We start from the raw sequence: 144179 nt of genomic DNA on the forward strand, positions 1-144179 counted from the left end.
AACATGAGAAATTCAAGTTTGGCCTTTTGGAAGTTTCTGAATTTTTTTTCTAAAATTTTCTATGTATAGTCAATTGAATCCATGTAGAATCTGGATAGAAGACCAGCTGTACCTAAAACAGAAATAGTATTAATACAGTTATCTATGAAGTAATTTTTAATTAAGTGGAAAATTCAAGTCATGTCTTCTCGGGATAAAAATGGGCAGCAACAAACAAAAAAGTTGGGAGAAAACAAATATGACCTTGATGTCTCCCCGAAAGTCTGTAATCTCCACATCTGTTCCTTTCATCCTCTGGTGATATTACTTTTCTGTTTATTTTGCTATTGTAATTCTAAACACATGTAGTTTCCTGAGAGATTACCCTCTCAAAGTTGGTCTACGCCTGTTCTTTCTTACCTCACAAAAAGTAAAGAAAAAAAAGTGTGCGTGTGTGTCCTATTGGTGGTTTAAACTCTTAGCTGGGACTTCCTCTTTGAACAGTTGCCCTTTCCTCTCACACAAGAGAGATCTCATTTTGTCTGAAACTGGATAAAGTTGAAACAAACCGCACACCAACGAGAGGGTATGATGGCTAAGAAGCCCCCGAAACCAGCCCCTCGCAGGATCTTCCAAGAAAGGTCAAAGATTACTGCTCTACCCTTGTACTTTGAAGGTTTTTTATTAGTTAAGCGGTCAGAATACCAGGTAAGTCCATAGATGATCATATTAAACTAGAAGCTGCTGTCTTAATATAAAATTTATTTTATGGTGACATGACGAAACAAGGGCCTTCTTGTTTCTGCTAGAATTGAACCTTCTTTCCCAAGGTAAGAAATATGATCCCAATTTACATAATTTAAATACAACATATGGCTTGAACTCATATGTGTGTATATATGAGTATTATGTATAATAATATATAAGGTTCTAATGTTAAGTCACTAGTGTAAAAAAAATTCCTGAATTTCCAAAAAATGTATTTAAATATCACAGAAGAGTTTAGCTTAGAACATAAAATGTTTGGTATATATTTTCTCTGCAATGTACTACTATGCTTCCACGATGACATGTACTATTAAGATAGAATTATACTATTCCTGAAATTAAAACTTCTGCTCCTCTTGGGTTTGATTGAAGTTTTCAAATAATGATCAAATTATTTTTCATGATAAACTTTTGAAAAAATTGGGACAATGATAAACTTGACAATGTTTAAGATTCTGTATAGTTAGTTATATGTTCTAAGACACTTTTCAAGATAATGATTTTAAAAGATGATACTTAGAAAAAAAAAAGATGATACTTAGGGTGCTTTATGGGTAGGTGTACACTAAGCTACATAAATACATTCACTCTAAGAAAATTCACAAAGCACTCTGTATTTTTTTAAACATAAAAGTGAAAACATAATTAATTAAAATTAGTGCTTTTGAAATACTAATTGTGCATAATTTGAAATGAATAGGACATAAACACGGAAGTGTCTGTGACTAAAGAAAAAAGAAATAACTTAGGTCAAATTTTATGAAGTGTTAACATTAACTGAAGCTAGAAAAAAATTAGGTTTTTGAGAAATGCCTTAAGAAATGTTTAATAATAAAAATATATTTTCAGAGGATTTATTAATGCTTACAGAAAATTTGTGTGTGTAAAAATATCTGTAGCAGCACACTCATATTTCTTGTATATATAATCAGATCATTTAATATTGGAGAGGAAAGACATGGTAATTTGTATTCTGTTATGGTGTTAAACATGAATTAGTAATATCTGTCAGTTACATGCCAGGAAAGGGGAGTTGGGAAAAAGAAATTTTTAGATTGTAATTTAAACTTGTCTATTTATTGAAATTTTTCCAAAGACTTTGTAATGACTATTTCTGGTACTGGGTTCCCAATAGTGTTTAAAAAGAGCATTCCATTGGTCTGGATAGTAGAAAAAACAAGGATTTTAGAGTGTCAGTAAAACATGTTTTTACCTAATGGTTTTGCCACTTATATTCTGTGATTTTATACAAGTTACTCAATTTCCTTGAGACTAAATTTCCTCAACTATAAAATGGAGAGAATATGACTTACCTCTCAAGGTATAATGCCTGGGATACAGCCAGTGCTTAATCAATTCATTCATTTAAGCAGTGTTTATTTTGTGTTTCCTATGCACCAAACATCACACTCAGCTTCAGAGAATATGAATAAAATACAAAACCCCTAACTTCGTGAGGGTTCGGTTAGTCAGGAGTGATGACTCACTTACCCGAATGCCAGTCTAACTTTTCTTAGAAAGCATACTTTGAAATGGAAAGAACAAACTATAGGTGTAAATGTTTTGGAGGAAATTAACTTGTGCTTCCACTTGAATTCATAGCAAAGTATCTTTTACTTATACATCAGAGAGAAGAGAGCAAACGAACAACAGTAATGTCTACTAACAAGGTGGTTTCAAGGATTAAAGGGATAACAAATATAAAACACCTGCCTCATACTAGAGATTAGATTCATTCCCCTTCTATTTTATTATCTATCACATTCTTATTAACATACTAAAATCAGCTTTTAATCCGGCTCAAAGGAGGGCCATGGTGATAATTAGAGTGCTTGAAAACAGAAGCAATGAGAGAAAGTTAAGGAGACTACTGGGATTTCTAGGCAAGTGGCAGCAAAGTGCCAAGAAATTTTTGAAAGGGAGGTGAACCAAAGGTGTATAGAAGGTCTTCTTTGACAGGGGCACTTTTAAGAATCAAGATTTGCCCTTAAGAAAATGTGCTAACATATACCATTTTAACCGCAATTCCGAGGTCCATGGATCTGTTAGGTAGTCAGAATAGGGAGAAGGAGTCCAAAATGGCAGTGTCTAAAAGACAAGGAAGGGAAAAGCCAGCAAAAATAGAACAAAGGAAGGTCAAAAAAAGGTCCGAGGACCGGAGTGAGGACTTCAGGTAGAACAGCACTCCTGGCTGAGCCCAATTTGCATAGGGCAGGCCCAGGGGGAGGAAAAAAACATAAAAAGAGGAGCCAAAGGACTCTCGAGGTCGAGAACCCATAAAAGTACATAATTTTTACGGTGAAAATGTGGGAAAATTTACTTAGCCCACAACACTAGAATTTCTGGATGATTAGATTTATTAGATAATAAAAGCCATTAGGTGATACAATGAGATACCCATTGCATCACAGCTTTTAGAAATGTGCAAAATTCTCATTTTTTGGGAACTATTTGAAAATAAGAGAGAGTTTGGGTAACATCTCACAGTTTCTTCAAACTGTGATATGTTCAAATTAAAAACACTGTATGTAATATGTCTTCTTATTAGCCTGAACATAGAATATGACCATTAAAATAGCATCAAAGTAACATTTCTCTGACTAGTCCTCCAGCTGCCACTAATTCATTTAGAAAAAGTTTAGGGCTTTGCTGTGCTCTCAAAAAGTTCTCTATGCTAGTGCTTTCCAAGTTTTTAAAATGACACACTCCTTTCAAGAAAATATTTTGAACATAGATCTCTAACGTAAGAATATTAATTTGTTTAGAAATTATGGTGTGCTCCTGTACTAAGTCCAAAAAATGACTGACTATATGCAAGGAAAGAAGAAAGATGAAATAAATGAAATATGAATAGATATTCTAAAAATTTCTTCCCCAGTGAGATCATCTTACATGCTTCCAGGGTTTAGTGCCATACTTTGTAGACTACTATACAACATCCTTCCTTAACCAAAGAACGTTTATTCACCCACAAGAGGGAAAAAGGAAGGAACTTTTTATTGGGGACAGGGGATAGAGAGGAGCTTTACTGGATTTGCACTGTCACCCATTTTTACTAGTTACATCAATGAGAAAAGAGTCCTGGGTGCCAGGAGATGCATCGGTCCTCCTGTGGAACTTGGGCAATCCCTCATATCTTTTCATCTGTTTCCTGTTTTGTAAAACAGTTACTCTCTTGTATAACTGAATGGGTTGCTGTGATGATCAAATGGAATATATGAGCATATTTTCTTGAGGTGTGAACATGGGAGATATGTTAGACTCTTAATGTCCTGTCTCTCTGGTCCTTACAGTAATTCTTCTGGGTAGAAATTATTTTATCCACTTCAAGATGAGTGAATTGCTGCTCACAGAGTTTATGTTCAAAGTGCCTCACCATAAAGAACCCAGCTGGGATTTTATTGCAAAGCATTTGACATCATTCTGCCTTTCAAACTAAAGTTCTAATTCCATTTATTGGGTTTCTCAAGGTTGGGGATGTCTAATCACTAGATTCTTCATCACACTGAGCTCAACAGTAAGCTCAGTAGACTTTCAAAAACAATTGCTTAATGAATGAAAATAATAGTCACCTTAAACCCTAAATACAAGGTCATCTAATGATAATGGAGCTAGTGATAAATTCAAAAGGCCTATTTCAGTATCTTTTCTTACTTCAGCCACTGAACACAAGTGACTGCTTAAAAATAAGACATCTTGTATTAAATGTATTTAATTCAAAAACAGGTCCTTCAAATTTAATTTTTAAAATATTTACATTATTGCTGTAGATATAAATATATACCTAGATGCTGGTCATTACAATTGATATTTATAGATGACTTAAATTATACTAGTTTTCAGGAGCACTTCTCAGAAACCAAACCCAGACTATGACCTGCAGGTCTCTGCCTACTGAATGTAAATTAGAAGTATTCTTAGGTTTGTGGCTGTGGTTGGTGTTCACAGGGCCCACTGATATTTATAATCTTCCTTTTCCTCCTGGCTGCCTTCTTCTCAACTCAGTGTCTTTTGTTCTTGCTTTTTCCCTCATTTAATAAGCCCTCCTTTATCCTTTCTAAAAATCTATGTGTATTTATCAGTAATGCTCCCATGTTTCCCTCATTAACTCTGTGCAATTCATACCATTCTCTCATGACTGAGCACCTCTATAATTTTTCTCAGAAGCATAGATGCATGTAAGCATGTGTATATAGAAGGAATGAAATAAACTTTGGCTGCTATTAGCGATTTTAGTTTTTCTATCTTATGGTAGGTTAATACTGATGAGGCTAATTAAGAAGATTAACACAGTGGTAGACTTTGACTACAGGCTTTTCTCTTGTTTTCTTTTCCTCCAGGAATCATAAAATCTCGGGTTTGGACTTGATCTTAGATGCCATACTTCAGTAAAACTACACAACCTGTGATTCAATTCTCTAACCAATATGCCTATATTCCAAACTCCTCCCCACTTCCTCACCTCCATCCTAGTTCCAAAATGTCATGTATCCTTGACTTGCTCCTTGCATTGAGAGACTTCCTATTAGAGCAGAATGTAAAAGCCTTAAAAAGAGAGATATGGTTTGTTTTTTTTAAACTCCACGATAAAACTGAATTGTTTTATTATTTAATCTCAAGTCAATTCTGAGAAAATTCAAGTACTTTTTCAACAGAGAGACAATATAGTTTCACAGTGTTTACAGAACACTGGGCTGATCATAGAGACAGTATAGGTTAGCAACTTTTCAAACCAAATTTCTCAATGCAGTTTTCTATCTCTTTACTTAAGACCATATGAAAGCATGATTTCATATAGGAATGACAATGAATTTCATTATTCGAGTTTACAAAATATCTTCTTGTACAGAATCCCATTGAAAGAGATCTATTTTAGAGATTTTTAGATGCTACCACTGTCACACACCCATGCAAATTACCATGTGGAAAGAATGTTACTCTTATTAATAAATTCTATCAATATGTGGTTTAGACTCAAGGCTAAAACTGTGTTGACACTTTACCCCAGATTTAAGTAGTCTTTATGATTTTTTTTTTTTTTATTGATTTGACTGTCTTGGGGCTTAGTTGCAGCACGTGGGATCTTCAATCTTCCTTCGGCATACGGGATTTTTTTTTTAGTTGAAGCGTACAAACTCTTAGTTGCTGCATATGAGCTCTTAGTTCCCCCAGCACGGAACGGACCTCTGCCTGTCCCTCTTGGAGACCCTCTGTCACATGGCAGGAACCGAGCAGAACATCCTCTCTGTGTGGTAGGCTGAGCTAAGAGATGACGGCAAGGGACCGAGTTGAGGATCCTGTCTCCCAAAGTTACCTCTTAGATACTCAGTCCTACTCTCTGCAGAGGAGGTAATTCTAGCAGTACCATGCAGGAGAGACTGGAGGACGAATGAAAGCAGCAGAGACACCGGGCAAAGGATTATTTCAATGCCTTTAACTTTTTTTTTTTTTTTTTAATCCTATGTGAAAATAAGGCAATAAAAGACTTCTAATAGGGACTGAAATTAAGGTTTATTCTGTTGCCTTATTAAACTGCTTGACTCCAAGATGTGTCAGGTATATATTGGCATCTGGATTTCAGACAAAAGGAAGAATCTCTTTGCCCAGTTTTATAATTGCTCCTTTGGGAACCATCTATTGACTGATAACGTCAATCCTATGCCCTTTGGAATTGTTCTTTAGTCGTCAGTTATTGGTTCAGAAAGCACCAGCAGGTTCATTACATTATATTATACCCCACTCTGCATTGAGAGGTAGGATGAAGAAGAAAGAGCACAAGACTTGGACGGAGAAACTGTGCTCCAAGTTCCATCTGTGCCCCTGATGTAGGTTGCTGCAGGACTACCATCAGTTTGTTCAATCCTCACTGTATACACTCCCCTTGGAAATGTGACTTTTCTGCTCCTTCCATAAAGAGACTGAGTCTATTTTTCTGCCCCTTGAATCTAGATTGGGTCATGCTCTGATAAATGTGACAAAAGCCGAGAGTCAGGCAGGACTTGCACTTTGGGTTTTGCCCGCTCTTGTCCCTGGGCATTCCTTCTGCCAGCACGTGAACAAGTCTAGGCTGCTGATTGGAAGATGAGACTGCATGGAGTGTGATTCACTTGTTTGAGTGGGGTGGTTTCTAGCACCAAAAACCAATTCTCTGATTCTCTTGGACATCACCTGGGTGTTCAACAATTCAGTTCAATTCTGATACTAATTACCTACTCAAATTTAGTGAAGACCCCACAGCTTAATTAAGAGCTGAGTCCCACGAAACTATCTCCTACTTCAACCACTAGCCACAGGTCCCAGATCTCCTGTCCTTCTCACTGACTGGCTATAAATCAGGGTTCCCAGGACGCTTTCCCAAGATTTGACAATTTACTAGAATGGCTCACAGAATTCAGGAAAACACTGCTTACATTTACTGAAAAGGGAAACAAATGAACATCTATATGAAGAGGTCGAGGTCTGGAAGTATCCTAAGCACACTTGTTACTGTCTCTGTGGAGATGAGGTATACCACCCCTCTGGCACGTGGAAGCTTATTAAATCTCGTTGTTCAAGAGTTTTTATAAAGCTTAACCTCTTCCTTCTTGGAGGTTGGTAGGTGGGGCTGAAAGCTCCAACCCTCTAATTATTTGTTCTTTTGGTGACTAGACCCATCCTGAAGCTATCTAGGGGTCCCACCCTAAATTACCTCATTAGTAAAAATTCTGATGCGATGTAAAGGGGTTCACTAGGAGTAACAAAAACACTTCTTTAGGAAATTCCAAGTGGTTTAGAATCTCTATACCAGGAACTCGGGAACAAAGACTAAAAATATTTCTTATACTAACACACAGTCATTTTACAGTCCCAGCCAAGACCCCAAGCAAGTGAATGAGGACACCCTAGACCATTAAGTCATAGCCAAGTATACCCGGATCCAGAGTATCATCAGTCAGCCGCAGGATGAGGAGAAATAGAAAATTCTCACTGTTTTAGTCCACTAAGTTTTAGGGTGGCTTGTTATAGAGGAAAAAGTAATATAGCACCTTATCAGCCATGAAGACAAAGTGAGAAAATAGGTTCTATTAAGACCGTGAGAAAGGTGGTTGCTGTAATTCAGAATCAATTTAATCTTGAGCTTTTTGAGAGCCAAGGAAAATTAAAGCAAGATAGGTTATAGTGTTCCCATTATTTGAGAAAATAAGTATATAAATTCTGAAGAGGTGACCAACAGTTTGCTGATCAGAAAAAGGCAAATGCTAAGTCATTATTAACGAGATACAAAATACCATAACACGTAAGAGTGTCTTCACATTTATAAGCAAAAGAAAAAAATTCCTGATTTGATTTTCTTACATTGGTCCTCCATATAAGTCAAGATAATCTAACATCTGAAAACCCAGCTTAGTAAACCCTAAAGGAAGGAAAGATCAACATGTTCATAAAACTAACTGGAATTTTTCAAAACATGCAAAGAGCTGGGTATAAAGGTAAGTGTTTAGATGTGGAAGGATTTTTATTTTTTTTAATTCTTTAACCACTCCCCCCGCCCCCACAACTACCACCCTTGCCAATCTTTTGTAATACGGCCACTCTTCATAGATGTTAAGTTCTTATCTAATAGCCTTTCACTTGGTCAAGAGCCTTACTAGATTACTTAAATATTTTAAACTTAAAAAAATTTGCTTTCCTATAGAACTCATAATAAAGCAAATATGTTAATTATGAAATGTTCAGCACATGAATGAAATTTGGATTAAAATTTCAGCTTTGATTATGTATTTTTATCATTATCAATTGCTCATATTTCCTTGATCTATATATTCTATTTATTGAACCTAAACTATGAGCCATGTACTATGCTAAGTGATCTATGTCTTTTAATTCGTTCAATCCTTTCAACTGTCTTGGAAGGTAGACATTAAATGCTTTGTTCTAACCTGATCCCTTGATTATAAGTGAAAGTTTTCATTGAAACTGCACAGGAAGTTGAGTCTTGAATCAATGAGGAAAGTTTTGGAAAATAATGTGTTTAAATAAAAATCAAATTACATCCCCACTACATGCCACATACTAAAATTTGTGAAGGATTTAATGGAGGAAATAAAAGTAAAATTAAGCCATAAAAAAGGTTATTTATCTCAGGATAAAGAAGAACCATATATCACACAGAAATTAAGAAAGTTACAAAGGGAAATATCAACAGGAAAATAGTTGAGTATACATAATGAAATAATGCTTACAATTTCTTTCCTGCAGGAGTATAAGCATTACTGGACAGAGCTGAGAGGAACTACACTTTTCTTTTACACTGACAAAAAAAGTACAACAGTAAGTAGACATGTTCAGCTGATTCAATTTTTTTTCCAATAAATACTTGTCATATAGTCTGTTATTCATTTTCTGCCTTCTGAAAGTAAAGATGTGCTAGTATAACCAATTGAAAAAAGAATATTTATATCTGTGATCCATGGTAAAATTTCCTGGGCAACTCAGAAGAAGGTATTAACTCATGTTTTTAACTTTGCATTCTTTTCTTTCTGAGCCTGATAACAAAAACTTAGTTGAGAAGTGAAAATTTTAGCTAAACATCTGGATACAAATTGCCTACCACCAAGTGATGGCTTTAATTTCCCCTACTTTTAGTCTTGCTGTAGCATGTATTTATAATCTGAAGGGAACTAGATGATCCCAAAGCCTGGTAACATAGAGTATGTCACAATTTAAATTTTCTAGAAAGACACAAACAAACCCCATGAGACAGGAGTTTGTAGAGCTCAATCATGAGGATAACAATAAAGAAATTCTGAGATTATTTATTTGTATTAATTCTAAATAATTGGTTTATATTTCAATTTACCCACAAAAAAATTGAAAATGGTGCATTTCATTTTTTCCATAAATAAAATGTAGCATTTAGTAGCAAATGCATGCCTACCTTGGAATGCTATGCTTATGAGGTTTTATAATTCAATAACTTAATATAAATATTTTAGACCATGGATGCAGTAGCCCACACTTCTAGAACATGGTTATCACATGACTAGATTGAATGAAAGATACAGAAAAAGAGTCTGTGTGATATATCTTACCTGCAGGCATTTCAGCACCATTAATGGTAAGCTAACCAGAAGTCATTTAAAAACACAAACAGAAAACAAACTTAAAATGGTCATCTTTCACCAGATTTCTGGATAGAGATAAGATTAATATAAAGGTGTTTTCAAATACCATAAGATAAATTTTAGCAAAATTAATTTCTCTGTCTTGTCTCCAAATTCCCACTGATGTCAGTGAAAATAAAAAAGACCTTGGCCTAAACCTTGTACAATACATGTATGTGAGAGAGTTAATAGTTACTATTTACTTACTCCGTGGCAAGAGAGGTACAACTTAGTGATTGGGAGCATGGTCTTTAGGTAGACTACCAGGTTTTTGTCCCAGTCCTGCCCCTGTTCAAGGTGCCATTTTGGGATCTTGGGCTATTTAGCTAACCCCTCTGTGTTCAGTGTATCAGATAGGGTACTGGTAGGAAACAGATGACCTCTCAAATTAGGTAATTCAAAGATAGTTTAGTGAAGATACTATATTCAAAGCAGTGGACAGGAAGTAAGAAAACCACAAAGGCTAGTACAGAACCTGAGGCTCTGTAACAGGGCCCATTACCACACCTACGAGGAGAGGAAAGAGAAGGAGAGTCCCGAGAGAGCAGAAGACTGCCTTGAAAAGAATGTGATCTTTGACAGAGGAAGCAATTGTACAGAGTAATAAACATCCGACCTCACCCTCCTTGTTCTTTTGATCTCCTGCCAGTGTTCACCAGTGTTCCAGCCCAACAGAAGTCAGAGGTGAAGGAAGCCCTTCATCTTGTCCAGAGAGTTCTTGCTCCTGGCGCACAGTGTTAGATGGTGAAGGAATAAAAGTGACTCTAGAGGAGCAAATGAAAGATCTCCAACATAATCAGATTCAAATCAAAAGTAGGATGGAAACAGTAGCCCATCTCATAAAGTCCCCCCTCCCGCGCCCAAATTAAATGCAATAGTAAGTAAAAGGACTAAAGAGAGTCTAAAGACTTAGAAATAATAAAGACGTAAGAGAGTAGCTGGCATATAGTAAGCATTTAAGCATTTTACCTATATTATCTCAATTTTCACAACCACCCTGCAGAGTGGGTACTATTTTAATCCCAACTTTCTAGATGAGAACTGTGAAATTTAAGACTAAAAAACTTGTACATGATCAGAAAGCTAATGCAGGGGGTATAACCCAGATCTTGTTCTTGAGCCAGCACTCTTAACCATGACCCATGAAGAGACTGTGGAATAATGAAATTCTGTGGAATCGCCCATCTACCAGTTTTGTTAAAAGAGGATGCAGACTTTTGGGGAATTTTTTCAGTGATAGTTTAGGAGAAAGCACAGAGATAGAACAAATGAGATCTGTAGATACGTAGCCTGTAAGAAGGGAATAATAGCAATGACAAACCTAGATAGCATATTAAAAAGCAGAGACATTACTTTGCCGACAAAGGTCCATATAATGAACACTATGGTTTTTCCAGTAGTCATGTACGGATGTGAGAGTTGGACAATAAAAAAGGCTGAGTGCCGAATAACTGATGCCTTCAAACTGTGATGTTGGAGAAGACTCTGGAGAGTCCTTTGGACAGCAAGGAGATAAACCAGTCAATCCTAAAGGAAATCAGTCCTGAATATTCATTGGAAGGACTGATGCTGAAGCTGAAGCTCCAATACTTCGGCCACCTGATGCAAAGAGCTGACTCAGTAGAAAACACCCTGATGCTGGGAAAGGTTAAAGGCAGGAGGAGAAGGGGGTGACAGAGGATGAGACAGTTGGATGGCATCATCGACTCAATGGACATGAGTTTGAGCAAACTTCAGGAGATGGTGAAGGACAGGGAGGCCTGGCTTGTCCATGGGGTCAGAGAGTCAGACACAACTGAATGACTGAACAACAAGAAGGGAAGAATTTAAAGCTGCCTTTAAATATTTGAAAGACTGTCAGGGGTCATGTGAAAGAGTCACTGAATCTGTTTAGTGTTATTCCAGGGGAGAGGGACTAGTTCCCATGGATGGAAACTGTCTAGGGAAAAACTGTGGCTTAATACAAGAAAAACCTTGCCACAGGCAGAGCTGTGGAGGATGTAAGTTTCATGTTGTTCAAGATGTTCCAACACAGGCTGGATGACTGCATGGAGGAATACCCTGGGGGAGACTCAAGCATCAGAGGGCAGCTAGATTAGACAGATGACCACTAAGGCTCTTACAATACTACAATTAAAAACAAAAGATAGACTCCTTTCTTCTAATCTGTAGTTGAGCTTATGATACTTTATCTAACTCCACCATTTCTTCCTCTGTTGCTTCCTCCTTTAGCTTTAGATAATTTATCAGAAAAAGATTCTGTGTAATTTAAAAATTTTGTGCCCCTTCCCTTATACCTCCGCTTCTATTTTTAATTATTCTTTGTTCACTGAAGATAAATAGACCAACCCAGACTTACCCTTAACCATATCAATACAGGAATAGCTCTGGAAAAAAATTCATTTCCTTAATTTTATGCCTTACCTTAGTCAGAAAACTAGAATAAGTATAAACAAGAATATAATAAAATAAGTTATATTGGGCATGACAGAGAGGAAAGTAAAAGCAGATAAAAAGAAGTCAAGGATGAGGGGGATTTAGCAAAAAATTATACCTAATATAATAATACCTAATAAGATTAGAGACGGTCCTAATCTTTCAGATATTGCAGAGCACGTCTGGTCAGCCGCATACAGACCAGTCCACATAGACCAACTGCTTAGAAGGAATGTTTTTATTATACTAGAATAAGATAGAAATGTCTTAATGGGATCCTTATAACCAGCAGTATGTCAGTCCTGAATATTCATTTGAAGACTGACGCTGAAGCTGAAGCTCCAACACTTTGGCCACCTGATGCAAAGAGCAACTCGGAAAAGATCCTGATGCTGGGAAAGACTGAGGGCAGGGAGAGAAGGGTGTGACAAAGGATGAGATGGTTCAGTGGCATTACTGACTCAGTGGACACAAGTTTGAGAAAACTCTGGAAGATAGTGAAGGACAGGGAAGCCTGGCATGCTGTAGTCCATGGGGTTGCAAAAAGTGTAACACAACTGAGCGACTAAACTGAACTGAACCAGAAGCATTTGGTAAATGCTGAACAATGGCTTCCCAGGAAGAATTATATATGAACATATATATTTATTATAGGTATTACTGATACAGAGAATGTGTAGTACACAGTAAAATACATACTCTTTACTAACTTCCATACAGGCAATTAATTCTCACAGAATACTTTCATTGATTTTTCTGAACCTGTATCTGTAGTCAATTTATTATTCAATTATGATTTGACAGATGGAGTTGTTTTCTAATCTGCTGTTTCCCGAATATTTTTATTGTCATTAAATATTATATTTGACATGAATGTTGGCCAATGTTTTTGTTTACATTAATGAGTAAGAGGCAAGCAAAGCAATACTTATGTATATAAGAATGTCACCCATTTATTAATGACATGAGCAACATCTTTGTTGAGTGAGATAATGATTTTTGAATTATGGAAGAATATTTTGTCACTTTTTGTTCTGTTTACAATGAAAAAGCTTGAGAGACAGCAAACTTTAAAATTTCATCTGCAATACTGACATTTTCCCCTTCACTTTCTGGTTTAGATCAGCAAACTGTGATCTTTGAGCCAAATTTAGCCTATGACCTGTTTTTGTATAGTCTATGAGCTAAGAATATTTTTCACATTTTTTTAAATTTTCTTTTTATTTTTCACATTTTAAAACTGTCGTTTAAAAAAACAAATAAGCATTTGCAACAAAAACTGTATATGGACCACAAAGCCTAAAACATATCCTATCTAGCCTTTGTAGAAAAAGTTTGTGGGCCCCTTGGACAATTAACAAAACAAAACCTAAATCAAACTTTAATTTGTTGTTGTTGTTGTTTAGTCGCTCAGTTGTGTCTGACTCTTTTGAAACCCCGTGGACTGTAGCCCACCAGTCTCCTCTGTCCATGGGATTTTCTAGGCAAGAATACTATAGTGGGTTGCCACTTCCTTCTCCAGGGGATCTTCCAGACCCAGGATTGAACCTGAGGCTCCGGCACTGCCGGCAGATTTTTTACTGCTGAGCCACCAGTAAGGTTTGCCAATTTTCATGGTGTAAAACCTCCCACCATGACTAATTTCACCCTATCGATGTTATTTCACTGTACATGGGGTTGGAAAGAAAGGTTTAGCAGCACACCATCAGAGTACATTTATAGCATTCTCACTACACAGAAATGAAGATATAAATAAATACAAGAGCACAGAGAATGCTATATACTAGGGTTGGCCAAAAAGTTCTTTCACATTTTTCTGTAACCATGAAAAACCTGAACAAACATTTTGGCCAACAAGATAGTAATATAACTAGGAAAACAGGAGTTATGAATTTTAATTACCTTTGTTGCTAATATGATTTAATTTTGTTTATATAATTTAATTTTTAATAATGGCTATGCTTGACAATTGGCTTGCAAAATTCCTGAAAATTTCTCAACTGGCTTTTGCAAAGTATGAGCCAGTTGAGTCCACCACCACATAATAACTTTTCCAACGCCTTCCGGGTTGGGAAGGGGTGCCACACACAGCTGAAAGCCAGGATACCATGCCAAGTACAAATAAGTTGAAATGAAGTTATTATTTATTTTCCTTCCTGCTAAAATTAATATCAATATATATTACTCATGAAGTAATTTAATGAGATTTCCCTTTATCTTTGCAGTATGTTGACAAGTTAGATATAATAGACCTTACATGCCTTACTGATCAGAATTCAACTGAAAAGAACTGTGTAAAATTCACCCTTGTTTTGCCAAAAGAGGACGTACAATTGAAGGTGAGTGAGAAGAAACTAATCTAAAACAAGTCATATTTATAAATAGCATTCACCTCTTCAAAATCTTAAAAGGAATTAAAGAGGAATTATGTGAGGCGCACCAAGTCCTGTATTTTGTTAACATTTCTTGTCTTTTGCCAAGAACCATAGTTTTCTAAATAAGAATTTGAAAGGGCACATTCCCTGTTTAGTATACAAGCACATTGAAACCATATACTTCTGTCCTCTGGCAAAGTCAGAAATCCATCCCACCTGGTGTTTTTAGAAAGTTGTTCTTGAATTGGCATCTAGGAACTCGGCATTCACTGAGTTCCCAGATGATTCTGAGACATGTCCAACATAATGTATGTTTGGAACTACTGAAGTAGACAAACTCCTATTTCACAAATTGAGAAACATTCTGCTAGGAAAATGGCCTATGTTAATCAAGAATACCAGTGTAAGAAAAGCCAAAGAAATACTGGACACCTGTTCATGTTTATGGAGACTATGAAGTCAAGACAACTAAATGCAAAGTGTGATACTGGCCTGGATACTGGATCAGAAAACACAAGCTACAAAGAACCATTAGAAAATTGAATGAGAATTGTTACATATACTCAATTTGTGAAATATGGACTTAATCTTGTAAAACTCTAAACTCTACACAGGCAGAGATCTGTTTGTTAAATTTACCACTGTATACCAGTACCTATGTAGGAAAAGGTTTTATTCTTGAATTGACATTGAAAGTGAGCCAGTGAAAGTCAGCCAACAACTACAACATAGAGAATTAACTTGTAATTGAATAAGATGTAGTTGGATTTAATCTTGACAGCGTTGGTCCTTTAGCTTCAGTGTACCAGAAATCACTTGTACTCAGGAAATGTGAGGTCCCATTCCCAAGCCTGGGCCTCTGAATCTGTGTTTTAAGCAAGCTCCCTGGATAATTCTGATGTGGCATTTAGAGTATAACCTTGGAGTCAGATGCCCAGATTTGAACTCTGGTTGTTTTATTTGTTAGTGTATAATTATAGGCAATTTACTTAACCTCTTTATTGCCTTGGTTTCTTCATCTAGAATTAAGTCTTGACTCAGATGTAACTCTCTTACTGAGGCCTACCTGGACCACTTTATTAAAATTGCTGCTGTTTTCCCTCTCCCCTCACCACTAATGGTGTTCCCAATCTCTCTTAATCTTGCTCTACTTTTTATTTTCTTATTTATTTCCACTTGAAGTTAAAACATTTACTCACAATTATGTTTATTATTTATTCCTTACCGGACCCTAAACTCTAAGAGAATAAGGAGTTTTGCTTTATTCTTAGGTGTAAACTAGTATATAAAAGTGCCTAGCACTTAAAAACACTCAATGAGTATCTATTAAATGAATAAATCTGTAAAATGAAATTTTTTAAAAAAGTCATTTTTTTGCACAATTGCCATGATTAAATCAGTTAATATAGGTGAAATGCTTAGAACAGTAGCTGCCACTTAATAATAAGCACTTAATAAATGTTGGCTGTATCAGTAATATTTAGAGCTAAGAATTGGAAGCTTTTAAGGTAACTTACTACTTGGTTGCCTCAAACTTAAAGCCAGTCAGTGTTAAATATCAGTAGGGGGAGTAACTGTGAACTGACAACTGCAGAAATAAGTGTGCTAACACTGACATTTTTTTAAATTAAATAAATATGTGCAATTTTACTTGTTTAATAAGCAAACAGATTAAAGCTATTACTTCTGTCTTCTGACAAAAGAAAATGGTATGGAAATATTTCATAACAAATACACAATAATGGTTCTAAGCAAAAAGGAAATTGAATTATTGCTTAACTGATTTTAAGTGGTTTAAAAAATACTCGACTTTTTAAAACTTTGTGCTTCAATAGAAGACTATGCATTTTGTCAATCTTGCTGGGTTTTGAGGGCTTACATATTTGGGGTCTTATAAAACAGTCTTATGAAATTCTAAAGTTATTCTAAGTTAATAAAAGTATTAATGTTCATAGTTATTCATGTCTTTTCCTCTTCGTCCTTACCTGTTTTTGTCTTCATCTTTAGACAGAGAATACAGAAAGTGGGGAAGAATGGAGAGGCTTCATTCTTACAGTAACAGAGGTAGGAAGGACATTACTTTTGATTGATTCACTCATTCGACAAATATTTACTGACTGAACACTTACTATGAGCCATGATGGCTGAAGGGATTGATGTTGTAGTAATTGAAAAGTACAGATATAAACCTTTACACTTACTCATGAAATTTTTATTTTTAATGGGTGAATGAAAAGGAGAAAATAAGCAAGAAAACAAACAAGAAAATTTAAAATTGTGATAACCATTATGAAGAAAATCAACAGGGCCATGATTCTAGCTGGTGAATAACAGGTGGTCAGGGAGATCTACTTTTCGGTCTTATCCTCTGGACAATCCTTTGTGTACTCTCAGATTCAGAGCTACATGGCATCTTCTAAAATACTTCCAGCTCGTTTTTATTCATTTAATACATACTTATAAAATGCAAAGATGGATTTTATGCATGTGCTGTGCTCAGTCACTCAGCCACATCTGACTTTTTGCAGCCCCGTGGACTGTAGCCCACTAGGCTCCTTTGTCCGTGGAATTTTCCAGGCAAGAATACTAGAGTGGGGTGCCATTTCCTACTCCTGGGGATCTTCCCAATCTAGAGATGGAACCCGTGTCTCTGTTGTCTCCTGCATTGTCAGGCAGATTCTTTACCACTGGGAAGCCCCAGATTTTATGAATAACATAGGCAATATGACAGGGACAGACTAACAAAATGAAAAGTGACCTTTCAACAATTTTTTAGTCTTAAGACAAAGGGAAGCTTATCTGTTCAACTCTGTGGCATCTTATCTGAGACAAACAGTAAGATCTACCTACGAACAGTTATAGTCAGCTATTGCAGCAAGAAAATACCATTATTTTAAATAAATCCACTAAGAACAATACTGTCGTTAGGGCAACTTTAGTAAAGTTTCAGGAACATAGTCTATAGTTGAAAGTGCAGAGATATTGCTTTTGAATTAATTAAACTGGAGTTTGAATCCTGGCTCCTCAATTTTCTAGCTATGTGACCCTGGACTAGTTATTTAATCTTTCTGAGCCTTTTTTTTTTTTCCCTTTAATTTGTAAAATAGGAATAGCAATGTCTGTCTTGTAGCATTGCTGTGAGGATTTGCAATAGCATGATGCTTGGGACATAACAGGCAATTAATAAGGGACAGCCCTTTCATCAGTTTTTCCTCATTTTTTTTTCTGGATTGATATATAAGGGAATGCCTTATTGATTATTATTCAGAAGAATACTCTTAAGATTCATTATATAATATGTAAATAGAAAATGAAGTTCTAGTGTTTTCTTCCCACATTCCAAAGAACTTTCTTATACACCACCTGGAAAGTGTGTACCCTACTCTGGAGCTCAAAATGATAATCAGACACAGCTGATTATTTAGGCTACGTAGTTTCACATAAAGAAAAATATTCTAAAACAAAACAAAACAAAATATTCTTCCATTTAGATTATAACTTCCAAGAGTACATAGCTGGACATAATGAAGTCTAAATCAGGGGTATGAATACAGCTAAGGTGAATATAGATAACTCAATCCAAACACATTTCTAGAAAAGCTATTAGAAACAAGTTATTAAAAAACCTTAGTAGGTAGAGCAGTATCATAATTCTAATGTGAGTGAAAATTCAAAATATAAACACAAATACATCAAAAATACAGATCTCTGATTGCTGATTCTCATTTAACAAATATTTCTCTCAATTCCTTTAGCCATATGGCTGGGGGAACTTATTCCAGGTTACAGCTGGGCACCTTGTAGGTGCTCTGGGACTTCCCTGGCAGTGAGATCCAGTGAGCTCAGAATTAAAAAATGAGAGTTTTGTTGTTACTTGAATCAGCGTGTAGTGCCAGGTACACTTTGTTTTGGACCAGACCAAAAAGAATGTTTCTTGGAAGAAGAAACTAGTTGGTTCAGAGGCAGTTCTAAGACACTAAGATCCTTCATTCATGATCCTCTCCTTCCATCTCTGTTAGGTAACTGAAGCTTCTTAGGACCAGAACAGGCACATCTTTGCTAAAACCAGTTAGTTACTTGGCTGCCTTTCTTGTTTGCCTACTGCTTTAATTGGTTTCAGCTGTCAGTTCCCCTACACGTGTCACTCCTTCCTGGGCAAGTAATTAGACTGCATGAAGTCCTAGAGAAAGAAAAGAAGAGGAGGATTGAGACAGAGCGGACACCGAGCTCATCTCCAGAAAAAGGGAAGCAACCATTTGAAGATTATGAGGATGTACTGAACCCTATGCCAGCGTAAGTGCACCATGAACTCGAGTTTACTTATTAGGTTGGTAAAAGCTTTCTAGTTATCAAGGAGAGCTAGTCATTGGACTCATTAAACCAGGAACAATAACTGTCTTGTGGATATACAGTATATCTCTGAGCTCTTGAGTTCAAGCCACATTTCCTCTTCTATGTTGTATCAACAAAATGCAAAACGGAGACTTGAACTAAGTTTCTTACCACAGGGGAAATCCCCTTCCACCCACACCTTTAGACCAAATAGATACTTTTTTCCAAAGAACAAACCTAAATAAAAATTCTATGTAGAAGGAAGGAAAAGATGTTTTCTCACCATGAAATTCTATGATTGACTGAGTTTCTATCAGGAAATTGGACCAAAGACTCAAGATACCTGAATGAAAAGTTTTCCTCAATGGGTCAATCAGTGACTAGTCTTGAGCTTGTACTTTGAAGAAGACACCATGTGAAATGGGCAAAGTGTTATTGGAGATGAAAAGGCACAGAACATCCTAACATCAGCAACAGTCTACATTAGTTTTTTAACTTCTTATATTGTTAAAAGTGTGACTAAGACGGTGAACTCTGGAGTCTAGGTTTTCTTGTCAATGAAACTTGTCCTGGTACCATCTTTGACATCAGGTTCTGACATGTATTCCATCTGTACTACAACCACTGAAAACTGCTAGCCATTCTCTTAGCTGAAACCAGGATTAATAGGTTAAAAGTCACATAGACTGCTTCTTTTTCTTTTTTTGCTCAAATAATACATGTTTATTAGAGACAAATAAAAAGAAGATTAAACTCACTCCTTGTCCCACCTCTCAGAAATACTTTTTCAATATCTTGGTGTATTGCTTATGAGTTAAATTTTTTTTCTGTTGAAAAACCAGACTTTTCAGTGACTACAATATTTACTATAAGTGCAAAAGAATAAGAATTGCTTTCTAAAAAAAAAAAAGAAGTGCTTTCTACAAAATCTTACACATAAAAATACTACCAATGCCATTAAAAAGCCATATTATACCAAAGGAGTGAATTCAGACAAACGCTTAAGTATGTTATCTAAAAGAGATCATACAACAAACTGTATGTATATATATATTTTTCTTTTTATAACTCTGAATTTTGTATTGGAGTACAGCTGATTAACAGTGTTGTGATAGTTTCAGGTGGATAGCAGAGAGACTCAGCCATACATATACACGTATCCATTTTCCCTCAGACTCCCCTCCCATCCAGGCTGTCCTCAGCAGATATAGCAGTATAGCAGACTTCCTATATATATCTATGTTCTGTATCCCTGAGAAGAAATCACCAAGAATTATTATTTATCTAACAACCTATTATGAACTGAAACTGGAAATATATTGTTATCTTAGACTTTCAAGTGGTAATGGTAAATATATACTGATCAGTAGATAACTCTTCAGGTCTTCATTGTTTAAAAATAAAGGCTTTGGAGGAATGAAGGAAGCAGGGCCTAAGTATTATATCCGCATACTCCCAGTGGCACAGGCTTGTATAAATAGTAATTATATCACATTAACTGTAATAATAAAGCTGGAAATGGTAATAAAAGTTAGTAACCATAGCTCTTAGAGTTCTTTTAGTAGCCTCTTTTCAAGTAATGATCTTCATCAGTTAAAAAAAAATTTTTTTATCTCACCTCTGTAGATGTTTTTACTCGGTGTCCCGGAAAGAAGCAACTGAGATGCTTGAGAAGAACCCTTCCATGGGAAATATGATCCTGAGGCCTGGCAGTGACAGCAGAAATTACTCCATCACCATCCGGCAGGAGATAGAGTATGTTTAATTTTACAATGTATGGAATTGTTAAAAACATGATTATCACTTTAGAAAGCAGTCATACAAGTTCAGATCTGCACCTGCTACGTGTTTCATTGGGGATAAACATGTGAACACAATAGGGAGGGAATGTTATATAAACAATGCTAGTCAAAACTAGTATTTGTAGTAGGGAAGCACAGTGAACAAATTACTTTGGTCCTGGATATAGTTCTGTTATTCATTCGCTCACTCATTTCAACAAATATTTATTGAGCAACTATAAGCCAAGTGATACTCTAGATACTGAGGATACAGCAGTGAACAAAATCCTTGGTTTACGGGATGCCCTAAGTCACAAAGCTGAACCCAGTTCTATGGCGTGGTGGCTCCTGAGCCTGTCTCTTACCTGTGTAGTATCTGATCAAGGCAGTGACTGGATGGAGCCACTCTTAGCTAGGAGCAGACCCTCAGGTTGGGGGTGTGGGAGAAAGCAGAGGCAGGTACCCCGAGGTCCTGGCCCTTCTCCAGCAGTTCATGAACTTGGCATAGAGCTTAGAATTGTTAGCATCGAATCTGAAGCTGAGACTGAAACATTTCAAATCCTAGCTGTGACAAGTCAAACACTCCGTATCTGTCACCTCTCTCCAAATGCACTCCCCACCCCCAACCAGTCCTTGGAAGGTACACACTCTGAGTTACTCTCTCCTTCTCCTTGTATTTGTCCCTCAATTATTACACAGCATTGTTTTCTGTTTTTAAGTTTTATGGAAATGATGTATAATACCCACCAACCTACAGCTTCATGTTTACCCTGAGGACATGCTTTTGGATTAGTCCATATTGTTACTTGGAGATCTTGTCCTCTTGTAGGTCAATATTTAACTCTTCTTTAATGCTCTTCAATAATATTTTATAAATTTTTAATAGGGTACTGTATATATTTTGTTGGATTTTATTCTGAGTCATCTTAAGATTTTCTAAATGAAATTTTAAAAATTTGAATAAAATAATTCTTAATTAGCAAAAAACTTTATCTCACAGATTTTTTAAGAGAGAAATATAATCTAACTATTTGAAAGTTAAATTAGATCACATAAGTGATTGATTTTTTTCTTTCATACTCTTGGTTAGATTGAGTGTTTGATTCACTTACATGTGAACCCTGTGCTGCCATTCTGCATGAAAGGAACAAAATCCTGAGATCTAATGGCTCTTCAAAGACTGTATATTTCCTGTACAATAGTAGCAAGATCTCTTTTAGTGTGGTCTAAATTAGTTCAACTTTCAAATTTGCATTTTCCATATGAGTGAGCTATGAGAAAGAACAGAGTTTTCTGCTGTAAATATGGGTTGTGACCAAATGCAATGAGTTTCTATTCTTAGGATATGGGGTTTAATGTCAGTTTTCATTCATATTATATTTAAGTTACATTTAACCTCATTAGAAAGAGTCTGGCAAAGGAGTTCATATCAAAACTACCTAAGTTTAATTTTAGTAAACATACTTCTAGTTTAAATTCATACAGAAAGTCATGCTTGTATAGCTGATGGTCATAAGAACTTCAACATTTCATAAAACTGATTTTCTCTCCACTCTCAAGAAAAGTTGCTATCTAGAAAGCAAGGAGTAAGGCAGAATGGTCAAAGCAGAGTATTTTAACACAAGAGTCAGTATGTGGTTATTTTGGCTTTGGGAATAGTTTATACTTGATGAACGTGCCTAGGAAAAATTTTAACTGTTTTTGCACAAGTATTCCTTAACAGCCAGATATATCCATGATGTAAAGGATTATTATATGTGTTCTCTAATGTCTCAAAATAGGCCTTTTAGGATGCCTGGATTTAATATCTTTCTTAACAGGTCATCTAATTTTAAAGGATAGCAATTAAAGAGAGCAGTATAAGTTAAGCCTGTTAGATTATAGCATCCAATGCAAAGACTTTGGCAGAAATCTAGACCATTAGGAAGCACCTGTGTTACCCACAAAACCAATTCACTCTCTTGCAGGTTGTAGGAGAAATGTTCTTTCAGCCATGCAAGTTTAGACCCCTGTGTCTGGTAAAACGCTAGCTGAAAAGGACAAGTTGGTTTACAAAGCCATACTTGAAAGTAAAATTATCTCCATCTGTTAATAAATCAACTGTGGGGGGAAAGATTATAGTTCTCAAGAAGAAACAAAAGTCAGTCAGTGGCAACTTATCAGGTGACTCCTCTCTTGACATAAGATATCATCCACCTTCACTCAGCCCAGTGATGTGTGAATTCATAAGACACAAAGCTATTCTTACAACAAGCTTCACAATTTGGTTTTGTTTTCTCAGAATTGTTATGAGTACATGGCAAGTTAGAAGTATAAACTCTTTTGGAAGCCATTAGCAAGAAAGCAATAGAAAACATTTACCCCAAATTCCTCTGCGAAAATTGGGGTCAGAAGCTAAGATTTTACAGCCACACTTAAGGCCACACATTTTTTTTTTTAAAGACAGTTACTTCTTTTATGAGGTTAAAATCAGGACACCTCAGGAGAGCAAATTTAACACTCTAGTTTTTTTCCTTCCTCTCCCTTTATTCCTTTGGAAAAACAAAATATCAAAGCAAAGCACAGGTCTGAAGTGAGTAAAAACTCAAGTGACTTTGGTGGAATTTTTTTCATATCTTATTTTTGGCCTTAGAACTTGGTCTTACTAGTTAAAAGTTCCAAGAGGCTCTTAACTTTTGCTGCTTTTCCTCCCACAACTTTGCCAGGGATGATAATGATGATGGTGATGATGCTATGATGGTTATTATTAGCAACAACAATCACTATCCCAACTTATGGGGTACATTTGTGGGTGTTCTGTTGAGTGTTTGACAAAAACTTCCTTCAAGCACACTAAAAACAGTATTTTCCATGTTTTATCAGTGAAGAAGCTGAGACTGACAGAAACTAAGTTAAAACAATGCATTTAAAAAAGTAGTAAAAAAAAAAAAAGCTATAATTTACTGTTTACATGTGACAGACACTGTATTAAGGATTTTTCAAACATTAATTCAGAACAGCACTGTGAAGAAAGGCATTATCATTTCCACTATATAGATGGAAGAAATGAGGCTCAGAAGAGTTCACACAACTGAACCAGAATTTGAATCTAGATCTTTCTGTTTATAAAGGCCATGCCCTTCAAGCTTTCTATCAGCCTTCCATGAAATAATAATCACTTATTTCATATGAATAAAGGAATTCCAGCTGGAATTGGTGAGAGTTTTCAAAAGTATGATTAAAAAGGTCTTTCATGTAGGAATAAAGGAAAGCCAGAGTCAGACACCCCAGAAGATGGTAGTTGTAGGATCTCCTCTGTTGAGAAGCTTCCTTCACCAGCCTGTGACTGATTCCTCTTGAAGGTTCAGCACTAGGGGATACATTTTTCCCCCCTTAGGAGGGAAGAGGGTTAGGTTTTATCGTATGTTTTTAGAACAAAGCTTTAGAATAAGCCATTGGAAACAACTGTTAGCTGTTTTCCAATGTGATACTCAATTAAGAGAAGATCTGGATATTACAATAGATGAGGGGATAGTTTCTTAGACAGAATTATAGATTAGTTCTAGAGGAATGTGATCTGGAAATGGAGAGAGGAGTGATGTAAAAGAACATGGGAGGCTCTGTAGACAATCTGAGAGATAATTTTGCTTGGGCAGCTTCTGTAAACTGGACAGATGTTGAATTAGTCTGTCTTTCAAGCAAATGGAGGCATAATAAATGCTATTAACTTTTTAACATTAGAGAAGTCTTGGTTCTGACACTACTGCCATATGAATCAAGAGAAACATACTGACTTCTGCTTTCAGTGGAAATTAGTTCTAGCAAACAGCACTGTTATATGTGTTACTAATACTTTAAAATTCAGTTTTATAAATATTTATTCTGTGCCTAATGCTAGAGTACAAAAATTGACTATCCCTTTTAATATAGAGAATATGTATTTTATATGTGTATGCCTACATAGGATTTTATGTTTTCTACTTTAAATTACTAGCATTAAAAAAAATAGTTTCAGCCTGATTTTCAGCTCTTGATTCCTTTTTTCATCTGTTATTCTTCCTCATTAATCCACTCAATGACCCAGGTTTCCTTTATCCCAAGTGTATAAATGGGCTTCCCAGGTGGCGCTAGTGGTAAGAACTCGGCTGCCAATGTAGGAGACATAAAAGATGTGGGTTCAATCCCTAGGTGGAGAAGATCTCCTGGAAGAGGGCATGGCAACCCACTCCAGTATTCTTGCCTGGAGAATCCCATGGATAGAGGAGCTTGGTGGGCTACAGTCCATGGGGTTGCAGTCGGACACGACTGAATCGACTTAGCACACAGAACACTAGTGTATAACCCCCTAAAAAAGACACAGGAAATGGTGAATAAAGCCCCCCACCCCTTTTTGGCCAAACTAGAATCATGGGAACACAGTTTTCTACTGTACAGGTGATACTTTATTCTCACTTTAGTTTGATCTGACCCTGTTGTGTACTCAAATGGAGATGAACTTCTTTTGGTTTTTCAGCCTGCCAAGAATCAAGCACTACAAAATCACGAGTGTAGGGGAAAACTACACTATTGAATTGGAAAAGCCTGTAAGTAGCTATTTCCTTGTTGTTGATTAATTTTCTTCTGCTCCCTCCCAAACACCTAACTTATAAAATTCAAAGTAAGGTGGAAAAGCAGACTCTGCCTAGGAACAAAGTGCTGCAAAACACAGCCATGTTAGGAGGCCCTAAAGGTGGCCCACATCCAGGATGAGAACCCAGATGCAGGAGGCGGCGGAAGAGGCAGTGTAGAAGACCATCTTCTATCAATTCTTGCCACTTCTTTCTTTCTCTAAAAATCTTTTTCGATACAGTTGTCTCAAGGAGAGAAAAATATTCTTTTACCACCTATTTTACATTCTCCAATTAGAAGTATATACTATTCCAATATGCTTATTTCTAATGGGAAAAAAAATCTTTCAGTGTCTGGTCCTTTAATACCTACCATGCAGAAAGTTCAGAAATTCCCCTTTTAAACGTAACAAGTAGTGAAGAATGGATGGTTCTTGTCTTCAACCCCTCTTCTACCCCAACTGACATATAATATTATCACCATTCAATACTATGTTAGGCACAGAACCAAATACTCTACACATATCACCTAATTTAAGTTTGATCACTACTCCAAGTCGGCACCTGCTGTACAGGTGGGAAAACTGATATTTACGCTGGTTTCAGCCCAGAAGAATGAAGTAATGTGGCCTGCAGTCTAGGATGCTGGGGAAACAGAGTATCTCTGATGTTAGGATGCAGTGGTGGGAATCACCCTGTTACAATGAGATATTAAAATACTAAGTTTTCTGACTTCAAAGGGGTCTTTAGTTTCAAGGAGAAGAAACCAATTTTCTTAAGGCTAACTTAAGCAAAAAAAAAAAAAAAATTAAGAATATAGAAAACTCATAGCATGACCAGAAGGCTAGGAAACCTTCAGGGACTAGGAAGCAGTTACTTGTATTAACCATCATCTGATTAGGAATCTGCGTTCTTGTTCTTCTAAAGTTCAAATTTCAGGAGAGGAGCTTTTTGGGCCTAACTTGAGTCACACTCTCATGCAACAACTGGGAAGGATCAGAATATCCAATTATTGGCCACCGAATTGTATACAACAGGAAAGGGGTAACTTCCCAAAAAGGAAGAAGATATGTTTGCATAGGAGAAATGAAATTCATGAATAGGTAAAATCTTGAACATTCAGTAAGCTACGGAAGTGAGGAACTGACATGATTTCCTAGAGGATAGGAAATACATAGTAATCTCCACTAAATTTCATTTGAGCTTTCTCTTACTCTATCATTAACACAGGCAACATTGAGACTTCTTTTCCTTTCTTTATACAGGTAACACTCCCAAATCTTTTCAGTGTCATTGATTATTTTGTGAAGGAGACACGAGGAAATTTACGACCATTTATATATTCAACTGATGAAGCCCTTGGTATGTTCTTCACTTCACTGTTGTATTAAAAAAAAAAGGAAAACAAAGTAACAAAAAACCTATATATGATTTATAATAGCCACCAGGTAGGATTATAGCCTACTATAGTATAGTAGTAATAATATAGTATTAATCCTATAATACTATAGGATTATAGTCTATGGTCTGTTATATCCTGGTGGATAGAGTATAGGCCCACCCTGGAGGGAAAAAACCTGAGGCATGTACTGTAACTACTAGCTTCACTCCATCGTTCTACTCAGCTTTATCAAATAAGTTTGATAAGAAGAAAACCATACAGAGTCATGGAAACCAAACGGAATTTAAAGGTATGGTCTGTCAACAGTGTCAGATGCTTGAGACAGATGAAAATGAATGAAGATTAAGGGGAAACTTGGGATTGGTCATTAGACATAGATGACTTGAGAGAGAAGCCTTATTCCACTGTAAAGGCAGAAGGCAGAGTGCAAGATAACAAGGATTGAGTGGGTGGCGAGGAACTACAGATAAAGACTGTAGTTAGGATTGGCTACAGAATTTGTGGGCCACTTGTTCATAAGTTGTTAACAATTTCAAAACAGTGGTAGCAGACTGTTAAACCAAGCATGGGACCCAATGCCAGTGCACAGTTCACATGACCACAAAGCTGGCCCTGTTTGTAGTCCAGGTTTTGGCAAAGCAGGGCAGGCTGGATATGACAGTTTCTTTCCATCTTTTTAAACAATTCCTGGTACACATGATCACTTGACAAGCTTTAAGCAGCAGAGAAAAAATATCTCCAGCTCATATGGATTCAGTTATCAAAACAAACTCCTGTTCCTACAGATTATTAGGCAAAACAACTTGTTTTGGTTACCTGCATCAGGGCATATCTGGAAAGTCTACTAATTAAAAAGACAGCCAAATTTAAAAGTCCAAGTTTTAAAACATGGGTATGACTCTTGTGATAGCAAATAGCTTTAACAAACTCAGAGTCTGAAGGAACTTTAGAAAATTATCCAGTAGTGTCTCATTCTATATAGGAATCAATACAAAAAACATTTCTAAGATGTGACCACTCAACTTGTTTGCAAATTCCTAATGACAGCTGCCTGATTTTTGAGGCAGCATAGTTCACTTTTGGTTAGCTCTCATTTTAGAGCATTTTTTCTGCCTATTAAGTGTGAAACATTCTCCCTTTAACTTATACATATTAATCCGACTTTTGACTTTAAAATGACACATGGTTTTAAAAAGCCCATCAAATATTTAAAGACTACCACCATGTCCCAGTAACCCTCTGTCCTCTATAAATTATTGGTCCCATTAGCTCTCTCCCCTTATCTTTGACCTTCTCTACCTTGCAATATAACCACAAATGATGAACAGATTATTATAGGTATGATGGCCTAATACATTACCTGGACTCTGTATAAGAAAATACCACCTAGCAGGAATCTCTGGGAATGTGCTATTAATGTGTTTTTCTTTTCTTTTTTTCCCTCCAGAGACGAAAGGATTTCCTGTGACATCTTTAAAATGATTTTTTAAAAGGGGGGGGAGGGTGGGGAAATCCCAACATTTTTTTTTTTCCTCCATGGATGATATTGTGTCAGTTATCTAATGCTATGTAACAAACCACCCCTAAAACATGGTGGTTATATCAACGACCACTTTACTTACTCACGATTCTGCACATCAGCAACTTGGATTCAATTCAGTTGGGCAGTTCTTCTGCTAGTATCTTGATGTCATTTGTAGGAATATAACCAGCTGGTGGCTAGACTGGAGCTGGATGGTCTAAGTTGGCTTCATTCACACATCTGGTGCTGGTGGTCCACTGGGCCTGGCTGAACCATTCTCTTCATGTGGTCTCTAATCCTGAAGAAGGTTAGCTCACGTTCTCTCATGTGAGAACTCAGAGCATTTAAAGAGAGAAGGATAGCTGCATGTCCTTGGGCTAGGAATTCTTAGTGATGAGAATTAAGTATGGCTCTCTTGGAGTGCTCATTATAGGAGAAATTGTGAATTGAATAAATAATTCTGAGTGTGATATATCTTATATACAAGGGATTATTTTTCTTCCTTTAAAAAAATTTATTTAATTTGCATACAATAAAATTAAATTTTTGGTGTACAGTTCTGTGAATTCTGACTACCATCACCACAATCAAGATATAGAAAGTTCCATCACCTCAAAAAATGCCCTATGTTCTTTCTTTTTAGTCAATTCTTCTTCTCAGACACAATCCCTGGCAACTACCCATCTGTTTTCCATTCCTACAGTTCAGCATTTTTCCAGAATGTCATATAAATGGTACCACAGTCCACAATCTTCTAGGACTTATTTCTTTCACTCATTATAATGTCTAGATTCAACCAAGTGTTGTGTATTATAGTTCACTCTGCTTTATTTATATACTATCATTTATATAGAATAGTATATAAATACTGGGGAAAATTTCACTGTAGGGAGGTACCAGTTTGTTTATCCATTAACCAACTTAAACATATGAGGGTCATTTCCAGTTCTGGGCAATTATTAAGCTACATAAATATTTGTACACAGATTTTTGTGTGAACTTAAGTCTTTATTTCACTTTGGAAAAATATCTAGGAATGAAATTACTAGGTCAAATGATACATGTATGTCTAACTTTATAAGAAACTGTAAAACTCTTTTCACAGGTGGTCTTACCTTTATACACCTCTATAATGTCTGAGAGCTCTGGTTGCATCCTTGCCAGCACTTCATCTTATCTTTAAAAAAGTTATTCTAGTAAGTTTGTAGTGGTATCTCTGTGGTTCTAATATGCATTTTCCTAATGATTAATGATGTTGAGTATTTTTTCATGTGCTATTTACCATTCATGTAATCTAACTTGGCAACATACACACTTAATTATTTTGACCATATTTTTATTCGGTTGTTTGCTTGTTTTGAGAACTCTGTTCATATTCTGAATACAAGCCCTTTGTCAGATAAATGATATGCAAATATTTCATTTTGTTTTTCATTCCTTTAAAACCATCTTTTGCAGAGCAGAAGCCCAAATTTGCTTCTGTGGATTGCACTTTTTTGTGTTATACCTGACACATTTTTGCCTAGATCAAAATTACAGACTGTTTTCCTTCCAACTAACCTTGGAAGTTGCACAGTTACATATGTTGCCTTCTGTTGTATTACTTGAGGCAGTCATAAATTCTTGTTTCAAAGTAACTGAAAATATTCTGTCTCTTGATGGTTGGTTGCAAGGTTCTAAGAGAAAAGCATGTGAGTGTGCAAGTATCACTGTGGCCATCTTTGGAAATTATAATCTTCCAAAATGTAAACATGATGATTAACTTTAGTCTGACTTAATCTGAATATGCATGTTGCAATACAGAGTTAATCATTAAAAGATAAAAGTTACTAAATTAGTAAAGAAAAAAATATGTATAGTTCACAAAAAGAAAAACCATATTATTTATATTAAGAAAGAATTTAAGGGAAGAAATTGATTAAATAGATTTTGTGAGAATTAAAAATGTCAGCAATGGACACAACTAAGGGGAAGAGGACAGGATTATTAGAACCTGGAAATCTAGAAGAGATACCCTGAAGAGAGGAAGAAAAAAGGTGGAGCCTGGGTACCAACCACAACTACTGGCAGAAAAGCCATTACTGAGGTGATAAACTGATGACCAGGAACCAAATGGCAATAGTCAAAGTCTCTTCTCCCTTTCTCCAGCTTTCCAGTCTCCTTCTAGTGCCCCCTATTTGTGGAACCTAAGCGAAGCAAGATGATGAAGGACAAATAGGGTTTGCAAAGTTCCAGAATACAAAAGGATACCTAGAATTGAGAGAAACCGTTTAATAATACCTGGCATACACAAAAATTTAAAAAGCAAACAAATTTTAAACAGCAATAGAGAAAAACCATAGAACAAGCTAGACAAAAAATAAATCCCCCCAAAATAAAATGTCAGAAATAAATTAGTCATTATATTAAACATAAGTAGCCCTTAGTGTTCCACTTTAAATACGAAGAACATCAAGTTGGATTATCCACACTTTATACTGGAAATAAACACACTCCTAAAAAACCTAAGAGTTGAAGAGGAACAATCCCTAATGAAAATTTTGAAATAAAGTGGGCTGAGTAATTTGGATTAACATTCTCACTTGAGAATATTTAGGAAAGTTGGACAAAATGTATTTGAAAAAGTTTTGGATATCAGAAAGCCAAGTTAGTGAATAATTATCTGGGAGAAAACAGAAATTCATAAAGGAAATGAATTCTTCATCTGTGAGCACTTGTACCCTGGGAGCTTTTGTAGATTTTTAAAAGGTCACTGAGAAGCCGAGCAAAGCTAAAACATCCAAAGGATTCAAAGGTAGAATGTAGTACCGGCAAAGAGGTGGCGGCTCTGGCTCTGGTAACCCCAGCCCACAATAGCAAGTCTGAAGAGTTTCTGAACTAAGGATTAACAGGAAGTAAGGGTACTAGTACACTCAGCTCAGCTCTGAGTCACATGGATGACTCAGAAAAATCCCAGTTTCTCAGATCACCAGCCCAGGCTGGATGCATGAGACAAGTGCTCGGGCCTGGTGCACTGGGAAGACCCAGAGGAATCGGGTGGACAGGGAGGTGGGAGGGGGGATCAGGATGGGGAATACATGTAACTCCATGGCTGATTCATGTCAATGTATGACAAAACCCACTGAAATGTTGTGAAGTAATTAGCCTCTAACTAATAAAAAAAATAAAAATAGAAAAAAAGAAAAAAAAGAAAAATCCCAGTTTCTGAAATTGTGTCAAAAAGATCCTGAATTACTGGTGCCTAAAAAAGTGCTTACCAGAGCATATGAAAAGTCTTAAGGAAGATGAACATATCATGTTAGGAATCAAACTGCAGTTGATCTTTGAACAACATGGGAATTAGGCACCAACCCACTGCACAGTTGAAAATCTGCCTATGAGTTTAGAGTCTGTCCTCTGTAACTGAGGTTCCATTTCCATGGATCGTAAGATACTGCAGTATGTATTTAGTGGAGGCACTAAACAGTCTCTTGATGGGGGTGAAAGAGGAAAGTGAAAAAGCTGGCTTAAAAGTCAACATTCAAAAAACTAAGATCATAGCACCCAGTTCCATCACTTCATGGCAAATAGATGGGGAAAAAGTGGAAATGGTGAAAAATTTTATTTTCTTGGGACCAAAATCACTGCGGACAGTGACTGCAGTCATGAAATTAAAAGAAGTTTGCTCCTTGGAAGAAAAGCTATGAAAAACCTAGACAGTGTATTAAAAGGCAGAGACAAAAAAAAAAAAAAAAAGGCAGAGACATCACCTTGCCAATAAAGATCCGTATAGTCAAAGATATGGCTTTTCCAGTAGTCATGTATGGATGTGAGAGGGGGACCATAAAGAAGGCTGAGTGCTGAAGAATTGATGCTTTCGAATTGTGGTGCTGGATAAGACTCTTGAGAGCCCCTTGGACAGCAAGGAGATCAAATCAGTCAATCCTAAAGGAAATCAACCCTAAGTATTCATTGGAAGGACTGATGCTGAAGCTTCAACACTTTGGCCACCTGATGTGATGAGCTGACTCATTGGAAAAGACTGATGCTGGGAAAGATTGAGGGCAGGTGGAGCTGGGGCAACAGAGGATGAGTTAGTTGGAAGGCATCACCGACTCAATGGATCCAAGTCTGAGCAAACTCCGGGAGTCGGTGAAGGACAGGGAAGCCTGGTATGCTGCAGTCTGCATGCTGAGTTGCTTCAGTTGTGTCCAACTCTGTGCAACACTATGGACTCAGCCCACCAGACTCCTCTGTCCATGGGATTCTTCAAGCAAGAATAATGGAGTGGGTTGCCATGCCCTTCTCCAGGGGATCTTCCCGACCCAGGGATTGAACCTGGGTTTCCTGCATTGTAGGCGGATTCTTGACCACCTAAGCCACTGGAGAAGCCCATGCTGCAGTCTATGCAGCACCAAGACATGACTTAGCAACTGAACAACAAGATATATTTAGTGAAAAAATCTGCATGTAAGTGGGCCCATTCAGTTCAAAATTGTGTTGTTCAAGTTTGTCTACAAGCAGGTCTTCAAATATAATATTGGCATAAAGGTAAAGATAACCATACATACAAGAACACAAGATAATGAGAATTAGCAGAAACAAACATAGAGCACCCAGGAGAGCTTCAGACTTGGGAATTATTAAACACAGACTATTAAATAATAATGCTTTTCATGTCCAGTTAGATGAAAGATATAAAATTTCAGCAGGACAATTAGAAACTGTGATGTGCTAGGTTTGCATATTTGAAATTAGAAATTTGAGAACTAAAAATACAAAGGGCTAAAAATAAGCAATATGCATTACAAAACATAAGTCAGGAAGATTTGTTCCGCCAAGTATCAAAAGTAATAGCTATAGTGATGAAAACAGTATACCAGCACAGGGATAGAAAATGAATAAAAAATACAGTAAGATATGTATACATATACGGATATGACACATGACTTTGCTGGCACTGCAGAAAAGAACAGACTTCAGTAAATGGTGATGAGGTACTTCCTAGGATATAGAAAAGTAATTCCTCGTGCATTAAAAATTTAAAGTATGGAAGTCAAAATGAAAGCTTTAGAAGATAATATAAAGGAGTATCTTTTGACTTTGTGGCTTCAGAGAACAGTTTTTAAAAATTCACAAAAAACTAGCCTTAAACAAAAAATTTGATACTTTTCAGTAAATAACCATTAAAAAATTCTTTGTATCAAAGAACATCATAGAGGGAAAGGCAAGCCAGAGTGGGAAAAAATATTTGCAGTTACATAGCCAACTAAGAGATGGGAATTCCAGACCACCTGACCTGCCTTTTGAGAAATCTGTGTGCAGGAAGCAACAGTTAGAGCTGGACATGGAACAACAGATTGGTTCCAAATAGGGAAAGAAGTACATCAAGGCTGTATATTGTCACCCTGCTTATTTAACTTACATGCAGACTACATCATAAGAAACACTGGGCTGGATGAAGCACAAGCTGGAATCAAGATTGCTGGGAGAAATATCAATAATCTCAGATATGCAGATGACACCACCCTTATGGCAGAAAGTGAAGAACTAAAGAGCCTCCTGATGAAGGTGAAAGAGGAGAGTGAAAAAGTTGGCTTAAAGCTCAACATTCAGAAAACTAAGATCATGGTATCTTGTCCCATCACTTCATGGCAAATAGATGGGGAAACAGGCAGACTTTATTTTTGGGGGCTCCAAAAATCACTGCAGATGGTGCCTGCAGCCATGAAATTAAAAGATGCTTCCTCCTTGGAAAAAAATATGGCCAACCTAGACAGCATATTAAAAAGCAGAGACATTACTTTGCCAACAATGGTCCATCTAGTCAAGGCTATGGTTTTTCCAGTGGTCATGTATGGATGTGAGAGTTGGACTATCAAGAAAGCTGAGCACTGAATTGATGCTTTTGAACTGTGGTGTTGGAGAAGACTTCTGAGTCTCTTGAACTGCAAGGAGATCCAACCAGTCCATCCTAAATGAGATCAGTCCTGAGTGTTCATTGGAAGGACTGATGTTGAAGCTGAAACACCAATACTTTGGCCACCTGACGTGAAGAACTGATTCACTGGAAAAGACCTTGATGCTGGGAAAAATTGAAGGCGGGAGAAGGGGATGACAGAGGATGAGATGGCTGGATGGCATCAATCACTCAATGGGACATGAGTTTTGGTAATCTCTGGGAGTTGGTGATGGACAGGGAGGCCTGGCGTGCTGCAGTCCGTGGGGTTGCCAAGAGTCGGACACAACTGAGTGACTGAAGTGAACTAAGCCAACTAAGAACAGGATTTATAATGCTCTTTAATAAATCAAAGAAGAAAAAATCTGCCAACACAAGCAAAAAAATGGGCAAAAGAATTTAAGTCACTTCATAAAAAAGAAAGATTGGCCAGCAAACATATAAAAATGTACTTAATTTCATGAGTAACTAGGGAAATGCAGAGTAAAACTTCAATGAGATATAACTGCACATCCAAAAGATTGGCAAAATTAAAAAAAAAAAACCTGTTAACACCAGAGTTGAGCAAAGTGGAAAAGCACGACATCTCTGTTGCTCAGGGAAAACTTTGTTTTAATCTCATAAAATTTAAGATGCAAATATCCAATGATCAAGGACCATTCCTAGGCATATATAGCTTAGTTGCACTAGGTGAAGGGATAGGCTACCCACTCCAATATTCTTGGGCTTCCCTAGTGGCTCAGATGATAAAGAATCTGCCCACAAGGCAGGAGATCTGGGTTCGAACCCTGGGCTGGGAAGATACCCTAGAGAAGGGAATGGCTATCCACTCCAGTATTCTTGCCTGGGTAATTCCATGGACAGAGGAGCCTGGCGGGCTACAGTCCATGGGGTCGCAAAGAGTTGGACATCACCGAGAGACTTTCACACATAAAATAATGTTCACTGTGCAACTATGATCCTCCTTCCCCCAAAACCCACTGTCCACAGTCAACAGAATGAATAAAGTGTTACATTAATGCAAAGGTAAATTATACATCAATGATGATGAACGAAGTTGTTACAAGCAACAACATGGATGAATCCTATGTTGGATGAAAGAAGAATCCCATCTTGAAGGAAAATATAGTATAATTCTATTTACATAAAATTAAAAAACCATCAAAAGTAAACAGTATTGTTTAGGTACAAACATAGGAGTTAACATTGCAAATAAAAACAAAGACACAGTTATCACAAAAGGTGGAACAGTGCTAATTGCTAGAGGGTACTGTGTGGGGAAGCTGGCTGTGACTGGGAAGGGACTATCAGGGGAGTTTCTGGGCTGCTGTCCATGTTGTATTGATTTGAGAGCTTGTTATACAACTAGTTACTTTAAAATTATTCCCAAAATTGTGTTTTTGTATTTTATGTACTCTTTTGAATATGTATATACACATAAATGTGTATATACACGAATACATATATATTTCTTAAATAAAGAAAGCTAAGACATGGCAAGAGAAACAAATTATTGACTGGTTTCTTACGGGGACACCCAAGACTGCAACTTCCTGATTTATGTTTTGAATTTGTTAGAAGTAAAATAGTTAAAGCACTACCTAATGACTGTATCTATCTGCTATCACTTCATGGCAAATAGATGGGAAACAGTGGAAACAGTGGCTGACTTTATTTTTCTGGGCTCCAAAATCACTGCAGATGGTGACTGCAGCCTTGAAATTAAAAGACGCTTACTCCTTGGGAGGAAAGTTATGATCAACCTAGACAGCATATTAAAAAGCAGAGACATTACTTTGCCAACAAAGGTCTGTCTAATCAAGCTATGGTAGGCTACAGTTCACCGGGTCGCAAAGAGTTGGACACGACTGAGCGACTTCACTTTCACTATAAATTAGTAACCTACTGCTCTGAACTCTAAAAAGTAATGAATGGGCTTTAGAAATCCCCAACCAACAGTCTGGGATTTACCAGATCTTCCCCCTCAATTGTTTTAAGAGAATTTCCAGGAGCCAAAAGCACTTGGAAGTAATGTCCCTCCACATCCAGTGAGTGCTATATCTCCCTGACTGCATACCTTGAAAACTAGGAAACACCAAAGCAATACTACTCACAAAATGAATAGTAAAACTGGAATCTCCAGAGTCAACTTCAGAACAGGATTTACAAAGATAATGTCAAATTTCTTGATTTATTTTTAATAAGTAAAAAATCACTCAGTGGTACTGTACAAAATCAAATCATTAATTTTTGCACCTGGTATTTCAATCACCAGCACAGTGATCTCATGGTACAGAAATAAAACAGAAATAAAATTCATGCTGGCTTTCCAGTTTAGCAGAACTAAATAGAAGAAATAAATGGCAATCCTTTTACCCATAGGGGAAAAAAAAAGCAATGACAACATGGTTTCACATTTAATCATAAAATGAACTTAATCTTTGTTGATTCTGTTTATATCTGCTAAAGCACTGATCTCCAGAAATAAGAATTGATAGCCTGGTTCTGTTCTAAATTTACTTCTGAAGAGATGTAGAGATTTATATAGAATATAAGTAAGATATAAGATCATAGTTGAGAATTATTGAATGGCTACCAAGAAAGTATCAGTTGCTGTCATAGAGTACAAAACAAAAAAGTGGAACAGACTTCTTATAGGAAAGTTCTTTTATTACTGCTAGCCTCTAATGTTCCAAGCCACAGAGCTTTGATATTCCTGAATTCAATTTTAAATAATATTAATTTTAAGCACTGTGTTTGCAATATACATGAAGTGAGAGGGAAGGATATGATGAACCAAAATTAATTGCTTATTTCAAAGGTAGTCAGTTCCTTTAGACTCATCCTGTCCACTTATCTTTGCCTCCAATGCAGATTACCCTTTAATCATACAAACTCAACCTCTATTCCCAAATATATTTTCCCAATTGGATGATGCTTTTACAAAAGAATGAAACAATACACCTGGTTGACTAAACTATATACAGGTGGAATAAAAGGAAAGTTAAGGAGGGAATAGAAAAAGATATCAAATTGGATTAATACTGATGTGAATCTAGTTTTTAATTTATCAAAGTACTTATTAATGGTCTGAACAGAAAAACAGAGGAAAAGCAGCTAGAAAGAAATGACATTCTGTGGTTATGAAATGCCAATTGCTTTAGGACGCATGATAGCATTTGAAGTAAAAGAAACACTTGCTGTTTTCACTGAGTTTACAGTGTTGAGTATACTTTGTTATTTTAATGAAAGCATTTCTATGAATACCTGCAATAGCTCCTAGCAGAAAACAGAAAGTTTCTATCAATAAAGATCTAAAAAAATAAATTTTTATCTTTGTCAACTCCCTTTCTGGGAGTGTAATTAAATAATACATTTCCCTTTAAAATAAAAAAATTTTTTTCTGTCCATTTGTTCGCTGGAAGAAAAAAAAAAATCAAGACTCAACTAGTGATAATTTTTTAATTTCTACTCTTCACCTACTTCTAAGGACACTCCATTTACAAAACCTTTTAGTCTTATATACTATGACAGTTAGGTTTAGAGTTCCAAATAAATAAAATAGCCACATTAGAAGGCATATTGATGAATCAAATGACCAACCGTATTTATCTGCTCACATTCGTGGATTCTCTAAGAGGGCTGTCAAGAGTTCACACAGTATTGTTAACAGTTAGTTCCGGTTAACACCTGTCATCATGACTTGCGACACTGATGTCGACAACAAAGATCCTGATTTTGGAGAGACAGTGATATAGCAAACTCTGGTAAAATGAGCGAGGTAACATTTGTACAGTTCTAAATGGCTACTCTTTATCCACTGCTACTATCCCCCACTCCACTGATGTTAAATTCAAAGCCTCATCTTGAGAGGGGCAGGGAGCCAAATACTATTTGAAAGAAAAATGGGCCTCAAATACTAAACAACCACAACAATTCATAAAATGAGATTAAACGTTTTGGATAATTACATTTGTAACTTTCAATTTCTTGATGTTTTATCTCTTCTAGTCTTGGATATGTAATTTTTCCTTCGTTTCATCCAAAGAAGTTAATACACAGTTTTTTGGTAAGCATTATAAAATGGCATTCCAGTTCAAAGTTGCTTGTGATCACATCCACATATGAAGCACTACACGAGTGTATATACTGTGCTTCAAAATGCTTTACAATTCTTCACTGTACTTTCTTTTTTTACTGATGGTTCCCTTAAATTAAGGCTTTATCAAAGAGAAATCCATAGCATTTTGAGCTGACTTTTTTAGTTTCTGAATTGAGTGCATTCTTTCCAAAATCAAGTAGTCTTAAATTTAAGACAACTTCTGCTCATCAGTGTCATGGCTAAAGTAGTATCTTACTGGAGGTCCAGGTAAATCTTCGTCTCCATCAGTATCTGGAGCAAATGACACAGTAAGATCCACATATTTCTTTTCAGCAGAAGGCTTCACAAGTTTATGCATTCTAAGGAAAATAAGCAAGAAGAAATAATTTGGTAAAGTCTGTAAAATGAAAGAGCGATTCAAAGATTATGTTGTCCAAAGAATCTGATCTTGTTTAAATTTACTTTAAAATGTAGCAATTCATCTCCTTTCGTATAATTAAGGAAATGAATGATTTACCTAACAATTTTTACCTCTGTTGGTAATGATAAAGAATACGGAACATTTATTAAAAAACACCCCCCCCCAAAAACCTCATACCAAAAAACCCCACAATGTAAGCAATGCTTTTAAAAAATGAATATATAGATGGGAAGTATAGATTCCTGTTCTTGTGAATGAAGCTTATATTATTAGTGGGGGGAGATGATAATAGAGTGACTATTAGTGACAAATGTTATGAGAAAGGGAACAAGTCAAGCAGAATAAAGGGGATTAGGAGTGCTAGGCTGGGAGAGTGGACAGGATATAGTATTAGATGGGGTTCAGAGGGGCCTCTTTAGGAAGTGCAAAGACCAGAGGTGAGAGTTAGTCAAATGGCCATCTCAGAAAGAGTTGTAAGCAAAGGGAAATACCAGAGCAAAGGTCCCATGCTGGAGAATGGAATGTTCAAGGAAAAGTAAGGAGTTAACTGTAACTGGAATATTGTGAGCAAGGACAGAGAAGTATGAAAGGAACTCAGAGGAGTAAGTGGGAACCAGATACTTTAGGGCCGTGCAGACCACTGAAAAGACTGGCTGATTTTGCTCCCTCTCTTCCTTTTTATCTCTGCTTAAATGTCAGCTTATCAAATCAAAATATGACAGGCAGAGAGATTACCAAGATTATCCAACATACCAATATACTGTATCAATTTAACACACCTTCATTCTGCTTTATTTTTCCATAGCACTTACCACCATCTGATATTCATGTCTAATAGTTATGCAAATTCCTCAAGAAGGGTAGGGACTTTGCTTCACTGGCTGTATCCCTAATGCTCACAAAAGTACCTGGGATATAGCAGGTACTCTTTGAAAAAATGTGTTGAATAAATGAATGACAATAACAATTGGCATTTTTTTTTAATACTTCAGTCTCACCAGCCTAATCCTCACTGCTTGCATATAAGAGGTGGATCTGCTTTTACTTAGTATATTGATCAAATCAGGTTTCTAAGCTCATTAGTTTCAAAGCTGACTCAGAACTACAATAAACTCACAAGAATATTGTAATCCTATAAATCTTACTTGGAAGGTAGCCTATGGAACTTAGTATATTCACTGTCTTTATTTCTGTCATTAGATAAGAATAAATCATATATTTTAATCTGAACTACAATAATCTCTATACTTAATTTTCTAGTGTACATCCAACTTACATTTCAATTTCTGAGAATCTCTTGCATACAATGTTTTATACTTACGTTAACTTCAATCTTTTTGCATGACCAGGCACTATAGGAACATAGAGCATTTTGACTCCTTGTACCACCATTGTTGGCTCAATTCCATACTTCTCCTAAAAATGAATACCGAAAAGAGTACAATCAAAGCTCCATCGAAATAGAAATGGTATGTGACAATGTTTTACAACCAGTAGTAAGAGAGCAAATTAAAAAAAAAAATAAATAAATAAATAAAAAGAGAGAGAGCAAATTTCTGATAAATAATATTTACAAAAAGCTCTAAGAGACATGACTGAACATTAATGAGATCATGTATGAAAACTAACAGACTCAAAGCAACTAATGAATAATTGTCTCACTTTAACTGCATTTATGAAATCCAAGAGGGTGAAATCTTCTTTTCCATGTATAGTCCATCTGTCCCAAATTGTAAATGATATTCCATTTCTGTTGTAGAAAAATATTTAGAACAAAAACATTTACATTTTCTTCCCTTGAGTAATAATAAAAACCCCCCAGAAATCCACTATTTGTAATTTAACTAGATATTAATGTGGGAGTATAAAAAAGGAAAATATAACTTAAAATATTCCAAAATTTTACTTCCCCAGTACACTACACAGGTAACCATTTTTATCAGAACCTTATTATCTTTCCAATGTCTCATTATAAACCAGTATGTCTTAGCAAGAGAGTTTGGTTTCTCAATAGCTGCATGAGTTTCATTTCACTGTGTGGATGTTTCAGTCTCCTATCATCGAACACTTGGGTTGTTCTAATCTTTGGCTATGATAAACAATGCCAGAATGAACATCCTATACATATATCATTTGAGATGAGTGAAACCGTTTATGCAAGTTTGAACCATAGTGCTGTATATGTTTTAATATGGGTTATATTATTTTATATTCTCACCAATAATGTACGAGAGTAAAGCTTTCTCACACTCTTGCCAAGATGGCAATTTTCAAATTTTTTGCTGTTACCAGTTTAAACTGTAAAAAATGAAAGTCCCAGGGAATTGTTCTGCTTTGTCATACAGCTTTCGGAACTAGATGCTTATTCTTATTATCCATTAGTCAGACACTAGGGGTGGCTTCTAATTCATCTGAGTTAGGCAGACATAGAGGAAACCGTAAGAAAGTAGAATGCTGAACAGTGTGGCAGATTAACAGTGTGCTGACTACACTATGGCTAGTTTAGTCGGCAGTGCTTCACGCCAGATGCATAAGAATGAAACTGGACTCCTATCTTCACCATACACAAAAATTATCTCGATTATCAGAATGAATTGAACACCTGAATTAAGACCTAAAACCATAAAATTCCTAGAAGAAACCTTAGGTGGTAAGCTCCTTGACACTAGGTTTTGGTGATGATTTTTTAGATTTGACAGCAAAAGTAAAGGCAATAAAATAAAAAATAAACAAGTGGGACTGTATCAAACTCAAAATCTGCACAGGGGGAAAAAAATCAACAAAATGAAAACGTAACCTACTAAATGGGAGAAGATATTTGCAAATCATATATCTGATAAGGATTTAATACACAAAATATATAACAACCTCAGACAACTCAACAGCAAAAAATGCATACAATCCAATAACAAAATGGGCAAATGACCTGAACAATTTTCCAGAGCAAACATACAGATGACCAATAGGTAGATAAAAGGATGCTCATTATTACTATCAGAGAAATACAAATCAAAGCCATGCTGAGGTATCATCAGACACCTGTTAGGATGGTTATCATCAAAAAAAAAAAAAAAAGGTAACAAATGCTGGCAAGGATGTGAAGCAATTCAACCTCTTGTACATTTCTAGTGGGAATGTAAAATGATACAGCCACTATGGAATGCAGATTTAGGTTCTTCAAATAAAATAAAAACAGAACTACCATGTGATCTAGGAAATTCACTTCTGGGTATTTATCCAAAGAAGATGCCAACACTAACTTGAAAAGGTATCTGTACTCCCATGTTCACCGAAGCATTGTTTATATAATAGGCAAGACATGGAATCAATCTAAGTGTCCATTTTGGAGGAATGGAAAAAAAAAGTGTGGTGCCATATACAACGAAGTATTATTCAGCCATAAAAAGAATGAAATCCTGCCATTTGCAACAACAGAGATGGACCTTGAAGACATTATACTAAATAAGTCTGACAGAGAACGACAGATACCTTATCACCTTATGTATATGTGGAATTTAAAACAAACAAACCATCTCTCTTCCCCAGAAAACTCAATCAACTAACCAGACAAAAACCAAAAAATCCACAAGCTGACAGAAACAGAAGCAGGCGGTGAGGGTGAACGAAATGGTTAAAGGGAATCAAGAGGTACAAACTCCTGGTCGTGAGCTAAGCCATGGGTACAAAACGTGCAGCACAGTGACGACAGTCAGTAAATAATACTGCACTGCATATCTGAAAACTGCTGAGTGAGTAAATCCTGAATGTTCTCATCAGAAAAAAAATTCTGTAACTATGTTTGATAACGGATGGTGACTGAACTTATTGTGGTAATCATTTCACAACATACACAGGTGTCGAATCTTTATGTTGTACACCTGAAGCTAAATTAATATTGCATGTCAATTATATAATTAAAAAGAAAAAGGAAAAAAATGCTACATGAAGATGGGGTTATGACCTTGTCTTGAAGTGATAGAAAAGATATGTATGTGTAGAGAGGAAAAGGAGAGATAAAGCTATTGTTTTTCCCTTTTAAAAAGCAAAAAAAACTATTTCATTCTCATTATACAAGAGAAGCAGACCTTCATGCATACCTGATCTCAGTTTTTCTTACTTCAGATGTCTCTGAAAACACTATGATTGGAATGGCTAAGTTAAGAAAACAATTTTTGTAAGCTTCAAATGGATAGTCGCCAGCTACTTTGATCATCTCCAATGCAACCTAGGTAAAAGAAGGTGATCTGATTATATAAATAGCCTAAAACTAACTATAACTTTAATTGCACTTATATAATTTTCCTGAATTTTTCTCAAGCATTTCTGTGTAGAGAATAAAAGTAGTTATTAGACTAGAGTAATAAAGATTTCTGTAAGTCTAATTAATCTGACCATGTAATCTTCCTACTTCGAAAGCAGACACCAACACTCAAGAAATCCAGCTGTCTGAAATCATTTAATAACAGAACAGTAACTACACAGCTTCCACGAGTAACAGTACAGGATGGTGTAACAATTAGCGCGGCCCTAAAGACTCTAAATTGTTCAGGAGTTGTTAAGGAAACACTAAATCGAAAGAAATCCAAATCACTATCGAGAATAGCACTTTTTTAAGGCAAAGAACTAAAATCTAATATTATCAAAGTGCAAAGTCTAGGCTAGTTCATTTTATTCAAGAAAAATAAAGCACATGGATTATATGGCAGATATAAAGGTGATTAAGAGGATTATTGCTTGTAAGAAAAATTATACTCTAACTCAATGGAGCTTATTTAAAAATGTTTGCATTATCTGTAAAAGTTCAAAATACAGGACTACTGTATTTTCAGAAATACCTTACAATTTTAAATTATAAGGTCAATAAGTATCCTTCCTTCTCTAAGATCTCTGAGTGAATGGTTTAGGGGTGGTATAATAGGGAAGACAGGAAAGAAACAATGATATAGCAACATTTTCACAGAATAATAATCTCACCAAGCCAGAAACTGCAGCAGTAGATGTTGCTATAGCAGGTATAATTCTACCTGCTATGCGCTTTGTTTTCAAACGGTCAGCGGGTTCAATACTATACATTTTGGCACGAAGATTTGATGCAGCTGTGATGAAATCTACGTGTCCATTATGATCATCATCTTTTTCAAATGAAAGCACTGCCATCTGAAGGTCACCTGATGATAACAACCAAAAAAACAAAGTTTGCTAGTAAGTAATAAAGGCTTTACTAAGTAAAAGCCATATGGGCTCACTACTGTTGAAGAATCCTTTCTGTGTTTTGTTTAGCTTTGGAAGTAACTGAAAAATACCAAAATAAAAAAAAAAAAGAAAGAAAGAAAAGTCAGAGAACTGAAGTTATTGAAGGACATGAAAATGATGGCTTTAATACCACTAAATTAGAGAAATTTTGATATTAAAAAACTTTTCTAAAAAATATAAAAACAAAGTCATGTACATTTACTATTAAACAGTTTACAATAAAAAAGTCAACACTGGGTACTGTTCAAAAATTAATTCCCTAAGTACTACTCTGAAATATTTTACCTCTGATAACTAAGAATAGAGTCAACCGGTCAAATAAAAATAAGTATTTTGGAGGAAGTTTTTTAGATTAATTTGTGGTTCCCCAAGTCATTCTGCAGACAGGTGTAGCTTGATCTGTGATGAAATGAAAAAGTAAGAAATGGTAATAAGTTTTTTCTAGAATTCTATTAACTTAGGATATCAACTGTTTACTTGCAAAATAAATAGTTGGCTATAAATCACACAGTTGTGTCCGACTCTTTGCAACCCCATGAACTGTAGCTCGCAGACTCTGTCCATGGGATTCTTCAGGCAAGAACACTGGAGTGGGTTGCCATTCTCTTCTCCAGGGTAATTTCCCAACACAGGGATTGAACCTGGGTCTCCCGCATTGCAGGGAGATTCTTTTACTGTCTGAGCCCACCAGGGATGCCCTAAATAGTTGGCTAATCTAGGCTTTTTTCTTGAATTTTACTGGTCTTTATGTAAAATCCCCAAAGTTTGGAAACTGCTGATTTATGTAGTTAAAGGATGCTGAGGAGGTCTCAAAACATAACCTAGTACAGATCTGTTTTTCAGTAATTAAAAGTTCAGTTTCCTATATTTAAGATCATTTAGCAAGGGTGTACAAAGGTCAGATTTATACTATCTGTGTATAATTATGGAGGCCAAGAAGAAATCTGTCTATAATCTTTTTATCCTAAAGTGATTTAACTGGGTCTCAGGTTTAGTCTGGCTTCTCTGGTATCTCAGCTGGTAAAGCATCTGCCTGCAATGCAGGAGAGCTGGGTCCGATACCTGGGTTAGGACATCCCCTGCAGGAGGGCATGGCAACCCACTCCAGTATTCTTGCCTGGAGAATCCCCATGGACAGAGGAGCATAGCGGGCTGCAGTCCATGGAGATGCAAAGAGTTGGACATGACTGAGCAACTAAGCATGCACGCACACACGCAGGGTTAGTCTCCACAAGGACTCCATTTTTCATTCATTCTGCTAGCGCTAAGTTATAAAGCAAGGACGTAACAGAATCTCAAGGATTAAAAGAATCAGAACAATAAAAACAAAGCAGACTTACATATCAGCCTTGAAAGGTAAGGAAATGGTGGAGAAAACTGGCGAATTCAGTTCTAGTTCAAGATGAATAGTGACTTTCATATGATCATGAAATCAAGTAATATCATTATTATTACTGTTATTATTTAATTTCACAACCTTCTGAGTGTAGAGTTTAGTGAAAATAAAATATTTTTAGCTCAAAATATTTTTATAAGGATTTCCCCTTACTTGTGGTAGCTTCATTAGATGAAATAGCCTTTTCTAGTTGGAAAACAGCATTCCTCTCATCTTCACTGCTCACAGGAACATGATCTGGTTTCCTCGCAGTTTCATCTGTTTGAACAACCTTTGAATATATGTATATGTATTCATTAATGATAGCACCTCTTACACAGAAGCTTAATTAACATATCTGCTTTTATCAAAGAAGTCATAAAGAGGAAACATTCTATCTAGTTTAATTAGATGATTAACCACTATGGTCCAAAGTATTTTATACCTTATATTGGTAAATAATATTATATTATTTACATATTTATTATCTACTGCCTCACACTGACACATAAACTCTATGAGAACAGGAGTTTTTATCTGAGAGAATCTCAATATATCTAAAATAAACCTGCCTAAGTTAAAGATTCTTACTGAATACTTTATAAGATCTGAGTTCATACAAATTTCTTTTAAAATTCTACACTAAAATAAAGTTAATATTAATCAATAGCTTGCAATTCTGAAAAATCAACTTCAAACCAAATTATGTATCTCTAACGAGTGCAAAGTTCTTTTGTGTCTCAAAGAAATTGAAGAAATCCACAAACCATATAATATGGGCACAAAAAATATTTATTGAATGCTGACAAGAAGTTCTATCCCAAAGAATATGTGTTCCTTCTAGCTGCATGCTTAGGACAGCACATAAAAGTAATCTATCTTTAAGAAATTACTTATTAAAAACAAGGTCAGAGAAGTTTAGATCAGTTCAGTTCAGTCGCTCAGTCATGTCCGACTCTTTATGATCCCATAGACTGCAGCACACCAGGCCTCCCTGTCCATCACCAGCTCCCAGAGCCTACTTAAACCCATGTCCATCAAGTTCATGATGCCACCCAACCATCTCATCCTCTGTCGTCCCCTTCTCCTCCTGCCTTCAATCTTTCCCAGCAGCAGGGTCTTTTCTAATGAGTCAGTTCTCCGCATCAGGTGGCCGAAGTATTGGAGTTTCAGCCTCAGCATCAGTCCTTCCAATGAATATTTGGGACTGATTTCCTTTAGGATGGACTGGTTGGATCTCCCTGCAGTCCAAAGGGCTCTCAATAGTTTTCTCCAACACCGAAGTTCAAAAGCTTCAAGTCTTTGGCACTCAGCTTTCTTTACAGTCCAACTCTCACATTCATACATGAGCACTGGAAAAACCATAGCTTGATTAGACGGACCTCTGCTGGCAAAGTAATGTCTCTGCTTTTTAATATGCTGTCTAGGTTGGCCATAACTTTTCTTCCAAGAAGCAAGTGTCTTTTAATTTCATGGCTGTAGTCACCATCTGGAGTGATTTTGGAGCCCCCCAAAATAAAGTCTGTCACTATTTCCATTGTTTCCCCATCTACTTGCCATGAAGTGATGGGACCAGGTGCCATGATCTCAGATTTCTGAATATTGAGCTTTAAACCAACTTTTTTCACTCTTCTCTTTCATCAAGTGGCTCTTTAGTTCTTCACTTTCTGCCATAAGGGTGGTATCATCTGCATGTCTGAGGTTATGATATTTCTCCCGGCAATCTTGATTCCAGCTTGTGCTTTTCCAGCCCAGTATTTCCCATGATGTACTCTGCATATAAGTTAAATAAGCAGGGTGACAATATACAGCCTTGATGTACTCCTTTCCCGATTTGGAACCAGTCTGTTGTTCCATGTCTAGTTCTAACTGTTGCTTCTTGACCTGCATACAGATTTCTCAGGAGGCAGGTCAGGTGGTCTGGTATTCCCATCTCTCTAAGATTTTTCCACAGTTTGTTGTGATCCACACAGTCAAAGGCTTTGGCGTAGTCAATAAAACAAAAGTAGATGTTTTTCTGGAACTCTCTTGCTTTTTTGATGATCCAGCAGATATTGGTAATTTGATATTCTCAAACCAAGAAACTAGCTACATCATTACTGAAATACTACTTCTTTTTTAAAAAGACACATCCCACATTTTCCATATTAAATATTATAAGTATTTGAGAAATATTAAGGAGTCAAGGAAGCAGTAATTTTTATTTGCTAGAATGTGCAGTTGATATTTTTGGCTGTGGCATCTGTTAACTAGGAGTGCCAGACCCTGAAGCTTTGGGGAAGCTGCTTCAAGGAGGTTTAAGCTAGTAAGTCCTGTTAAAATTGTGACTTCATTGCTCAGGATGATATATTACCCCTAAACTTCAATACAGAAAGAAGCAATTCAAGCTAGAAAACACTGAAGAGAGCAGTAAAGACCTGCAAAGTTATTGATGCCTATTTCCTTGGCGGCTGTCTAGCAGTTTTGTCCATTAGAAACATGGGCTAGGAATTTTTATAAAGGAATTTTGTTTATCCTTTCTGTACTTTGTGACTACAAGTCACGAATATTTCATTCAGAAAGTCCATTTACTTGTACAAAATGAACTACCTACAAGTTTCCTTTTCTCTAAAATAAAAATGCAGAGTGGAAGACTGCAAAACCATTTCCTACTTGAATTCTGCATGGAGGCATCATTACTCCACACTTTCCAGTATAGTTAAAGGATAAGGGGAACACAAGGGTTCTGTTTATTGTTAAGGGTTTACTGTTTATTGTTACTGTTGAGGGTTTTGTGGTTTATTTATTTATTTTTAGAGTGCATACAAAAAGGGATATGATGAACTGAAAAAAACATTTAGTATTTGAAACTTTCCTATTTACCCTGCATAAATTTCATGTTCCACCTTTATTAATACTCCCTATCTCTCTCTCCTTCCAACATATTTGCCTGGCAAAATTCCAACCCTTGTTAAAATCCTATTCCCAGGTATTTTACAAGAGCATCCAAGCAGCTAAACTGCCTTTTCTCCAGACTCATTTGGTGGAATACATTATTGGAATTAACATTAAGTGGATCCTAAGCATTGTCTCAAAATTATACATTTTCTAATTTCTCACTTAGCCCATGGCAATTATTCATATCTTTCTTTTTTTGCTTGCTCAAACATCCTCTATCTTTTCCCCATCACTCAGAGCTATTAATCTTGTTTCTTTTCTTCAACTAAGAAAACAACAATCTTTTTTTCCCCCCTCTCATACTCAAAGCAATTCCTTATAAATCCTATCAGGGCTACAGCAAAATATACACAGAATTCAACCTCTTAAAACTTCCCTTACTTCATTCAAATCACTGTCATCTCTTGCCTATAATATCCTAATAGCTTATTTTGCTTCCTCTCTCATGTCCCATATAATCCTTCTTAACACAACTGCCAAGGTCCTCCTTTTAAATATGTCAGATTGTACTCTGTGTTTTAAATGTTCAATTGGCTTATTGCATAATAAAACATAAAGTACTTATCATAACCCTCACTATCTCTCCAATCTCACTGTCTACCACTCTTCTCTTGCATAGTCTCCTCGAGAAAAATTCCAGCCTTCAAAGTCTTTGAAGGCCTTTCTCTCCTTTTCTTGCTCTGCTGTTTGCACTGCTTTTCCACCAGATAATAGCACGGCTCACTCCTCATTTCCTTCAGGCTTCTGTTCAGACATAACCATATCAGAGAAGCTGTCTTCTTTTAGCTCACATAAAATGACACCAGCTCCATCACCTTTGTTTCCCTGCTTTGCCTTTTCTTACTACCTCTTCTGCCCATAATGCAATATTACATAATTATTGGCACTTTAAAAAAAAATAGTCTGTCTTTGGTCCCTTAGAATATAACTCCTACAAGAACAAGAATTTTGTTCATTATGGGCTTTTCCAGGTTTAGAATGAAACTTGACACAAGAAGTAGTTCAATGATTATTTGCTGAATGAATGAACTTGTACACATACCTTGTCGGACGGTTTGAATTCCTGAATCTTTACTTCAGAAAGAATATTCAACAGGGTATCTGCTGATAAGTCCTGATTTTAAAACAGTAATTTTTATCAGCATATTCTTAAAATTCTGAATTCTAAAGCTAAAAACAACCAAAAATGGTACTTTAACATGCTAAAATATTTGAGTAATTTATAACTGTTTAGACCACATCTGTTTGCTTGTGACATTTACTTTTATTTCTATAGAAATATCATCCATAAAGGCTGGGAGGTGGGGTGGTGCATGTGAAAAAGTACTTAATAGTCAACATATTAGTTGACCGAAATCTTAAGTCTTTCCACAAATTCTTAAGAAGTTAGTTTTAGGACTGCTTTTGAGTATCACACAGAGTGCCCTGAGATCAGGAACTATCTCTTCAATGTTTTAAAAAGTTCCCTGCAGAAAGTTTTACTCAATATACACTGACTCAATAGTAAATGAATAAATAAATAAATGGAATTCATATCTTCAGAAGCTGGAAAATATTTACATGGTTCAAGATAAACTTAGATGAATTTAAAGCTATATATGTTTTCATTATTAAGAATCTGCTTAGGAAAAACTGAGACATAGTGCTTTTGAGGTCACCTACAACTCTTATCACAAATTCACTTTTTTCACAAGAAGAATAACTAACTGGATACCATTATCTTTACCAGACATTTATGGTATATTTTACTGTGTTTTAACCCCAAAAGGGATTAATCTACATTTTTATGTAGATTCAAAAGAGCCAGTGCTAGTTATGAAACTGGCTGATGTTCTCCCATTCAGCCTAATACCTAAAAGTATAACAATTTATTTAGCTCTATTACGCATTTGAGGATGAAGATTCACTAATGCAGGCCTCCCTTTCAAATAAAACTGCATTAGATCCTTTATATATTAGTCAATGTCTAAGAAAAAATGTATAAATGATAAAAGTTAAGAAATGTTATGGGAGATATGGGAGAGCATTTTCAGATCTCCTGAGATGCACATAGGTTAATTTCACAAAATAAGCCAAACAAATGTTAATAAAAAGAACCACTAAGGAATATTTAAAATTTGTTATGATATAGGCCACTTTGGGTTTTCAAAGTAATTATAATAGTTTGTCAGTCACAAACATTTTAAAAATAGTAAAGAATTCTTTCACAAATATTTGTTTCACTACTTAAATTCAAAAAGAAAAATTAAACTTTCTCCCACTTAGTAATGCTGCAATGAGGTGTTTAGCTTCTGCTATATTAGAAAGGGCAACACTACAACAAAATTAAAAGTTTATATTAAAGAATGATTCTTATAAAACACGTTCTGATGATGCAATTAAGCTAGGTCTTCTAATTCTAATTATTTCTATCACTTATTAGGGTTTGAAGAATATCTTACCTCTTCTGTAAACGGAATGCAATAGATTGCAGCATATAATTTTGCAGCATTTAGAAGAAAACTGAAGTGCCTTTTGAAATTAAAAAAATAAAGTGTGAGTGTACAATTTCAAAGATGTTTAATTCATCAGAAACTATAACCTTTAAAATGTTGAAGATATGTAATGTTCAGGATTATGTTTTTTTTTTTTAATTAAGCAATGAAATTCTGGTCTAGACCAAGGCATTGCCAAAGCTATAAAAAAGAAACATCAGATGTTTCTTTTCATAAGCACTATTATTCAGGTAGTGATCAAGACTACTCTGGGGAGAGAAGTGGCCAGAAGTAGAAAATTAAAGTATTGAAAGAAAATTCATTTTAATTCATAAGAAAATATTGCAAATTTGGCTTTAAAAGGTGTATAATAAGAACAAACTAAGCAAATGAGTGTGTTTAAAAACAAAAAAGGCAAGTTTTACAGAAGCAGCAGTCAGGGTAAGGTGACTAGAATAAGCACCAGAGGATAAAAACAAAGCACAGAGTTCCCTGTTGAAAGTGCTTAATTAAGCTAAGTGCTCGATTAAAACGTGCACATAAGTGAATGTGTGTGTTTATAATACAGATAGGATATACAGGTATTTACTCAAAGATCAACTCCTTTGAAAATTAATCAGAATATTTAGGGAGTTATTTAGTAGTAATCATTCTCCCCCATATAACCAAAGTTTCTTATATACTGAGTTCATTAAATAGGAGAACATTTGTTTTCATTTTACATTTTTTATGAATAAAGTCAAAGAGATGACACTTTGGTTGCACTTTAGGATAGATAAAACTAATGAGGTTATTTACCATGTAAACAAACAGATTCATCTATGTGGGGAGAGAAGAACTGTGGCTGGCTTTCTTGGTCAAAATGCTATGTTAATTCTTAGATTAAGATGGATGCAATATTTTAACACATTTTTAAAATGTTTGAAGTTTTTACCCTGCAATGTAAACCTAAACAGTTAAGAAGTTTACAATGAAGGATGTATATAAAACTGGATATATATACTTACAAAGGTTCATTTAGATCAAATTTTAATGGAGAGGGGGGTCTCTTTGGTGACTGCCAAAACAAACCTAACAAAATAAAAGAATACATTATTTTCAATTTCAGCAGTCAATAATAAACTGCATTAAATTTCTTCTCAATACTTACTGCCATCTTTTAATTGTGTGTCCAGAGGGAAACAGTGAAGCAGCTGAAGAGCCTAAAGAAAAAAACTGAATTAAAAACAATCACTACTCATTATTAACTGAAGTAAAAAAAAAAAACAAACAAAAAACATAAAAAGACATACAGCGAAAGTCTCCCAATCACCCTGTACATTATCTGTCCATTCTCCTGTCACTGACCCCGACCATCACTTGGAATAACATCTAGCTATTTTTTTTTATCATCACTTACATATATTTTTTTTGTATCTATGGCAAACATGAATAAAGATTATTTTATCCCTTTTAAACAGATGGTGGCATACTTTAGATCTCATTCTGTCCCTTTTGGAGAAGGAAATGCGAATCCACTCCAGTATTCTTGCCTGGAGAATCCCATGGACAGAGGAGCCTGCTGGGCTACAGTCCATAGGAGTCAGACATGACTGAGCACCTAAACAGCAAACTGCTCCTTTTGAAGAGCTAATTCTTAAACAAACAAACAAAAAAATCCAGTAAAAATACATTGCATTTTTGATTTTGAAATGATATGTTTGAGATTTGCTTCAAAACCATCCAGGGAGAGGGTATACTAGGTGGGATATACATGAAACAGGATTTCTATGAGTTCTGTGATTCTGTGCATGCATGCCCAGTCATGTCTGACTCTTTATGACCCCATGGACTGTAGCCTGCCAAGCTCCTTTGTTCATGGGATTTTCCAGGCAAGAATACTAGAGTGGGTTGCCATTTCTTCCTCCAGGGGATCTTCCCAACCCAGGGATAGAACTCACATCTCCTGAGTCTCCTGCATTGGTAGGCAGATTCTCTACCACTGAGCCACCTGGGGTTCTATGAGTTGGTAATTGTTAAACCTGGATGACAAATATATGAGGAGTACATGGGAGATTCATTACAAGCTACTTTCTCTATTATTTCTGTGGCTGAATTTTTCCATAATAGAAAAACTTAAAAAAACCTACAGACGATAAGGATGAAAAAAAAAAAGAGTTCTTTAGATTCTGAAACATGAGGTCACTGACAGTCATGGTAAGAGTAATTTCAATGGATGTGGGGAAAGAAGACACATATTGGATAGAGGTATGGCAAGTGAGTATAGACCACTTTTCCAATAAGCAGAGCAAAAAAAGGAAGTGAAAGCAGGGTTAAGTATAATTTAAAAAGTTTTAAAACAGATGAACTTATTTTACATTTCAACAGGTAAGAGCCTAAAAAGAGGGAGAGATGAAAGACAGTGATGGACACATTTCAGGAACTGTATGTAACTGGAGAAAGAATAACATCTAACATTTCACTAAATATTTATGGGCATTTATTTATGGGCCAGGTTCTATGCTAAATACTTTGCATGTATTAACTCACTTAATCCTCACCACTACACTATGAGTCAGGTACCAATTTATTACCCCCATTTTGCAATGAGGAAACAGATAAAATGTGATTATTAGATTTAGATGGAGAAGGCAAAATTTCTGATGTAATCTTTATTCTCTTGGTCTCTTGTTTTAATTTGAACAAAAAACTTCTTTTAAGACTGATTAAATGTATTCCTTCTCTAGAAGGAAATCTGTATTTTAAAACCCATTTTGTACACAGAAAGCCAAGAATTACTTAAATGCACAACTGACAAGCCAACGAGGAGAGTTTAAACACATTCTACCTAGTGACTCAGATGGTAAACAATCTGCCTGCAATGCAGGAGACCAGGGTTTGGTCCTTGGGCTGGGAAGGTCTCCTGGAGAAGGGAATGGTACCCACTCCAGCATTCCTGCCTGGAGAATTCCATGGACAGAGGAGTCTGGTAGCTACAGTCCATGGAATTACAAAGAGCTGGAACGACTTAGCGATTAACACTCTCACACTTGAATCAGTGACATTCAGCAAGAAATCGGTTGTGTGTCCATCATTTGTTCTCAGTTAACCTATTCATTTCTGGGAGGTGGGAGGGGGGTTCAGGATGGGGAACACATGTAAATCCATGGCTGACTCATGTCAATGTATGGCAAAAACCACTACAATATTGTAAAGGAATTAGACTCCAACTAATAAAAATAATTGGGGAAAAAAGAAAACCTTATTCATTTCTGAAAAGGTTCCCAAAACAAAGAGTAGACGTTTCAGGTCAATTAAATGAATGTCATAGCAATTAAATGAGCCAAGTTTAGACTTTTTCTAAATGTTTTACAGTATACACATACCTTATGGTTAAAATATTTTTCAAACTTTAATCTTGCTAATTCTACACACTGGGACCAATTTCTAGGTCTTCTGCTAAGTAACTTAATCACTTGAAAACAGCCTTCTAAACTGTGTCCAGTTTGTATCTTCTAGAATGAGGAAAAAACAAAACAAACACATGTCCAATTAATCACACAAATATACACATGCATTTCCCAGGAATTGTTAGCCAACTTTTGAAGTGCTAGCTCATGTGCCTTAATTCATTATTTTCATATTAAGCTCCCTGTCTCTGTCTTTCTCCTTTCCCTCTTTCTTTTCTTTTTTGGATGGGGAATGGGAAAAGACCGCATGTAAAATTTTAACTCTCTAATTGTTTCTTATCTCACAAGTCATCCTCATGTCTTGTTAGCTGTAAGTCAATATTATAAATGTACTTATTATAAGAAGGGCTATGAATAATATTTTACACTAAAAAGTTGGTCTTTTTAGTGCAGAATTGAAGGAAAGTAAGAAAGCAGTTTTGAAGCTGTCCTCACCATGAGACTAATAAAATCTGAAACCTCAGCCTATTTCTGAAATTTTCACTAGAACTTACCTCAGTTTTTTCCAAAGAGCTTAACAATCTTGTTTTATTATTTGTAGCTGTCTCATCATTATCATCACACCCTGTTAGGCTGAACCATATGAACTCCTGTTCTGTGAGTCAAACATGGTAAAATATTGGCAATTCCATATAGTTTGACCAAACTAAAAAAAGAAGGGTTATTTGTGACCTGCTAACTTCAGGATTCCTCAAATACTTCCTTACTATGTAAATAATAATGCATAATCTCTGTTTAAGAATGTAAAATAAATTATTTATAGGCAACTTGAAAGTAAGATTACAAAAAAAAGAGAAAGATTACAATGACAAAATGTGGGGGTTAGCAGATACAAACTATTATATACAGAATGTATAAACAACAAGGTCCTACTGTACAAAACAGGGAACTACATTCAATACCCTGTGATAAACCATAATGGAAAAGAATATGAAAAGGAATGTGTGTGTGTGTTTATTTGTATATATATAAAATTGAAGCATCTTACTATACTGCAGAAATTAACACTATACTGTAAATTAACTATACTTCAAAATAAAGTGTATTGATTTTTACCTGTAAGACTTCTTCTGCAGATGGATACGTTTGCCAAAATTTGTTAAACAATGAAGGCTTGTAGGAAAAGGAACTTTCAAACTATAACAGAAAAGAGGAAAAAAATATTATAAATAGGAGTCTGTTTAAAAGTTAGAAATACCATCTTTTCTATTTCAGAGAAAAATTTCTTATACAGTATCTTTATTACCTTATCTCTTGCCCATTGTATAGTGTGTTCAATAGCAGCTGGAAAGGATTTTAGGGTACAAAATGGTATTTCTTCTTCTGGGGGATCCCGCTAATTTATAAAATAAGACAACAGTTAGCAGCAATGACAATTTTTAATGGATTAAATTTACTTCAGTGTTTTAAGACCATTAAGAAATAAAATTCAAAAATGAAATAAATCCAACGTTTAAAAAATCTTTTTCCTAGGCATTAAGGGGAAATGCTGATTCTTCTGACACTCAACAGACTTGTTTATATGGCAAGGTAACAATAAACTCCTCTGGTATCATGTAGTACCATAACAGACTACCAAATATAATTATTTTATTTTTCTCAAAGCATCGAGGTGACATTTAAAAATTTATAACATTATTTATTTTGAAAAGTAATTAGAGAATTCCTAATACAGTGCTCAGCATACCATGAGTTTCTTTCTCCAAGGAGAACCAATATTTTCAAACAGGAATCATGTACTCTTGATGCTTGGCATGGTCTCTTACAGAAAGCATGTATTAAATAAATGACAGATGTCTTTGTTGTGTCTTGTGAAAATGAAGAAATCCACATTTATTACAGGGTACTTTTGTATGTTTAGTCTTATTGGCTTACTCAATCTAAAACAACTCACTTTGTCTCTTTTTACTTAGAGAATTTTTTTTTAATTGTAAAGATCTGTGCTGATTATTTTTTCTTTAATTTTTTATTTCATGGCTGTGCTGGGTCCAGCATGCAGGCTTTTTCTACTTGTAGCAGGAGGGGGCCCCTCTCTAGTTGCTCTGTGCAGGCTTCTCACTGAGGAGGCCTCTCTTGTTGCGCAGCACAGGCTCTAGGGCACACGGGCTTCAGTAGTAGCGGAGTACAGGTTCAGTAGCGGGCTCGTGGGCTCTAGAGAACGGGCTCAGTAGTTGTGGCACACAGGCTCTAATGCCCCATGGCATGTGGAATCTTCCCAGACCAGAGATCAAACCCATGTTCCCTGCCCTGGCAGATGGGCTGTTAACCACTGGACCACCAGGGAAGTCCTTACTTAGAGATTTGTATTTTACTTTGTTGATCTATAAAATACCACGAAATATTTTATAAGTCAAGAGGAAAGTCAGAAGGAACATTTAATTCTAGTTTTCCTGAATATGAAGGCACAGTCTATAAATATAGGAGAAGGTTTGGGAAAGATGTGGTAGTATGAGAGAATCAGGACTTTCAGAAATTTGCAACATCCCCTATTTTGAAACTCTTCCAGAATGACCCTGGCATATCATGATTTTCTCCATCTAATTTACTTCAAATCAAACTTATCAACTTTGTCTCTATTCATGTCTTTACCATATAAACTTCTGATTTTATGAGAGGGGAAAACAAATTTTATTAACATTTAAAAATTTTAATAAACCATATTGTATCCATTAAATAAAGGGAATGTTGATGCTTATAAAATAATATTCTTTCAATTTTACAAATAGGGCTGACCTTTTTAAAATTCTTTTTAAAGCCCACAATTATTTCCTAGACTAGTGATTTTTAAATTTAGTAGTATCTCAATATCACTTGTAGAGGTTAAAAAAAAAGTTACATCTATATCATTTATATAAAATATACAGCATAATGACTTGGTTCCTCATATGGAGAAACTGAGTCTTCAGTAAGATTCTGGGTGGGTCACTAAGGTTGTTAGAAACTAATCAAGCAGCAAAAAGAAACAGTAAACTCATAATAATAATATTCCAGAAAGACCAGAAACAAAATTCTGATTATTAAAAAAATACATTTAGGGCTTCCAGGTGGCTCAGTGGTAAAGAACCCGCCTCCCAATGCAGGAGACACAGGTTCAATCCTTGGGCCAGGAAGATCACCTGCAGTAGGAAATGGCAACTCACTCCAGTATTCTTGCCTGGGAAATCCCATGGACAGAGGAGCCTGGTGGGCTACAGTCTATGGGGTAAGTAATAGAGTCAGACATGACTTAGCAAATAAAATAACAACAAGAAAGTAAGTTTAACTACATTTTTTAAAATGTCTACGCATATATGCACAAACATCATTGGCAGATCAAAATCAGACTAGATTAGGGATGCTTAACCAAATGTGCTGACTGATAAAGAGAAATTATGAGATAGAAAAGTGATGAGACATAAAGAGACATTTACTTAGAAAAACTGGTTCGCTTACATGACTATTGTAGGATTCGGTTAAATGAGGTACAATGACTTCAGTGTGTCCCTTGGTGCCCATCGTCCCAGAATCTAAGAGGGGCCGCAGATTCGCTAAGCATCGGCTACATGAAAAGAAGGTAGGTAACAAACACAGAAGTTAGTTAAGCAGTGGACATTCTACCAATGTTTACTGACCATTATACATGCGGATCACTTCTCGGATATAATATTTTAGCAAACAGATACATTACCACCAAAAACCCATTTATTATTTCCATCCACTTCCTCCCATAAACTTTGTTGCTCAGTGTAGCAATTTTTGCCTCTACCTTCTATTACCAAAATTTAGTAGTTTAAGAAGAAGATATATTGTATTTATCTTGTTCTAAAATGCCTACAAAATTGTGCTCTTATTTTTTTTCTTCTGGGTTAACTCTTAATTAATGTATTACTCTTTCTTCTCTTGCTTTCTATTTCTTCTTTGGTTACTTTCTGTATTTTTTGACTCTCTCTCTATAACTATATATATATATATAAAACTCTCTCTATATATCTACCTTACTATGGGCTTCCCTGGTGGCTCAGTGGTAAAGAATCTGCCTGCAATGCAGGAGCCAAAGGTTCTATTCCTGGGTCAGGAAGATCCCCTAGAGAAGGGCATGGTAACCCACTCCAGTACTCTTGCCTGGAAAATCCCAGACAGAGGAGCCTGGCAGGCTACAGTCCGTAGCGTTGCAAAGAGTTGGGACACAAGTGAAGCGACTGAGCACAAAGGCACCTTACTATATCTTTTCAACATTTTCTTTATCCCAAACCTTCTTTCTAAAGAGTTACAATACCTATATTCTGTATACGTGCATTTCTTAAAGTTTCTTTTTGTTTTTTGCTGGTCAAGATTACAAACTTTCCACTATACTCTCAACTGGTAAATATTCCTGCTAATAAATCTGCTCTAGCACTCTAACATTAAAGAATCATATAAGCATGTAAGAAAAGATTATATAAGGTGTGTATATCACAGTCATTTATTCATCTACTTATTTAATAAATATTTACTGAATGACATCATGTATTGGGCACTGAAGATAGTGTGATGGGAAAATAAATAACTGAATAAATGATTTAGTGAGGAAACAAACATTAAATAAATATGCACATCAATAAAAATAAGTGCTATGAAGGAAGAAAACAGTACTGTGAAAGATTATCAGAGAAGGATCTAATTTAGAATTTAGGAGTTAAAGAAAGTCTGTTTCAATAAAGACACTCAGGCTGAAACTAAAAGGATGAGGGGAAAAAAACTAAAGGAAGTGAAGAGCAAGTAGGTAGATTTGGGGTTGAGTTTTAGAATATAAACACAATTTCTTGAGACTGAAGGACAGTGTCTGCAAGCCCCTGAGGTGAAATGTGTTAGATGTTCCCCTGTAAGAATTGAAAGAAAGAAAGTGTAGCTAGAATAAGGAAAGTCAGGGAAAAATAGCAAATTAAGCTGGAGTCATGGGCAGGTGGCAGATACTCTATGAAAAAAATTTAGGTTATTTTAAAGACTTAAAATTTTACCCTATCTATAGTGGAAATCATCATCAGTTTTGGGTTCAAGAACTATAATAGGAATGTAAAGAATAATCAGAAAATTCAGTAATTGTTCAATAAATAGGTATAAAAAATGAAGTAAAAACAAAACAAAGACAATTTCTATGAACCTGAATTTTAAGAACATACCTGTCTACATATCTCCTGGCTTCCACATTATCTAATGCTGTAATAATTATATCCTGCTTAGTATAGAACTCATCATTGTAAATTGCCTCAGTGGCTGAACATACTTTGTTCAAATGTGCATCTATCTTTAACTGAGGATTTATTTTCAGGGTTGCATCAGCAGCAGTATAGCTTTTAGGCTTCTAAACAACATATAAAAACAGAGGAAATAAATGTTAACAGGAAAAATAGACCATGACTGAACATATACAATTTACATATGAAGAATAATGTAATGAGATTGACTGTCATTTTTAGTTTGTGAAAATTATATTTGTTGTGGTCATGCTACATTTAATATTGCATATTAGAATTAATAATTCACACATTATTATAAAAAATATAAACAACCTATATTTTATAGTTATGTGCTTTAGAATTCTTAAAATATTAGTTACAAGTCCAATTAAACGAACATTTTTCTCCATTAATGAGGTATGAATTGGTTAAGAGCCTACAAAAAGTTGAGAACACATTCAGCAAAATATCAGAAACGTAAGTTCTGCAGAAAATGAGCTCAGAGGTATGGTAATTCAACATTTTGGTACTAAAATCTTTCAAAAAAATTTACCATTTCTGGATGGATATATTTAAGAAATTATTTGTTTCAGTTTTATAAAAAGATTACACATTCTTTTCTTAAAGATTTAATGATCATTTTTAAAATCTCTGGTGTCATTTCAAGTGTTACATACAAACTGTAAACATTAGAAGCTTAAAGCAAAGAGGCCTTAATAGTTCTTCTATAAGTAAAATGCACAAAGTTCAGTGAGTGAATATCATGACATAAATTTTAGTTCATTAAAGACCCTGTTACTTAGTTCTTTATATTTGGACAGGTGCGCCATTTAGTTAACTATGCCACTTATACAACTATATGAAAGTATGCTTTACCTTTTTGTTTATGATATTTCTAAGCTTATTTACTAAGATTCTCAAGGAGTTGTAAAACAATAAAGTGAAAAAACATTTCTAAAGTCAGAGCAAAGTTACTTGACTGTTTCTTTTCCTAACAAATATTTTGACCTCTATAAAAAAGACAGAAAATAAGCATTGGTTTATAATCAAAATGGATTGTTAAATAATCAAACAAGATCAAAAGAGCAAAAACTTCTCAAAGTTTATCTGTTTTATGATAAAATTTAAAAAAAAAAAGACAGTGTCAAATCTGTCACCTATAAAAAACTTCAAATTAGGCAACCTGTTTTTATATCTTTAGATGTTTCTAAAGTTAAATACATGATACATCTTGATTATAAAATGACAAAAATATTGCCCATGATTCACAACTCAGATTTTAACAACCAGAATCAACACAAAAATAATTTTTATATTAAAATAAAATTATGTATTTTCCCTATGTCATTCCCATTATTTGATAATTTGAGAGATTCTAATAAAGATACTATGCTTGTTCAAGCACCATTTTCTATTTTTCTATTTAACACAATAGAGGATTTAAATTTGAATCAGTATAACAACACACCTGTATGTGATGAGGACGAAATAGGAACTGTCTATTCAAGTTGGATTTTTCTATCAAGTCAGGATCTGTTACTGTAACCTAATATCAAAGAAAAAAAATGCCTGAAATTACATAAGAGATAAGTTTAAATTGACTTCGCTTTCCTGTGAATGACTAACACCCACAAGTTATAAATCATTTTGGCTGGTGAAAGTTATAATAAAAAATACTCAAAACTGGTTACCAATACTACTGTTTTTATACTTACATTTAAAGATGATATTTAGCATAAGAATATGTCAAACAAAATAGCTGAAACCAATCACAGATCTGGATCAAAACTACTTTTTCCTTCATAACAAAATAGAGGCTAAATATCACTATCACATTTTAGAAACACGTAATGGGTTAGTTATAGAAGAGTCAGCTCTTTTTTCTATACATGTTTATTCTCAATCTTGATTGAAAAGAACACTTACATGTTTCAATTTGAAAGGAACTCTTGCTAAAGCAGAGGTATCCAAACTACAGTGCAGGCGGCTGTTTTTGTAAGTAATTTTTACTGGAACACTGTCACACCATTTGTTTAAGTATTGGTTATGGCTGTATTTATACTGCAGTGGCAGAGCTCAGTAGCTATGACAGACTTAACATCCACAAACCTGGAACAGTTACAGTCTGGTTAAGAAAAAATTTGCATACCTCCATTTGAAAGGATGCAAGATGAAAGTAAACAGAGCGAAGACAATTTAAAAAGTAGTCATAATGCATTTGTCACTTAAGCTAGTATTTGTAGATTTCACTAGAGGCAGTACTTCTCAGAGTGTGTTCCAGCTGTTAGATGTTTACTGGTATTCACAAACACATTTTCTTTTAGCTGCTATTTCCCTGATATACACAGATTTTTGCTTTCAATAGTTCTATGTTATTATGTGTTAGGTGTTTCCTTGAAATAGGAGGAAAAAAAGCACAGAAAATGTCTTTTAACAGAAAGCTTAACCATAATTAATAATTATATATATAATAATTCTAATTATTGTGATTACTGATTAAAAGGCTTTTTCTGCCATTTCCCCCAACCCCACTTTTTAATCCACCCTCAGTTTTTCTGTTTGTTTGTTTTCTACTGAATTGATCAAGTATTCTTGACCTGAACCCTACTTTAACCCCTCACAAACTGGTATGGAAGTTAAATCTCTGTTTTTATGCAATGATATTAAAAATTTTAACATGTACATGTAACTTAAGATCTAAAATGAAACTCTCCATTTCCTCTAGAACAATGGAGGATATCTGAACTCTCCCCTCTATTTTCTGTGATATCAAGGAACATTTTACTTATTTTTAATCATCTCATTCCAAAATGTCAACATTTTAATTAAAGGTTTTAAAAAATCAATGCTTATCTAAACCTAAGACTGTTGTCAAATGCCTCTACTTACCCTTGCTTCACACACTGCCTGAATTAATCCCATAGTTAGCTCATTCACTGAGAACTAGCTAGCAATAATCTTTCATCATTTTACTTGTCAGTTAACTTTATTTCTATCAAAAGATAATTTAGTTGGGTATAGAAATCCAGGTTGATAATCACTTGTACTATGAAGATATGCTTCCCTATCTTCAGGTGTGTACTCATTGCTGGTTAAGAAGTCTACCAAGTAATCATTTTTTGTAATCTTTTCCATTTCTGCATTTGATTTGTTTGGGATTAATTTAGCTTTTTAATCAGAACACACTTGTCTCTTCAATTCTGGAAACTTCTGTCATTATCCTTACTTTTTCCTTATCTTTACTCTCTCTGGAAATTTTACATTTATGTTAGACTATGCAAATGTATCCTCTTTCATTAAAAAGGAAGAAGACTCTCTCTACACTACATTCTAGGTATTTATCTCTTAGTCATCAGTTCTCACTTCAGCTACATTTGAATTTTAAGTTCACTGACTATACAGAAATTCTTCCTTGGCTTTTGGTAAAAACTGCCTTCCCCGCCCTCATGTTTTCATTACTCCTTCTATGTCTTTGGTCATTTTTAACTTTACAGTCTGTCTGTTATACTATCTGTAGCACTTCTATTATCTGTATTTCTTGGAGAGCAAATTCTTCCATTTTCACTGGCTGATTCTTTCAGGTGGAGGGCTTCCCTAGTGGCTCAGCTGGTAAAGAATCCGCCTGCAATGCAGGAGACCTGACTTTGATCCCTGGGTTGGGAAGATCCCCTGGAGAAGGGAAGGCCACCCACTCAGTATTCTGCCCTGGAGAATTCCATGGACTACATACTCCACGGGTCACAGAGGAGGACATGACTGAGTGACTTTCACTTTTCAGGTGGTACCTTTTTCTACAGATTTGTCATTTTCCATTGTGGATTGTCTTGAATGGATGTTGATTTTGCTGTATAGTCCTATGTACGCTCAGCGTGTCTATCACCATAATGCAGTTTTGCCCTTGTTTAATCTAGAGGTTTCAACAGCCCCAAATTTGTTATATTCTTTTATCTGCTTGAAATTTTTATATGATAAAATTTTGGACCCATACACCAGCATGGTGCATGCTGAGTTGCAATTTCTCACAAATGACTTCCCTTTCTATTAATAGTTAATGTACTAGAACACTTTTGAATTACCACAGCTTTTAGTTCAGTGACTAATTTCCCTCTTGGTTCCTGGAACCACAGGATTTCTCTTTACTTCCTCCTAGTTAAGTTTGGATACACATGTAAATATTTTGTAAAAGAATAATTTATATAGTATTTGCAGTAGGTTCAAGACTGCCCCTTTAAAACTTGTTTTGTTACTTGAAGTAAGTTGGTTTATTTACTACAGCTCTTTTCCTGACTTAAATGCTGATATGTGTTATGAATCTCTAAGGAGTAAAGTAGGTGTTATTCAAACTTATGCAAACAAAGAATTTTTTTTTGTTTTTTAGAAATATTTTAAAAGTCAGCAGAACTAATAGTGGTTTGTGGAAAGCAATTTAGGAAATGTTCAGCAAGAATGCTGTGTGGATCACAACCAACTGTGGAAAAATCTTAAAGAGATGGGAATACCAGACCACCTGACCTGCCTCCTGAGAAATTTGTATGCAGGTCAAGAAGCAACAGTTAGAACTGGACATGGAACAACAGGCTGGTTACAAATCAAGAAAGTAGTATGTCAAGACTGTATACTGTCACCTGCTTGTTTAACTTATATGCAGAGTATATCATGAGAAATGCTGGGCTGGATGAGATATAAGCTGGAATCAAGATTGCCGGGAGAAATATCAGTAACCTCAGATACGCAGATGACACCACCCTCATGGCAGAAAGGGAAAAACTAAAGAGCCTCTTGATGAAAGTGAAAGAGGAGAGTGAAAAAGTTGGCTTAAAGCTCAACATTCAGAAAACTAAGATCATGGGATCCGGTTCCATCACTTCATGGCAAATAGACGGGGAAACAATGGAAACAGTGACAGACTTAATTGTTTTGGGTTCCAAAATCACTGCAGATGGTGACTACAGCCATGAAATTAAAAGACGCTTGCTCCTTGGAAGGAAAATTATGACCAACCTAGACAGCATATTAAAAAGCAGAGACATTCTTTGTCAACAAAGGTCCGTCTATTCAAGGCTATGGTTTTTCCTGTAGTCATGTATGGATGGACTATAAGGAAAGCTGAGTGCAGAAGAATTGATGCTTTTGAACTATGGAGCTGAGGAAGACTCTTGAGACTCCTTTGGACTGCAAGGAGATCCAACCAGTCTATTCTAAAGGAAATCATTATTCATTGGAATATTCACTGGAATGACTGATGCTGGAGCTGAAACTCCCAATACTTTGGCCACCTGATGCAAAGAACTGACTCATTTGTAAAGACCCTGATGCTGGGAAAGTTTGAAGGTGGGAGGAGAAAGGGATGACAGAGGATGAGATGCTTGGATGGCATCACCGACTTGATGGGCATGAGTTTGAGTCAGCTCTGGGAGTTGGTGATGGACAGAGAAGCCTGGCAGGCTGTAGTCCATGGGGTTGCAAAGATTCGGACATGACTGAGCGACTGAACTGAACTAGCAAGAAAATATAACTGTAGGAGATCTGCCTATGAGTGTAATAGCAAGCTTAGTAAACTATAAAACATGAACTATTCCACAAATTTTAGTCATTTAATTACTATTAAGCATCATGGTAAATCTATGACATCACTACTGCAAGTACTACTACATCTTAAAGGCAAGCAGTATCAATGAAATATATTTTTTTTTAAATATATGACATGGTTTTCCAATTAACTCACATTTATCATCTTAATTTATGTTGTATACCAATGTTTATATTACTCATTCTTCTTTTGATCACCAATTGAAACAATATCTGAGTACTCTGCCACTTTCTAATGTTAACTTGTCTCATCTTAAATATTTATTTAATAAGAAGTAGTATCTAATGAAATAACAATATTAATGTGCTTTTTTATTTGAAAAGCCCATTCATATTTGATCTTCATAATTATGAGGCAAGTAGTACAATAACAGTTTCACAGTAAATCAAGAAAGAAAGTGAGGAGCAGAAAACTCAAGTAATTTGCCACAAAGTTACATGAATTGTGAAAAATGGTCAGGGTAGACTCATCCAATTTGTAGCCTAATGCCCTACCCTCAAAAATCAATGCTTTGGATCCAGGCAGTCAAATATGATTCAAAAATGGGCAGCCAGAGAAATATAACCTTTTAAGTCTCAAGGATTTATATCTTACCATTCCCTTCTCTTTGCCTGTGCCAACACCAAGCAAAGCAAAATTTTTTAACATTTCACAGCCTATGGCTCCACATCCTACCTGTGGAGAAAAAAAAATTTATCAGATTAAATAATATTAAAACTTCTACTTACTAAAGAGCAATTTCATCTTAATTTTCCTCAAATGCTGTTATGATAACATACTTTTAAAAATAATGTGAATATTAAAAATAATTTTTAAATTATTTTATTTTAAACTATTTAATGGTTCATGGTATCATGAATGTCTCAGCTAAGGAAAAAAATGTATAAATCATAGAAGGAAAAGCATAGTATTTATAATTCTTTTAAACAGAAGACATTTTAATATTCCAAACAAAAGCCAAAGATTGAACTCATTTTTTTATATAAGATGGAAATAGCCAGCATGAAAGAGTGTAACATTCTAATTAAAAAGATTACTTGTTTGCAGAGAATTTTCTAAATTCATTTGATGAATATAACTATTCTAAGACTTTTAAATAAAAACTAACAATAGTTCTACATGTAAGTAAAAGCTCAGCAATAACTGATTTTCAAAATGTTACTTAAAAAAGGAATATTAAAAATCAGCAGTATTTTCAGGACCGATTATAATAGTTACGGCAGGAGAAGTTTTATGCTACTGAAGAGCTTCCCTGCCCAATGCACTAAGACACTTAAGAAAGATCTACCTACATACTTTTATATTTGACAAGAAAAAACAGAGAACCTCCAACCCCCCACAATTTGTAATGTATTTCTAGAAAATCATTTCATGTTCAAAACTATTATACTTTAATTTTACATGTATTAATTCTTTCGGTGATGGGTTGGCAAACTCTTTCTATAAAGGGCCAGACGGTGAGTGTTTTCAGCTTTGTAGGCCATATGGTCTTTGTTACAATGACAGAACTGCCACTATTAAACTATAAAGAAGCCATAGGCAACATATGAATACATGGACTTAGCTGTGTTCTCATGAGACTTTATAAAAACAGGCAGTAGGATGGATTTGGCCTGTAAGCCACAGTTTATAAATTCCTGTTTTAAACATTTCCTGAATATCTTCTGTATTATTTAGAAATGGTACTCCTTTAACAAATTAATTTGAAGCACTATAGCAGTTTGACTGTACTATTTATTTTCATCATTATTCCCACTTACTAAAAAGATATTCAAATTTTGTAGCTTCTGACATAAAGTGTCTCCAATGCAGGCTCGTAAGGCATCATATCTATCTCCTCTGGAGAAAACAACACAAACCAAGAAAATAGAAAGGCATAAAAAAATTAAGATTAGTTTCATTACTGCTGGTACCAATTTAATGTTTTACTTTAAGTAGAATACTCTTCTTCCAAACTAACAGATAATTAATTTTATTTGAAAAAGGAAAAAACCTCATAAAGAAACAGGTTTTTCTTTTTTCCATTTGACTAATATAAATCCAAATGACTTGAATGAAGGTGACTTTAGTTTATCTAGAAAAACATTTTTAAGGCAGGGATTTTACAAAGGTTCATAGAGAAGACTATGAATGGGCTTTGAAGTTGTTAACCCACTTAAATTGAAAGCAGAACTTTCAGATACATGTATTTTTTGGAGAAAGAATTTATAAGCTTTGATCAGATTCTCAAAGAGATCTGTGACCCAAATAAGTGAAGACTGACTGACATAAATAAAAGATGCAGGTATCAACTGTTTTCATCTAAAATCAGAATGGTGTTTTGAAACTTAACCACTCTCATGATACACAATTTAAAACTTCATATTCAATATTAATAAAATGTCTAAGAGATACTGCATTATTATGACACAATTTATACATGCAGAGGAGAAAAGACTGCAGAAGTGAGTGAATTAGGAGAAAATACACCTAAAACAAATCCATGTTTATACAAAAATTCTTTAATTTTGGTGCTGCTTATAAATATACAACTAAGGAAAAAGCAAAAAAATGTCAGTATTACCGTGGGAGAAATTCTTCTCGTTCAGGTTTGCTGAGGGATTCGACAAGATCTGCTGCTTCAATGTATAACTTAAAGTAGAATATAAAAACACAGCTTACTATGTAGAAAACTAAACTGCTAGAAAAAGTAATTCTCTTCTGTAGTATGGTTAAATCTGGAGGAATTATAAAAAGATAATATTTGATTCAGGTCATTTTAGCCATCTTACAGATGATATATCTTAATCTTAAACAAAAGGAAATTTCACCTCCAAATCTATTTTCTATAACTACCTAAAAACTCAGGAAGCATCATTCAGTTTCAACTACATTTGAATAAATAATTTGATTACTTTGATAGGAAAGTACCTATCCTGTATTATTTTCGAACTCGGGTATATTGTATTCGCTTTTAATTACTACACATACTAAGAGGAAGTGGTCTATGGAGCCACAATCTCAGCATCTAAAATAACATCAAACAGAATTAGTTTAAGTTAATGAAAAAAATCACTCAACCTCACTCCAATTTTCATTTTAAGTAACTTATATGGCTAAATTTGAAAGTGATCATGAATACAAATAAATGATTATTTATTTAAAGATTGACTACATTAATAACACAATTTACATTACAAAATTATACCTAAACCACTCTTACCACTGAATTTGTACTGTGTTAAACCAAATAATTCACCAGCAAAATAGCATTACTTAATAGCATTTGTCAAATTTAAATTATAAATTTACAAATTTTAATTATTAAAACTAAATTTAAAACTTTTAAAAACAATATGTTCAAAGTTTTTAAAAAACTAAAGGGCCTGAAGAATCTCCATTGATATACTGTTGCCAATTATTCTTTCTGGTAACAGAAACCAAGGGTTTTCCATCTTGTGATGTTTTTACCCTATACAGTTCTCAAACTTTTATCATTCCTATGCTTTCTACCTTCAGAAATTTATACTTAGATGCTAGGGAATCTGAAGATTCATGATGCCAATGTAACTCCATGGAACAGTTCAAGAGTCCTGAAAGTGCATGACTGCTAAGCTAACAGTAGTGGAAACCAAACATAAGGATAGAAAATTCATTTCCTCACTCTCACAAATGAGAGAAATACATCCTAGAATGCAACTCTGGGTTAAATCCCAGTATCTTCAACAAATGATCTTGTCAGTTTCTATTACAGAATTAAATTTTGGTGGCACATCACACCCAATTCATGTGTGAAAAATACATTTTTGCTTTTACATTGATCAATACTATGTTATAACTTAGACATTCATTATATGGGGAACTAATTCAGCCTTAAGTATGAAAGATATTAAAACAGAGAACTAACCCACTGGCACAGAGGAGAAAACTTTCCTGTTACAGCTTTCAGTACTTCTTGGCTGGCAACACCTCCTACAGCTGCAGCAAGTGGGGGTAAAAAGCCTTGGGCAGTCCAAGAAAGCCAATGCACGATGTCATAATTTACTTCAGGCTGAAACACAAGCCACAGAAGAAAATAATCTTTATAATTTGTACGGTACTCAAAACTGCAATGACTTGATGTGAGAATAACTACAGTTTAACTCTTCAAAGAGCTACTCAATTCCCCAAATAATTTTTAAATCCTAAAAAAAGTCCCAATCTCATAACAAAAGATCCAACTGCATATCAGTTAATTTAAGCGGTATTTTTCTTGACCAGTACCCATGCATTTTTGCTTTTTGACTCTCCCTGTTACACTAGGGAACAACGTAGAATTAACTAGATTATCAACCATTTATAATTCTTGTTAGAGAACAGTTCTGTGATGTTAATCAGCCAGAATTTTTAAAGACACATTTTAATGAAAATCATGGTAAAACCTTGAACCAGATAAATAAAAATAAAATGATCCAAGGATAAGAAGCTATCATTTTGCGTTAAGTGGTAAATAAAAAGTAAAACAGTAAAAAAATGAGGCAATGTATTGTTAGAAAAGGCGGTTTACATAAGCAACTAAGCCCGTGTATCACAACTATTGAGCCTGTACTCTAGAGAGCCTGGGAGCTGCAACTATTGAACCCACGTGTTACAGCTACTAAAGCCTGTGTGCCCTAGACAGTCTTCTCTGCAACCAGCGAAGCCACAAAGATGAGAAGCCTGCATACTGCAACCACACAGTAGCCCCCGCTTGCTGTAACTAGAGAAAAACCCACACAGCAAAGAAGACCCAGCACAGTCAAAAATGAATAAATAAAGAGAATTCTAAAAAAAAAAAAATCTTAAAAGAAAAGGCAGTTTAGAAAAAACATCAAGAGAGTAATAACACTTTTACATACTAATATAAGGGCCACTCACCACAAAGTTCTCATTATCATATTGAAAGATGATGTTTTTTAAAATATAATTTATTATTATTTTTAAGGAAAAAAGGGAGAACTGGATTTTGGAGCTATTATTTTAGCACAATTTCTTATTTGTCACAAAGATCTCTTCATGAGCTCTGGCTACTCTTTCTCTTCCTGCTTTTTCAATATCAGTAACTGTAATCTTATCAATTAATCTCTTGAAATTCTATGTGAAATAACAGTATTTGTGTATTTAGGGGGGAATACTCCAAAATCACTGCAGATGGTGACTGCAGCCATGAAATTAAAAGACGCTTACTCCTTGGAAGGAAAGTTATGACCAACCTAGATAGCATATTAAAAAGCAGAGACATTCCTTTGCCAACAAAGGTCCGTCTGGTCAAGGCTATGGTTTTTCCAGTGGTCATGTATGGATGTGACAGTTGGACTGTGAAGAAAGCTGAGTGCCAAAAAATTGATGCTTTTGAACTGTGGTGTTGGAGAAGACTCTTGAGAGTCCCTTGGACTGCAAGGAGATCCAACCAGTCCATCCTAAAGGAGAGAAGTCCTGAGTGTTCATTGGAAGGACTGACACTGAAGCTGAAACTCCAATACTTTGGCCACCTGATGCGAAGAGTTGACTCATTGGAAAAGACCCTGATGCTGGGAGGGATAGGGGGCAGGAGGAGAAGAGGACGACAGAGGATGAGATGGTTGGATGGCATCACCAACTCTATGGATATGAGTTTGAGTAAACTCCGGGAGTTGGTGATGGCCTGGCGTGCTGCGATTCATGGGGTCACAAAGAGTTGGACACGCCTGAGCGACTGAACTGAACAGTTGAACTGTTAGTTCTAAGCTCCTTCTGAGAAATGCTTCCCTGGTGGTTCAGATCTGCAGATGCAGGAGACCTGGGTTCGATCCCTGAGTCGGGAAGATCCCCTGGAGAAGTGAATGGTTACCCACTCCATTATTCTTGCCTGGAGAATCCATGGACAGAGAAATCAGACAGGCTACATTCCACGGGGTTGCAGAGCTGGACATGACAGAGTGACTAACACTTTCACTTGCTTTCTGAGAAATGCACCAGAGAGCACATGTGATTTAGGTCTTATTTTAAAGCTACCGCAATCAAGAAAGGATGGTACTAGTAGAAAGACAGAAATAACCAACGGAAGACAATATTGAGTTCAGAAAGAGCCATACACATATGTGGTCTATGAATTTCTGACAAAGAAGCCAAAAAAACAATGAAGAAGAAAACTGTCTTTTCAATAAATAGGCTAGAATTACTGGATATTCTGATACAAAAAAATTAACTTAGTTCTATGCTTGACAAGGTAGAAAAAGATTAATTCATAAATGTACAAAACTGTACACAATGAATTCAAAATGTATAATGATGTATATAATCTACACTGTGCAAGGTATATAAATATAAACTCACGACACAATAAATCATCTAGAAGAAAATAAAGGAGAAAAGCTTTGTGATTTTGGCTTAAAAAAGGCACAAACCATAAAAAAGAAAAAACTGATGAATTAAACTTTATCAAAATAAAAAACTTCTGCTCTCTGAAAGACACTGTAATAACATGAAAAGACAACCCACAGACTGAAAGAGAATATCTATAAAACATGTATCTGATAAAAAACTGATTTCTATATATAAAGAACTCACTTAATCAGTAAGAAGAAAACAATCTAATTAAAAAAGAGGCAAAGGTTTGAAAAACTCAAGTTGAATAATGTCAAGTAACTTGCCTACTGTCACAGAGTCAATAAGCAGCAAAACTGGAATTTGAAGGCTAAGAGAACATTTATAGAAAATTTTTATGTTATACAATTTTTGACACCCAAACTGAATATTCACCTTCTCTTCCAAGGTTTCACTTATAGATGTTGCTAGTTTCAACAACTCTTCTGAATCTTGTTGGCATCTAGAATTCAAAATAAAATGTCAATTTTCTCAATAGCTAATTGAAATTTAAGAAATATGTTAAAAAACTGGAATTTTGCCAACCATGTAACACGAAGTGTTTACTGACTTTAAAGACAGCTGGTTTATAAATACATTCCTTCAAAATCATGCTCACTTAAGAACAGTTTATAAGTAAGAATTTAGTTTTAAATGTACAAAGCAAAAACTTTTTGCAACAATACGTAGAAGGTAAAAAATTATGTAATGGATTTGTAATCTAATAGTTCTCAGATATTTTTAAGTTGTAGCTTTTGAAGACTTCAAAATAGGAAAAATTTTATTTAGTATAACTCCATTTTTATAAATTGAACTTTCCACTTCTACGAGAAAAACAGGTTGGTTCAGAAGTGTTTACACAATTTGGTGTATCTAGTAGTATTACAATAAGAAAAAAGGTTGTTTCAAAGAAAAAACATTACCCAATATTTGGCTTGCGACTATAGGTCTCCTGAAACTGGTCCAAGGCAAGCATGGCTGAGTGAATCTCTAAAGGTGCCTATTGATAACATTAAAAATTGGTCAGTATTTAAAATTGAGTGTATAATATGTGTCAGGCACTGTGCTAACACTTTTAAGACATTACTTAATCAATAAACAAATTAGCTTATTACTGTTATCTTTATTTAACAGATGAGGAAGCTGAGGCTTGAGAAATTAAAGGACTTGACTTCAAGCTATATTTAAGTAACAGATTCAAGTTTTAATCCCAGGCTGTAGGACTAGTTTTCATTAGGTTATCCGTATGAAACAAAGTAGAATCAACTAAACAAAGGAAAGAAAATGTTGGTACGAGAATTCTTTTTTCTTTCCTTACCAATATTTATAAATTCAGAAACTGTTATTATAATTCTTTACTTATCAGAAATACATTCACTGGTACAAAATTGATCCAATGATTTCAAAAAGCAGAATAAATGCTTCCAAGATTTTTAGAGAAGAAATATGTATTACATAAAACTCTACATTGTTCAGAAAATCTCTTAATACGATTACCTTTACATAAATTAATGAAACCACCTTTTAACTATCAAACCTGGCATATCATAAAAGAAAATCTTTTCCCTATTATTCAAACATTTCCATTACATAAAATCCCATTTTTAATCCAGGAGTCAGCTTGCTACATGAATACAACCTTTATTTTTAAAGAATCTAATGGTCTGACATATACACACAGATACTACAAATATATATATAGTTGCTCTCTCTACATACATTCACACTATATAGTTGCACTATATATATTTATATATACATATATATAGTTGGTCTGTTTTAAATTTATAATTGCTTATCATTCCCAACCCCCACTGCATTGCCTCTCTCAAACAAACAGTGTTTGTTTACCTCAGGTTTGCTGAAATCCGCAATAAGGTACTTGGGATGTTTTAGTTGCATCTCTAATGATTCCTAATAGAAAAAACAAAACAAACAATAGAAAAAAATCCACTGTTACTTCAGAGCAAGCATGTGACTACTTGATAAATGACACAGAGCACTAAAAGCAATGACTCCTTCTAAAAGATCTGAGATAAGTAAGGTTGGGCTAACACGTTTTAACTGAAATGTAAAGTAGCTACCATTCCCTGGTTACTCCTTTTCTTATTATGTCACTTTATATTTTTAATGTTAAATGCAACTGGACAACCTGCTCCACATAATAAATTTGGGGAAACTTAAACATGTGTGTGTGTACTCAAAAAAATCTATTATCTTAATCGAAGAGCTACCGTATTTTTTCTGATACCAAGTTTTAGGACTTGTTATACCTGACAAGAATTGAATAAATACCCAGCTAAAATTTTTTGTGTGGAGCAAAGAACACACGGAGGCCAAAAAACTCAACAAACAAGACAATAAATCACCCCCTCTGAAAAAAAATCCACCAAACCCAATCTTAAATTTATTGAGGCATAAGTTGAAGCATAATTAAAAACTAGGGACAATAGCAAGAGGAAGCAATGCTGGAGCAGATTTGACAAGACGCAATATTTTAATCTGTTGTTTTGCTTTAACTCTGGGCTAAACAACCTTGTTGAGGACTTCAGTTAATAATTGTTCTGGAAAAGAAGTTAGTCAAGTCAAAACCTTGAGAACTTTCAAGAAAAAAGATATATTAGACTACTTATAAGAAATGGTCTAAGGGTTTAAGCAGCAAGAGGCTCCTTAATTCCCTGATAAAAGTAGCCTCTACAGATACATACATTTCCTTTCAATGCCAGTTTATGGGAATTATTTAACATATCTAACATACAACTTCTTGAAATCCAAAAAACTTAAAATCTAAAAAACCCTGAAATAACAAATATGATAAAGAAATATTCCTTTTGCTTTAAAAATGTAACTGAATAATAAAATAAAACACATACTGAATCAATGCTTGTTAAATTTTTCAAATACATATTAGTTACATCTTCTGTCTTAGGAAGTAATTATAAGAAGTATGATCAACTCTCTAAATTTTTTTTGTTAAAGTCAGTTTATTTCCATTGATTTCATTTTCCTCAGTGTGCGTACAAATTAAAAAACAAAATCTCTTCAATGAGTAATTTTATTGTTTTTTTCTCTCCTGCCACTCTTCTGTAAAGAAATATATTTAAGAAAAAAAAAATACTTACAAAGGAGAATGTTTTAGTAGTCTTAACTTGAATAGCTATGCCTCCATGTAAATAAGGTTCCAGTTCTGTAGTATCACCAATGCTAAAAGAAAATGGTGATACCACTAAAAGAAGGGAAAAAAGAAAACCATTATCTACTGATATGATTATTTAATTTGAAAGTTTATGATAAAAAAGATGTTAATTTTTTCTAATTTACAAAATTAAGAAAATTTCAGTGTAAATTTTTTCTATTTTGGGGGGTGGGTGGGTAGGTGGAAGTTGGGGAGCTAGACAGATTATCTTTCCAATACGAACATAAGGACTTAAACACAAAAACAACCAAGAAAACTTGGAAGGAAGGAAAAAAGGGAATCAGAGGTGCTTATTATTAGATATTAAAATACTTCATGAAGCTTCAATAATTAATATACTGGTATGTGTTATATACATAGTTGATAATAATACAATTGTGATACTGGCTCATGAGTAGAAAGGCAGACAGATTTATTATTCAGTAACAGACTCGCAAAAGACACAATTAAGGTGGTATCACAAATCAGTAAAGAAAAGATCACTCGAAAATTTTTTTAGGAAAAAAGTCAGGTGGGGAAGTACTCCAAATGGATAGAAGTTTTAAATATCAAAAAAATTATTAGATATGAGTATGGAATAAAAATTTCTTTAAAACTTTGCAGTAAGGAAGGCATTTCTAATTATGACTCAAAAGCATCCAAGAAAAAATGGAAAACTTTGACATCATATACAGTAAAAGCCATCACAAACAAAGTCAAATGCCACATTACAAAAAAATTTTTGTGATTCATTAAAAAAAAAAAAAAAACCCTTAGCAAATATGCCCCATATATGAGGAGTTTGGGGGAAAATGATCAATAATACTCATTAAGAAAACGGGTAAAGGATAGATGACTCACATTAAAGGAAAATGAAACAGCTCTAAAACTTAAGAAAAGATACTTAATCTCATTCATAATATATAAAATGCAAATCAGAATTATACTATACCATATTCAAGAGACCATGAAATGCTACGAGACATCAAGGGGAGAGGAGGAGACTATTCTACATTAATGATGTGAAAAGACCATCGAGATGTTTAGTTTAATGGAAACGCAAAGGGTTTCTATTCATAAGATGCTACCTTGCATGTAAAAACGCTTAAGAAAAGCCTGGAGGGACATCCAATAAACTAAGAAGAATGAACAGGTAAGAATGAGAGGTAGCCAAAGGTGGGCAGTAAAGTTTTCATTGTAAACATTTGCCTTCTATTTTTTTTGAATGATTTGCTTATTCAAAAAATTCAATTAAATAAACAAGCCTTATATATCAACTAGACAGAAAAGACCAGAAGAGTAAACACTCAACTTAGTTGCCGTTAATTCTGGAGTAGAGGGGAGAGGTCTGAAACAGTACTCATTTTTAACTCTATTTAAACATATATACATATATATCAAGAATCAATTCAGTTCAGTCGCTCAGTCGTGTCCAACTCTTTGCGACCCCATGAACCGCAGCACGCCAGGCCTCCCTGTCCATCACCATCTCCCAGAGTTTACCCAAATCCATGTCCACTGAGTCAGTGATAGCATCCAGCCATCTCATTCTCTGTCGTCCCCTTCTCCTCCTGCCCTCAATCTTTCCCAGCATCAGGGTCTTTTCAAATGAGTCAGTTCTTTGCATCAGGTGGTCAAAGTATTGGAGTTTCAGCTTCAACATCAGTCCTTCCAGTGAACACCCGGGACTGATCTCCTTCAGGACGGACTGGTTGGATCTGCTTGCAGTCCAAAGGACTCTCAAGAGTCTTCTCCAACATCACAGTTCAAAAGCATCAATTCTTCAACGCTCAGCTTTCTTTATAGTCCAACTGTCACATCCATCCACAACTACTGGAAAAACCATAGCCTTGACTAGACAGACCATTGTTGGCAAAGCAATGTCTCTGTTTTTTAATATACTGTCTAGGTTGGTCATAACTTTCCTTCCAAGGAGTAAGCGTCTTTTAATTTCATGGCTGCAGTCACCATCTGCAGTGATTTTGGAGCCCATAAAAATATAAGTCAGCCACTGTTTCCATTGTTTTCTCATTTATTTGCCATGAAGTGATGGGATCAAATTCCATGATCTTAGTTTTCTGAATGTTGAGCTTTAAGCCAACTTTTCCACTCTCTTCTTTCACTTTCATCAAGAGGCTCTTTAGTTCTTCACTTTCTGCCATAAGGGTGGTATCATCTGCATATCTGAGGTTATGGATATTTCTCCCTGCCGTCTTGATTCTAGCTTGTGCTTCCTCTAGCCCAGCGTTTCGCATGATGCATATAATTGCATATAAGTTATATATGCAGGGTGACAATATACAGCCTTGATGTACTCCTTTTCCTATTTGGAACCAGTCTGTTATTCCGCATCCAGTTCTAACTGTTGCTTCCTGACCTGCATACAGGTTTCTCACGAGGCAGGTCAGGTGGTCTGGCATTCCCATCTCTTGAAGAATTTTCCACAGTTTATTGTGATCCACACAGTCGAAGGCTTTGGCATAGTCAATAAAGCAGAAGTAGCTGTTTTTCTGTAACTCTCTTGCTTTTTCGACGATCCAGCAGATGTTGGCAATTTATATCAAGAATAAGCATATACTATTTTAGTCATTTAAAAATGGTTTTCAAGTAACAGGAAAATTACTTTAAAGCAGTAAAGTATCAATTAATAAATATCAGGGGACAAAAAGACTTATCAATTGCTACTCTACTTAAATATTCTTTCTCTGCTCAAAGAATTGTTCATGCAAAATGTGGGTTTTCTTTATTTTCATTTCTTGATATCCAGTGGCTTCTCCTTTCATAAATATAGCCCCAAGATTTGGATTCATCACCAGAGTCCACCACTGAATGGACCCCAAGACAAAAAAGGATACTCTTAAGTAAATGAGTCAATTTATGCAAAAATAGACACAAAGTTTGTAATATCAATGATCTGAATCTGTATTTTACATATTTAGATACAGTCTGGGAAACAAATTACAACAGATTTATTACCAAAGCTTCTTAAAAATAGATCCAAAATTGTTTTGCTATAAAGAGCTCTTAACAGGCACTAAATTTTTTTCTCTCCTAAGGATCTATTTTTGTAGTCATTAAAAGAAAAAAAAGGTAATCAGTTTACCACTAGTCTATATACTAATCACATAATTACATGTTCAGATGCCCTAAAGATAAAACTGAGTCACTCTCAGCTGAATAGGTGTAAACATGCTGCCTGTGAGTTACACATTGTAAAGCAATGTCTTTAACTCTTTTACACATGGCTGGAGGAAAATCATAAACTATGAAGACTAATGATGCCATAAATGTATTCTCTTCATTTCAAATGGCCTTAAATGAAACCTGGTAACTTTTCAATTTTTAAAACTGTTTACTCTCTTCAGATCTCTGGCCTTGGCACCTTATCTCTCCTTTGGGTCATGATTTCACCTCAGTCTACTAACAAAACAGACTCCTTCAGTTTCCTGCCAATAAGTCCACAAATCTGCCTGCAGTTAACATTCATTCATCCCTTTTTTCCAAGTCACTGAACAAAAAAGTATCTTCATGTGAATACTTCACTGTCACTTCACCTAAAGAGCCTAGACTGTACTCATCTTCCCTCCAGAATTTGCTTTTTGTACTCCCTAATGTGTGAATAAATAAGGTGTCAGAATCTTCACTTATCTACCATGAGATAACAGTATGTCTGTTGCTATCTCAACTCCCACTGTAGAGCTGCTCTATCTTTAAGTTCCTTGAATTCTGTCTTGTTTCTTATTGTTTGCTTCTGCACAGAATACTCTTATCACCATCTTCCCAAGCCAATGCAGCCAGTTATAACCCAGACACCCCAACCCTACTGCTGCTACACCAAAACTGAGCAGGGATCCTTGCTAAGGTTAGAGTCCCCAGAATGCCTCTTCTCTGTAACGCCACTGCCTAATGGTGCTATCTCCTTACTTTGTGTGGATCACAACAAACTGTGGAAAATTCTTAAAGAGATGGGAATACAAGACCACCTAACCTGCCTCCTGAGAAATCTGTATGCAGGTCAAGAAGCAATAGTTAGAACCGGACATGGAACAACAGACTGGTTACAAATTGGGAAAGGAGTACGTCAAGGCTGTATGTCATCACCCTGCTTACTTAACTTATATGCAGACTACATCGTGTGAAATGCTGGGTTGGATGAAGCACAAGCTGGAATCAAGATTGCCAGGAGAAATATCAATAACCTCAGATATGCAGATGACACCACCCTTATGGCAGAGAGCGAAGAGGAATTCAAGAGCCTCTTGATGAAGGTGAAAGAGGAAGGAGAAAAGCTGGCTTAAAACTCAACATTCTCTAAATGTCCACCGGCAGACGAATGGATAACGAAGTTGTGGTATACATACACAATGAAATACTACACAGCCATAAAAAGGAATGCATCTGAGTCAGTTCTAATGAGGTGGATGAAACTGGAGCCTATTATACAGAGTGAAGTAAGTCAGGAAGAGAAACACGAATACTGTATGTTAATGCATATACATGGAATTTAGAAAGACAGTAATAACAATCCTATATACAAGGCAGCAAACGAGACACAAATATAAAGAACAGACTTTTGGACTCTGTGGGAGAAGGCCAGGGTGGGAAGATTTGAGAGAACATGTATATTACCATATGTAAAATAGATGACCAGTGCAAGTTTGATGCATGAAGCAGGGCACTTTAAGCTGGTGCTCTGGGACAACCCAGAGGGATGGGGTGGGGGGTTTGGGATGAGGGGATACATGTGCACCTGTGGATGTCTACCCGTGGCTGATTCATGTCGATGTATGGCAAAATCATCAGAATATTGTAAATTAATTATCTTCCAATTAAAACAAATAATTTAAGAAAAATAACTCAACACTCAAAAAACTAAGATCATGGCATCCAGTCCCATTACTTCATGGCAAACAGATGGTGAAACAATGGAAACAGTGAGAGACTTTATTTTGGGGGGCTCCAAAATCACTGCAGATGGTGACTGCAGCCATGAAATTAAAAGACGCTTGCTCCTTGGAAGAAAAGTTATGACAGACCTAGACAGCATGCTAAAAAGCAGAGACATTACTTTGTGACAAAGGTCCATATAGTCAAAGCTAGGTTTTTTTCAATAGTCATGTGTGCATGTGAGAGCTGGACTATAAAGAAAGCTGAACGCCAAAGAATTGAGGCTTCTGAACCGTCGTGTCGCACAAGACTCTGAAGAGTCCCTTGGACTGCAAGGAGATCAAACCAGTCAATCCAAAAGGAAATCAACCTTGAATATTCATTGGAAGAACTGACGCTGAAGCTGAAGCTCCAGTACTTGGCCACCTGATGTGAAGCACTGACTCCTTAGAAAAGACCCTGATGCTGGGACAGATTGAAGGCAGGAGGAGAAGGGGTCGACAGAGGACCAGATGGTTGGATGGCATCACCGACTCAATGGACATAAGTTTAAGCAAGCTCAAGGAGATGATGAAGGACAGGAAAGCCTAGCATGCTGCAGTTCACGGGGTTGCAAAGAGTCAGACACGACTGAGCGACTGACAACAAGTTGGATTGAATGTCTTGAGGTGAAGAACTGGATCACCCCTTTTGAGTTGATGGTGTAGTCTCAAAAAGTACAGTGTCTGGACTATAAATGCAATGAATAATGAATAAGTATAAACAAATTAATAAACATAAACTTACCAGTTATTTGTTGTGTGGATCCATTTAAGCCTGTCATTCCATTAATTTCTCGAAATGTTACGAACTGTCCCGTTTCAAGTTTGTGAGGATGATTTTCAAGGCAAGTGACAATGCCAGGATTAGCCTAGAAATAAGAGTAAAAACAAGTTCACAAAGTCCTTTTTTATACAAATTCCAAATCTCACATAAAAAGGACCAAGTTATCATAAAATTCTCAAAACAACCAAAATTGCAAGCCATTCTTCTCCTTCCATTGTAAACACAAATATTTAAAGAACTGTCACAAGACAGTGACAACCATATCATTTTATTATGAATGTTTACGATTTCTATGTTGAGCAGAAATAGGTATCTCAAGCAGTTCAAATATCTCACAAACTCAAGGATTTCTGTGATTTACAAAACATACTCAAAGTAACTGAATTCAAGTTCTAAAGTCATTTATGAAAGACTCATCACTTCATGGCAAATAGAAGGGGGAAAAGTAGAAGCAGTGACAGATTCTTCTTGGGCTCCAAAATCACTGTGAATGGTGACTGCAGACATGAAATTAGAAGACACGGATTTCTTAGAAGGAAAGCAGTGACAAACCTAGACAGTATATTCAAAATCAAAGACATCACTTTGCTAACAAAGGGCTGTACAGTCAAAACTATGGTCTCACATGTGCAGATGTGAGAGCTGAACCACAGAGAAAGCTGAGCACCAAAGAATTGATATTTTCAAATTGTGGTGCTACAGAAGACTCTTGAGAGTTCCTTGGACACTGAGGAGATCAAACCAGTCAGTCATAAAGGAAATCAACCCTGAATACTCATCAGAAGGACTGATGCTGAAGCTGAAGCTCCGGTACTTTGGCTACTTGATACAAAAAGCCAACTCAATGGAAAAGATCCTGAGGCTAGGAAAGATTGAGGGCAGCAGAGGATGAGATGGTTGGACAGTATAACTGTTTCAAAGGATGTGAACTTCAGCAAACTCTGGGTAATACTGAAGGACAGGGAGGCCTGGTGTGCTGCAGTCCATGGGGTCATGAAGAGTCAGACATGACTTACTTACTGAACAAAAATAACAACAACATGAAAGACTGTGAACATAAAAGATGAGTCTAACTTTGAAAATCAAAGAAATATTAAGAATGAAGGATGGAAATTTAACGCTAGGAAAGTGGTATTAACAGTATAAAGCTGCAACACTGTAAATCAAAGAAATAGTATATAGCCCTGCATATCAGGTAAAAATAGAAGAAATTAGCTTATCTCATCTAAGAGGGTGCCTGAGATACAGCAGACAACTGTAAATTTCCTAACTGCATATAATCCAACCATTGCTTAAATAAGGTGATAATGATTTAATTTACATAAAACCTAATGGAATTATTATTGTCTCTTTCATAATTGTACTGTAAATTTCCTAACTGCATATAATCCAACCATTGCTTAAATAAGGTGATAATGATTTAATTTACATAAAACCTAATGGAATTATTATTGTCTCTTTCATAATTGTGTAGACTCTAAAAATTCTCTCACTGTTTAATGATTTGAGAAATACAATTGAGACCACAAACATTAAAAAATAAAAACTAAAAAAGACCACAAACATGCAGAAAAAATTAATGTAATGTGGGTGTACTATTAATAACATCTCAAGAATAATAGCATTCATAAGGACCTTAAGAAGGAGAAATGACTTGCAGATAATTTAAATGAGGACTATGGTATATTTTTCTGATTTTTTATGGCTAACTTCCATATTTCCTGCACTGTTTAATAAAAGAAAATATCAGTGCAATACAAGATTCCTTGCAGCTTATTCTAACTCTATAATATTCTCAGGGACAAACTAACAATAACTAGAGAAGGTAAAAGGCTGAACAACAAACCATTCTGTAAACAAACGGATACAAAAAATAACTTTTTAATGAATTTGCCTTAAAAAGTGGTAAGAACGCCAACATTAACACTGGGTTTAAAAATAAAGTATAAAGACAGAAGCACAAATACTATTCAAAGTATATTTTCATTCCTTTGTACTTGGCTTCTTTTGAGCTTTAATGTAAATTGATTTTATAAAGAGTGCAAATAAAGTTAGTGATTTAGGCTAAAAGGAAACAGTAGTAAAAGTGGATCATAACATTTTCTCCAATTCTTTTAGGTAATAAAAAAATTAAGCTTGCCTGACATTAAGAGAACACAGTTAGAAAAAAAAGTCAGACCTTTTGATTTGATGGTTAGTTAACTCTTAAGGTTTCTTCCTCCTCCAAATACTGTTTTAGAAATATGTCAAATCAGAAAAGCTTTTGTCTGTGATGACTTAAGTGTCCATCTTCCTGGAGTCAAGAGTGTTGGGCCAAGAGAATTATGGCACTCGTAATTCATCTATGACCTGACATAATAAACTGTTCAGTAAACACTGACTTACAATTAATGTCCCATAGGAACATGACATAGAACAAAATTAAAATTAATGACATCAACAAATGCTGATGTACCAATTATTAAATGTTAGATGGAAACCAGAATACTTTCTTAATATCCCAACTTCAATTTTAATCAAATAAAAAAGACTGTGTACTACAATATTTTGCTAATATTACCTTTTTAAAACATCAACTTAAAAATCAATCATAAACAATAATACACATATATAATCATACTTGCGTTATATTCGAAATGAAAATTTCTTTTGGTTCTTCTCCTGTTGTATCTAAAACTTCAAATTCATCACCAAAATCGCAAAACAACCGTGACCAAATGCCATGTACATCTGCACTGATAAACTGAAATGAAAAAACAAGTTCAAGATTAATACATTTATGTAAAGAAAAAAAAAAACTCAACTATCTTTGGACCCCCTGGTGACAATTTTATTTATAATTAAGCATATTCTTTGAGATATAAAGTGACCACAAATATGATAAATTATTTGTAAACTGGTTTCAGAATCAAGAGGTCAGGTATTTAGGACTGGATATTGGTGTCACAAAACTAGAAGCAACATCAGCACAGCATTGGACATTCTGTAATTTTTAAATAACAAAAACTCCTGCTTTATCCTAAAAACCAAGCACAGAATATAAGAAGGAGATACCTTGGTTTAATGGTCTAGCAGTGAATTCTTGTTTTTCATTTTAGAAAGGCAGAATGGAGTGTCCATTCACCAAAAGTGGTAGAGTTAGAGGAAAACAAAAGAGAGCTAAAAGCTAAGACTGAGTCAGCAGAAAAGGGACTGAGGAACAGAGCACATCGAAGTCAGGAAAGGTAAAGATCAAATTCATAAACACAGTCATAAATGTGTTCTTGAAAGTGATTTTTATTCTCTGTATCTATCTATCTATCTAAAAATCTAGCTCATTAAAATGACTTTATACTCCCTATCAAATGAAGTCATAAAATGGTTAACAGATTACCTTCTACTTGATCATGCACTGCCTTTACTATTGAAATAGGTATTTACAGCATTCTTAATGAGACATAAAACAGAAGAAAGTTAGAAACTTTTTTTTTTAAGTTTGCAAACTCAAGAACAATTTCCTTCTTTGCAAAACAACTTTAAAGTATGAATAAATGTATCAATCACACAAAGATTTTAGTTTATAAATTAGTATAATTACTTTATAAAATTTCTCTGTCCTGTTCAAAGTTTACTGACCACTGTATATCTTATTCATCTTAATAATTTATGAACTATGGCACACATGTTCTATAAGGTATAAATATGCTATGTAAATACCAGTCCAAAAATTTTCAGCACATCTATCTGATACAGTATGATGATAGTTCAGAGCCTATCTCAAAGGAACAAATAGCATTTTCCTTTTTCCAAAGGAATAAAGGACCCCAACAAAGGAAGTGCAGTTAGTAATATGTATTCAACTGCAGGGGATGAATTATGATTTGTCCCATCTAGACCTCTTTCCAGTTTTCTGAGTGTCATCACTACTTATCTAATTATTTTGGACAAAAATCTCAGAGTCATTCTTGGTCATTCTTTCCTTCACAACTCTCATTCATCCATGCTCAATCCATTAGTCTTTTTTACAAAAGATACTTCAAATTCAACAACTTCTCACAATCTCTATTTTCATCTCTTTTGAAAAAGGCACCAGCATCTCTCACCTGGACTACTTACTGCATTAGCCCCTAACAGGCCTGGCCACCTATATTCTACTTTTACAATTCAACAGTTCTCTTTTTTTTTGGTCTCATGATCCCTTCATGTTCTTAAAAATTATTGACAACCCAATGAGTTTTTGTTTATGTGGGTTATATCTACTGATATCACTGTGTTAGAAAGAAAAGCCAACATAAACACACATTCCACCAGCTGTCAGAGCAATGATATCACCATCAAGTAGACTCTGGAAACTCTACTCATTAAAATGATAGCTAGATAGAAAATATCTATCTATCTATAATATAGATATTATATTATCTATATAATATAACCCATAAGAGAATCAAAGTGAAAAAGGCAAATAACATTTCAATATTTTAAAAATGGTTTGACTTTGCAGACCCTGAGAAAGGGTTTCAGAGACCTTCAGTGTCCTTGGACCACACTTTGAAAATCAAAATTAAAAATATTACTCATGTAAAAGGTTTCTTATGCAATTCACTGAAAAGCTACAAATTCTAATAGTGAAAGTGCATTTCCTTTGCTAAACTACGTGTCATTATTAAGTGATATTATCACCTTAATTGGAGGGCTCTGAGAACGGCAGAAGTCATTGATCTTCTTCTGCAATGAAAGTTTCATCTCCGTCAATACTACACACTGTTGAGAAGGATACAAGAAATTAAAGATTAGAAAATAAACAATTATTTTGGTAGTGCACAACTTCTAACTCAGAAGCATCCCAGTTTGCACTTCGCTAAAAATACATTGTTTTCTTTGTAAAAAATACTAACCTACTGTATTCCATTTTAATGTTAACACCTTCAGAGATACAGAACAGCAAAAGAGAAAGTAATACACACCGCCATCTCTAGGTATCCGCAGGGGGATTGGTTCCAGAACCAAAACCTGTGGACATTCAAGTCCTTTACATAAAATGGCATAGTACATACAGGGAAAAACCTGCCCACGCTGAATTCAATTACCAGTACAGACTTCACAGTTAGAAGCAAACCTTAACATTCTCTATGGTATATGTGCATCCCAAATGATGGTAGATTTTGCTTTACCTGTTACTGCCATGGAGCTGCTAAGCTACTCATCAGAGTATAAATTAAATGCTAGTTTAAAAGGATAACAACTACATTTTTAAAAAGATGTATTAGTTGGCTTAGCTTTCTTTTATTCAGAGATTCAACAGATTTACAACACAACTTTTGTTTTACGACAGTGTTACTAGTGAAACAACAAAGTTCTGTTATTTAAGATACCAAATTATCATTTTCAATGCTTACTTTTTTATCATCATCCAGTGAGATAAGCAAAGAAAGTTTTATAATCAGATTTTATCATAACTGAAAAACTCATGAAAGGCCAAAGTATTTTATTACAGCCCACCATCAATCAAAAAAGGCAAAAGCAGGTCAAATCTCGCAGTCTGGAGCTTTCCTTGATGCTGGTTCCAGGAAATGAATAACTCACTTTCACTACCACTATCTATCTGGGTGTGGATTTAGTTTTATCTAGCTTAGAACACGATGAGCTTCCTACAGAAAGGTAATTTTCCATAGCTCTCCCACCGAGTATTGCCATGAATTCAAGGCTCTGACCATTCTTTACGTGGGTTGTTTCTCAGGATTGCATTTGCCTGGTGCAAACTTGAGAAATGAGATAATGTCTCCCTCTGGGACAAAGAGCAAGCTTATTCACTGCTTGCTATAAAAAGGCAGGTTCCCCGAGCTCAATGTTCCTTTCTTCTAAAGGAGCCCTCCACATGTGCAGGCATCCACTGAGCCCTCTGCACGGCACAGGGGAGACCTGGAGGAAGGCAGGAGGAAACTAGGCAAGTGCCATGCTCACGCTTACCAGCTCGGGAGTAATTAAGTCCTTAGTTTCTGACCCAGGAATCTTCATGTTTTCTGCTAGCATCCATGAAACTGTAACAGGCTAACTTATTAGCTTGCAAATAAGGTAAAAGCAAATCTTATTAGACTCAGTACATACTGAGTCTAACAGTACTGAGCCTGGTCTGTGTTCCACCAATGCTGGAAAATTCCTAAGCATCATTTATTTGAATAACCCTTTTTCTAGAAGTCCAACCCCATGAATTAGAGCTTTTTACTCAAGCTATCATTTTTTAAAATTTCTCTTTCATATATTCTTTCTGTGTGCTGTAGTCTCAAAAATATCCTCAGCTCTATCCTTCAGTCCATTAATTCTTTTTTTTTTTTTCAGTCCATTAATTCTTATATGCACTGTTTAATCTACTCATTAAGTTTTAACTTTTAGGACTATTTTTTCCATTTCAAAAAGTTCTATTTGGTTATATCTGCCTAACTGCATTCACTGGTATGTTATTTTCATATTGTATTTTTAATCCCTTCTTATAAGATTTAGTTTGAACATTTTATGGTCCCCATCCAATAATTCTATTACCTGAAATTCTTGGAGGTTCAGCTCTATTGTTTGTTATATCCACTGACTCTTGATCATGCTGAACTTCTTCCTGTCTTATTATTTTGTATTATGAACATAGCCTCATAGGGGCTTTACATATTAGAATAAAGTGTGGCCTGGTTGAGGGTATATGACACTAGATCTTTGAGTTTTGTTTCTTTGTGGCATTCCAGTGTAGGTTTTAACGTAGATTTTAACGTTAAGTTCTCAGCTTGGGAAATTTAAGTTCATATCAAACTTATATGAGGGCATGCCTATGGGTAAGAACTCCCAGAGAAGATCTTTTTTTTTTTTTTAATCCAGAGCTCCAGAGAGCTCTGTGTGAATTACAACAAACCATGGAAATTCTTAAAGAGATGGGAGCTTTAGACCACCTTCCCTGTCTTCTGAGAAACCTGTATGTGGGTCAAGAAGCAAGTTTGAATTGGACATGGAACAACTGACTGGTTCCAAACCGTGAAAGGTGTATGACAAGGCTGTATGCTGTCACCTTACTTATTTAACTTACATGCAGAGTATGCGCTGTGCTCATGTGCCGAGTTGTGTCTGACTCTTTAAGTAAGACCTTATGGACTGTAGCCTGTCAGGCTCCTCTGTCCATGCAATTTTCCAGGCAAAAATACTAGAGTGGGTTGTCATTTCCTACTCCAAGGGGATCTTCCTGACCCAGTGATCAAATCTGCATCTCTGGTGTCCTCTGCATTGCTAGGAGAATTCCTTACCACTACACCACTTGGGAAACCCATATGTAGAGTATATCAAGTGAAATGCTGGGCTGGATGAATCACAAGCTGGAATTAATACTGCCAGGAGAAATATCAACAACCTCATATATGCAGATGATACTGTCCTAATGGCAGAAATGTACAGTAACTAAAAAGCTTCTCGACAAGGGTGAAAGAGCAGAGTGAAAAAGCTGGCATGAAATTCAACATTCAAAAAACTAAGATCATGGCATCTGGTCCCATCATTTCATGGTAAACAGAAGGGGAAAAAGTAGAAGCAGTGACAGATTTTCTCTTCTTGGGCTCCAAAATCACTGCAGATGGTGACTGCAGCCATGAAATTAAGACACTTACTCCTTGGAAGGAAAGCTATGACAAGCCCAGACAGCATATTAAAAAGCAGAGACATCACAAAGATCCTTATAATCAAAAGCTATGGTTTTTCTAGTAGTCATGTATGGATGTGAGAGCTGGACCATAAAGAAGGCTGAGTGCCAAAGAACTTCTGCTTTCGAACTGTGGTGCTGGAGAGGAGTCTTGAGAGTCCCTTGGACGGCAAGAAGATCAAACCAGTCAATCCTAAAGGAAATCAAACTTGAATATTCATTGGAAGGAATGATGCTGAAGCTGAAAGCTACACGAAGAGCCAACTCAATGGGAAAGACACTGATGCTGCGAAAGATTGAAAGCAAAAGAAGGGGGCAGCAGAGGATGAGATGATTAGATACCATCACTGACTTAATGAACATGAATTTGAGCAAACCCTGGGACATAGTGAAAGACAAGAGGAACCTAGCGTGCTGCAGTCCATGAGGTTGTAAAGGGTTGGACATGACCTAATGACTAAACCACATCAACAAGAGAAAATAGACAAATTTCCTATTCTGATGGTCAAAGATTGTTCTCATACATCTTTTCATTAAGGATGTAGCTTTCTGAGGTTCCAGAGAGTTACACAGAGGTGGTAGGCCTCAATTATATATTGTATCTCATACAGACAAGTTTTTATCTAGTTTCTGTGTGACCATTCCCAATTCCTAAGAAATGCGGTAACTGAGACAAGCAAACTGTGTCCAGAAAGTGAACACAGCCACAGTTAACTGGCTTCCTTTTAATTACCTATCCAATTTTGGTTTCAGAGCATTTCCCTTATACTATTTTGACCTCATGCAATCACTGAAAAAGAAGTCTATTAAGTAATTCTACTGTAGACAGTCTATTAAATATTTCTGTAGCAGGATGGATTTCAAGTTATCCAGTCAAGAATGGACATCTACAATGATCTTTAAGTGGGTGTGATACTGTCCTTATAATAAGAAATACATATTTTGTCTTCATTCAAGGTTCCTAGCACATAGCTGCTACTACTCTCATGATTTCCTATATAAGAGCTCAGGGGCATCTTTCATCATAATATTTAGTTTTGTCCTTTGGGAAATATCTTCACAGTGAAAAAGGTGAAGTAAATGTCTTGCTTTTCATAACAAACCCTTTCAGACCCACCTGAGTTTATGTTAATGAGATGACTTTTGAAAAGCCCCTAAGGATGGGGGCTGGTTGTCAGGGGAACCAACCTTAGGCTGTAAGGACCTTCAGTCCTTCTCCCAGACCTCTTGTGCTGGAAACTGACTTAATCACTAATGGCCAATGTATACTATTAATCATTTTTGCTCACATAATAAAGCTCCCATAAAAATCCCTGAACCAGGGGCTTCAACTTGTGAAGGTACTGGGAAGGTGGCATACTGGAGAGGCTGTGGAAACATGGTAACCCTGGCACCCATCCCCCATCCCCTGACCTATGCATCTCTTCTACCTGGCTATTCCTGAGTCATAGTCTATTATAATACAATAACCTCGTAATCTAGTAAGTAAACTGTTTTTCTGAGTTTGTGTGCCGCTCTAGTAAACTAACTGAACCTAAGGAGGGGGTTGTGCAAACCTGATTCATAGCCAGCTCTGAGAAGCACATGTTAACAACCTGAACTTGCAACTGGCATCAGAAAAGGGCTGGAGGATGTGGGTTCTTATATGACTGAGTCCTTAACCTGTGGGATCTGACACTATCTTCTCCAGGCAGAGTGTCAGGACTGAACTGAACTGAACTGAAGGACACCAAGCTAGGTGTCCAGAGTTGGAGAATTGCCTGGTGTGTGGGGAAAACGCATAAACATATAGTCACATAAGTGTCAGAAGTATTGAGATCTTAAGAAACACAGGAGTGCTTTTTCCTAGACAATGGGTATCATAATATAATCACAGGGAAGAAATGCAGTCACTTTCAGAACATCCCAGGTGCTGAGACTTTTTGTTTTTATTTGCTACTTAACGTAGACTGAACTGTTGGTCCATATTGTTTACTTATATGTACCTGGGTTACATATCACTCTTTGCCTAAGGCCTTAGGAAGAGCAGAGTGTGTTTTCCTGCTCTTTTACTTTGGACTTGACCATGTGACCTGCTCTGGTCAACGAAATATTAATGGAAGTAACACAAACAGGTTTGAAATGTGCTTGGAACGTGGCACTTACTCCTTTGTATTTCTGCTACTGGTAAGAGACCACGTCTCAGGTAGCCTCCTGGTCCCAGAAGAGAGGTTCATGGACCAAGACTCAGACTGTGGAGTTTAAGTTTAGCTAGAACAGGTGAATTCCAACTGACATCCAGATGCATGAGAAAGAAATGCATGTTGCTATAAACCACTGAATCTGCGGTTTCTCATGCAGGTTACTGTGAAAATAGCTGACTGATAGAATTGCTTTGTAATTCTTAGGTCCTTGCCCTAAAACAAAGCACTTTAAAGGTATTATTCTAAGTCTTTTAACCTGAGTTTTTTGGTCTACTTAATAGACTATATTAAATTAGTTCCATCAGTACTTTATTAATACTTAATGATTTTCCTTCAGTCCAGTTCAGTCACTCAGTCGTGTCCGACTCTTTGCGACCCCATGTACTGCAGCACGCCAGGCCTCCCTGTCCATCACCAACTCCCAGAGTTTACCCAAACTCATGTCCATTGAGTCGGTGATGCCATCCAACCATCTCATCCTGTGTCATCCGCTTCTCCTCCTGACTTCAATCTTTCCCAGCATCAGGGTCTTTTCAAATGAGTCAGTTTTTAACATTAGGTGGCCAAAGTATTGGAGTTTCAGCTCCAACATCAGTCCTTCCAATGAACACCCAGGAGTGATCTCCTTCAGGACGGACTGGTTGGATCTCCTTGCAGTCCAAGGAACTCTCAAGAGTCTTCTCCAACACCACAGTTCAAAAGCATTAATTCTTTGGCCCTCAGGTTTCTTTACAGTCCAGTTCTCACATGCATACCTGACTACTGGAAAAACCAAAGCCTTGACTAGATGGACCTTTGTTGGCAAAGTAATGTCTCTGCTTTTTAATATGCTGTCTAGGTTGGTCATAACTTTCCTTCCAAGGAGTAAGTGTCTTTTAATTTCATGGCTGCAGTCACCATCGGCAGTGATTTTGGAGCCCCCAAAATTAAAATCTCTGTTTCCACTGGTTCACCATCTATTTGCCATGAAGTGATGGGACTGGATGCCATGATCTTAGTTTTCTGAATGTTGAGCTTTAAGCCAACTTTTAAGCTTAGAATCTGTCAATCATATCTAATATAAAATGGAGTACTAACCTGGTATGTATTTAAGAAGGAGAGATCTGTGGTTTCATTTAAAGGAATAGATGATGATGTGACATGAACATACGGATTTAATTCTGCAATATGTTGAAGTACAGCTTCAGCCCTAAAAATACAAAACATATACACACAAAAGAGAAAAAAGACTTTATTACTACTCTTGTGTTCAATAAACACTTTCAATTTTTCAAATTTGGACACTCTGAAGACATTATAGAAACCTAAATGTTACAAAATTTCAATGGGAATTTTAAACTAGAGAGGAAGAAAAGAAACTAAGACTTATTTTTACTATACAATCTTAAGATGTAGCACACTGTCATATTCCAGAATAAGTCAATCCCAAAATGTATATACCCTTATAGGCCAACACTCCTTCAGTCTCTTAATGATTGAGCAATAATAAAGACCTACTTTAACAATCTCAAAGAAATTCATTCCTAAGTGGCAATGTGACAATATTAAAATTTTGTGAAACATAAATATTTACACGTCAGTACTTATTTGTCTATGGTAGAGTGAATTTATGGTGATGAGTTAAATAGCTAAGACTGAATTGGTATTCTAGATTCAGAAAATGTTCTAAGTAACTGCAACATTTAAAAAAAATCCTATGATAACACATCAAAATATCTATCTTCACCTGTTTCTTAAATTAATAACATCATCTTCACAGAGAAAGAAGTTGGTTCCTAGATCCCATGCTTGGCATTTTTCTGTATCATGAATTGTAAGTGCCTTCAAAAAGGAGAAAAATATCTGTTAAAGTCAGGAGTAAATCAAGGATGCTCACTATCTCCAATACTATTTACAATGGGTTGGAACTATTAGCCTGTGTAATTAGACAACAGAAAGTAATTAAAATCCAGTTAGATCCATTCGCAGATAATATGACTATAGACATCTGTAAATCCAGAAAAGATCATGGAAAAACTATTTTATTATTTCTTTTATAAATACAACATAGTTTTTTAATGCCAGTATATTATTTTTAGGCAGAGATCAATGCTATATTAACTTGAATATACCTTCATTATTCAACTGTGAAATGAGCTAAGATAAATCTTAAAAGCAGGGTTTTGATTACTTAAAATAGTAAAATTGTAACTGCAAGTTACAAAGACATTTATATAACAAAATTCTCTAGCCATTAACAGCTATATACTAATGACAGTAAGAATTAACAATACTTTCCACTTATGACATTTATCAATAACAATTCTCAATTAATTAAGTCAATAATAATTAACATGATGGTCATATTGTAATTCCATATAAACTTACTATATGTTTGCTGTGGGTGTGTGTGTATGTATGTATTTTACAGATAGTACTGAACCCTAGTTGACTTTAAAAAATGAATACATTAGGCACATTACCATACACTTACATTATTATGGCACCTTTATATTATGAGAAAAGCTACTTTGAAAAACAGTAAGAGAATTTAAGTTTAGGAAAGTAGCATGTCATATAAATCAACATACATACAAAATTTTTAAAATTCACATAAACAAACTTTTCCAAATGGTCATGTTTAAAGAAAGAAAGATACTAACTGGAAAAAATATATTTTTAACTTATACTACAAGTCACAAATATGGACACAGGGTATATACTAAAATAGAAATATGTAGGGGCCTTCAAAATATTTAAGCATGTTCAACCTTGCTCAAGAATGAAATACCTTTTCTCATTCATCAGCATGACATAAATCCAAAAATTTGACAATATGCTCTATTGGTGGGAGTGAAGTGAATCAGGTATTATTGGTGGGAAAGTGAAGTAGCACAAAACCTCAATGAAAAAAAATCTGGCAATCTTTAGCATAATGACAAGAGCATTTCTCCTTTGATATAGCAATCCCACTTTTAAGAATCTATCACAAAGACACACGGGAAAAAAATACAAAGATACATATATATATACACAATATATATAGTGTGTCTGTGTGTATACACACACACACACACACACACAAGAGCAGTAGCTGTAGCACTATTTGTAATAGCAAAAGACTGGAAATAATCAAAATGTCTACCAGTGAAGAACTGTGTATAATTATGTATAATACATCTACACAATGTATATCTATACAGTTATTAAAAAAAATTTTTTTAAATCACTATGGAGTAAAACCAGGATATGCTGATATGTGGTAAAAAAGCAAGGTAGAAGTAAGTATGGCACTTTATCTAAGAAAGGCAGGTGAGGATAAATGTACAAACACACATGTACAGACTTGCATGTTTATGTGCATGCATTTGCTTATATTTAAAAAGATTAAAAGAAGAAGGTGACCTAATACACAAAAGACAAACTAGGGTAGAGAGAAGATAGACTTACCTGAACATACTTTGCTTTATAAATTTGACTTTGCATTATTTCTCATATAATAGTAAACTAAATCAAACTAAAAAAGCAATTCCTAAAAATCCCAAGAAAGATGAATAAATGGGCAAAACTATCTATTTGAATTTGCTGCACAACTACACAAATTTAACATGACTTAAGAAAGCAATTAATTTGTCTGTCAAATCCAGATGGGATATCAGGGATTAAAAAAAAAAAAAAACACCTTAAACTGTTTTCAATAATCACATGGATATTAATAATGCTGGAATTGTTTTTCTAGAACTATGTCATAGACAAGTAGACTGTAATATGAAAGTGAAAGTCTCTCAGTCGTGTCTGACTCTTTGCAACCCCATGGACTATGCAATCCGTGGAATTCTCTAGGCCAGAATACTGGAGTGGATAGCCTTTCCCTTCTCCAGGGGATTTTCCCAACCCTGGGATCAAACCCAGGTCTGCCACATTGCAGGAGGATTCTTTACCAGCTGAGCCACAAGTGAAGCCCAGAATATAATATAGGGTAAAGCAAATAAGTAATCAGGTTCATGTCATTAAGACTCAAATCGTTATAATAAGAGAAGAGACACAAATATAAAAATATGGAGGTGCATGTGATAAATGACCCGATTTTTTAACCAGTAAATTGCAAGGAAGAAAACAAAATCAGGGAAGGGAGATCTACTGATTAAAAGAAACCAAGTTCAGTATATTGGCTTTACCTGGATTTGGATCAGAACAAACCAAGTAAACGAAAGGAAAATATGAACTTTAACTAGATACTTGATGGTTATGGTAGGCAGTCTTCTGTGACAGTCCCAATGATTCATACCTCTTGATATTCAGGCCTTTGTGCTATCCCGTCTCCTAAGTGACTTGCTTTTAATGACTACAGCATAGGTGATGGAATGTCACTTCTGAGATTAGGTTACAAAAGACCCTGCACATTTCCCTTCTTATCTTTTGCCTGCTTACTCTGATGAAATAAGCTGCCATACTGTGAGCTGCCCTATGGCGAGGGCCACATGGCAAGGAACTGTGGGTGACCTCCAATCAATAGCCAGCAAGGAACTGACGTGGGAATGTGAACTGGCACATCCTTGCCACTGAATCCTGCCAATAACTACATGAGCGAGCTTGGGAAGCAGACCCTTTCCCCAGCCTCAAGATGACTGCAGGCCCTGCCAATATGTTGACTGGAGCTTTGTGAGAGATGCTCAACCAGAGGAATTAGCAAAGTTACATCCAATTTCTGACCCAAAGAAAGTGATATAAATGCTGTAGTTCAAATTGCTAAGTTTTGTTTGAAGATAATAATGCTATTTAAAAAACTGTTAACATTTTTAAGTGTGAAAGTTATACTGTGGTTGTTTTCAAAAAACACCCTTATATTTTACAGCTATATACTAAAATAATTTAAGAACAACATAACAGGATTTCTGAGATTTATATCAAAATAACTGGGCAGTTAGGGGGCAGTGGGGAATGAGATACATGAAACAAAATTTCTCTATGAGCTGATAACTGCACGTACATGATGTGTACATGAGGTTTGCTAAAACTATTCTTTTTTTTAGTATAATTTTGAAATTTTCTATAATAAAAAGTATTGTTAAAAAAGGAAAATAGAGAATTAAGACAATTTTTCTACTAAATGAAGAAGCAATAATTAAGCCAAAGTGTAAATAATATTATCACTATCAATGAGGGAAAAAAAAGAAGAGTTCATAAGACGCAATTCTTCTTATGAAAGACATTTACCCACTTACCTTAATCCCTGCAAGGACAAGATTCTTTGCTATAAAGGGAGGAAAAAAGGAATAGCTTATTAGGAATTGTATATTAGATATGTCTTCATGGAGTCTGTTCATATTTCTGAGTAATTTTAACTGTTTGACTACTTTTCTTGACTACAGCTCCTTAGAAAATACAGATGAACAAAAAGGAATAAAAATAAAATTTGATTTCCATAATCAAACCACACTGAGATATATAATCACTCTTAAAATTTCAGTGTATACTTCCAGACATGCTGTTATGAATGTGTGTGTGCTCTCTACCATAATGAATTAATGGGTACAGAGCAAGATCATTAACAGGTATTAACACCACCAAAAGAGAAGCAAGAGAGTCATAACTGGTTTCTCATGGAAGAACGTGAAATAACCTTGCCAAAAAAATAAATATCAAAATTGAATCTGATCAAGATTTTGGATCTAACTTCCTTTATAGAAAATAATACAAAGGAAAGGAATTAAGTTCTTTAAATTATGTTGCTCAAAAGCATCATATAAAATTATGAATAAAAATACTGCTTACCAATTTCCAAACCAAGACCGCCCATACCACTTAAGAAAACATGGGACTTGGCCATCTTCTGCATTGCTGTGTCTCCAAGAACATACCTCTGTCGACTACATGTAAAACATAACAAAAACAAATTATTTCACCAAAATTGTGTATCCTGTAATTACAGTTATTTGCAAACTAATACCCTGGTGGCTAGATTCTGCCCACAGACTTCTTTTGGATCACTTGCACAGTACTTAAAATTCCTCAATTAACTGCCAAATACATGACGTATTTTGAAAAATTAGATTTGGCACCATAATCCATATTCCCTCATGGCTACAGAGTTGAGTAGCAGCTGCCCTGTTCAGTGACGGAGGACTATGTGCTCTAGACTTGTCGAAGTTCCCATCCTTCTTCTCTCATTTATCACCTCTGTGGCCACTACAAGCATTTGAGTTTGTCACTTCCACTTGAAGCCTTTCACACAAAAAGGATTTATCAGGTAAAAAATTGTTTCCCTTCTTGGAATTTAGATGACATAAAGTTGAGCAGTTTTCAAACATTATTTTAAATATAAAAGCTGACAAACTATATTAAGGACTTTATTAAGTCAGCCATCCTAATAGTCACAAGCTAATAACAGAATGCTACTGTTGCTGCTATTTAGTCACTAAGTTGTGTTTGACTCTTTGTGACCCTTTGGACTGTAGCCCTCCAGGCTCCTCTGTCCATGGTATTTTTCTGGCAAGAATACTGGAGTGGGTTGCCATTTCCTTTCCCAGGGGATCTTCCTGACCCAGGGACTGAACCCATCTCTCTGGCATTAGTAAGCAGATTCTTTATACCACTGAGCCACCTGGGAAGCCCCTAGTATCAAAATGGGAATTTCAAAAAATACACGTTGGCAATTAAAAAAAAGTCAGATATAGTAATAAAGTCAATAGTAAGAGTTTATTTCAAAGAACATTGATAAACTATGTTATACTAGTTTCTGAAGATAGGAGCATGCCAATGGATTCTTACCAGAATCATTCTGAAAGATGAGTTCAGTATAAATAAATAATTCCAGAACCCCTTGGGTTAGAAGTATGTCTTTTGGAATTCACACACACACATATACACACATGTTGGCTTAAGGTATGTTCATTTACTATCTATATTCAGCTATTGATATTCAATATAAATGCCTGAAAAGGGGTCACTTGTCTAGTTAAGAAGAAACTTCATAAACACAAGCTATTATCATTATTTCTATCCTTAACCCTACAATAAATAATAAAATCTACTAGACTTTTCTTTTTAAAAATTGATTTTATTGAAGTATAGTTAGTTTACAATGTTAGTTTCTGCTCTGCAGCAAAGTGACTCAGTTATATATTCTTTTCCATTATGCTTTATTACAGGACACTGAACATAGTTCCCTGTGCTCCACAGTAAGAACCTGTGGTTTAACCGTTCTGTATACAATAGTTTGCATCTGCTGATCCCAAACTTCCAATCCATCCCTTCACCACGATAATCATAGTCTGTTCGCTATTAGACTTTTTAAAAAGGTATTCACCATTTTTGCTTCAGAGATAAAACTGATTTATTTATTTATGAAATATTTATTGAGCATCTACATAGTATATATGGAAAAGTATATTATAAAGTCTTACAACCCTTATTTCTGTACCCCAGTCAGGAAGCAACAGTTAGAACTGGACATGGGACAACAGACTGGTTCCAAATACGAAAAGGAGTACGTCAAGGCTGTATATTGTCACCCTGCTTATTTAACTTATATGCAGAGTACATCATGAGAAATGCTGGGCTGGAGGAAGCACAAGCTGGAATCAAGATTGCCAGGAGAAATATCAATAACTTCAGATATGCAGATGACACCACCCTTATGGCAGAAAGTCAAGAGGAACTAAAAAGCCTCTTGATGAAAGTGAAAGAAGAGAGTGAAAAAGTTGGCTTAAAGCTCAACATTTAGAAAACTAAGATCATGGTATCTGGTTGCATTACTTAATGGGAAATAGATGGGGAAATAGTGGCAACAGTGTAAAACTTTATTTTGGGGGGCTCCAAATCACTGCAGAGGTGACTGCAGCCATGAAATGAAAAGACGCTTACTCCTTGGAAGGAAAGTTATGACAAACCTAGACAGCATATTAAAAAGCAGAGACATTACTTTGCTAACAAAGGTCCGTCTACTCTATGGTTTTTCCAGCAGTCATGTATGGATGTGAGAGTTGTTGGACTGTGAAGAAAGCTGAGCACCGAAGAATTGATGCTTCTCAACTGTGGTCTTAGAGAACGAGTGTCCCTTGGACTGCAAGGAAACCCAACCAGTCCAACCTAAAGGAGATCAGTCCTGGGTGTTCATTGGAAGGACTGATGATGAAGCTGAAACTCCCAATACTTTGGCCACCTCATGCGAAGAGTTGACTCATTGGAAAAGACCCTGATGCTGGGAGGGATTGGGAGCAGGAGGAGAAGGGGACAACAGAGGATGAGATGGCTGGATGGCATCACCGACTCAATGGAGATGAGTTTGGGTAAACTCTGGGAGGCCTGGTGTGCTGCAATTCATGGGGTTTCAAAGAGTCAGACGCAACTGAGCGACTGAACTGAACTGAACTGAAACAATATATTTAAGGTTTGTCTGTTTTGGAACTTTATATAAACTGGGTCATTTTGAATATTTATAAGAGTTATTCATATCAAGGTAGCTGTTTGTTTTCACTTCATATTGTATTCTATTGTATTACACTATTCTATTGTGATATACCATAATTTAGCAATTCTACAGTTCTGGACAGTTACCAGTAAGACTATAAGTACACTTATATATGCCTCATGATACACAGGTAGGAGTTTCTATAGCATATATTGACCAAGAAAATGCGAAGTTAACTATTAGATGATACCAACATAATTTCCAAAGTGGATGTATCAGTTGACATTCTGCTTGGCAGTGTATCAAAGTCCCCAAATTTTCACATCCTTAATGTGCTGAAACTCAATATGAAAATTCATTGTGAAACTCAATGTGAAAGTGCTGCACTCAATATGCCAGCAAATTTGGAAAACTCAGCAGTGGCCACAGGACTGGAAGAGGTCAGTTTTCATTCCAATCCCAAAACAGGCAATGCCAAAGAATGCTCAAACTACTGCACAATTGCACTCATCTCACACGCTAGCAAAGTAATGCTCAAAATTCTCCAAGCCAGGCTTCAACAGTACGAGAACCGTGGACTTCCAGATGTTCAAACTAGATTAAAAAAGGCAGAGGAACCAGAGATCAAATTGCCAACATCCACTGGATCATAAAAAAAAGCAAGAGAGTTCCAGAAAAACATCTGTTTCTGCTTTATTGACTATGTCAAAGTCTTTGACTATGAGGATCACAACAAACTGTGGAAAATTCTTCAAGAGATGGGAATACCAAACCACCTGACCTGCCTCCTGAGAAATCGGTATGCAGGTCAAGAAACAACAGTTAGAACTGGCCAAGGAACAGACTGGTTCCAAATAGGGAAAGGAGTACATCAAGGCTGTATGTTGTCACCCTGCTTATTTAACTTATATACAGAGTGCATCATAAGAAATGCTGGGCTGGAGGAAGCACAAGCTGGAATCAAGATTGCCAGGAGAAATATCAGTAACCTCAGATATGCAGATGACACCACCCTTATGGCAGAAAGCAAAGAACTAGATCCTCTTGATGAAAGTGAAAGAGGAGAGTGGAAAAGTTGGCTTAAAACTCAACATTCAGAAAACTAAGATCATGGCATCTGGTTCCATCACTTCATGGCAAATAGATGAGAAAACAATGGAAACAGTGACAGACTACTTTTTTGGGCTGCAAAATCACCGCAGATGGTGATTGCAGCCATGAAATTAAAAGATGTTAGTTTCATGGGAGAAAACTATGACCAACACAGACAGCAAATTGAAAAGCAGAGACATTACTTTGCCGACAAAGGTCCGTCTAGTCAAAGCTATGGTTTTTCCAGTAGTCATGCAGGGATGTGAGAGCTGGACTATAAAGAAAGCTGAGTGCCAAAGAATTGATGCTTTTGAACTGTGGTGCTGGAGAAAACTCTTAAGAGTCTCTTGGATAGCAAGGAGATCCAAGCAGTCCATCCTAAAGGAAATCAGTCCTGAATATTCATTGGAAGGACTGATGCTGAAGCTGAAAGAAACTCCAATACTTTGGCCACCTGATGCAAAGAACTGACTCATTTGAAAAGACCCTGATGCTGGGAAAGATTGAGGGCAGGAGGCAAAGAAAAGAGGAGGACAGAGGATGCGATGGCTGGATGGCATCACTGACTCGATGTATATGAGTCTCAGCAAGCTCCGGAAGTTGGTGATGGACAGGGAAGCCTGGCATGCTGCAGTCCGTGGGGTCACGAGTCGGACACTACTGAGCTACTGAACTGAACTGAGTGTGTTGAAAAAAGTTAACACAGCAGGCCTGATCTTTAGCTTGCTTTTGGGGCTAGCCCCTGGCTGCTGCCTGTGAACTTGGCTTTTGAAATGTTTCCTATATTAATAATTCTACGTCTCTTTTCCCTTGAGTTTCTTGAAATAAAAACTCCGTTAGCTTTTAGATATTCTTTTCTAAAATACACATGCAAAACTTTAAATGATTTTAAAAAGCATCCCAAATTTTGATTCATATGATTCTTTTTTGACTTATGGATTCACCTGAAGTGTATTTTTAAATTTCTAATTTTATGAGGAATTTTACAATTATTTTTTGTGTTGGCTTCTAGCTTAAATGCCTTGTGAATAGACATCACAATCTACATAATTTCACACTTTAATATCTGAGGATTTCTTTAGTCAATTTTACAAACGTTCCATTCTTGAAAGGAATGTGTACCCTACAGTTGCTAACATACAACATTCCTTACTTGTGCGTTAAAGTAATCTTAATAGTCATGTGGATGAAATCTACACTTGTTCAGACTTTGTTTGCCTGTTTTCTTGATTACTAAAAGTAACTTTTAAAAAATGCCCCAATCTGATTGCAGATTTGTCTGTTTTCCTTACGATCAGTACCTGAACACGCTAACATGTGAGAGTAACAGCTAACACTCAGCGATTATTACGAACCACGGTTTTATTTGTATTAACTCATTAATCCTCACAAAACTACAAAAATTCTATTACTATTCCCATTTTTACAGAGCGGAAAACCTAAGCACAGAGAAATTAAGCAACTGATAAATAGTGGAAGCAAGATTCAGCCCAGGCAGTCTGGCCTTAGCATCCATATTCTTAACCACTATGCTACACTGAATGTAGATTAAGAAAGGCAAATCATTCTACAAGTCTTACAGGGAGGGAAAAAAAATCAGTTCCTGGCCTAACTCTTCCATAACCCAATTCCCAAGCCCTAAGAACAGCCATCCTCAATTCTTTCAGTTATTTCTTCTAATACTCACCCGCTATATTTCTCAACAAACATGTTTGTGATTTATTTCTTGATTTTTCAGTTTTAAGTATTATCTATCTACTTCCAACTAAAAAAGATGGCATGCATTTCAATTTTTGAATAAAATCCAGTCAAATCATTTTCCTGCTTTAAAAACTCTGGTTGTTTTGTATTTCCCTTATGATAAAGTCAAGACTCCACTAATCACAAAGCTGTTCATAATCTAGTCTCTGCTCAGCTCTCCAGTCTCATTTTTTGTCACTCTACCATCACACTCCATGTTCCAGGTGTACTAAAGGCTTTCAGTTCTCCAAACACGGTACACTCTCTTCAGCTGTTAAGACACTTTTCTGGAATATTCCTCTTCCCCAATATTTTATGCCTGAATAACTCCTTGTCCTCAGGTCTCAAATTGCATGTTACTTTCCCCATGATGCTTCCCCTGATGCCCCTAAGTTTCTTAAGACAGTGTTGGATCATCTTTCTGTGCATCATAACACTACACATTCAATTTATTATAACAATTATCACGTGTATTTTCACTGTTTATTTGCCTATTTTTCTTAGGAGATTGTAGATTCCTTAAGACAGAGCCTGCCTTATTTGCTACTGTATCCCCAGTGACTAACAGGGCCTGGCACATAACAGACACACAAAACCTGTTTGCTAAATTAATGAAAGAAATGAACTGGCAGCAAGAACAACACTTTTATGCTCTACTAAGCAGAGGGCATGAATTCCTTTTTTGTGTTCACAGTCACAAGAACTGAATTAAAAAAATATGTTTTTCACACTTGTCTTCATCAATTATTTTTAAGATTACTTAGGCAAATAATGAAGCCAAGACATAAACATGGTTACAAATGACACAGAACATCCAGACAAAGGAAAAGAATTAAAATATATGAGCTAAGGTTGTCCAAAGGATCATAAAATCTCAAATTCTCAACAGGTAACTAAATTACCTGCCTTCTCAATGTTTGGCTACCAAGGGGAAAGATACTAAGTAAATGCCTACTGTGTGTTAGTTAAAACTGGCAACCCACTCCAGTATTCTTGCCTGGAGAATCTCATGGATGGAGAAGCCTGGTGGTCTACAGTCCACGGGGTCGCAAAGAGTCGGACACGACTGAGCGACTTCACTTTCACTTCACTTCACTCTGCAGTTGACACTTAAATCCTGTGAGGTGGGTTTTAAAAAGCTGAAAGTGTAACTTCAAGTCCACCACTGTTATACTAGAGTTGACTGTATTAAGTGGACATGCATATATCAGTAACACAATAGCAACAACATCATGAGGTAATGTGAGGATTAAATTAAATAAGATAAATAAAATACCTAGCAGGATGCCTGTGATGTTATTGGGAGAGAGGAATAATCAAATAATCCACTATTAAGTACTACATACACAAGTACCAGAAACTAAGGGAACCTGAAAGAATCGGAAGTGATTATCTCTATCAGTGGAGGCCATGGAAAGTTTCACAAATGAGGTTTATCCAAGTTGAAATATGAAGACTTGAGTTAAAAATTAATCTAAGAAGGAAAGGCATTCTATGCTAGGAAAAAGAAAAGCATGAAAAAGAATGACAGACAAGAGATACATGGTATATACATAAAACTTCCACTTCTGGCCTTAGTTAAATAAGGGGGAACAGATTTATCCTCTTCCTGCCTTCAGTTCAGTTCAGTTCAGTCGCTCAGTTGTGTCCGACTCTTTGCGACCCCATGAACCGCAGCACGTCAGGCCTCCCTGTCCATCACCAACTCCCAGAGTCCACCCAAACCCATGTCCATTGAGTCTTAAAGAACTGAAAAATGGACAATATAAATGAAACAACTGGGACACTGGACAATAGGCAGCTCAGGACAATAATCTCAGAGAAGAAAAACAACTGAGTTGAGCTTTACGCTGTCATAGCCACTGCCCAGAGTTTTCAGATGGTAGAGCAGGAAGGGAAACTCGAAAAGAGCTTGGTGGTCTTCTCAGACTGAAGAGAACAGGGTGTGAACTCAAGGCTAGAGTTTGTGAGCAGATGCACAGACAGGACACCAGACAGGCTGTTTTCACTTCTTCAGCCAAGTTGGGGGAGGAAACCACCTCAAGGGGAAGAACCAGAAGAAAAGTCCCAGTGAAACAATCGCTGTTTAAACAGGGCCAGACAGTCTGTGTTCCTCTTCAGCCAAATGGAAAATCTTTTAACACGGACAGCGCTGGATAAAATAGAAAAGAGTATTACATCAGTACTGGGGGGGAAGTAGCCTCAAAATTGAGTCTCCTCTGGTCTTACCTAGCAAAGCTTAAAAGTAAGCCTTGAAAAAAAAAACTTGTTTTCAAGTAATTTAACTGTGTCCCTGAAAAAGCTCAAGAATATTTAAAGGAATTCAAGATAATTCAGCACCCAAAAAAGGTAAAATTCATAATGTCTAACATACACTAAAAAAAAAAAACAAACAAAAAACTAGATATGCAAAAAAAAAAATACTAAATATGCAAAAAAGCAAGAAATACAACTCTAGATAGAAAAATCAATAGAAGAGACTTAGAAATGACATATGATAGAATGTGTGGACAAAGACTAAAACAGTTAAAAATATAATTCATATGCTCAAGAAGCACAAAAACTTCCAGAGATGAAAACTGTAAAAAGTAAGGTGAAAAACACTTTGAGTGGAATTAACAACAGATTCAACACTGCAGAAGCGAACCTGAAGACACAGCAACAGACTTTACAAAATGAAAAACAGGGAAAAAAAAAAAAACTGGGGTATAAAAATCCCCCCAAATCAAAAAAGCTTAAGTGAGTTGTGGGACAACTTCACTTGGTCCATGTGAAACTGAGGTCCCTGAAAGAGACTGGAGATAAGGGGAGAGAAAAATATACCTGAAGAACTAAGCAGTTAAAAATTTTCTAAGAGCACAATAAACTCACAGACCATGATGCAAATAAAGAACAAAACGTAAAAAGAAAACTACACTAAGGGATATCGTAATTGTTTAAAACCAGGGATGAAGAGAAAATATTAAAAATAATCAGAGAAAACAGATCATGCAATTTACAGAGGAAAGGTTAAGAATGACAACTGACTTTCTCCCAGGAAGCAGTACAAACTGGATGACAATGGCACATTTTTAAAACATTGAAAGGAAGACACTGTCAACCTAAATTTCTATACTCAATTTCAAAAAAAGGAAGTAAAGACTTCATCAGACATATAACAGCTGAAAGAACTCATTGTGGCACTTTCACTATAAGAAATGTCAAAGTAAATCCTCAGGCAGAAATAAACGATATTAGATGGAAATCTTAATTTACACAAAGGAATAGAGAACATCAGAAATGACAAAACCCTTTTTTCTTTATTTTTAAAATCTCTTTTAAAGATAATTGACTGGTTAAGTCAAAAACAATAATGTATTGTGAGTTTATAACATTATATAAAAGTAAAATTTTAAGACATTGATAACTCAAATCCTGGAAAAAGAGAAACAGAAGAACACTGTTGTAACTTTCTTATACCATACAGGAAGTGATGCTATATCTGAATACACACTGTAAAGATTTACACTATAAACCATAAAGTAATCACTTTCCATCTAGTCAAAGCTATGGTTTTTCCAGTAGTCATGTATGGATGGACTATAAAGAAAGCTAGAGCACCGAAGAATTGATGCTTTTGAACTGTGGTGTTGGAGAAGACTCTTCAGAGTCCCTTGAACTGCAAGGAGATCAAACCAGTCAATCCTGAAGAAAATCAGTCCTGAATATTCACTGGAAGGACTGATGCTGAAGCTGAAACTCCAATACTTTGGCCACCTCATGCAAACAGTTGACTCATTGGAAAAGACCCTGATACTGGGAAAGATTGAAGGGAGGAGGAGATGGTTGGACGGCATCACTGACTCAATGTACATGAGTTTCAGCAGGCTCTGGGAATTGCTGATGGACAGGGAAGCCTGGCGTGCTGCAGTCCATGGGGTCACAGAGTCGGGCACAGCTGAGAGACTGAACTGAATCACCAAACAAAGCAAAAGAAAGTACAGCTGACTCTCAAACATAGGTTTGAACTACGTGGGTCCACTTATATGTGGATTTTTTTTTCCAAAAAATATATAGTCAGCCCTCCATATTTACATCCAAGGACATGGATGTTAGTGAAAGTCGCTCAGTTGTCCAACTCTTTGTGATCCCATGGACTAATACTCAATTATTCAACAAAAAGAGAGAGAGAGAAAAGGAATACCAGTAACAGATTCGGCAATTAGAAAACAAATAGCAGAAATAGTAACAACAGAACTTCCTTGGTGGTCCAGTGGTTAAGACTCTGCACTTCTGCTGTAGGGGAAGAGTTGGGGAACTAAGATCTCGCATGTCACATGTTAAATATACATGGTGCAAACATGCCTCTAAAAGAGTGTCACACTGAATAAAGAGAAAAACCCAACTATATTCTATCTACAAGGAGGCCCACTTAAATATACACAAAAATGGAAAGTAAAAGGGTGGGAAAAGATATCATGATACCAATATCAAGGGAAAAGCAGACTATTTCAATATCAGACAAACAGATTTCAGAGCAAACAAAACTACCAGGATAAAGAGGCCACTTCATAATGATAAAAGGGTCAATACATCAAGAGGACGTAACAATTCTAAATGTGTATGCACTAGTAACACAGCTGCAAACTATGTGACGCAAAAACTGGCAGAACTGAAGTATGAAATACACAAACAGGAAATCATGGACATCATCCATCTCCTAACAATTGGTATAAAGAATACACAGAAAATCAGTAATGTTTCAGAACAGTTGAACAACACTATTAATCAATTTGATCTAATTGACATTGATAGGACAATCCAGTAAATAACAGAATACACATTCTTTCCAAATGTACACAGAACATTGACCAAGATAGACCAAATTCTCCACTAAAAAAACTTTAAGAAATTTAAGTCACACAAAGTATGTTTCCTGATAACACTGGAATGATTAGAGATCGACAACAGAAAGATCTCTGAAAACAAATTCCTTAATATCTGGAAACTAAATAAGACACTTAAGGTCTCAAAAATCAATGATCTCAACTCCCACTTTAAGAAATAAGAAAAAGATCAAATTAAATTAAAAATAAGCAGGAAAAAAACCCTTTAAAGCACAGAAACTACTGAAATACAAAATAAAAAATATTTAAAAAATCAATTTAACTGCTGGCTCTTTGAGAAGAAAATAAAATTGACAAATCTCTAGTCAGAATGATCAGGACTAAAAGAGAAGACAGAATTATCTTCTCTTACCATTATCTGATAATTATCCTGATGAGCAAGGAATATTGTTCAGATTCTGTAGACAGTAAAAAAGGATATTCAGGGAATATTACAAACAACTTCATGCCACTAAATTTAACCAATGAGACAAATGAACATACTCTTTGAAAGACACAAACTATTAAAGCTCACTCAAGAAGAAACATATCATCTGAATATCCCAGTATCTATTAGCTATTTAATATGTATTAATAGTTTAAAACTTTCCCACAAAGAAAACTCCAAATACAGCTTCCTTGTGAATTCTACCAAAAATCTGAGAATAAATAATATTGACTCTACACAAACTTTCTAGAAATCTGAAGAAAAAACAACTCTCCGCTTATTCTGTGAGGTCAGCATCAGTCTGATACCAAAACCGGCAAAATCATTCAGTTAAAAAAATACTCAAACCAATATCCCTCATGTAACATAGATGCAAAAATTCTTAACAGAAATTTCTGTAAAAATACATCATGTGAGTTTAATCCCAGAAACAGAATGCAAGGGTGGTATAATACTCTAAAAGACAGCACTGTAACTCATAACATTAAGACTACAGTGGAAAAGTAATCACTTCCATGAATACAGAAAAAGTGTTTGACAATTACAATATCCCATTTCTGATTTAAAAAAACAACAAAACTCTAAGCAAACTAGTGACAGAAGGGCACTTCCTCAACCTAATAAAGGGTAACTATGAAAAACCTACAGCTAACGTCATACTCCACTATGGAGAGATGAATGTTTTCCATCAAAGATTATCAGGAAGAAAGAGAGGTTGCCTGTCTGTATCTCTTCAACTCTATACTGTATTGGAGGTTCTGGCCACAGTAATAAAGTAAGACAAAAAAACAAAAGGCACTCAGATTGAAAAGGAGGAAAGAAAATGTCTTTATTTTCAAACAACATGACTATCTAGAAAATTCTATGGAATTTACAAAAAATTGTACTAGAACTAATAAGTGAAAGATCCACAGAGTCATGGTTTTTCCAAGAGTCATGCATGGATGTGAGAGCTGGACCATAAAGATGGCTGAGCACCGAAGAATTGATGTTTTAGAATTGTGGTGCTGGAGAATACTCTTGAGAGTCCCTTGGACTGCAAGGAGATTAAAGTAGCCAATCTTAAAGGACCTGAATAGTCATTGGAAGGGCTGTTGCTGAAGTTCCAATACCTGGCCACCTGATGCGAAGAACTGACTCCTTGGGAAAGACCCTGATGCTGGGAAGATTGAAGGCAAAGGAGAAAGGGATGGCAGAGGATGAGACAGATATCATCACTGACTCAATGGATATGAATTTGGGCAAACTCTGGGAGATAGTGAAGGACAAGGGAGCCTGCTGTGCTACAGTCCATGGGTTCAAATGAGTCGGACACCACTTTAATATGGTATATCTGGCAATATTGCTGTACTCTGTTTAGTAATGTTATATGGTTACCAGTGCAAAGATCTTGCATAACTTTTGTCAATTCTTTGTATTTTTTACATTATTGTAAATGGTAATTTTTAAGTTTCAGTTTCCAGGTATTCATTACTCTTAAATTGAAGCACAACTGATTTTTGCATATTTACTTCTTATCTTACAATCTTGCTAATCTGACTGACTGCTGTTGTTCAGTCTGAATTGTGTCTGACACAACTATATAACATTACTAAGAAGGTACTGCAATATTGACAGATATACCATATTAAAGGTTCTTAAAGTTCAATAGTTAAAACATCAATATTCTCAAAATTGTATATAAATTCTGACAGCCTCATTTGTAATAGCCAAAACCTGGAAACAACTCAAAGGCCCGTTACAATTATTAAGTGATTAAATAAATTGTGAAAGTGAAAGTTGCTAAGCCAAGTCTGACTCTTTGTGACCCCATGGACTATACAGTCTATGGAATTCTCCAGGCCAGAATACTGGAGTGAGTAGCCATTCCCTTCTCCAGGGGATCTTCCCAACCCAGGGATCGAACCCAGGTCTCCCACATTGCAGGCGGATTTTTTACCAGCTGAGCCACTAGTGAAGCCTATATTTGTGCAATTACAAATATTGTACAATTTTGTAAGCCTATATTTGCACAACTGCAAAAATTACAGGGAAGCCACTAAACTGTAGTATAGCCATAAAATAGAAAAGAACTCAGCAATAAAAAGGAACAAATTACTGATACAACATCATATATGAATCTCAAACTCATTACACCGAGTGAAAGAAATCAAACTTCCCAAAGGTGTACATACTATCTGATTCCATTTATACACAATTCTAGAAAAAGAAAACTATTCTACAGTACAAAAAGCAGATGAGTGTGCCTGGGGAAAATGGCAGCTGGAGAGAGAAGAGAGGAAGGAATTACCAAGGGGCACAGAGAAAATGTTTAGTTGTGACTGAGTTATCTAAACTGTGGTGATGATATCATGAGTATATACACATGTCAAAACATACCAATTTGTACACCTTAAATATGCATGATCTACTTTACATTAATTTATATCTCAATGAAACTGTGGGAAAATATGTATTTATGATGGGAGATACTCTTTCATGGGTCTTTCAACTCCAAGATGTCTCTCTAGATATGCCTAGAAGGCAGTGTCTTGACTGCTCTTTACTTGGCCTTTTCTCAGGGTTGTATTTAACTCTGAGATATGAGATGGGGCTTGGGAGCAAGGAGAACCAATATCATGACGATGCCCATGCTCTTTGCTGTATCATTAGTAGCGAAACACTTTGTCTCTGACCCAGATGTTTCACATTTTCTATTAGCATCCACTAAACAATAATAGGCCAGCTTTTAGCTTATAAGTGGGGCAAAATCAAATCCTAGATCTTGACAATTAATATAAATTTTGACAAAGATAAACAATAGGATGTCAGAGGGTAAAGGGGTGAGAAGTGACATGGAAGCTAAAAAGAAAGACAGGATCATAACTAATGGCAAATTGGAAGTTATTGAACTCACAGGTACCATTCTGCATGATTAATTTTCAATTTGTGCACATTTTCTCATTAAATATGTTGAATAAATGAGTGAATGAAAAAAATCAATAAATGAAAGAAATGATGACACTTAAGAGGTTTAGTAACCTAATATCATACACTTACAAACAATGGAGAATGATTCAAATTCAGATCTAACACCAAAGTTCAAACTCTTGCCACTGCTACAATATCCAAAAAGGGCTTAAATGTATACTATACTATTTAGCTTCATCAGTGTAGATTACAGGGAATCATTTGAGGATTTTAAGCTGCGAAGCCACGGACTGTGAGATAAGTGCCAAAAATACAACTTTGAACAACTTATGAAAGATGGATTAGAAACAAGAATAGTTCTAAAGAGATTGCATATGAGAAAATTATAATAGTTCAATTGAGAAATTCCAAAGCAGGGAGAGAAAATGAAAAAAATTGGAATTAAGAGTTGCTTAAAAGGAACTGAAAGGATTTAAAGAATTGAATTTGAAAGATGATAAATAAGGAAAGATCTAGGATGACACCAGTGTTTCTAGCTTAGGTTACTGAATAGGTCTGACACACCATTTAACTAAGCTTGGGAATGGGAAGAGAGAAGGAAAAGTGTTACAGTAGTGTTAAGAGATATTTCACACTGAAAATTATTTTATATTAATAGTTTCTTCATGAAATCTTTAAGGCTAAGATATTATTTTTAAGAGGTATCATTCTTCTCATTTACACATGAGAAGTATGAGAAGTAGAAAGATTAAATAACTAGTTTTTGTTCATATAAATGTCAGTATTGGATGTGAACATTCTCTTCTAAAGTCAAAGACCTTGTTCATGTCTCTCTACACAGTGTTTCTCAAAAAGCAGATATTCTAACACAACACTGTAAATCAAATATATGTCCTATTTTTTTTTTTTTTTTAAAGGAGCTATCTGTTGAACATCTGCCTGGTTTACATCTAAAGCATCTTGTATGCATTTTAAAAAGAAGGTACTGAACTTGGAAAAAGAAAGCTGAAGAAAGAGACTCAAGCATCACTAGCTTAGAGAAATAGCTAAAATCGTGGAAATGGACATGAATCAAAGAATGAACTGAGAGAAAAATCCTAAAGTTGGAACCTGGGTTTACATAAAAGCAAGAGCAGACTAAGAGTAGTCTGAGAAATCTGAGGAATACAAGCAAATCCAAGAAGACCGTTATCTCGAAAGCCAGAGGAACTTCCTCTAGTATTCCACTAGAATATGCACAGTATTGATACTACTATGATTGTACTAATCCAGAACCTAAGAATGCCCTGATGCTGCCCTGATATTCACCCCTTCTTCGTATAGTGATCTCTTGATAGGAACCTATATGCAAGAAACATTAAAAAAAGAGAGAGAGAGATGGCAAAGTACAGCAAAGTAATAATTTTATCATGATCTGAATTAGTTTTAATTTCCTCCAATGGTGTTCTCTGGTGTCTCGGATGGTAAAGAATCTGCCTGCGATGTGGAAGACCTGGCCCTGGGTCAGGAAGACACCCTGAAAAAGGGAATGGCAACCTAATCCAGTGTTCTTGCCTGGAGAACATAGACAGAGGAGCCTGGCAGGCTACAGTCCATGGTGTCACAGAGGAGGAAATTACTGAGTGAATAACATACATACCTCCAATGGAGCATCCTTTGGTAAAAGCAAAGTTAGAAAACCAAGGTTTGAGTACTAAATTGGGATTCATTATCTTTAGATAAATCACTGGATTAGCAGGCTCAGGCATATCTTCAGAGAAAAAGAAATGGGCAAATCTATAGAACTGGCTCAAGTCTGTCTAACTTATCTGAGAATGTGTTGGTAATAAAGATACAAAACTAAATAGAGATGTGGCTCAGAATGCTGTCAGAAGTGCTCCTCCAGCCCGCCAAAAACCTTTAGATTCTGAGAATAATTGCAGGTTTAGTCGATGAGAAACTATGAGGTGATTTAAGATTGAGTAATAAGAAAAAAGTGAAATATATTTAGCAAGACACTTTGTTAAAGTAGGTATTGAAACTGCCCTAAAAATATTTTCTACTTAAATATATATATTGGGTTGGGCAAAAGGTTCCTTCTATTTTTTTTTTTTCCTGTGATTGCAAATGGGCTTTTATTTTTTTTTAATTTATTCTTATATTTTTGCTTTCAGTTAATTTTTATTATTTTTTTCCCCAATTATTTTTATTAGTTGGAGGCTAATTACTTTACAATATTGTAGTAGTTTTTGCCATACATTGACATGAATCAGCCATGGATTTACATATGTTCCCCATCCTGAACCCCCTCCCACCTCCCCCTTCTATTTTTAAGTAAAAATAAAAGATACACTTTTCATTTTCACTTAAAAGACTGAAGGAACTTTATTGAACAATGTATTCACCGTTTTATTCCACTACCTTCTGCCATTTTTCAGGCAACTTCATAATTCTATGTTCCCAAAACTTTTTATCTTTTTGAGCAAAGAACTGTTCCAGGTGCCTTTTACAGTCTCCAGGGAACTGAACAAACAGTACTTGTTGGAGCTGTTTCATTTTCCAGAAGGACCTTATAATAGAGGACTCCCTTCCAACCCCAGGGCTTCCCTGGTGGCTCAGACAGTGAAGAATCTGCCCACAATGCAGGAGACCCAGGTTCGATCCCTGTGTTGGGAAGATCACCTGGAGAAGGGCATGGCTACCCACTCCAGTATTCTTGCCAGGGAAATCCCATGGACAGAGGAGCCTGGTGGGCTACAGTCCATGGGGTCACAGAATCAGACACAACTGAGTGACTAGCACTTTCACTTTCCAACACTATCACATACACACCATCACCTTCTCTGGATGAAGAATGGCCTTTGGTGTGGTTGGTGGTAGTTCATTTCACTTGGCTCATAATCTCTTTCATCCCACATTACTGTACAGTATCTACTTTTCATCACTCACCACAATTTGTTTTAAAAACAGAAAGTTTTCATTACAGATTTGCATGCAGAAATGTAATCAAGAAGGTTTTTTTTCCCGCTTAACTGATGTGGAACCCAAACATCAATGCAATTAACATAACTAAGCTGGTACAAATGATTTTTAACACTTGATTTGGATATTTTGAGTATGTCACCTATCTCCTGTGTGATATGATGTTGATTGTTCTCAATTAATGTCTTGATTTGATTGCCAGCAACTTCATCCGGTCTACCAGACTGTGGAACATCATCCAACAAGAAATCTCCAGCATGAAGCTTCCCAAATCACTTCTGACATGTTCAATCAGTCACAGCACCTTCTGCATACACTGTACCAAATCTTTTTTTTTTTTTTTGCATTTCAGTTGCATTTTTACCTTTCTTGAACTAATAAAGCATAATACACCAAAAATGCTTTCTTCCAGGTTCAATATTGAAATGGCTATACAAAAATTTAACAATTTTGACAAGTTTTGATTTGCGGATATTGAAGAATCCTTGCATTCCTGGGATAAAGCCCACTTGGTCGTGGTGTATGATTTTTTTAATATGTTGAAAACACACACTGTCACGACAGCTGTCATAATACCACCTAATAAAACTGTTCTGAATGAACTTAAAGACAACTAAGCACTACTAGAGCCACCTTACCAAAAAAAAAAAAAAACAAACCTTTTGGCCAACCCAATATAATTATAGCCAGGAGATCATATGGTAAAACAGTTTTCACATAAGTAAAATCAAATTAGTCTTTATCTCTTCTTCCAAGGGTATAGGACTAAATAGGACTTGAAATCAACATATCAGCTCCTCCCAAGCTGCTCAAAATTGACTCTGCATCCCACATAAGAAAATATAAAAAGAAATCCAAATACATAAAAAGCCTATTGTTCCAAATTCTACCTACATAAAATCTATTTTTTCATGATTACATATAGAGAAAAATCTAAAAACTTTTAAATGGAGATTATACTATCTTCCATGCAAACATCTCAAAGTATTTAAGAAATTTACTAATGACAGCAATTTATGTGTTTTTAAATTTATGTGAAGCAATTTATGTGAAGTGAAGTTGCTCAGTTGTGTCGTGTCCAACTCTTTGTGAACCCATGGACTGTAGCCTACCAGGCTCCTCCACACATGGAATTTTCCAGGCAAGAGTACTGGAGTGGGTTGCCATTTCCCTCTCCAGGGGATTTTCCCAGCTCAGGTATCGAACCCAGGTCTCCCACATTGCAGGCAAGATGCTTTACTGTCTGAGCCACCAGGGAAGCCCTATGTGTTTTTAAGTTCTCTTTAATTTTGAAAAAGGTATTCTTATTTCATGAAAAAATATGGTAAAAAAAGTCCCACTAAATTCCATTCAAACCACAGTTCTTCAATCACTTCTCCACTGTCTATGCAGTGCAAACATGCAATGCTGTTAATGAGCTTACACTGAAGTAAACACATTCTCTAGATGCTACTGTATCACTAACTAAAGTGAAATGAATTATCTCTCATGAGACTCACTCCTGCAGTGTCAGGAAATTAAATATGTATTCCTGTCCAGAAACAAGAGGTATATTTGGTAGTGGATAGCAAAATCATTCTTAGTCACATCAACTAAACCTAAAGCAACCAAGACTTAAATATTATACAAGCTTTCAGCCTACAGTAAAAGAAAGAAAGAAACCCTAATTTTTACTTGAGCAGAACTCTTAAAATACATTTTACAAAATTCTGCAAAGGCCTAATGGTGTCTTCGAATAGACTATACTCCATTACTGGAGAACAACAAATGGGAAAAACATTTGCTTCCATAAGGTTCTTACCTGTATAATGCATCATCAATCTCCACAGATTCTGTTGGCATGATGGAGAAATTTGTATTTGCACTGAAAAAAGAAAACATAAGGTCAAGTATAGGTATTCAATATTCATATTTTATAATGTAAAATTCAACTATACATGGTATCAGATTCACCAGTTACTAAAACAGATTTTACAAACCAGACATAGGTTTTATTATTTACCACTTTATTTAGATTTTAAAAATCGGTCAAAATTAAATTCACTCACTGCTTGCTCTGTGTGTAAATTAGAGCCCACGGTTGTTTTATTCTCAGGTGTTACTTTATCATTGCTGTAATTGCTATAAATATCATTGCTATAATATATATTCTGATGGATTTATATTTTAGCAATACTGAGTGGCCCATAAACCTTCTATAATATACATACCCAGAATTTACCATATAATGATGATATCTAGGGCTTCCCTGGTAGCTCAGCTGATAAAGAATCTACCTGCAATGCAGGAGACCCCAGCTTGATTCCTGGGTCAGGAACACCCCCTGGGGAAGGGATAGGCTACCCACTCCAGTATTCTTGGGTTTCTCCAGTGGCTCAGACGGTAAAGAATCTGCCTGCAATGAGGGAGACCTGGGTTCCATCCCTGGTTGGGAAGATACTCTGGAAAAGGGAACAGCTACCCACTCTAGCAGTCAAGCAAGGCAAACTAATAACAGTTTAGCCATAAAACAAAGTCAAGGACTTTAGTTGTCTTGCAGATGCTAACATCCCCACCAAGCCGAAGAAGTTAACTGACCAGCAGCAGGTAGACCTCAGATCAGTTGGAACCAGAAGATTGATGACCGAGGTTCCAAAACATTACCCTGTTATCTCACCATCAAGCAATCAGAGAACTGAGCATGGATCACATACCCCATGACCCTCTCCCTCAGACTGTCTTTAAAAACCCTTCCCTGAACGCCAATGGGGGAGTTTTTGTCTTTGGAGCATGAGCTGCCGGTTTTCTTTCCTAAATCCTGCAATAAACTGTACTTTTCTTCACTACAACTTGGTGTCAGTAGATTGGCTTTGCTGCACATTCAGTGAGTGGACCCAAGTTTGGTAACACAATCAACTAAATGGTCTCCTTCTGCTCAGGTGGCTCCCTGCTGTTATTTTTTTCAAATCACACATCCTTAACTATTTATCATCTGCCTTCCCCTATAGAATGTATGCTCCATTAGGAATTTACTACTATTTTTCAAATCCCTAAAATAGTACCTGGCATTTAATAACAAGAACAAACATTGTGTCACAATGTTTTAAGTGTTTACTAACTCAGTTAACCCTTTCAACAACTTAATGAGATAGACACTATTACTATACCCACTGAACAAAGGAAAAAACCTGAGACTGACATAATTCAAATAACCTGCCCAAGGTCACGGAGCAGGTAAATGGAAAGTCCTGAAACTAATCAGTCTAGTTCCTTACAACCACACTATACTGTATACTACCTCTCACAGTTTCCAAGGCGGCTCAGTGGTAAAGAATCCACCTGCCAATGAAGGAGACACAGGTTCCATCCCTGGGTCTGGAAGATTTCTTGGGAGTAGGAAATGGCAACCTGCTCCAGTATTCTTGCCTGGACAATCCCACAGACTGGCAGGCTATAGTCCATGGGTTCAGTTGGAGATTGAACACACACACACACACACACACCTCTCACAGTAGGCATGAAGAAAGCACTAAAAAAAAATATCTGTTAAAGGAATTTTAAAAATTAAAAAAACTGATGTTGGAAAAGTCTCTTGGGAGTCTCTTGGACTGCAAAGAGATCAAACCAGTCAATCCAAAAGGAAATCAACCCTGAATATTCACTGGAAGGACTGATGCTGAAGCTAAAGTTCCAATACTTTGGCCACCTGATGTGAAGAGCCAACTCATTAGAAAAGACCCTGACGCTGGGAAAGATTGAAGGCAGGAGGAGAAAGGGACAAGAGGATGAGATGGTTGGATGGCATCACCGACTGGATGGACATGAGTTTGAGCAAGCTCCAGGAGTTGGTGATGGACAGGAAAGCCTGGCGTGCTGCAGTCCATACGGTCGCAAAGAGTCAAACACGACTGAGCAACTGACCTGAACTGAAACATAGTGGTGTGACAAGATACAGAGTGATATATCAATTACTGCAGCTCATTTCAATTTTTTCACAGTGTGGCATAGAAAGAAAAATGGTAATTGGGAAACATAGATGGTTCATGGGCAGAGGGAACCACCAGGACAATTTGAGCCTGAGCTAAAATCAATACCATCTTGGCAAAAGTGTAATTCATTCTAGGTTTTGGGAAGCTCTATATATCAGTTACAGGATTCTAAAAACAACGTGATAACACAAAATTCAGTTTCAGAATCCAATTTTCTAGGCCTGGTATATTGATATATAGGCAAAGAATTTGAAAACATATGATCAAAAATGTTATTATTTCTCTTATCATTGAGTAGATAATCAAGTGATATCACCTTCCAGCTAACTAATAAAAACACATACACAATATACCCTGGCACTCTAACAAAATACAAAACTCAAGAAAAAGTCTTGTTACAACTTTCTTACTGTTAGTACACTTTCTATATCTGTCTTCCTTGCATGGAGAGCAACAGTCTAAGATGGTAAAGCTCTTAAGTAAAAATGAGAAGAGCTACATTCTAACTAGTTCTGTCACGTAATGATTATGACTGACACCCACTTTTCAGAAGTTCTGCCTTACTGGAATCTTTCAAATATCATTCTTCTGATAAGGTCTTAAATGGCAAACGAAAATGCTTTAAATAAGAGGAGGTTTTATTTGTATTACATAATATCCCCCACCTAAGTCTGGCAGTGGTGGCAATAGCAGGCAATACCATGGTATCAAAGCATCCTTTCAGTCTAAGGCTGGTGAAAAAGCTATAGACTTGTGAACATTCATATTAGCTCAAAATCAAATATCCACCACTTCTATCTTCGGCACATTGTATTCTGGTGGTGGGCAGAACGTAACTATCCGCTTTATTAATTATGAAATGACAAACAGGAACTACACGAACATTTCCCCTCTATTTCTGCAGGAATGGAAAAGACGTGAACCTCAACACCAACTGCGAAATAAGAATGGGTAACTCGTGGTTTTTTCCCCTGCGTTTCTTTTTCTTTCTTTCTTTTTTCTCTCTCTTGTTTTAAAGGGCAATCAACAGGCCTCAGGGTGTTCTGACTACCAATGATTCATTATTACCGAGTTCCCTCTGGTAACAGTTTTCAAAGCAGAATCCCAGCGGAGGATCGTGCACCATGGAGCTCAGCTTTCACTTTATCGAAAGGAGGGAAGGTGTCCGGCCCCGGGGCAGGGAAGCTTGCACCGAGAGCCCCTCCCTCCCTCCTACGTCCGGTGACTGGAAGGAAGAAGGATGGCAGACCCCAACCAGAACTGAGAAAGCGATGAAAGGAGCGACAAGTGGAGGATTTCCGCCTCAACAAAGCCCGGAGTCGCTGAGGCCGAAGTCCACGCCGCCACACCTACCCCGCGCGCTCCCCTCGCCGCCCAAGGCCGGCTCTGCCCTGCCCCGCGGCCTCTCGCGCGCTCCCTGCCCGCCCGAGTGGGAGACGCAGAAAGTCGGACACCTGGTCCTGCCCGCCACGCCCCACTTCGCGCCCACACTTGTTCTCTCACCCGCTGGTCCTCCAGGAGGAGCAAGATGCCTCTTCCCCCGGACGCTCAGCCACCGGCTGGGATCCCTCCATCGCCTCCAGAGACGTAGCCGCAGCTGGCTACTGGGAAGCAGGGAAGAGGGCGGGACCGCGAGGTCAAGGGGCGGGCAATGACGTCACACGAGGGGGCAGGCCTTAGAAGCGAGCAGCCAGGCAGCGCCTTCCCGTCAACCCCAGGGGCGTCCTGGCTTCCGGTTTGGGTGTGGTCGGGGGGAGGGCTTTGCCGCAGGTAGTTGAAGCGTGCCGGTTTGGGGGCGGCGGGTGTGTGTGCGTGCGTGTGTGTGCGTGCGTGCGTGTGTGTGCATGTATGTGTGTGTGTTGGTGGGGGGGGGGGTGGGAAACGGGGAGTGTGTGTGTCTGTGTCTGTGTCTGTCAGAGTCTTTACCGTCTGACCCATCAGGGAAGCCTGAAGTGGCTAGCGACTTGGTTCTGGCGGACTTAAGCTGAACCAAAACTCTTAGCAAGGCAAACACAGGATTCCAGTGGCCAGCGAAGTAATGGGATTGCATAGCAAAATCCTTAAGAGTCTTATGGCAAGAAGAAACGCTTCATTTTATTAAAAATAGAAAAATCCGAAAGGCTAGTAATAAGTAGGTCCGGACTTCCAGTCAGGAATTCCATTTTAAGACGTTATACGTGTAACTTCTAATTTTGGACGTCTATTACATGTCAAGCACTATCACAAATTTGGTAGAATCATGTGATTTTCTTGAACGATGAATGACGTATATCATCCAGGTTGCCTATAGTTTGTGAGTGAGGGACAAATTGACAATCAATGTAAGTGACTTGCCAAACTAAGTACTTGCCAAATATACATCTAAGAACCTCTCAACCAATATTTTTTTTTGGAAGCTACAGAGTAAAAGTAGACGGGGAATATGTCCACAAACTCCTTTTCTGAAGTTCTGGAAGTAGAGGCTGTTTCACATAACTTAGGTCATCTAGCCAACAATCGGATATTTCCATTTTAATGAAAAATTCAAAGAGCAATTTTTTTTTTACAATCTATGATTTTAGAGAAAAGAGTTCTTTGTGTGTAAAAAAAGTAGCAGTTACTGGAAGTGGATTCTTTTGGTGATGCTTTACAGCATGTTCTTAGGAGAAATAGTATTTTCTGTTAACTTTACAGCTGGCTTTATCTGTCTTAATGCCTGATGAATGGCAAAGCAGATGTTTACTTTTCTTAGTTCAGGCTCATGTTTCTTTCTTCTCAGATTTCAGGAAAACTTTTCTAACACTAGAACGCTCCTCCTTTCTTTCTTTAGTGTAGTGCTGAAAAGTATGGTGGCTTCATTTCTATAATTTCCTTTGCTTCTGTTGTGCCTGTGTTGCACATGTGTTTATATGTATTATGTATGTGTATGTTTGAATAGTTACATCCTCAGGGCATAGAACAATAATTTTGTTTTAAAATCTTTTATTTGGGATATTTTTAGATTTACAGAAAATTTGCAAAGGTAAAACAATTTCTGAATATACTTCACTCAGTTTCTTCTAATGACAACATCTTACATAACTGTGGTCCATTTGTTAAGACTGAGAAATTGATATTGGTACAAATACTATTAACTAGCTACATACTTTATTTGGATTTCACCAGTTTTTCACTAATGTCCTTCTTTTGGTATGCATCCAATCCAGGATACAGTACATTTAGAATTTCCCTGTCTTGATCATCATGTAAGTGTGCATTTTAATGAATATCTTCTTGAAATTTTATGTGCAAATTGGATTTCTAAAATATTTTATATCAAATTATAAATATAATATCTATATTGTGTTTTTATAATTATAGAGGCTATTTACATGTATTTTCCACTTCATACTCCTAAATTATTGACTATTAGCTTGGAAACAATACTGAGCAGTCACCTAAATGTACAATGCCATTGCTTTACAGCGGATGACTCAAAAAGATGAAGAGCTTAAATGTTTTGGATAAATTCACATCATTGTAGATACAGAGCCATGACTAGTTTCATCCTTTGTTGTGTATTTCTCTAACATATTATACCCAGATGCCCCAAATTGGAACACCTGTTCCATGACTGTCATAAAGACTAGGAAGTACTGAGTTCTGAGGTCAGGCCTTCATGAACATGGTTGGAAAGCAGCCTACCTCCTGAGTTTGGAAGCAGACTTCACTGTCCAAAGCTGCTGCAGTAACATTTGAACTGTCTTCATGCTGGCCATTTGAGAGAACTCGACGGAATTCTTTTGTGAAGGAAATAAACCTTTGCAAAATGTGAATAATTATCCTCTTAAGTGGTCTATGGATTGGGATATATGCATATCACATTTTCCTGAAATATTTTTTTAAAAATTGCCCATACAACAGTACAAAGACAAATCATTGTAGATTAACAATTGAAATAAAATTTTCCAAGATACTTTATTATTTCATTTATCGACTTATGCATCAATGACTAGAGATCAGTTCAGTTGCTCAGTCATGTCTGACTCTGCAACCCTATGGACTGCAGCACCCTAGACTTCCCTGTCCACCAACTCCAGGAGCTTACTCAAACTCATGTCCATTGAGTCAGTGATGCCCTTCAGCCATCTCATCCTTTGTTGTCCCCTTCTCCTCCTGACTTCAATCTTTTCCACCCATCAGGGTCTTTTCCAGTGAGTCAGCTCTTCCCATCAGGTGGCCAAAGTATTGGCGTTTCAGCTTCAGCATCAGTCCTTCCAATGGATATTCAGGACTGATTTCCTTAAGGATCATCTAATTGGATCTCCTTGTAGTCAAAGGGAATCTCAAGAGTCTTCTCCAATGCCACAGTTCAAATGCATCAATTCTTCGGCACTCAACTTTCTTTATAGTCCACTTCTTATATCCATACATGACCACTGGAAAAACCATAGCTTTGACTAGACAGACCTATGATGGCAAAGTAATGTCTCTGCTTTTTAATATGCTGTCTAGGTTGATCATAGCTTTTCTTCCAAGGAGCAAGCGTCTTTTAAGTCTTTTCATGGCTGCAGTCACCATCCGCAGTGATTTTAGAGCCCCCCAAAATAAAGTCTGTTGCTGTTTCCATTGATTCCCCATCTACTTGCCATGAAGTGATGAGCCCGGATGCCATAATCTTAATTTTCTGATGTTGAGTTTTAAACCAACTTTTTCAGTGACTAGAAGTAAAATATAATAAATCATACTCCAAAGTTTAACCTTCTTCTAATATTGGTGGAAAACAGATGACAAATCTGAAAATCCCTAAGTGGGACTTAGTATTTTTGTGGCTTTCTAGGCAATATGATGTAAATGTATTAGACTATGCCCTAATTTGTGATAGAGGCACTTCAACCCCTTTATGAAGGAGGCTGTTCAGTGTCCTATTGCAGAGATCCAAATTCAGCCACAGTCACTGTTCACCATAGACACAAACTACTGAATTTCACCTCTTTGTCTTGACTGAAACAATATTCAGATCATCTCCCTTTGCATGGATGGCTTGTTTTCTAGTCTTTAGTTTGACAACCAGCACCTCTAGCTGGTCTGTATAGCCAAAGCTATGGTTTTTTTTCCAGTAGCTTTTGTACAGATGTGTGCTGTTGCTCAGAAGAGTGAGCAGCGAAGAACTGATGCCTTCAAATTGAGATTCTGGGGAGGACTCTTGAGAGTCCCTTGGACTGCAATGAGATCAAACCAGTCAATCCTAAAGGAAATCAACCCTGGATTCATTGGAAGGACTGATGCTGAAACTGAAGCTCCAATACTGTGGCAGACGCGTTGGAAAAGACTCTAATGCTGGAAAAGATTGAGGGCAGGAGGGGAAAAGTATGGCAGAGGATGAGGTGGTTAGACAGCATCACCAACTCAGTGAACATTAATTTGAACAAAGGTCGGGAGATAGTGAAGGACAGAGGAGGCTGGCATGATGCAGTCCATGAGGCTGTAAAGAGTCTGACAGACTTAGTGACTGAGCAACAACAAAACCTGTAGCCTGGGGGCGTCAACCTTCAGCACACAGCAGGATCTCCTGGCCAGCAGGTTAAAGCAAATTGTTGGACCCCACAGTAGCATTTCTGCTTCACTATGCTTGGTTGGGGGGCTGAGCATTTGCATTTCTAAAAAGTTCCCCGGTGATCTCTGTTCTGCTTCTGCTGCTGCCGCTAAGTCACTAAGTCTCTTCGTGTCCAGCTCTGTGCAACTCCATAGACGGCAGCACCAGGCTCCCCCGTCCCTGGGATTCTCCAGGCAAGAACACTGGAGTGGGTTGCCATTTCCCTCTCCAATGCATGAAAGTGAAAAGTGAAAGTGAAGTCACTCAGTCGTGTCCGACTCTTCCAGACCCGGTGGAGTGCAGCCTACCAGGCTCCTCCATCCACAGGATTTTTCCAGGCAAGAGTACCGGAGCGGGTTGCTGCCTTCTCCATCTGTTCTGCTAGACCTAGGCCTTTGTTTTGAAAGTGCCTTGCATCGCTCTCAGTCGCTTCCTCTAACTCATTCTGTGGGTACCTCTGAACCTCTTTTCAGTACAGCTTTCCTTATTGAGTTCTGGGCTGTACTTATCTCTGCAATAGTCTTTTGTTTTTCTTTCTATTGCTTGGTTTATTTGTAGTTCCATTGCTCTTGGGTCTGATGCCATTTTGTACTCTGGATCCTACCTTTCCTTAGACATGCCTTATGTTTACCATTATAAAGGTCACAGGGTTGGTTAACTCCTAACAAGGACTCGTACAGAAAATGTTTGTGATTGGGCTTTTTTTAAAGCAAAGATAACTGGAATATATGTGGACAGAGGAAGTAGGTATGGAAACAGAGAAGAAGTTGGTTGGAAGTCTGTCATATAGATATGCATGGCATAATAAAATCTGAGGGAAATGTTGATGGAGAATAGAATCCTGTTGAAATATGGTTAAAGCTTATTGCATATTGATTGCTTGTAATCAGGGTTTCAACACAAATGTAAATAGTTCCATTAGCTCATATAAAAGTGCAATCATAAAGCTATATAGTAGATGAAATTGATGACTTTAGCGACAGCTGAGAAAAACTGAGTTGGGTAAATGAACTCTGTTCCTATAATCAACTATCAGCAGAAATGTGAATAGAAACTGGCTTTACAAACAGTCAGCAGAAGTCCAAGAAAGCCTGAACCTACACTTTGGTCAGCTAGCTTCTGAACCCTGTCTAACACTGGCTCATTGATTTTCTTTTCAGTGGTGTAGTGCCTAGAGGCATAAGTATTTGCAGCATCTTCTTTGCCCATGGTGGTATTCTAGAGAGACCTTCATGATTTACAATCCATTGTAGGTCTAGAAACATTTATGTGGGGACATACTTAACAACACTAATCTAACTGAAGAAGGTATTGAAGGAGTCATCTCTCACAGTCCTCTTTTCTCTGGGCTTTGTATGGGAGGCTGGATTTTATATTCCAGCAAGTAGAGCTCCCAGCAGCTCTTTCTAATCTGTACAATAACCCTCACCAGTGCAGTTAAGGATGTTTTAATGCTAGATGATTTAATGCTTTAATGATAGAGATAGGAAGCAAAGGTGTGGCAATACATACTGAATCTAGGTTATCATCTCCAATAAGACAGCAAGAGAGATATCTATCTTTAATAATTAGTGAAATTTGACAATTTTAGGATAAACATACTCTAAAGATTCTTTATTACCAATTAAGATAATATTAAGCAGCAACAACAACAATGACAAATTACTCCTATGAATCCTCACCCCTCTGCTGGTGAGATTTCATATTTAGTTCCAAATGTTGGGCAATTCTGGATGAAGGGGATAGCAAGAAATAGCTTTGCCTACCACCAAGCTCCCCTTGATAGTGGAGGACAGAGGAGCCTGGCATAAGAGTGGGACAAGAATTAGCAATGAACAACAGGTTCCCCTTCGCTGGATCCCAAAGCTATCCATGGTCATTCCAACACCATGTCATCTGATAAAGGAATGTGACAGAGGAGAAGTAAAAGTGAAAAGAGGTGATCTTAACCAATACAATTATAATACCTTATTTTTGTGATTCTATAAAAGCATATAACCATAGGAAGACTTCTTTTCCAGGGCTCATGAGGGGGCTGAATGAGGGGATTTGAAGTAAAGTTTTATTAGTTTCCTAGGAAATTCACTTCAGGTTGCCACATTTTAAATTATCAATTTACCTGGCAATTATTCTCTTAATCTGAAATGATTGTTAGAATTTTAAAAACTCATGTGAATTTCTTACTCAATGGACTAGTTATGAGAGAAAGTCAATAATTAGGTAGAAGCTACCTTCTATGCTTCAGATGAAGATTCCAGCCACTGGAGTTTAGATATTTGGATTTGGATTTTTTTTTCATGTTTTGTTTTGTTTTTTGGTGTTTATTTTGTTTGTTTGTTTTTATTTAATTGGAGGTTAATTACTTTACAATATTGTAGTGGTTTTTGCCATACACTGACATGAATCGGCCATGGGTGTACATGTGTTCCCCATCCTGAACCACCCTCCCACCTCCCTCCCCATCTCATCCCTCAGGGTCATCCCAGTGCATGAGTCCTGAGCACCCTGTCTCATGCATCGAACCTGGACTGGGGATCTGTTTCACATATGATAATATACATGTTTCAATGCTTCTCTCAAATCATCCCACCCTCACCTTCTCCCACAGAGTCCAAAAGTCTGTTCTTTACATCTGTGTCTCTTTTGCTGTCTCGCATATAGGGTCATTGTTACCATCTCTCTAAATTCCATATATATGCGTTAGTATACTATATTGGTGTTTTTCTTTCTGACTTGCTTCACTTTGTATAATAGGCTCCAGTTTCATCCACCTCATTAGAACTGATTCAAATGCATTCTTTTTAATAGCTGAGTAATATTCCATTATGTACATGTATCACCACAGCTTCCTTATCCGTTCATCTACTGATGGGCATCTAGGTTGCTTCCATGTCCTGGCTGTTGTAAACAGTGCTGTGATGAACATTGGGGTACACGTGTCTTCAATTCTGGTTTCCTCAGTGTGTATGCCCAGCAGTGGGATTGCTGGGTCATATGGCAGTTCTATTTCCAGTTTTTTAAGGAATCTCCACACTGTTCTCCATAGTGTTTGTACTAGTTTGCTTTCCCACCAACAGTGTAAGAGGGTTCCCTTTTCTCCACACCCTCTCCAGCGTTTATTGTTTATAGACTTTTTGATAGCAGCCATTCAGACTGGCGTGAGATGGTACCTCATTGTGGTTTTGATTTGCATTTCTCTGATAATGAGTGATGTTATGCACCTTTTCATGTGTTTGTTAGTCATCTGTATGTCTTCTCTGGAGAAATGTCTGTTTAGTTCTTTGGCCCATTTTTTGATTGGGTCATTTATTTTTCTGGAATTGAGCTGCAGTAGCTGCTTGTACATTTTTGAGATTAATTCTTTGTCAGTTGTTTCGTTTGCTATTATTTTCTCCCATTCTGAAGGCTGTCTTTTTACCTTGCTTATAGTTTTCTTCGTTGTGCAAAAGCTTTTAAGTTTCATTAGGTCCCATTTGTTTATTTTTGCTTTTATTTCCATTACTCTGGGAGGTGTGTCATAGAGAATCCTGCTGTGATTTATGTCAGAGAGTGTTTTGCCTATGTTTTCCTCTAGGAGTTTTATAGTTTCTGGCCTTACATTTAGATCTTTAATTCATTTTGAGTTTATTTTTGTGTATGGTGTTAGAAAGTGTTCTAGTTTCATTCTTTCACAAGTGGTTGACCAGTTTTCCCAGCACCAAGTATTAAAGAGATTGTCTTTTCTCTATTGTATATTCTTGCCTCCTTTGTCAAAGATAAGGTGTCCATAGGTGTGTGGATTTATCTCTAGGCTTTCTATTTTGTTCCATTGATGTATATTTCTGTCTTTGTGCAAGTACCATACATACTGTCTTGATGACTGTAGCTTTGTAGTATATTCTGAAGTCAGGCGGGTTGATTCCTCCAGTTCCATTCTTCTTTCTCAAGATTGCTTTGACTATTCAAGGTTTTTTTTTTTTTTTTTTTTTTTTTTGTATTTCCATACAAATTGTGAAACTATTTGTTCTAGTTCTCTGGAAAATACCATTGGTAGCTTGATAGGGATTGCATTGAATCTATAGATTGCTTTGGGTAGTATACTCATTTTCACTGTATTGATTCTTCTGAGCCATGAACGTGGTATATTTCTCCCTCTATTTGTGTCCTCTTTGATTTCTTTCATCAGTGTTTTATAGTTTTCTATGTATAGGTCTTTTGTTCCTTTAGGGAGATTTATTCCTAAGTATTTTATTCTTTTCATTGCAAAGGTGAATGAAATTGTTTCCTTAATTTCTCTTTCTGTTCTCTCATTGTTAGTGTCTAGGGATTTCTGTGTGTTAATTTTATATCCTGAAACTTTACTATATTCATTGATTAGCTCTCATAATTTTCTGGTGGAATATTTAGGGTTTTCTATGCAGAGGATCATGTCATCTGCAAACAGTGAGAGTTTTACTTCTTTTCCAATCTGGATTCCTTTTATTTCTTTTTCTTCTCTGATTGCTGTGGCTAAAACTTCCAAAACTATGTTGGGTAGTAGTGATGAGAGTGGGCACCCTTATCTTGTTCCTGACTTTACGGGAAATGCTTTCAACTTTTCACCATTGAGGGTAATGTTTGCTATGGGTTTGTCATATGTGGCTTTTATTATTTTGAGATATGTTCCTTCTATGCCTGCTTTCTGGAGGGTTTTTATGATAAATGGATTTTGAATTTTGTCAAAGGCTTTTTCTGCATCTATTGAGATAATCATATGGTTTTTATCTTTCAATGGTTAATGTGATGTATCACATTGATTTGCGATTGTTAAAGAATCCTTGCATCCCTGAGATAAAGCCCACTTCATCGTGATGTATGATCTTTTTAATATGTTGTTGGATTCTGTTTGTTAGAATTTTGGTAAGGATTTTTGCATCTATGTTCATCAGTGATATTGGCCTGTAGTTTTCTTTTTTTGTGGCATCTTTGTCTGGTTTTGGTATTAGGGTGATGGTGACCTCATAGAATGAGTTTGGAAGTTTATCTTCCTCTACAGTTTTCTGGAAGAGTTTGAGTATGATCGGTGTTAGCTCTTCTCTAAATTTTTGGTAGAATTCAGCTGTGGAGGCATCTGGTCCTGGGTTTTTGTTTGCTGGAACATTTCTGATTGCAGTTTAGATTTCCGTGCTTGTGATGGGTCTGTTAAGATCTTCTATTTCTTCTTGGTTCAGTTAGTTATACTTTTCTAAGAATTTGTCCATTTCTTCCAAGTTGTCCATTTTATTGGCGTATAGTTGCTGATGGTAGTCTCTTATGATCCTTTGTATTTCAGTGTTGTCTGTTGTGATCTTTCCATTTTCATTTCTAATTTTGTTGATTTGATTTTTCTCCCTTTTTCCCTTGATGAGTCTGGCTAATGGCTTGTCTATTTTATTTATCTTCTCAAAGAACCAGCTTTTAGCTTTGTTGATTGTTGCTATGGTCTCCTTTGTTTCTTTTCGTTCATTTCTGCTCTAATTTTTATGATTTTTTTCCATCTACTAACCCTGGGGTGCTTCATTTCTTCTTTTTCTAGTTGCTTTAAGTGTAGAGTTAGGTTATTTACTTGATTTTTCTCTTGTTTCTTGAGGTAAGCTTATATTGCTATGAACCTTCCCCTTACCACTGCTTTTACTGAATCCCATAGGTTTTGGGTTGTTGTGTTTTCATTTTCATTCGTTTCTATGCATATTTTGATTTCATTATTGATTTCTTCTGTGATTTGGTGGTTATTCAGAAGCGTATTGTTTAGCCTCCATACGTTTGTATTTTTAATAGTTTTTTTTCCCTGTAGTTGACATCTAATTTTACCACAGAGTGATCGGAAAAGAGGCTTGGAATGATTTCAGTTTTTTTGAATTTACCAAGGCTAGATTTATGGCCCAGGATGTGATCTATTCTGGAGAAGGTTCCGTGTGCACTTGAGAAAAAGGTGAAATTGATTGTTTTGGGGTGAAATGTCCTATAGATATCAATTAGGTCTAACTGGTCCATTGTATCATTTAAAGTTTGTGTTTCCTTGCTAATTTTCTGTTTAGTTGATCTAACCATAGGCGTGAGTGGGTTATTAAAGTCTCCCACTATTACTGTGTTACTGTTAATTTCCCCTTTCATACTTGTTAGCATTTGCTTTACATATTGTGGTGTGCCTACGTTGGGTGCATATATATTTATAATTGTTAAATCTTCTTCTTAGATTGATCCTTTGATGTAGTGTCCTTCTTTGTCTCTTTTCACAGCCTTTATTTCAAAGTCTATTTTATCTGATATGAGTATTGCTACTCCTGCTTTATTTGGTCTCCATTTGTGTGAAATGTTTTTTTCCAGCCCTTCACTTACTGTCTGTATGTGTCCCTTGTTTTGAGGTGGGTCTCTTGTAGGCAGCCTATATAGGGGTCTTGTTTTTGTATCCATTCAGCCAGTTTTTGTCTTTTGGTTGGGGCATTCAACCCATTTACATTTAAGGTAATTATTGATAAGTATGGTCCCTTTGCCATTTACTTTGTTGTTTTGGGTTCATGTTTATACAAACTTTCTGTGTTTCCTGTCTAGAGAAGATCCTTTAGTATTTGTTGAAGAGCTGGTTTGATGGTGCTGAATTTTCTGAGTTTTTGCTTGTCTGTAAAGCTTTTGATTTCTCCTTCATATTGGAATGAGATCCATGCTGGGTACAGTAATCTGGGTTGTAGGTTTTTCTCTTTCATCACTTTAAGTATGTCCTGTCATTCCCTTCTGGCCTGAAGAGTTTCTACTGAAAGATCAACTGTTATCCTTATGGGAATCCCCTTGTGTGTTATTTGTTGTTTCTCCCTTGCTGCTTTTAATATTTGTTCTTTGTGTTTGATCTTTGTTAATTTGATTAATATGTGTCTTGGGGTGTTTCACCTTGGGTTTCTTGGACTTGGATGGCTATTTCCTTCCCCATTTTAGGGAAGTTTTCAACTATTATCTCTTCAAGTATGTTCTCTTGGCCTTTCTTTTGGTCTTCTTCTGCAACTCCTGTGATTCGAATATTGGGGCATTTGACATTGTTCCAGAGGTCTCTGATGTTGTCTTCATTTCTTTTAATTCTTTTTTCTTTTTTCCTCTCTGCTTCATTTTATTTCCACCATTCTATCTTCCATCTCACTCATCCTATCTTCTGCCTCCATTATTCTACTGTTGGTTCCCTCCAGAGTGTTTTTGATCTCAGTTATTACATTATTCATTATTGATTGACTCTTTTTTTGTTTCTTCTAGGTCCTTGTTAAACATTTCTTGCATCTTCTCAATCCTTGTCTCCAGACTATTTATCTGTAACTCCATTTTGTTTTCAAGATTTTAGATCATCTTTACTATCATTATTCTGAATTCTTTTTCAGGTAGACTCTATCTCCTCCTCTTTTGTTTGATTTGGTGGGCATTTATCATGTTCCTTTACCTGCTAAATATTTCTCTGCCTTTTCATCTTGTTTTGATTGCTGTGTTAGGGGTGGCCTTTCTGTATGCTGGAAGTTTGTGGCTCCTCTTTATTGTGGAGCCTGCTCTCTGTGGGTGGAGTTGGACGAGTGACTTGTCAAGGTTTCCTGTTTAGGGAAGCTTGCATCGGTGTTCTGGTGGGTAGAGCTGGGTGTCCTCTCTCTGGAGTGCAATGAAGTGTCCAGTAGTGAGTTTTGAGGTGTCCATGGGTTTGCTGTGACTTTTGGCCGCCTGTATTTTAATGCTCAGAGTTATGTTCCTGCATTGTTGGAGAATTAGCTTGGTATGTCTTGCTCTGAAACTTGTTGGCTCTTGGGTGGAACTTGGTTTCAGTGTCGGTATGGAGGCTTTTGGATGAGCTCCTGTCGATTAATGTTCCCTGGAGTCAGGAGTTTTCTGGTGTTCTCAAGTTTTGGATTTAAGCTTCTTGCCTCTGGCTTTCAGTCTTCTTCTTACAGTAGCCTCAGGACTTCTCCATCCATATAGCACCAATGATAAAACATCTAGGTTAATGGTGAAAAGATTGTCCACAGTAAGGGACACCCAGAGAGGGTCACAGAGTTACATGGAGAAGAGAAGAGGGAGGAGGCAGATAGAGGTGGCCAGGAGGAGAAGAGGGGGAATCAAAAGGGGAGAGAGAAATCTAGCCAGTAATCAATTCCCTATTTGCTCTTCACTGTCTTGAACACTCAGAGAGGTTCATGAAGTTATATAGAGAAGAGAAGGGGAAGGAGATAGAGGTGACCTGGAGGAGAAGAGGGGGAATCAAAAGGCGAGAGACAGATCTAGCCAGTGATCAGTTCCCTAAATGTTCTCCACAGTCCAGAGCACCCAAAAAGATTCACAGATTTGGGTAGAGAAGAGATGGGGAAGAGAGGAGATAGAGTTGACCTGGGGGAGAAAAAGGAAAGTAAAAAAGGGGAGAGAGCAATCAAGCCAGTAGTCACACTCCTAAGTAAAAATGGGTACTGAAGATTGGATTCTTAAAGGTACAAAATTGATAACAAAAACCAAGAAGCAAAGATTAAAAATCTGGAGTAGAGGTTAAACTCTTGAAAATACAATATTTAAAAAATTAAACAAAATCACAAAAATTATAAAAAATATATATGAAATTTGCTTTAAAAAGAGAGTCTTTTTTTTTTTGGCAAGGTATTCAGTTCAGTTCAGTTCAGTCGCTCAGTTGTATCCAACTCTTTGTGACCCTGTGAATCACAGCATGCCATGCCTCCCTGTCCATCACAAACTCCCGGAGTTTATGCAAACTCATGTTCATCGAGTTGGTGATGCCATCAGGCCATCTCATCCTCTGTTGTTCTCTTCTCCTCCTGCCCCCAATCCCTCCCAGCATCAGGATCTTTTCCAATGAGTCAACTCTTCACATGAGGTGGCCAAAGTACTGGAGTTTCAGCTTCAGCATCAGTCCTTCCAATGAACACCCAGGACTGATCTCCTTTAGGATGGACTGGTTGGATCTCCTTGCAGTCCAAGGGACTCTCAAGAATCTTGTACAACACCACAGTTCAAAAGCATCAATTTTTTGGTGGCAAGGTATTAGTAGGTTATAAAAATGAAAATTAAAGGAGTAATAAAGAACTTAAAATTTAAAAAAATTAAAAAATTTTTTAAAATGATAATAGTGAAAAATATCTAGGAATTTCTCTGGAGTTGTTGAGGGCAGTGTTGGGTCAGTTCAATTTCAGATGATTCCTTGGTCCAGCTTATACTTCTTCTCAAAGTCTATAGTCCCCTTCCAATGTAGTCAATGCTAACTATAGGGATTTAATCTGTTGCACCTGTCACTTCCAGAGCAGTTCCCTCTTTGTTTATTCTGGCTTCCTCTGTTTGCAAGTCTCTTCAGTGTCTAATTTCTGCCCTGACACAAGGGGGCGAAGGTGGTCACTTATTTCGTCTCACTTGTTCAGTTGTGCTGCAGGGAGGGAGGAACTCTGCAAACAAATCTCACTGGCGTGCGTGGGGAGTGCTCACAGTATCTGGGCCACACTGGGTTTGCCGCCGCTCACGGCGTGTGTACTTTCCCAGTCTACACTGCTCAGGCTCCAGGTTGCTCTGCAAGGTAACTGCCTAAAGCGGTCTTTGGGTTGCGTGCACTTCCCAGGTCTAAGCCGCTCAGATTCAGGTTCTCAGGTACTCCACAAAGGCACAGATTCAGTTGGGCCTGCGTTTTGTGCCCTTCCCAGGTCCGAACAGCTCAGGCGACCAGGTGCTTGGCAAGTGCACTCTCCCAGCTGGGCGGTGTGTCTTATCACCTCCCTGGTCCCAGCCCCTCGGCTTCCTGGGTGCTCCGCGAGAGCGCTGCCTCGGGTGTGCCGTGTGTCTCCTCTGGGGAGCTGATCTCTGACTGCGACCCTCATGGCAGATGTCAACCGTCCAAGATCCCAGCAAGACTTCGTTAGTAACTGGGAGCTTGCTCACAGGTTGGTAGAGGATGCGGTCTCTGGGGCCAACATTGCCCCTTGCCTTCCAGCTGTGACTGTCTCCCTCCTGCCTCTCTGCTCCAGTGGGGGGAGGGGCCGGTCCGGGACTGGCTAGCTCTCCTCTACTATTTGCTCAATCCTTTGTTTTGTGAGCAGGCCAGGCTGTGCCTCCGAGCTTTTCATGGGAAAGTTCTCTCTCTCTCTTTTTTTTCCTTCTGGCTATCCTGCAGTTCCCTGGTGGCTCAGACAGTAAAGTGTCTGCCTACAATGCAGGAGACCTGGGTTCAATCCCTGGGTTGGGGAAGATCTCCTGGAGAAGGAAATGCCAACCCACTCCAGTATTCTTGCCTGGGAAATCCTGTGGACAGAGGAACCCTGAGGGCTATACACCATGAGGTCACAAAGAGTCAGACACGACTGGGCGACTTCACTTCTTTTTTTATTTTTTATCCTGCAGTTAAGATTGCTATCTCATGTTAGCTCCCTCAGATTGTCCTCAGGGCATTCAGGCCTGGTCCCCACCCTATGCCTGCAGCCCGCACCTCCCTGTTCAGCTCCGGCTTGCTGCTGGTGGACAAGGGTCTGGGCTACCTCTCTGCTGGGAGTCATGGCTAGGCCCGTAATCTGTGGGTTCTTTTTTTCTTTCCTCCCAGTTATGTTGCCCTCCGAGATTCCAAAACTTCCACAGACCTACCAGTGAGAGGGTTTCCTAGTATTTGGAAACTTCTCCTTCACGACTCCCTCCCCAGGATGGGTCTCTGTCCCTAACTCCTTTGTCGCTCTTTTTATCTTTTATATTTTGCCCTACCTCCTTCCGAAGAGAAGCCTTTCTGGGTGCCTGGTATCCTCCCCCGGCATTCAGAAATTGTTTTGTGGAATTTGCTCAGCATTCAAACGATCTTTTGATGAATTTGTGGGGGAGAAAGTAGTCTCCCCATCCTATTCCTCTGCCATCTTCGAACCACCCTTGGATTTTGATTTTGAAAAATAATAAAATCTGTTCTTTTCACTTAGGGCTACATTTATTGTTTAATTGCTATCATGTAATTACTATATTTAGCCTTTATTCTTTTTGTTTAAATTGTGTGCTATTTAAACTTTGTGATATACTTAGTTCTGATTTTGAGAAGGTAATTGGTGATTATAGCTGGCACTTCTGACCTATGATCCCCAAAACAGTCCCCTCTTGTTCTCACAAAACAAGAAAAAAGAAAAAGAGAGAGACAGAGAGAGGGAAAAAAAGAACTAATTAAAAAAAATTATCAGGTGACTAAGTGTTCAGGGAAACTGAGTGCTGCTCTCTGTAAGATAAAACATATCCTTAAGGTGTTTGGGGTGGTCCTTTTCTCCTTTGCTAGTGATTAGTTTAGGGGTGGTCATGTGCTCCAATTCTAGCCAGTTTAAGAGGGAGTGCTGAGGGTTCTGGCCAGGAGAGAAGCACAGTGAGAGGCCACCCTTTCTTTATGCCTTTAAGACTCCTAGTAGGTGACAACTAACTTCTAATCAGTAAAGTAAAGCCTAGAGGAAGTAGAGAAAATGATTCAAAGCTCTGAGCTAACCAACTCTGCATGCTTTCTTCTGGACTTCCTGTAACATGAAATGAAAACACATAATCTCTAGTCTGACATTTCTATTACAACAGAAAGCACTCTAACAGAAGCAGCACGAAACAAAAGTCATACAAACACACACATATAGTATTTATTTTACCTTTTTCTCATTACAGAAGCAGTATATGTCTATTTTGGAAATTTAGGATGCAGGTATTCACAAGAAAGAAAATTTTTTAAAATGAGAGATAACTATGTCAACACTTTTTGCATACATTCTGTTGTTCCTATGCATGCAATTTGTATATTATATAATTTAAAAATTAAGCTAATTGTTTTACACCTAATTTTTAAATAGCTAAAAGAACTAAAGATTTAAATCAATTAATCCTAATTAGAGATTAAATTGAATCTTAATTTTATTTAGTTTCCAAAAACACAATTTATAATAGTTAGACAAGCTTTAGGAATTGGTTTGACACTGAAACTAGGCTAAAGATAAAACAAATGAATTTCAGATGTATTTTAACAGATGAAATGTAAATGTATTTTAACACAAATATTATATCTTTGAGGCTACCAAGTAAGTTCTGAGACCCAGGGCACCTAAAATTTTTTTCTAGTTCGTTTACACTGATTTATGCTCCTGGGAAGATAATGTTTGTGGTACCTCAACAATTTTTGGTTTGTTTATTTTTAGCTATGGTATCTCTGTTTTTTAGACTGAAGTTGAATTTGTGCAATCTTTGTTTAATTCATTGTTGTTTGTTCATGTTATGTATAACTAAATTGAATTGCAAGAGGAAATCCATTTTTTTAACCAGTTTTATATGCTAAATAGATGAAAAGACAGCCAAGATAGACTCTTAATTATCTGATACATTTGATTACAGAAGATACAAGGAATCCTCATCTTTTATTATGCCTGAAAATAGAGTAAATGACTATAATATCAAATATTAAATACTCTTTGTTGAGTGACATACTTTTAACTTAAAAGTTACATTTACCTTTTGCACTATTAATTTTGGTTTACATCCATATTCACATTATAATTTACATACCACAATATTTTATAATAATATAGTTATTTCTGCAAAGTTTTTCATACATTTGTAGCCTTAAGAGAGTTTCCAAGGTTAACATGATGAGTGATCAAATTGAAATTCAGTTTCAATATTATTATGTATATGTAAACACAGTCCATGTGGTCAAGACTGCACAAACAGGTGAATACATTCTGATACATTTTTATAATAAACTTCTTTATAAATATACAAGATCAGTTGGGAATTCTTAATTTTTGTGTGTGACATTGCTTCTTTGGCAGCCTGAATTGGCTTATAAACTCCTCTCAGGATAATGTTTTTAAGTGTGTAAAATAATAGAAATAGGAATCAAAGAAAAGGTGTCCCATTGAAATAGTTTTGTGCATGGAGCACAGATTAAAAACACCTGCACAAAGATTTTGAATAGCCCTTTAGGTAATATATTAAAAAAAAAAATGCCTGAGAACATATCTAAATATGTTCCCTAAAAACAGTTCCATGAACAAAGCCAAACTGACATATGTTTTATAAACACATATCTACTAAAGCCCTTAGATTGTATCTCATATATTTTTGCTTTTAAATCCACACATCAGAATTGTTATAAGTTTATGAGTAAGAATATGCATGATAAAGAGACAAGGAAGAAGAATGATTTTGTTGTGACTTATCTATATATTCCTGTGTCATCTAGCAGAACTGTATATTCTTGGTATCAATATACACACCTTTAAAGTTAACTTTGTGTATTTTAGCACTTTACAAATTATGAGTCCATCCTAATTCAGTTGTGGAGTTGGGTCATTGATTGGCTAATTAAAGGTATGAGTTTAGTAAAAAGAAGATGTGAATGAAAAAAAGTTGGAAAATGAAGACAGAATTAATGAAGACAGAATTGGAAAATAATATAGAATGTGGGGGGAAAAAAAACACCACACCCTACAAAACTAAAAGACAAAGTATAAGGAGAGAAAAATAAGGAAAGTAAAGACCTACCATTAGTTTAATTAGCAATTTACTTTCCATGGTTACACAAGGCCTGGAATGTGTGGAAATTACATTTCAACTTCAGTGTGGCAGTACATATCACATGTGAATAAAGTAATATTTTACCTGTTTAAAAAAATAAACAGTGGTTGAGTTTAAGTCCCTTATATAGTTTTCTTATTTAGTGGATACTAAAGAACCCTTTCATACTATTCCCCTTTTCATGGACTGTGTGGAAACAGGCCTGAATTAAAAGAGGTATTGTGCCAACATATTTTGGAAACCACACCATTTAATGCGAATATCAGTGGATGTTAGTTACACATTTACAGAGAGGTTTTCTTTTCCTTTTTCTAATACTCTTCTGCCTTGCCTCTATTACTCTTTTGACTTGTAATAATGAGACTGAGGTTTTTCAGAGTTCATTTTACATACCAAATAATATTTTGCTTGTGCATTTGCTTGATCTCTCTCTCTCTTTTTTTTTTTTTTTTGGTGATTTGTGGATTATGGATTTAGACAGATCAGAAGACAGAAAAAATCCATCATCTTAAAAGAGAGGATATATTATTTATAAAACATAATCACTATAAATCTTTTCTTGATTGTATATTAAAACAATGTTGTTATTACTGCACTTAATTACCACAAACTCCATAGACCACATAGCTGACAGGAATGTTCTATCCCCCAGTCCAAATCTGAACCCCTCTGAAACTCCCTTTTATATGGAGGTACTTCACAACCTGTACCAGGTGAAGAATGGGATGAAGGAAAACTATAAGTCTTGTCAAGTTGAAGGAGTGGACAGTGGGTTGGTTGCTGAATACCCCAAATGTCAGAATGCTTTTGAAGCCAAGGAAAAAATTAGATTCATTGCAATTTTTCTTAACCCACAGGAGGAAAAACTGATCATATGAGCAGGGGAAATACTATCTGTGCTTTATGTATTTATTATCTTAGCATAAGATTGTAATTGTTGCTAAGCCCCTTTGCAGTAAAAGATCTGTGTTTCTCAGTGTTAATTTTTGGCATTTGTTTGCCTTAGGCCGTGGCTATTTTAAATATTTATATATTATTATACAAGAATAAAGTGACTAAAAAATCCATATAATGTGTTATAGGAGTTCAGAAAGCAAAGAGATTAAATCAGAAATGCGTGATTAAGTGAAAATATTTCATTATTTTTCGTGAAAAAATCTTTTCCTTGTAATTGAGTTTCTGTGATTTCTAAAGGAAGAAGCGTAATATTACATTAAACTCTGCTTTATTTATGTGTAAATATGTCATAATATGCTTTGTGTTTCTCATTCCCAAAAGGGGAAATTCATCACTTTGCCTTTCTTTGACTTTCTATGCAGTCTAACAATTATAGAGAGAAATATCCATATATAAGTGGATCAAAGCATGGATTTAAAAAAGCAAAGAGAAAGAAGAAGTGGTTTACTGGATCTGACACCCTGTTTACCATGTCAGGATCAAACCAATACCAAATTCCAAGTACATAATAGGGCGTCCAGCAGACAGTAAACGAAGTGGCAAATGCAACCGTCATCTTTAGGGTCCTCAGCCGAGCTCGTGGTATATTGTTCTTGGACTGATTCAGTTGTAGTTCTTTTAAACAGAGAAAATAGAAGGTGTTTTTAATGATCAGTTTTATTACAAAGCCAAAATAGAGAAATAGGAAGAGAGAGTAGTAATTCAACCTGGTGAATATAATGGAGGCAAATTGCTAGTATTTTTAATAATGACAATGGGTTCCCTGGTGGCTTAGAGGGTAAAGCGTCTGCCTGCAATGCAGGAGACCTGGGTTCGATCCCTGGGTCGGGAAGATCCCCTGGAGAAGGAAATGGCAACCCACTCCAGTACTCTTGCCTGGAAAATCCCATGGGCGGAGGAACCTCGTAGGCTACAGTCCATGGGGTCACGACTGAACGACGACAAGACACATGCTTGCAAAGCATGTTTATATTTCAAGTTTTCCACTCTGCTACATAATAAATAGAAATATTAAAGATAGTAATGCTCTTAAAATTAATTTTCCATCAAACTAGTAAGGATTTGAAATATGAGGTTACTCAAATTCTTCAAATATAAATTTAAGAGAGTAGACTGAGGTTGAACTGAATTTAATTATCTCCCTTTTGGTTGTTATGCCAACAGAGCAACATTTATTTTATAAATTTATAACTTTTCACCTTTCCTGACTGACCAAGCAGGAAGCCCTGTTGCCATCATAGGAGGTGATGTAAGCTTGGTGCAGGCAAGAAACACGTGCACTGGATTGGTGTCAGAATCCTAGTCAGCATTAAGGACATTTAAGGAATAATACACAATGGAGGAGTTGAAGGACATTAGCTCACCTCTTCTTATAGAAACAGCAAAATCAAAACTAACTGCTGAACAACCATCAACAACAACAAAAAACCACTGGAACCTACCAAAGAAGATACCCTACATCCAAAGATAAAGAAGGAGACACAATGAGATGGTAGGAGGGGTGCTGCTGCTGCTAAGTCGCTTCAGTCGTATCTGACTCTGTGCGACCCCATAGACGGCAGCCCACCAGGCTCCCCCGTCCCTGGAATTCTCCAGGCAAGAGTACATTGGAGTGGGTTACCATTTCCTTATCCAATGCATGAAGGTGAAAAGTGAAAGTGAAGTCGCTCAGTCGTGTCCGACTCTTCGTGACCCCATGGACTGCAGCCCACCAGGCTCCTCCGTCCATGGGATTTTCCAGGCAAGAGTACTGGAGTGGGGTGCCATTGCCTTCTCCAGGAGGGGTGCAATAGTGATAAAATCGAATTCCATACACACCAGGTGGGTAACCCACAAACTGTAAAATAATAATTAGACCACAGAAACTCTCCCACAGGAGTGAATGTTCTGAGTCCCACATCAAGATCCCCAGCCTGGGGGTCTGGCAATAGGAGGAGCCCCCAGAGAATCTGTCCTTGAAGATCATCAGGGTTTGATCTTAGGAGTTAAACAGGACTGGAGGAAACAGAAACTCCTCTATTGGAGGGCACACACAAAGTCTTGTGAGTACTAGGACCCAGGTTAAAAATGGGGACCTCATAAGACACTGAGTTAGGTTTGCCTGCTAGTATTGGAGGGTCTCCTGAGGAGGCAGGGGGTGGTTGTGACTCACTGTGAGGACAGGGACACTGACTGTGGTAGTTCTGGGGAGTACTCGTTGGTACTCATTAGTCCAATTAGCACAGTGAGTTCAAGGACTCATTAGTCCTCTGGAAGGCTGCCATTTTCACACACTAAACTCATGAACTAACTTATGTGATTGGATGTGTGAAGGCACACTCATATCTTTGAAAGTCCACAACTTGGTTTGTATATAGAGGATTTACTGTATTTAAAGTGATGAAAAGAAGGAACCCATAACCAAAAGTACTCTGCTCAGCAAGGCTCTCATTCAGATTCGATAGAGAAATCAAAAGCTTCACAGACAAGCAAAAGCTAGTTGAATTCAGCACCACAAGACCAGCTCTGGAGCAGATGCTAAAAGAAGTTCTCCAGGGGGAGAAGAAAAGGTCACAACTAGAAACAAGAAAATTATGAATGGAAATGCTTACTGGTGAAGGCAAACATACAATAAAGGTAGGGAATCATCTGTAGACAAATACGATATCAAAACCATTAACTGTGAGGAGAGCATAAATGCAAGATACTGGAAAGGCATTTGAAATTAAAAGACCTGCAACTTAAAAGTCTTGTTTATATATAGGCTGCTATATCAGAACCTCATGGTAACCACAAACCAAAAATATACAATAGATAACACACACAAAAAAGAAAAAGGAATCCAAACTCAATACTAAAGTGAGTCTTAAATCAGTCCTAAATATTCATTGGAAGGACTGATGCTGAAACTGAAGCTCCAATATTTTGGCCACCTGATGCGAAGAACTGACTCATTGAAAAAAACCCTGATGCTGGGAAAGATTGAAGACAGGAGGAAAAGTGTTGGATGAGATGAGATGAGGATGAGATGAGATGAGATGAGATGGTTGGATGGCATAACTAACATGATGGACATGAATTTGAGCAAGCTCCAGGAGTTGGTGATGAACAGGGAAGCCTGATGTGCTGCAGTCCATGGGGTCCCAAAGAGTCGGACATGACTGAGTGACTGAACTGAACTGAAAGTCATCAATCACAAGAGAAGACAACAAAATAGGAAGGGAAGGAAAAAATTTACAAAACAAACCCCCCAAATATGAACAAAATGGCAATAGGAACATTCATGTCTATAATTATCCTAAGTGTAAACAGATTAAACAGTCCAACCAAAAGACATAGACTGGCTGAGTGGATACCAAAACAAGACCCATATATATGCTGTCTACAAGAGACACCCTTCAGATCTAGGGATACATACAGATGACAAAAGAGTCAGATAAGACTTGGCAACCACCACCACAGACTGAACGTGAGGGGACGGAAAAAGGTATTTATTCAAGGGATGAATACAACAAGGAATTGTTGTATTACAACAAGGAATACAACAAGGGATTATTGTATTGCACAGGGAACACTACTCTGTTCTAAAATAACCTAAATGGGAAAAGAATTTGAAAAAAAAGATACATGTCTATGTATAACTGAATCATTTTGCTGTACATCAGGACTTATTACCATATTGCTAATCAACTATACTCCAATATAAAATTTTAAAAATTCATACATTTGTTTTTGAGAATGCAACAGATTCCTGGAGCAAAAATGGTACAACCATGTGCGTGGAGTGAAAGATCAAATAGTCAATTGCATGTTCCATAATATTTAGCACACTCAACACACACACCAAAATGTGCATAGTGTGTGGATACACCGTGTGGATACAGGAGATTTGAATGTGATACAGAACAGCTTAACTTTAACAAGTCTATTGGCAACTATATTATGAGTTGTACTTTGCTATATTTTAGGCATCGGGTGTTTGATAGAGTGTTATGATGAACCAGCAGGAACAATTTGCCCATGCTTCTGCTGGGTAAATTAAGTAATTGTCCTTTTAGCTTTAATTCCATGCTGTAAATTTATAATATGGGGAGATATTAAATTACCTCATCTCTAAATTGGGGATAATAAAAGTATTGCCTCATGGGGTGATTCTGAATATTGAAAGAGCTAATTAATGTATGTAAGTTGCTCATAATAGTATCACAATACTATTACAATACAATATAATACTATTACAGGTAAAATAGTATCTGGCACAGCAAGTGCCTCTCCAATTCTCTGGTTGGAGTGTTGCCGTTAACAACTGTCCACCCACAATTAATCTGAGGAATACGTACTGTGGGGATCCTGATGAAGGACACTTGTCAGGGTGAAGATGATTTTTGCATTGCAGATCACCATGATGAGAAGAGGGATGATGAAGAGGCAGCTGAAGGTGAAAAAGTTATAAAAGGCTTGATGCCACCACTGTGGAAAACTGCAGTGTGTTACACATTGAGAGAAACCTTCAGTCTGTCCAGAGTCATCTGCTAAATGGATCATCCCAAAGATGTATAACTGTAGGAGAAAATTTAAAAAATTAAAAAGGGAAGTTGCTTATTCTCAAACAATATTTGCAAGTTTTCTCAGAAGTTTTCTCTTCTGTATTGTACTAATCTTCTAACATGTTGTTGCCCAAAGCAACTGCTAAGCTTCTTGACGTTTGGCTTTTGGCTTCTCTACAAAAAGTTGTAAGTGGATCTTTACTTAAAATATGTTTCAGTAATGTGAATGGATCTGTAGGATTTTGAATTTCTTCCGAAATTATTTCAGCCTTGCAGAACAATCTCTAACCAAAGATTTAAACCTCCTCTGTATTTCAATTTCAGATGCTATTATGATGAGTAAAATTTTTGCAAGTGATTTTATTGTTAAATCTGCAGCACAAAAAACTGTCTGGCATTGAGAGTATGCCCTCAAAATAAATATTTAAATTTTATTTTTGAAACATAAGATCTCATTAAAATGGTCAGAAACATGTACAGACAGTTCATTAAAAAAGGGTATAACAGTGACCCTTGAGCATATAAAAACATATTTTCAACCTCACTTACGATAAGAGCAGTGTCAATCAATTAAAGCTACACTGATATGCCATTTCCCACTATCACATTCGGCAAAATTAAAAAAAACAGTAACACACTCTCATGGCAAGGCTATAGGGAAACAGAGACTCTCATACATTGTTAATGGGCATGCAAATTGGTACAATCATTAAGGAGAGGAATTTGGCAATAATTAGTATACATTTGTACTTACCTTTGACTCAGCAATCCGACATTCAGGAGTTTACCATGAAGATACACCCCTGCTTCCATTATATGAAAATACATATGCACAAGATTACTCACTGAGGCATTGTTTATAAGTGAAAAACATTGAAAATAATCTAAATACCAATTCATAGAACAGCAGCTGAATAAACTATTGTGGGCCACACAATGGAGTCCTGTACAGTAGTAAAAAAAGAGAAAGGGAAATTTCTATCTGAAGGTGTGTGTGTGTATGTACATACATTTATTCTGGCTCTGTGTAGAGAGAGGCTAAGTCATCTAAGACTTACATCTAAGACATCTACAATGTCATCTAAGTAGCAGTGAGCATACCCTGCTCTCCAACACCCAGATTTATTTTCAGTATCATTCTCTACCAAAAGGAATCAGAGCTCATTGGCGAAGTGCGTAATCCCAAGGCTGGGGCAATCAAAGCACAATAAGTCGTTGGAACAGATGCTGTGCCAAAAAGTCTGGAAATGCCCAGAGAGTGGTGGAGCATGTGAAACAATTTTAGGTACCAGCTTAAAAGAGCTCCCATTGGCCAAATCTGGGATAGTTTAAGCATGAAAACAAACAAACAAACCGTGATAGAAAAGAATAAGAGTTCAAATAAAGAAAGAAACCATGACTCCATGCTGATGTAAATGACAAAACAACAATAACAAATACACGGAAAAAGGAAAAATCTCTTTACTATAGGAAGTCAGCTAGTAGATGTAAAAGAAACAATGGAAGTAGTGATTACAATTTTGTAATCACTGTAATAGTAATTGATTCAGGCAAGAATCACCAATGAATGGTAAAAATATGGGTGTAAGTTTGAGGAAAGTAATTTATTTATGTCATCTCAAAGTATCTACCTGTAGAATGCATTGCATTATAAACGGTAAAATAATAACTTTACAGTAGAGAAATAACCAAATAATTAAGCTAACATTGCCAATAATGGGACAGATTGACAGCATCTGCTTCCTTCTAGAAAGCATGAAGAAGAATTCAGAGTCACCCCTTTGATGTTTTTGTTAAAAATCAAATCAGTCCAATCCTAAAGGATATCAATCCTGAGTATTCATTGGAAGGACTGATGCTGAAGCTGAAGCTCCAATACTTGGGTGACCTGATGGGAAGAACTGACTCATTAGAAAAGATCCTGATGCTGGGAAAGATTGAAGGCAGGAGGAGAAGGGGATGACAGAGGACGAGATGGTTGGATGGCATCACTGACTCAATGGACATGAGTCTGAGCAAGCTCTGGGAGATTGTGAAGGACAGAGAAGCCTGGTGTGCTGCATTCCATGGGGTCTCAAAGAGTCGGACACGACTGAGCGACTGAACAACAACGATGTAGACAAAGAATGCCACCTACAATATCAGTAAACAAAGGATGTTGTGTTCATCAAGCTATTAGTCACTGCACTTACCCTCAGGAGTGCTCCCTAAGGAGTGGATTTGGGATGGAGAAAAGTAGAAACGTGGCCCTAGATAGTTAAGGTGATGTATCAAAGGAATGATTTAAATAAGCCCAAACTCTTGCATCTTCCTGTCATTAGAAAAGCACTACATTCATTAACCTGAGATGTATGGTTTTCCTTTAATTAGTGATAATCTTCTGATGTTCTGACTACAGGTTTTTGCTGCAAAGAAGCCTCCTATTAAAAAATCCTGGCTCCTCCATTGCCTCTTATGAATTGGGAGCAATCTGAGAGACTGTCTTCCCGGCTTAAGTTCTCAAAAGTCTACTGAATAAAACATATTTCTCAACTTTTAGGTCGCAGATTTTTTTTTCAGTTGACAAGTGCACAACCTGAATCTACCCCCAAGAAAATATCAGACAAACTCAAATTGAGGGGCATTCTACAAAATAACTGGTCTGCACTCTTCAAAAATGTCAGTGCCATGAAATACAAAGAAAGACCAAGAAACTGTTCTATTTTAAAGGAGACTAAAGAGACAACAGGGCTTCCCAGGTGGCTCAGTGGTAAAGGATCTGCCTGTCAATGCAGAAGACACAGGTTTGATCCCTGGGTTGGGAAGACCCCGTGGAGTAGGAAATAGCTACCCACTCCAGTATTCTTGCCTGGAAAATTCCATGGATAGAAGAGCCTGACAGGCTATAGTCCATGGGGTCAGAAAGAGTTGGACACAACTGAACATGCAAGCAAAGAGACAAGGCGACTGAACTTCTCACATAATCTTGAATTTTCTTTCATTAAAGGGGATATTATTGAGACAGCTGAGATATGAATAGGGCATATAGATTAAACAGTAGTACTGTTCAATTCAGTTCAGTCACTCGTGTCTGACTCTTTGCAACCCCATGGACTGCAGCACGCCAGGCTTCCCTGTCCATCACCAA

General features: G+C 36.4%; 3 protein-coding genes across 6 annotated transcripts in view; 1 reads left to right on the top strand and 2 right to left on the bottom strand.

Moving 5' to 3' along the window:
• Positions 1-477: 477 nt before the first annotated feature.
• On the top strand, positions 478-29655 carry STAP1 (signal transducing adaptor family member 1). Of its 3 annotated transcripts, XM_043447747.1 has the most exons (9): positions 478-687; positions 8986-9057; positions 14552-14665; positions 16709-16765; positions 18822-18994; positions 20660-20788; positions 25307-25376; positions 26666-26762; positions 28250-29655. In XM_043447747.1, exons 1-9 carry the CDS (start codon positions 568-570, stop codon positions 28282-28284), a joined length of 867 nt encoding a protein of 288 aa, XP_043303682.1. In that variant the 5' UTR covers positions 478-567; the 3' UTR covers positions 28285-29655. The 3 variants fall into 3 exon arrangements, with proteins under 3 accessions (XP_043303682.1, XP_043303683.1, XP_043303684.1); XM_043447748.1 differs by lacking the exon at positions 16709-16765 and having other exon boundaries at positions 480-687; positions 28250-28299; XM_043447749.1 differs by lacking the exons at positions 14552-14665; positions 16709-16765 and having other exon boundaries at positions 480-687; positions 28250-28299.
• A 7256-nt stretch (positions 29656-36911) lies between these two features.
• On the bottom strand, positions 36912-118154 carry UBA6 (ubiquitin like modifier activating enzyme 6). Its single transcript, XM_043447750.1, has 33 exons — positions 117998-118154; positions 114328-114390; positions 95873-95967; positions 95323-95351; positions 91845-91939; positions 91196-91307; positions 84947-85027; positions 82908-83030; positions 80249-80372; positions 74523-74626; positions 73252-73314; positions 72324-72400; positions 71797-71863; positions 68945-69088; positions 67622-67689; positions 66819-66897; positions 65653-65733; positions 60937-61014; positions 59412-59593; positions 57706-57811; positions 55520-55609; positions 55330-55410; positions 54190-54318; positions 51975-52026; positions 51832-51895; positions 50792-50861; positions 49393-49464; positions 45588-45705; positions 43760-43953; positions 42883-43010; positions 40448-40535; positions 40107-40201; positions 36912-38723 (listed from the first exon to the last, which is right to left on the bottom strand). The coding sequence occupies exons 1-33, from the start codon at positions 118066-118068 to the stop codon at positions 38573-38575; spliced, it is 3174 nt and encodes a 1057-aa protein (XP_043303685.1). The 5' UTR covers positions 118069-118154; the 3' UTR covers positions 36912-38572.
• Positions 118155-136633: 18479 nt separating this feature from the next.
• Positions 136634-144179, bottom strand: part of GNRHR (gonadotropin releasing hormone receptor) — a 17506-nt gene continuing 9960 nt past the window's right edge. The window contains exons 2-3 of one of the 2 annotated variants that reach the window (XM_043448258.1): positions 140846-141065; positions 136634-137141 (exon numbers count right to left, since the gene is read on the bottom strand). In XM_043448258.1, coding sequence (XP_043304193.1) covers positions 136897-137141; positions 140846-141065 — 465 coding nt within the window. In that variant the 3' untranslated portion in view covers positions 136634-136896. The remainder of the gene's footprint in view (positions 137142-140845; positions 141066-144179) is intronic. The other variant, XM_043448259.1, reaches the window with a different exon arrangement.

The sequence above is a fragment of the Cervus canadensis genome, chromosome 26 (assembly GCF_019320065.1).
Source record: "Cervus canadensis isolate Bull #8, Minnesota chromosome 26, ASM1932006v1, whole genome shotgun sequence".
In the NCBI taxonomy this organism is placed as follows: domain Eukaryota; kingdom Metazoa; phylum Chordata; class Mammalia; order Artiodactyla; family Cervidae; genus Cervus; species Cervus canadensis.

Coding starts and splice junctions, on each gene's coding strand:
- STAP1 (XM_043447747.1), top strand. CDS start 568: ATGATGGCTAAGAAGCCCCCGAAACCAGCCCCTCGCAGGATCTTCCAA. Junction 688..8,985: donor TTAAGCGGTCAGAATACCAG/GTAAGTCCATAG, acceptor TCTTTCCTGCAG/GAGTATAAGCATTACTGGAC. Junction 25,377..26,665: donor CTATTGAATTGGAAAAGCCT/GTAAGTAGCTAT, acceptor TTCTTTATACAG/GTAACACTCCCAAATCTTTT.
- UBA6 (XM_043447750.1), bottom strand. CDS start 118,068: ATGGAGGGATCCCAGCCGGTGGCTGAGCGTCCGGGGGAAGAGGCATCT. Junction 67,690..68,944: donor TTTCTCCTCTGTGCCAGTGG/GTTAGTTCTCTG, acceptor TTCTACTTTAAG/TTATACATTGAAGCAGCAGA. Junction 66,898..67,621: donor CGAGAAGAATTTCTCCCACG/GTAATACTGACA, acceptor TGTTTTCTCCAG/AGGAGATAGATATGATGCCT.